Source organism: Schistocerca nitens, chromosome 1 (assembly GCF_023898315.1).
Source record: "Schistocerca nitens isolate TAMUIC-IGC-003100 chromosome 1, iqSchNite1.1, whole genome shotgun sequence".
NCBI classification, from domain to species: Eukaryota; Metazoa; Arthropoda; class Insecta; order Orthoptera; family Acrididae; genus Schistocerca; species Schistocerca nitens.
The window spans coordinates 903,080,715-903,224,893 of NC_064614.1; positions in this window are offsets into that span (position 1 = coordinate 903,080,715).

Below are 144,179 nucleotides of genomic sequence, written 5' to 3' on the forward strand. Positions count from 1 at the left end.
ACAATAATCTCAATAACTTTTAAGATGTACCACTACTATGAAAGCTACGAAAACGTCTACAGTGGCAACTCACGCTTGTGGTTGGCAAATCGTGGATTGTGAGCATGTATACCCTGTAAATACCTAGCAGTTTTGCGAGTATTCGTGTATCAACTGTTTTATCCCTTCCGAAAAGTAAATGTTTTTTTTATCAAATGGTCTTGATAAAAGACCAAGGAGAAGGTACATGGATTCGGTTAAAAATGATTTTGAAGTAATAGGCTTAACATCAGAAGAGGCACCAATGTTAGCGCTGAATAGGGGATCATGGAGGAATTTTATAAGGGGGACTATGCTCCAGACTGAACGCTGAAAGGCATAATCAGTCTTAAATGATGATGATGATGGTCTTTTATCTTCTAGTAGGTGAGAACAGATCACCTGCTAATCTAGTAATTTACAATATAACTTCAATTCTAAATCATGTTTTCCTTAATACACTAGCAACTGCCGTTTCCACTGTTAGAATATAAGGTGTGCAAAAACAGACTATTCAAAGTCAGTATTAAAATTGTTGCATATTGTATAATTTTTAATCTTACTCCCAGTTAAGAATAAAATCCCAAGATTCTATAAGAGTTACAGCGTTACTAATATTAATAAACAACAATACACCGACATTGCGAGCTAATTACGAAATTTAATTTGAATATCGCACTGAAATGGTGCAGTTATTTTGCTAAATTAGTTTTTAATAGAATGGTGTATGCAAAAAGACGTTTCAATTGCTTTTAATGTTCTCTTTTCCTCTCGAAACGTTGGCAGTCGTGTTGTTGATGTTTTTGCGTTTGCGCATTGCCCAGCTTTCTCAGGTTCCGTTACTAATATACCTAGTCGACGTGAATGTGTAGAAGATGAGAGGGATCTCTGTCTTTTCTCCGTGGCTACCATCTACGTCAATGAAAGCTCCTCTTCTTCAGTGCCTCGTCCTCGAATTTAATTGCACCTTTTCTACCTTCATTGTTCGAAATGCGATCTGTCGACATTCAGTGGCCATGGCAAAATAAATGCAATTGTTGCTCTTTGGTAGCCTTCTGAAATCGATTGATGCTTCTCATTTACTTTTCTTTTTTTTAAGATCCTAAACCTTCTAATGTTGCTTTCTTTTTCTCGAATTATGTCTTGAATCTTTTTTAAGTTGACTCTTTGTTCGTTCAGTCACCACCCACACAGTTAACCGTCAACTTGGAGTATAGGCTGACTTACATTCGACTTTGTCAGTCAAATCAGTCCATATAAAGATATTTTGAATATGAATATACGTATAGCCTACAACAAAAATCATGCTGCGATTACGAAATGTGTTCTAATGAATATTATAGAACATGAAAACCCACTTACTAATTGTTTTTCTGAGAGTTGTTTTTTTAATTTGTTTGAGTCACTAATAGAGCAGCAATACCGCACTGACTGACTAACGCCTCGTTATTTAGCTGCTTGTGTTATTAACAAAACTGAATCATTGTCTCTATCAATATGGGTCTTTTTTCTATTAAAGTGATATCGTACTTAAAGTGCATTGTATCCTACAGTTACATTCCCTTGATATCAAACAGCAGTTGGCGTAAAAGCGTAACCTGCGCTGTTCTTTTCCGTGTAGGGATCTTTAGTTCTCGTCAAGGTGCTGTTAAAACGTCCTGTGCCAGAGAAAAGAGATGAACATTTGAGTACTTTAATGAATGCTGACGTTTTAACCGTTTCTTAGAAAACGCACTTTTTACAACACATTTTGACGGAGAGCGCTCGGGCACGTCTTAAACGTGAGTCAACATTGAACTTCGGAACGGACCAGCGGTGCGCTAGCGGCGCTGACGGGAAAAGAGGGAGGTGTACAAACAGTTCCAGAAAGGAGTCGCGCTCTTGGAAATCCTATACACGCCTTTTAAACTCATGACACACGGAAATTACCTTACATCGTAACTAGATCCCTGATAGCTAGGTTATGTCTCTGTGGCTCCCAATTACTTGAAAGGACTGTTTACACGTCGACTGCAATTACAGATGCCAACAAAGACAGTGCACAGAAATATCCTTTTAAAGACAGAGAACGTGGCTCAACTAGAATTAACAGAGCATACTTAGATCTCACATAGTATTCCACTGCAAATGCCCATCCATTCCTCGGCTGTGAACCAAATTCCTGTGTCTTCGATGTTACACAGTAACACATTTCCTTGAAGAAGGATGTAATTATTTTTAGTGAGAGAAAAAGAACCTCTAGGCTACTCATTGACGTCCTGCAGTGTAGAATCTTATGGAACATTCGAACAATATTAGATCTTTAACACTAAAATAAAGATCAACGTGTGGTGTTAACTGAGGATTTCACGCAGACGACACCGCAAGGCACTATAATTATCTGACAAAAAAAGAGTAAAATTTGTCATTAAAATGTTTAATCGTTCAAACTCAACAATTACTTTATTCCTCAAATCTACTTCTAATCTACGCTCTAACAGCCAATGGGAAAAAATGAAGAACGTAACCTTTCTGTATGAACTCTGATTTCTTCCTATGTTGACTGCTGACAGCGAAATATGTTCGTATTCAGGCAGAAAGATGATGACTGAAATTTCGTGAAAAGATCTCAGAGCAACGGGAAACGCCTTTCTTTTAATGATTATCATCCTAACTCACGTATCATATACGTGACACTCTCTCCTCTGTTTCACTGTGCTGCAAAACGAGCTGTCCTACTTCGGACTTCTTCGATGTCCTATGTCAAACCTGTCTGGCAAAGTTCTCATACCGCACAGCAATACTCTAGCATGGGACGGACAAACGTAGTGTAGGCAGTCTCTTTAGTAAACCTGTTGCACCTTCAAAGTGTTTTGCCAGTCAAACGTAATCTCAGATTTGCCTTCCCCACAACATTACCTTCGAGATTTTTGTGTCTGGACGACAGCTCTTCATGACACTTTCAAAAAATGGAGCGCTAAAGCATGTCATTTGCTTCCACTAACTTATCTCAAAAAACGAAGATCGTCACTGTTCCCGGGTCTTGAAGCTACATTAAGTACTTTTCGTATGGTGTACACCTAATTGCACCAGGAATATCTCAAAGGTGTCGCTTGAGACTCACATCCGAGATCTCGTTCCCCTTTGTTGTAGAATAGTTATTTTGCTGAATTGATACTGATTTTTCAGCTCAAGAGTCCAACCGGACTTGAACTAAAATAAAATAAACACTGTTTGGAGGGATGATATATAACAGCAGATGACAATCATTCGAAGTAGTTTCTGTGCTGTGTCGAAAAGGAGCCACAGTTTTGGTATAACTGAAGATCACACTGACAAAAATAAAACTGAAAATAACTGAATCGGTTTACTGAAACTAGTCAGTCTAGATAATAGACTGACCTTCACCCTTTGATGACCAGCATTTTTGCCAGTGGCAGTTTGTCTAATGGAAAGAGCTTACTTAAAGGTATTTGTTTATGAGATGGCAGCTTTTCGCCTATATTTCGTTATTTTTGCTTGACCTTTGACCATATTTGAGCCGAAAGTGAATTTTGTCTAGGTCTCGAACAAATGTTTCAATATGTTTGCCTGTCGTCTATAATTTTTGACGTACACCTGAAACTTGATAGTTTAATAACCGTGTTTCACAGTCAAACAAAATGATTGCCTAACTTAACAGTCGTACTTTTTTATAGGGTGATGGGCACTATGCTAACCATATCCACAAGACGGACTGTACAATTGTTCGTTGGGAACATACGAACAGGAGTAAGCTTTTACAAGTAGCACCTTCTATTTTTTTTTATTCGGTAATCCACTTCTTCTCCATATTCGAGGGCGTATCACAGTGCAGGATTCACGTAAACATGACGTTAATAGAAACGTGACAGAAAAATGACTTTTACTCTTCTGTACTGACACACAGTACAGATACCCCGCGTGACGTAACTCGTGCACTTCCCGGAGATGACAGTAAACAAATGCAAACAACAACGGCGTTATTTTTATTATTGGTTTTGGTGTTTCATCGAAAATGTTGGTTTTGGAAAAAAATATTTATTTTTTAATGAACAGGAGTCAATTGTTCTTACTATAAGATCAGTTCAGTTGATAGCAGCTTAGACAACGGTAAGTGCCGAAGAATCTTCATATCATCGGAGAGATGAAACACGACGGCGTCCGCTCTTCAGAGAGCAAACATGAAAAATCTTCAAAATAGTCGGAATAACTGGCTGTGTTCTGCGAGGTTACAGGGAATTATGAAATTACGTTACTATAAGACATGTCTACGCTGTCAAGTAACCTCAATCAGAGTAGTATAAAATGCTTTGTTGATATTCATCCAATATGTAAGATCAATTTTGACAACAGGGCCTAACAATAAAATTAAAAAAAATTTTTTTTGAAAAATTAAAATCATTTATGAATATTACCAATGAAACATACGTTGCTTAAATATTGTTGGTTCTGCAAATGGGGGAAATATCGAATTGCAGTGTGTTTTTGGATTTTGTACATCAGTGCGTAATTTTTCCACGAAATATGTTTAATAGTTGTAAACCAATTTTTGGATTTCAGTATCAATCTGCAGCTAGAAAAAAAAAACGAACATAAAATTTCGAAGGTGGGAAGTTCTCTAAGTGTAAAAAAAAAAAAAAAAAAAAAAAAAAAAAAAAAAAAAAAAAAAAAGTTCGTGCTGTTCCATAATGTCCGAAGTATAAATTTAAGCCAAAATGTTTCTTGCACCTGTACAGGATTTTGGCTTGGCTTTTAGCCATGTTAGAACAGAATGAAAGTAGACATTAAGATGCCTTTTATTGGAACTGGTTCTCAAAAACAATTAAATAACGCTTCATAGACGGGTTTGGGGCTGTGGTAACACACTGGACTCGCATTCGTGAGGGACAAGGTTAAAATCCCATCAAGCCATTTCGAGTTGTATTTTCCGTAGTTTCCCTAGACCGAATAACTCAAGTCGTGGAAAGGACATGGTCGATTTCCTTCCCAGTCTGAGTTTCAGCGCCGTTTCCGATCACCGTACTGTCGACGGGACGTTACTTCGTATTATTGTTTCAAACAAACGTCTGAAAACATTTTTTACTTCCTTAAACTATAATTTTTATGATGCTCATATTTCCACGGCGAAGACTTAGGACTCGGAGAAATCATTTGTCTGTTCGAAAGAGAGATAAACTGAAACTCCCTTAAACGCGGTAAGTGTCCACGAGTGCACTGACAATTTGTTAAGAAAAAAATTGGGAATTTGTGGTAAGTTCCTATGGGACCAAACTGCTAGGGTTATCGGTCCCTAGGCTTTCACACTACTTAACCTAACTTAAACTATCTTAGGCTAGGGACAACACACACACTCATGCCCGAGGGAGGAATCGAACCACCGACTGGGGTATCCGCGCGAATTTGTTAAGAGGGCAGCTATTTCTAAAAACGGAGTAACTGACACCAAATATGGTTTTATTTATTCATCGATTATCGCACTCAGAAATCAAGACAGTTCCACTGGTCTTCTTACGAAACATGTTTTTCGTGACAACGCCTCTTTGTAAAGCAGACTGGAACAATTTACTACCGTCTCACTTCTACCTCCACATCAAATCATGGCAAGTAAAATGGTCTGACATGTAATGTAACCATGGTTCTGAGTTTGCGTTAAACTGTACACTCCCTTCTACAACTGGCTGGGTAAGCCAGTTCAAAGGTCGGAGGGAGGCAGTAGGGCACTACACCGAAAGACAATGTTCACTCGTTAAAACGCACCGTGATGTTCAAACCAACGGCTTTACCTACGTAAGGAAGTCTTCCATTCTTTCAGATTAATTTCGAACTATGTCTGTCGCACAGTTCACTACAGAACATCACAGATGATTAGAGCAGTGGCTCATACAGAGTCTACACTAGAGCTCAAGGCACGCCAGTCTACAAGGAGCGTATCAGCACCCACTCTGGAAAACACCACTTGCCTCACTAGAAAGTATTGGCTTCGCAGACATTGATCATATGAAGGCCAGCTTACATCACTTAACATTTATTTATCTTTTTGTTAAGAAAAGCCGTTGACTTAGTATCGTGGTCACTTCACACGTGGCTTGGTTATGTAGTATTAGCGTCTTTATTTTTCCAATCAGACTTGACATTAGTCTGCTGATATCCATCATATCAGCATTACGGAGGGACATCTGAGGGTCTGAGACACTAGATAAGACCACTAATATTTCTATACTGTGTTGCTGATTGAGCACACAGCATTAATCGTAATCTCTGACTTTTACCGATTGTGCAGCTAAGCGCATTTTCTAAAATGTGCGAATTCTGAAAGACTAGTAAGCCTTAAACTGAGTAACAAAAAACTGAATTGAATTACAAGTAGAACTAGGTTTTTAATATAGAAGTTTAGCAAGTGAGTATACTCTCGGACACTAAACAGCTCATTCTTAGGGTAAGTGTGAGATTAAAGCTCGTACATAATCCATTGGAAGACGGTAAATCGCCTGTGAACGAGATAGTTTAAAAAATCAGTTTGGCCACTGTATATGAATGTGTGCGACATTATCGACATTGGAATACAAAAGGGAAACAAAACAGAAGGCCTGTCGCTTCTTAAACACTCAATACAAATGTAGTGTGCTGTCTGGATTGGGTGATGACTATACATTCAGGACAGTGATAAAGAGAAGACGAATAATTTTCTTATTGTAGCTCATTTAAGCTTATTAGCATGTAAAAGTGGAGAACTCTAAATATACAGACAAAACGTTGCTTACTTCGAAACCGTGTCTCCCAACAGAGATGGTAATGGTTAAAAACCAGTCATTTCACCGAAAAGACATAAATAATCTTTGAGCACAAAAACTCAAGCATTAGATTTGATTAAAGGACTCTATCAAAATATTATGGTTATCATAAGATGTATTCGATGTTGAAAACCAGAAACCAAATGTCAAATCGCGTATTTTTCGGTATTTTGAAGCTGCAGTGTTATTGTTGTAAATATTTTCTGTTGAAAAACACCCACAACAACATTCATGGGTGACAGCGAATTTTGTTAGATTAACGCAGTTCACTTGTGAAGTATGGAAAGTATAATTCTACGGTAAAAGTTGGAGCGAAGTGATAGACGACCATATACAATTTTTATCCCTCATCATAAGTACCGGTATCCGATTTTATTAGACAAGTAATTAATTTTTATGCATTAGGACTATTCTGTTACCATTTATTTATGTTACCAATCAGCTTTCCGATAACCTAGCCTAGCCGCCCGAGATGGTTTGCTGAACTGAGAGTTGGTGTTAATGTACGTAAACTACACTAAAATTGCCATCGTTTCGTATTTTATGATTAAAAATGAATTTATTGCGAAAAAACGTCATAGAAAGTCTAATGACACAGACGTTTGGTAGATCTCTGTCCTTAATGTCGAGAAAATTTCTCCATAATTTTTTTCTCTTCAGAAGCGTTATCAGTAAATGACTAATATATTCGTGCTTCAGGATGTCATAAGACCTTGATTAATATAAAAAAATATTTACACGTACAATGTTTGCATGAAATCATATAAGTTATGTGTTGGGGTAGAGGTTTGAATGTAGGTAAACCGATAGTCCATTTATTCGCTTTCTATCGTCGGGAATTGAAGAGCGATTGTCCTAGACACTGTCATAACTGGTGTAATGTTCAGCTGTCAGGTATATCAGGATTGTTTGTTTTATTTTAATCATTATCAAATAGGTGTAAATATTTCAGATGCAACTATCATGTACAAATATATCACAAACGAAGGGAATAAAAGCGGAAAGAGTGAAGAAACTGCAAGCTATACAGATTCATTTCATGCTGTACTGTATAATAAACTGAAAAAAATGCCGCATTTGTTCCCTAAGGAAACCGATAGACAGACAGAATAAGAAAAGTGTATCCTTCTTCCTCTTCCTCCCTCCCTCCCTCTTACTCTCTCTCTCTCTCTCTCTCTCTCTCTCTCTTTCTCTCTCTCTCTCTCTCTCTCTCTCTCAGAAAAATCGTTTAGATGACAGATGCAAAACTTTTATTTCAGGTCACGACAGTTTGCAGGTAAAGAAACGCTGGGTAAGAAGGACGTTATCATTACGCTATTGTGTAAATGGGGAAGAGGAGAACTTTAGATCGACGAATCAGTTTGAAATGGCAGACACTGAGTGAAAAAGACTAAAGATATTGATATTTATTTTTCCGCCCGCGTTTACTTCCTACGACTGCAGCACATGCTGTACCATTGCGAAAATAATTTCTCTATGGAATCTGCAGAGTAAGATTTAGAGACAAACCAAGACTGCTGGCAGTGCCGCATCGCAGTTCTTTGTTTAGCAGTGCTAAGGTATTTACCATCGAAGTACGTCCTGAGGAGAAACGACTAAATACATAACGTGACCCGTTTATCTTGAGCACCCCGAACAACTTTATGGCCAGAAGAAAAAAAAAAAAAAAAGTATCTAGCAGATGTTTAGCTAGCACGGGGTAGGTTTATGTGAGCACAACGTCCATTAATGAAGAGAAGGTAGAAAAGCCACTCATCTTTGGAGAATGTAAGCTAGCTGAAGAGTAACTGCAACAATGTTTCTTATTTACAATACATGTAGTACATTACTGCTGTACTTTTAAATGATACGTAGTGTACTGTCAAGGCAGTCCTTGATTAAAAAGTGCATCATCATGACTCAGACGAGTGACTGAATGATCGATGTCCATTGTCCTGGTGTTTGCATTTGTTTATTGTGCTGTCCAGCAAGTGGACGAGTTAACTCACCCGGGGTACCTGTACTGTGTGTCAGTACAGGAGAGTCAAAGTTTCCAGAATGAGTTTTTCACTCTGCAGCGGAGTGTGCGCTGATATGAAACTTCCTGGCAGATTAAAACTGTGTGCCCGACCGAGACTCGAACTCGGGACCTTTGCCTTTCGCGGGCAAGTGCTCTACCAACTGAGCTACGGAAGCACGACTCACGCCCGGTACTCACAGCTTTACTTCTGCCAGTACCTCGTCTAGTTCTGCAAGGTTCGCAGGAGAGCTTCTGTAAAGTTTGGAAGGTAGGAGACGAGGTACTGGCAGAAGTAAAGCTGTGAGTACCGGGCGTGAGTCGTGCTTCGGTAGCTCAGTTGGTGAGCACTTGCCCGCGAAAGGCAAAGGTCCCGAGTTCGAGTCTCGGTCGGGCACACAGTTTTAATCTGCCAGGAAGTTTCAGAGTCACGTTTCTAACAACGTCATGTTTACGTGAGTCGTGCACTGTGATACGTCCTCGAATATGTCTTGAGGATAAGAAGGGGATTACTGAATAAAAAATGGAAGGTGCTGTTTGGAAAAGATTACTGCTGTTCGTATGTTCGCAACGAACAAATGTACAAGAAATGCAGTTGTGCTGGTTAATGTCTCACTGGCTGCTAAAAATATTTGCTTGCTACATTTTTTTTATTTTGCTGCTGGACAAAAAGTTATTGACGTGATAAAAAAAAAACGGTGCACGCATTATTTTAGTCTTGGTCGTCCTGAATTGGAGCGCGAACAAAGTCCTTTTTGGCGTTACTGTGCACTAAACTACATGAGAACAACATTATAGCTTGCAAATGATGCAAATGGCTTTCAGCACTATGGGACTTAACGGCTGAGGTCATCAGTCCCCTAGAACTTAGAACTACTTACACCCAACTAACCTAAGGACATCACGCACCCTCATGCCCGAGGCAGGATTCGAACCTGCGACCGTACCGGTCTCGCGGTTCCAGACTGTAGCGCCTAGAAGCGCTCGGCCACCGCGTCCGGCCATTACAGCTTGCAGACTCGGTTTCTGTTGACCTGTCTCACGGTTTTGACAAGGCTAATATTACAATTTCCACGCGGATTTCTTCTATGACCTTAACTTACTGACGTGAGAAATTTAACACACTGTTCTGTAAGAAGTGGAGGGATAATTGTAGTGAACTGTGAGTAGGGTTTCGGACGTGTATCGCGGGTTCCGAAGCGTCAGACGGTATGACAAAGCTATTGGTACCACAATATCACAAAAATTATTCAGGAATCTATGCTTATGCAGAACTGGAAATGAATTCACTTAAGGTCACAAATCATAGGTTTTGTGTCAATACAGAAGTTTACATGACGTACGAAACAAACACGGATGTGGTTCGCGATTATTCTCTTCTGGAATATTCTGAAAAGCCGTGTCGGAAACGAAGAAATCACTTTCTGGTAAGAAGGTAAAGAAGTGAAATCGATTAATACGTTTTGAATTGGACACCACTTTGGCGACTTTCATGTCCCTAACCTACCCCAGTTATCCACCCGGGGGAGGTGGACCTACAGTTTAACGTAGACCCGAACCACTTGTCGTTAATAGTGGCTCTTGACATAATTAAGAAGTGAAGACGAGATTTGAAGTCCGTGGCCCGACCGGAATTCGAAATCGCGATCTCTAAGTTTCCTGGCACGCACTGTACCGGTTAACCACCAATCCTGAAATTTGTGCTAACGATGAACGTATTTTGAAGTTGGGAAAAATGTTCAGTGACTTTATTGACTCATCGTTGACGGAAATGGGAGCACAAGAAAATAAACTGTCCCAAAGTGTCCCTCCTACAAGAAAAACATAAACGATAATCTGTGTCAAACATACTCTATAAAGATTCAAAACCGATTAAAAATATTTATGTGCCAATGGGGAACCCTGCTTTGATACATATTTAGATACGATAGTCTGGGAAATAGTGAGTTACGAAAATAAATGAACTTCACCATTACAATATAAATTCGCTTCATCAGTTTGTGAAACTCTAGACAGAAAACGTGTTTCTTGGTTGATACGAGAGAAATAATCTTCGAGATTTTGTGGTTTTCACGAATTAATAACCGAAAAACAGCTGGGAAATATGCTCCTAAATCAACATTCGAACGCCATATTTACATGAAGTGCTATGACTTTTGGAAAATCCTATTCGTTATGTCAGTTATCACTCGTCATAATTAAATATGCCATTACTCGCAACATCACTGACACGTGGTTATAATCGATACATATGCGCAATAATCGAAGTATTGTCTACTGACTGGGTAATGTGAAACGAACTTTATCGTTTAATTTTAGTATAGGCTGTCGACATTGTAAAATAAATAGGGAAATTGTTGAAAATACTCAAGGCTGTGACTGAAAGAGTACAGATAAACTGGTGTCGGGTGTCTTTCCCCCATGTTCGTAGAAGGAAGTAAAATACTGAACAGTTCTCAGATTGAATGCCTCCGGAGGCGATAGAATATCTTTCATCTAGTCTTCGTTATTCTTACGATATTGTCATGTTGGTAGCAGTCGAGCCTTTTTAAATGTTCGGAATGTTGCATTTTCATAGAACGAATGGTGTCCTTCAACCGACATCATCCAGATAAGAACGTTAAAATTGGGTAAAGCATCGGGAAGTTATAAGATTAACGTGCTGAACAGCGAGAACGTTGAAAATATCCTGAGGATAGTTACCTTATTTTAATTCACTTGAACTGTAAAATGTTCGTCGCTTTCCTTTTATTGCTGACAACAGAGTTTTTGTAACGTGATTGTCAGCATCGCAATGTAACGATACTGAAGTTGGCACCAGACTAACTGGCTATCTCACCTTGAATACTCTTAGCCGCCACAAACTTGGGGTAGTTGACATGCGTAGCAGGTACAGGTTACTCTCTCCGGAAAGGCCAAGTGTCACGACTCGAGCTTTTCTCCTCGGCGGCTGTTGAAAGCGACATTTGTCACCAGTCTCGGTTGACACGTCTCCGTGGCTCACGGCAGCAGGGCCTCCTTCCAGGCACTGAGGAGTACGGCGGCGTATTGTGCACTGCTAGCGAGGTCGGGGGTCACGTGGAGACTGCAGTCTCAGCCCCCTCGCCACGTGCAGCCTGGAGGCTCCAGTCTGCAGCGGCTTCTGCAGCGCTGCAAGGAACGTCTCCAGCCGCCTCAAGGAGCCACTTGTTATGCAGGTCGCCTCACAACCCTGGGAACGTAAATATCTGTGGCTCACTGTGCGGAGAACGCCCTGTGGCACACTCTCCCACGGTATGATTCGCTTCCATAGACAACTGGAATATCAACTTCAGACGTAATACGCTCCAAACTCACTGCTAGACTAGGGAGCATGTTAACTGATAATTGGATGAGTGAAAAAGAAAGAAGATAAAGAATTGCAATGGCAAAGCTTGCTTGCCCCCCCCCCCCCCCCAAAAAAAAAAAATTTATTATGCAGTGAATTTAAGCCGGAGATAAGAAAAAGGTTGAGTTTTTTCTATGCAGCTGTAAAAGCTGGACAGCGAAGAAGAGAGGAAGAGACAACATTGAAGCGTTTGAAACGTGTGTTTGAAGGAAAACGTAGAAAATGAAATGGGTGGTTAAAATGAAGAATAGTGAAGTTCGAGAAAGTGTAAAAGGCGAAGGAAATCTCCTTAACTTGGTCAAGGATAGGAAAGCAGACTGGGTGGCACATAAACGTCAAGGAAAAGAATTCTAGGTATAGCTGTCTAAGGTACAGCTGAAGGATGGAAGAAAATAAGAAAGAGATAAGTCAAAATGCTGGATGCATTGAAAAGAGGAAGATGCAGCACTACGTAGTAGTTGGCTTGGGACAGGATCAGATGAAGAGAGCAATGTTGCCAGGAACCTGCCAATAGGCAGAAGCCTTTATGATGGTAACGATATAATATGTTTAGTAGATAATGTGAAGGAATAATATTTCTGAGAGTGATCCATCAAAGGTGATACGAAAAGTGTGAGAAATTCATTAGTGAGACACAGTTTGGATTTAGGAAATGTTTAGGTACAAGAGAAGCAGTAGTCGCACTACATGTTCTAGTAAAAAACTGCTAAGATCAGGGTAAAAATGGAGGCCTCTGTTTTATTGACTACCAAAAAGCATTAGATAGAGTACAACATCATAAACTCATGGAAATCCTCAAAAGAATTGATATAGATGAGAAAGATATCCGCTGTATAGAGAATTTATATTGGAATCAGACAGCACAGGTTAAATTTGATAATGAGGTGACAGATTTGGTCAATATATGAAGAGTCCAACAAGCATATATATACTGTCACCGCCGGTTATTTAACTTATACTCTGAGAGTATTATTCAGGAGGCACTTGATGATATAGATAGGTGAACGGTGTGCATATCAACAACATTCGCTATGGTGATGACACGGTTTTGATAGCTGATAAATTAAGATGACCTTCAACAACTCGTCAACATAGTAGGAGATTAAAGCAGTACTCTAGATCTGAATATAAAAATCAAAAAGACTAATTTTATCATTGTCACACGAAAGTCCGACTCATTTAAAGATGAAAATCTACGATTTCAAGGGTCTGTAATAAACGAGTCAACAAGTTTAAATACGTCGGGACCTGGCTTTTTGAAGACTGTCGAACAGAGTTGGAAATAAAATGTCGCATAGAGAAGGCCCGAAACGCCTTCAAAAAATTTGAGAATATTCTTACAAGCACAGACCTAGACCTAAACCTTAGAGAGTCCGATTTGTGAAATGCTACATCTGGCCCGTGCCTCTATATGGCTCCAAGGCAGGACACTAAATGTGACAACAAAGAAGAAGTTAGAGGCCTTTGAAATGTGGATTTATCGCAGAATGCTTAAAATGCTGTGGACTGCAAGAATAAGCAACACCGAAATACTGGAACGAATGAACAAGCAGCGAGAAATGTTGACAGTGCTTAAAAGAAGAAAAACTGCGTACCTAGGACATATAGTACGGAACACCAAATATATGTTTCTGCAGTTAACGATAGAAGGGAAGATTGAAGGGAAAAGAAGACAAGGGTGAAAAAGAACAGCGTGGTTGGACAATCTAAAGCAGTGGGCACGACTACGAAGTGTAGACGAGCTATTACATACTGCGGTTCACAGAAGAAAGATGCAACATGTGGTAGCCAACATCCATTAATGGATAAGCAGCAGCAGCGGAAGAAGAAGAAGTGAAGGAATCCTGTAACTTTTCAAAGTAAAGCTTTAATGACGATTCAAGGAGTAGATAACAAACAGACTAGCGCATGCAAGGAGAGAATTCTTTAACAAAGGAAATCTACTAGTGTGAGTCATGAACTGGGAGGAAACCGGGAAAGAAGAAACTCAGGAAGTATGTGATGTAATGTTACTGAGTTATATTGAAAATCAAGTGCTCTGATGAAATAATAAATGAGGAGGTTCTCCGTAGAATCAGCGAGAGAAGGAATATATAGACTACACTTACCAGAACTAATAGGACGATGGAACATGTGATAAGACGCTAGGTGTAACTTCCACGGTAATAGAAAGAACCATAAAGGGAAAAATAATTGAGCATTTTGGGTTGTAAAGGGATGAATAAATTGTCGCTGGACCGAAAATAGTGGCGGACTGCATCATTCAGAACACAGATAAGTAAAAAATAAATAAGAAATAGAAAGAAAGTTTTAAACGGGAGAGATAGAAATCACAGTAATTATTCTGGGATTATATATATTTGGTGCTGCTTTCATCTGTAAATTTTGCAGCGTGGCGCCGTTTCCTGTTTAATATAACGAGGAATTCTCTATTTACAGTTTTTTTCCTTTTCAACACTCTTGTAACTGAAAACCGCTATTTACGACTTCAAATCAAAAATGTTGACAATGCTTCTGGTCTAACGGACACTGCCTACAGGTATTATGCAGGGTGTCCTGGGAGAAATGGTCAATAGTCAGTGGTACGACAGCAACGATCATACGAAGTAAAAAAGTTCATTAAACTTGTGCTTTAAAATGCGTACCTTAAGAGCTACGAGCACTTGTTCATCTTCTATACTGTGACTTTCAGGTATTGCAGGCTCTCTGATATCCATATTTGGGGGTGGTGGGGGGTGGGGGGGGGGGTGGGGGGGGTGGGGGGGTGGGCGTGTGGGGGTGTGGGGGGGGGTAGTTATTATGGACCAAAGCAAAAAGAAAAATTGTCTAATAAACATGGCCTCTAAAATCCATACCATAATAGCTATGCGCCTGTATTGAGTAGAAGAGATTGTGCTTCACAGTGGCGAAGATGGACAAGCGCTCATAGCTGTTAAGGTATGCACCTTACTGTCCATGTTTACGGGACATTTTTTCTTGTTTTGGTGCATACTACCACACATCAAAATATGGAAATCAAAGAGCGTTCAGTAGATGATATTTGTTTCACAGTATCGAAGATGAAGTGGTCATAGTTGTTAAGATATGGCCTCACGAGGTTAGCCGAGCGGTCTCAGGTGCTGCAGTCATGGACTGTGCGGCTGGTCCCGACGGAGGTTCGAGTCCTCCCTCGGGCATGGGTGTGTGTATTTGCCCTTCGGATAAGTTACGTAAAGTAGTGTGTAAGCTTAGGGACTAATGACCTTAGCAGTTAAGTCCCATACGATTTCACACAGATTTGAATATTTTTTTTTGTTAAGATATGCTTACTTGACCTTTTTGCTTCGAATGATGGTCCATGTCGTATCTCTAAATATTGACCATTCGTCCTGGGACATCCTCTATGACAACAGTCAACCGTACTTGCGCAATGTAACGGTTTCATAAGAAAACTTCTCCGCAGTTTCCTTATGAAACGAGTACAGCTATTGTCATTTTTTCTCAAGTAAGTGTTTTTCCTCGCTGAATGCGTAAGGCTGAGTTTGCTGAGCATGCAGTCCAATAGAATACAACTACACAATAACAGATATTGTGAAGAAGCTCTAAGTGACAACTTTGCTGTGAGACTTGGCGTATGTTATTAGACTTCACTGTTGCATAACTACAGGAAATCAGTGGCCACATTGCCACAAGAAATGAACAAACAAATTTTTACGAACTCTGTAGTTAGTGGAGATTCGCTAGTAGTAAATTGAATTAGGATGCTCACGCCACTTGTTAGTGAGATAATTTTCTTAGTAGCTTGGCTACGAATGCCTATACTGAGGAGTAGCATGTGCTCCGACGATACACATGTAAGAGTACCCATTATCTCATTTTTTCTTGTAACCTGATACATTTTCTGTTAGTAGTTAAATGTGGTAGGAATTTCAGCCGACGAACATATGTAATGAGATTAATAATTATTCACTTTTGTTAATGATTACCCACTATATTACGCTACCTCGCCCGTCGATTCTACGAAGTGCGTGAGTAAAACGGAAGCAAATTTAAGGTGTTGCGGTGCTTAACGCTTCACACGCTTCTCTACTGAAGAGGGCCTGTAGGTGTAGGTACTTTTTCCTCTCTAACGTCTGGCTTTTTTCAGGACGCTTTGTATCAGCGGAAAGTCTTCGTGCCTGCAGCTATATTATGTTTCTGGTGTTTTGGTTGAGCGGTGATCATTAATTTATCGTAATAATATACAGGTAATTACTTTCCGGAGCTTTTTATTCCTGAAACGCGCGTAATTGCTACGGTCCCGGAGGAGAGGCAATTTTATGGCCGTCCGAAGAATAAAGCGGTCTGTACTTGTTAGCAGTAATTTAGAGAGCCGCGTTTCAAGTGGCGGGACAAGACAGCTGGCACTCGCCGTTCCCGGAACCACACACGCCAGCTAGCTGGTCCGCATACCACTTTACACAGAGTGCCGGAGGATGCGTCGCACCGCTGTTCGTCGCTTCCTTTCCCGCTCCTTCCGCGAAAGAAGAAGGAGCAAGGTGGTTCACTGTCTCAGAATGCGACCTAATCTCCTTTCCCTTCCCTCTATTGTCCTTGAGCGAAATGATAACTCAGTCACTGTTAGATTTTGTCCCACCCGTCTTCAGATTTCTTGGTTCTGTACTTAACCTTGTTCAAAAGGAGGAAGGGTTTTATCGATTATTTTCCTAGTAATGGCTGTGTTCATTCGATTTGTGTTTTTAGGCAATATCCTTCTTTAATAAAACATGGTTGCCCATACCGAAACTGGATTTCAGTGCTTGTGGTATCCTCCGTATGGAAGAATTTGTACACACACACACACACACACACACACACACACACACACACACACACACAAATGGTTCAAATGGCACTGAGCACTATGGGGCTTAACAGCTGAGGTCATCAGTGCCCTACAACATAGAGCTGCTTAAACCTAACTAACCTAAGGAAGTCACATACATCTATGCCCGAGGCAGGATTCGAACCTGCGACCGTAGCGGTCGCGCGCGGTTCCAGACCGAAGCGCCTAGAACGGCTCGGCCACCCCGGGCGGCAATTTGTACACACATAATTTATGATATCCCTACCAAGAGTCATTACACAAGCCGTGACACAGTCGCGAATAGTACAGATCCAGAAAGTGTAGATTAATTTATTTTATATACAGGTCTGATGAGAAAATTGTTTAGTCCTTAGACTACCGGTTGCAGTCAGCGATGAGCCGCTTCAGATCTCTTTTAAAACATTTCCTAATATAATGAAGCCACAATGGCCTATCAAAAACTACATCATCACAAAAATATTTAAAATACGGTATAAACTAGGCCACAAAGCCGGCGGAGTCATAATATTAACAGCACTACTGTCCATAACACTAAACTGCAAATTTATAGCCGGCCGCGGTAGCCGAACGGTTCTAGGCGCTTCAGTCTGGGACCACGCGTCTGCTACTGTCGCAGGTTCGAATCCTGCCTCGGGCATGGATGTGTTTGATGTCCTTAGGTAAGTTAGGTTTAAGTAGTTCTAAGTTTAGGGGACTGATGACCTCACCTGTTAAGTCTCATAGTTCTCAGAGCCATTTGAACCATTTTGCAAATTTATATTATCATGGAATGGTAACAAAGTTAATGGAGTTATCAATGTTGTCAGCCGTATTCTCAAAGTATCCACCGTAGATTGTGATGGAATGCCATAAAACGTAAGGCATCTGTGCAGCATCAAACCTCATGGAAAACGTACAAAAATGCCAACTTATTAGCACAGGGTACACCTGTCAAATTATTTTACACATGTTTCTCCTCTGAGTTTTTCGGTAACTGTCACGTAAGTCAGTACGATAGAAGGAACTGCGTGGGTTTCTGTTGTTTCTAACCAATGTTTCTCGTGATGCCGATTTGCTTGTGAGTATTGTCAGTGTAGCTTCTGTCCATCCCGATTGCTAACTGAAAGTGAGCGAATGTTATCTACAAGCATTTCTCACCGATCCTACCTCTGTTACAAACTAGAGGATGAGCAACTACCTTTAGTAGTTATGGCGCTGAGAAAACGAATGAACCTCTTTATTTGTTTCTTTGTTGTGGTCAGGATTCGTAGTCTACAAAGAAATCTTGAGTGCCTTAAACTATCTGAGTACGGGTTGCCGACAATGTTACTGCTTGCAGCAATACGTACACTGCCTGCTGGAAATAGCGAAGCATCGAGAATGGGGAGAGGAAACGAATTGAACCTTCACGGTGTAATCTCCCCCTCCTTCCTAATTCCAGTTATTGTCCACAATAGGCAAAGCCTTTTATAAAAAATTTCAGAGGACCTAAGATTACAGTAAACGTTCTAGATTATTAGGTTTTCGTGTAGAGTTGGCTCCAGTTGTTCTTGTCTAGGGCTAGGCCATGCACCTGTTCCACTGCAGGCTTACTATTTTGAAACACTTTTCCCATGTGGGAACCGCCAACAGACTGAAAAGACCGAGCGCAGATGATGTCCAGTTATCAGCTTCACAATTTATCGTACAAATACAATTTTTAGGTGGAATCGTGTAGAAAAGATTCGTGATGAACTCGTGTCAATCAAGAGCCCTACTGGGAGTATCTGCTCCATAGTTACTGACTGAAGAAGTCAACTCGGCCGAGGACTGAATCCACATGGGACGTGAAGACTTCGCGTTCTGCACAGTCTTGAGTGCCTTAAACTAATGTGAGTACGGGTTGCCGACAATGTGGCCGCTTGCAGCAATACATACACTGCCTGACGAAAATAGTGAAGCACCGAGAATGGGGCGAGGAAACGAAATGAACCTTCACGGTATAATCTCCCCCTCCTTCCTAATTCCAGTTATTGTCCACAAACCAAAGCCTTTTATGAAAAATTTGCGAGGACCGAAGATTACAGTAAACTTTCTAGATTATTAGCTTTTCGTGTAGAGTTCGCTCCAGTTGTTCTTGTCTAGGGGTCTGATTCCTGAAGCCGAAATTTTGAAATTTTAGGTCTTCATGGTTTAATTGCTCTAAATGAATTTGAAGATTGTTGTTGCAGAATTTTTGTTGTTACGTTAATATATTTTGTCACATTTTAGTATGAAATACAGTCTTTTGAATTTTCCCATTAAGAAAGCCAAAAAGTACATTGTTCGCCCAAAATACAAAATTATGTCCGATCACATCAGAGGCGTGCTTACTACTACTTCACTCTACGTTAATAGCCATAGTCCAAAGGGTTTACAATTTTTATAGACAAATGAATTTCCATTAATTTCGATTATTATTTCATAAATGAATCCAGAAATAAACATAGTAAATAGTACTAGGTTGCGTAATTAATAATAGAAATTAGTAATTTCAAATGTTTCTAAAGGAAAAATAACTAACTCTACCTTCAGAGCTAGTACTTATCGATTGTAACATCGAAAATAAAGTAATTTCTTTTCATAAATTTCAGCTGGAAATATAATACAGGGTGATTCAAAAAGAATACCACAACTTTAGGAATTTAAAACTCTGCAACGACAAAAGGCAGAGCTAAGCATAATCTGTCGGCGAATTAAGGGAGCTATAAAGTTTCATTTAGTTGTACATTTGTTCGCTTGAGGCGCTGTTGACTAGGCGTCAGCGTCAGTTGATGCTAAGATGGCGTGTGTTTAGTGATAAGCAACTTTCCACACTAACGGAAAAGTCAACCGTCACAATGTCTGTATATGGGGCACTGAGAATCCGCGGGAAACAACTCAGTATGAACGTGACTTGCCTAAGGTGAACGTTTTCTGTGCCATTTCAGTCAATAAAGTTTTTGGTCCCTTTTTATTCGAAGGTGCTACTCAAAAATGGTTCAAATGGCTCTGAGCACTATGGGACTCAACTGCTGAGGTCATTAGTCCCCTAGAACTTAGAACTAGTTAAACCTAACTAACCTAAGGACATCACACACATCCATGCCCGAGGCAGGATTCGAACCTGCGACCGTAGCGGTGTCGCGGTTCCAGACTGCAGCGCCAGAACCGCGCGGCCACTCCGGCCGGCAAGGTGCTACTGTAACTGGACTACAGTATCTGGAGATGTTAGAGAATTGGCTGTTCCCTCAGCTCGAACAAGAAGCACAACAATTCATATTTCAGCAGGATGGAGCGCTACCACATTGGCACTTATCTTTCCGTAACTACCTGAACGTCAACACCCGAGGCGATGGATCGGCCGCCAGGCAGCCCGTGACAGAGCACTTCATCACTGGCCTCCAAGAAGCCCTGATCTTACCCCCTGCGATTTTTTCTTATGGGGGTATGTTAAGGACATGGTGTTTCGGCCACCTCTCCCAGCCACCATTGATGATTTGAAACGAGAAATAACAGCAGCTATCCAAACTGTTACGCCTGATATGCTAAAGAGAGTATGGAACGAGTTGGAGTATCGGGTTGATATTGCTCGAGTGTCTGGAAGGGGCCATATTGAACATCTCTGTACTTGTTTTTGAGTGAAAAAAACCTTTTTAAATACTCTTTGTAATGATGTATAACAGAAGGTTATATTATGTTTCTTTCATTAAATACACATTTTTAAAGTTGTGGTATTCTTTTTGAATCACCCTGTATATTGTGTATAAAATTAACTGAAAATTTTGAGAAAAGTAGCTAAGATAATATTGACCTGCCCAAAATTTGAAAAATAATGTTGGTATCGCATCTACTTTTGAGGAAAAGTAATGTTAGAGGGGGATGTCCCGTTTCAACGGGTCGAGAGAGTATCTGATCTTATTTCTTTGGCTACAAAATCGAATCAAATTTTAGAAAGAAGTTGGAAATATGAGTCCATATATCTGTATGGCATTACACCGCTTCTTCCCGAATGCGTGGACTGATTCAGTTGGGAAAGATGTCACAAACCTGTGAAGTGTCTCCTGGGTCACATGTGTTGTAACTGGTCCCTAATAACGTAGGTACGGGCACTGGGACGAGTTGATGCCCAAGCTGGTCCTGCAGAATTTCCGTTGGGGACGTTGGATCCTGCTGGCTATGGGAGAGCATCAACATCACGCAGACAGTTCAGAGAGACACGCACCATGTGTGAACGAGCATTGTCGTGTCGAAAAATGGCACCACGACACTGTCACATAAGAGCTGACACAGGACGCAGGACGTCTGTGACGTACCGTTGTGCAGAGTTGCCTCAGTCACCACTCCGCTATTAAGCAGTGATAAAAAAAGAAAGGGACAACAAAATCATTCCTAGAGACCAAAACTAATTCAGCTGGAGATAGAAGGCTATGGACAATGATCAGTTCTGACATTCGACAGAATGACTTAGAGAAACTGTAGAAAATATAAATCACTATGGTCGTGCGGAGTTGCGGACAGCGCCTCTACAGAATGTGAGAACAGTGTCTTAGGCACACTGCCATTTTCCTTGAGTCCAGGGATTTTGAAGCCCTATACTTCTGATTGTGTTTGCTCCCGTTTTCACTAGCAAAGGGGATGTGACACAACTTCTTCTTCTTCTCCTTCTTCTTCTCCTCTTCAGGTATTAGGCAAAATTCTCTGTTACTCTATCCATCTTTTTCGGTGTCTTTCTCTCTCTCTCTTCTCCCTCGGCCCTTATGATTCCTAGCCTCTCTCTCTCTTCATTATTTCTAGGTGTTCCTTCCATTTTCCTCTATAATCTAAAACTTTAGCATTTAGACTAAACATTTTAATGATTCTCTAACATCTTGATGCCGTAGTCTGTCTTCTATCGTACAGTCTCTCTCCTTAGGAATTGCACTTCTTGTGCATAAATATGACTTTCTAGCTTGTTTGTAATCATAGAGCAATTTGGAGAATGCAAGAATTTTTATATAATTTAATTCAGATAACTTTTCTGGTTTTGTTTTTAAGGTTTCTGTTGATCGATCCATGTAATCTGCCTGGAAGCACTTTCAGTTACACAATAATATAAAAGTTTATGAAACAGACACAAAGGAGAACATTTTAGCGCAAATAAAACTGTGCTAACGGAATGTCGGAATGCTGAAGAGAGAACTTATGTATTACGGTCATTGTGATATGATATTTGCTGTGTGTGTGTGTGTGTGTGTGTGAGGGGGTGGGGGGGAGGGGGAGTGTTAGAATTTGTCTAGCTATAGTAAGTCTTTAGATGAAGGAGGTATTCGTAGAACTGATGTTAACATTGACAAACTGTCGTTTCGACAAGAGCGAAGTATGAAAATTTGAAGTTATTTCATGGCACATAACTTATAAAGACTGGATACATGTGGTTAGCAAAATATGCTGGTCATTACAAGTAAACAAGCGGTTCATGCTGTTTGATTAGGATTAGCACGTTTTTAATATCCAAAACTACGGCTAAGGGTTATTGCCATACATATAGTTAATTCTTCAGAGTGATGAAGTTGTGTCTTTCTTCATGAAGACTGGCGAAAAACTGGCCATATTCTTCTCGGAGGACCTTCGTGACGTTCCTCTGCAGTGACTTAGAGAAAGTCGTAGACGGATTTGAACCACTGCTTTAATCACCCTTTTTATCATATTATCCTGTTAAGAATATTAGCTTTTAATTCCAAAATTTAAGATTTTCCAGCTAAATATTTTATTTTAGATGTGACCTATACAATAAGCAATTGTAAAAATGTTACAGGACGTTATTTGAAGTTGAACAAGAAAAATATTAGTGAGAAAATTTTCTTCGGGATTCCAGATTTGGTGTATTGTAGAAAGGATAGCGTTAACGTCTCTTGTAGCTGTCGAGACCATTGCAGAAGTAACATTACTTCATTTGAACAAAGGGGAGGAAGAAAATAGGCTATAACATTTTCAAGGATGTCATCTTAGCGTTCATCTAAAGTTATTCGGCGAAACTATACGAAATGTCAATCTCTATTCTTTTACGGAATTTATACCCCACTCTTCCAGAATGTGAGTCAAGTGTTTTCACTACTGTGCAAACCTCACCTGTTAGTAAAGTTGTCTCCGACTGAATTTCACCATACGATCAAGTAATGCTGATCCAGCTAGCGCAACGGCGCCTGGGATAGGGACGTCGACACAAATGTTAGGATCTCTGGTGAAGCTTCCTAGCTTAGATTTCGCGCGGTTGTTCTAAATCAATCCATCAAATGAGGTGGTGCAGCGATTTAGTCACTGGTCTAGCATTCGCTGGCAGCAGGATTCAAATGCCCGTCCGGCCGTCTAGGGTGTCATTTTCCCTTTTGGTGTTGTCTTCTGTTCGAAAACTGGTTTGATGCAGCTTCCACCCCTGTCGATCGTATACAAGGCTCTACATCCCTGCATAGCTACAGCAAACTACATCCATTTGAACCTGCTTACTGTTTCATCACTTGGTCGCTCTCCACAATTATTACACTCCACACATCCCTCCGTTACCAAACTGACGATGTTGACACCTCAGGATGTGTACTATCTACTGATTCCTTCTTGTGTCAAGCTGTACCATAAATTTCTTTTTTTTTTCCCCAGTTCGGCCCAGCACTTCCTCGTTATTTATTTCGTTTACCCGTCTAAACTTCCTTCTGTACATGACTAAACTCCAGGCATATACCTACACAGAAAACATCTTAACGATTAAATTTGTGATAGATGTTAGCAAATATCTCTTTTTCAGGAATGCTTTTCTTGATATTGTCATTCTTCATTTTACATCCTCTCTGTTTCGGCTGTCTTCACTTTGCTGCTCAAATATTGAAACTCGTGTACTACTTCTGATGTCTCATATCCTGATCTACTTCCCTCAGCATCACTTGATTTAATTCTGTTACATTCCATTAATCTAGCTTTACTTTTGTTTATGTTCATCTTATAATTTCATTTCAACCCACTATCGATTCCGTTCAGCTGCTCTCCCAAGTCTTTTGCTGTCTCTGACATAATTACAGAGTCATTGGCAAACCTCAATATTTTTATCTCTCCTTCTCGAATTTTTATTCCCTTTCCTAATTTATTCTTAGCTTCCCTTACTGCTTCTCAATGTACGGATCAAATAACACTCGATTTAGGCTACATTCGGTCTCACCCCTCAAATTCTCCTTCACTTTTATGTCCTTCGACTCTCAGATTTTACATTGTTTCCCTAAATCACTTAAGGCGATAGTGGGACGGCCCCTTTGAAAGAACCATGGCGAATTTCCTTCCCCGCGTTGTTAAGATCCTACATGCCAAAGGTTTCTACTTGACAATCTTCTTTTTCATATTGTCAGCTTGTTGAGCGCATTGATAGGTCGCTAGGTGCTTTCTTCACAGCTATACATGCCACTTCAGAGGACAGAATAAAGTTGTAACGATCACGCTTTCTCAGAAATGCTGCGGAGAACTGAGATATTTCCCTTTGTAGGGACTTTTTAGAGCTCGCCGGAAACTTCTTCATTAATACTACCCGAAGCCCTGAAAGCTTTTATTCATTCGTTATAAGGAGAGAAGGAAACGTCTCCAACAAAATTCTCCCGTAATGAGAAAAAGTCTGCAAATAAAAGATATATTAATGAGATGGAGGCAACTGCTATTGCAGAAGTCGTTGCGACATTAACTAATCGTCCTAATGCGGCTGGCTCCAGTTGCATTGTCTCGTTCTTCCCTCCCTTCTTTCCCGGCAGCGCAGCGCCAGGCGCGCGGACCGAGGGAAACTTTTAAGGTAGCAAAAAAGTGAAACTTGGCAGTCGCCACATTTACTTGGACTGATATTAAAGCGGCTTTGGGGCAGGGCGCACTGCGATGGCGGAGGCAGCAGAAGGGCAGGGGGGGGGGGGGGGGGGAGAGGGTCTGGCAGCCAAAGTGTTATTTTTTGCGCCGTGCCGCGTCGCGCGGCTAAATTCTTGGTGGCGTGGAGGCAGTGCCTTGGGCCAGCTGATAAGGCGCAGGTACAGCCAGGTCCCGCAACAACGGAACACCGCCTCGTCTTGCGGGACAGTCGGCTTTCTGACGCAGATCTACACTTCGCGCGGCTTTGCTCCGTGCTCGCGGAAAGAACCGCCGGCCTCCATTGAGGGCCATGCTTTCCCCGTGGCTCTTCCGTCTCTGGTTGATAATAAACTGAAAACACTGATAATGCAGAGAAGGGAAAACCAGTCTGTGTCAGTCATGTTTTAAAGAATCACTACTCGTTTATCGACTTGTACTTGATACCTCTGATTTTACAAATTCAGACTGTATCTTTTCCTATAATTGGTATGTAGCGTATGTTAATTTAAAGGTCGGAAGTACATACTTCAGTTGTACCATCACAACATTTACGTTCCATTCTTTAAAAAAAAAAAAAAAAAAAATAAAATCCTCTCCTATGGTTTTGTGGTTAATTAATCTGTCGAAAACTATGACTTAACTGCTTTTCTCCCCTCCATAACGTTAAAGTCAACAGTTGCAGATGCTGTCTAGTTATCTGGACAGAGATACACTCCTGGAAATTGAAATAAGAACACCGTGAATTCATTGTCCCAGGAAGGGGAAACTTTATTGACACATTCCTGGGGTCAGATACATCACATGATCACACTGACAGAACCACAGGCACATAGACACAGGCAACAGAGCATGCACAATGTCGGCACTAGTACAGTGTATATCCACCTTTCGCAGCAATGCAGGCTGCTATTCTCCCATGGAGACGATCGTAGAGATGCTGGATGTAGTCCTGTGGAACGGCTTGCCATGCCATTTCCACCTGGCGCCTCAGTTGGACCAGCGTTCGTGCTGGACGTGCAGACCGCGTGAGACGACGCTTCATCCAGTCCCAAACATGCTCAATGGGGGACAGATCCGGAGATCTTGCTGGCCAGGGTAGTTGACTTACACCTTCTAGAGCACGCTGGGTGGCACGGGATACATGCGGACGTGCGTTGTCCTGTTGGAAGAGCAAGTTCCCTTGCCGGTCTAGGAATGGTAGAACGATGGGTTCGATGACGGTTTGGATGTACCGTGCACTATTCAGTGTCCCCTCGACGATCACCAGTGGTGTACGGCCAGTGTAGGAGATCGCTCCCCACACCATGATGCCGGGTGTTGGCCCTGTGTGCCTCGGTCGTATGCAGTCCTGATTGTGGCGCTCACCTGCACGGCGCCAAACACGCATACGACCATCATTGGCACCAAGGCAGAAGCGACTCTCATCGCTGAAGACGACACGTCTCCATTCGTCCCTCCATTCACGCCTGTCGCGACACCACTGGAGGCGGGCTGCACGATGTTGGGGCGTGAGCGGAAGACGGCCTAACGGTGTGCGGGACCGTAGCCCAGCTTCATGGAGACGGTTGCGAATGGTCCTCGCCGATACCCCAGGAGCAACAGTGGTCCTAATTTGCTGGGAAGTGGCGGTCCGGTCCCAGGTCGACGCGCACGTGCACCTTCCGCCGACCACTGGCGACAACATCGATGTACTGTGGAGACCTCACGCCCCGCGTGTTGAGCAATTCGGCGGTACGTCCACCCGGCCTCCCGCATGCCCACTATACGCCCTCGCTCAAAGTCCGTCAACTGCACATACGGTTCACGTCCACGTTGTCGCGGCATGCTACCAGTGTTAAAGACTGCGATGGAGCTCCGTATGCCACGGCAAACTGGCTGACACTGACGGCGGCGGTGCACAAATGCTGCGCAGCTAGCGCCATTCGACGGCCAACACCGCGGTTCCTGGTGTGTCCGCTGTGCCGTGCGTGTGATCATTGCTTGTAAAGCCCTCTCGCAGTGTCCGGAGCAAGTATGGTGGGTCTGACACACCGGTGTCAATGTGTTCTTTTTTCCATTTCCAGGAGTGTATGTTTCAAAATGAGTAACAATTCTGAAAAAATTCTCCTAGCTGCATGGGAAGTGGAAATCAGCTCCTTATAGCGGACTCTTAATATAGTAAACAAAAAAATTTAACTGTCGATAAATAGTTCCATTTGGCAGTAAATTTTATGTACGCTTTTATTCACAAGTACTAGAGAACTTATGAAAAAAATGTCAGTAATATCTATACCTATTCCTGTAATCTTTTACCGAACATTTAGCTTCAGCAAAATTTGCTTGATTGTACATATAAAAATATTCGTAAAGGCTTTGTAGATAACAGTACGCTGAAATTGTAAACAAATACACAACCAAACTCGCCTCTCAATGCATATTTATTAATCGTAGGGTGTTTCGTAAGTTTACTCCCGTCTGCTGTTGCAGGCTAAAACCAGTATCGTCCTCGTTGCTTTGAATAATTTACTCAGGTTTCCGGAGCACGTTTTGTGGAATCCACTCTCTCGTCTCTTGAAATTGTTTGTTGAAGTGTTCTTCTCTGGTAACTCTGTATAACTGTAACTATTCGCCTAGTTTTTTTAATTACAACACGAAATAGATACCTTTAAATGGATATTATAATTTCTCTTTGCTCCATCTTTATACAGAACGCCAATTAAATACACATTTTAATTTTTTTGTAGAAATTTTTTGAAAAAGTTGCGTGATGTATAGAGAAGGTTCACAGTATGACTCAAATCTAAAATTTGAGTTGCCACTGTTGTTGCCGAATCGTTAGCGCATCCCTTATCAAGGAACCTGATGTGAATATGACGATGGACTCCCGTTCGTAAGGAATTGTCACTGTATCAAAGTATCCAAGTACAACATTTGTCTTAGCGGTGTCCACTATCGTTTTAGGACAGGATGCCCATTTAACGTACACCTTCCGACGAAAAGACGTTCTCAGTACTAGACATGTTACGTAATTTCTTTCGTCACAGTTTCAAAAATTATTTCCTCTTATGAATATGAAAATATGTTTGGATTATTTGCTTTGAACTTCAAATGAAGACATATTATTCCGCGATAGTCTCTTCCATTAATCAACGAGGCAACAAGCGCGTACAGTTGCTACTTTTCTCTCTTGATGCGCATATCAAATGGTTCAAATGGCTCTGAGCACTATGCGACTTAACTTCTGAGGTCATCAGTCGCCTAGAACTTAGAACTAATTAAACCTAACTAACCTAGGGACATCACACACATCCATGCCCGAGGCAGGATTCGAACCTGCGACCGTAGCGATCGCTCGGTTCCAGACTGTAGCGCCCAGAACCGCACGGCCACTCCGGCCGGCGATGCGCATATCGTTCTTAATCTCTGACTACTGGTGAGCATTACGGGTCGGACCTGATATGGGTTACCATTGCTGGGGCTGTCGTTAATGAGAAAATAGGAGATTTCAGATAAGGTCAAAAAACACCTGACAAGGTAAAACTGAAGAAGAATTACGAGAGGAAGAGTAAACTGAAGAGAGGTAAAGGACTCGTTGAAGATGAGAAAAAACTGGTTATAGAATTTGTTTCTTTATTTCATGTTTTAAATAGATCTTACGATGGTCATCACTGACCGAAATCGATAATCTGAGGACAAATCTTTTGATAGTATAGACTACAATAAAATACACATATTCTATATTTCCTGGATCTCTGTCTTCATTTGCGAATGTGTTACAGTCTACGCAACTAGAGATATTGGATCGATGCTGCACGCTACATTAAGAGCGATAGTAACTGATCAAGTAAAAAAAGCGACGAACGAAGCGTGACTGGGACAACCACAAGACATGCTAAGGAGAATCACGATGAAAGCTATACACGTAAACTTTCTCTTCATTTTCCTGCGCTGTCGTAATTTTGGAACCATAGAATACGTTTATTTTAAACTAAATGTCTCCAATTTGAGTTTCAGTGGTTCGAAAACTAAAAATTTAATACATCGCAGTTTTGAGAAGCAAAAACTCCTTGTGGGTTAAGAAGAAATGGTAGCCACTTAATGTGAGTTCAGAGCTGTAAAGGAGAAGGGTGAGGGTTTCAAATTTTTTGGGCAGTATGGACATCAGAATGTGGATGGACGTTTTTGAAACGTCAAGATGCCAGCTTTCTACATCATACTTCCACGTCGTCGGAGCTGCCTTCCTGCAACTAGTTTGTGTGTTCGTTTCACCTGAAATTATTCCAAAGCTATATCCTCAGATATTTGAACGGTGTAACATTGCAGTGACTTATCTGTTATGACAAAGGTGGTAAACTAAAATCACTGCTCAACTAATTTAACTCATTTGTCCTATCGGTGCCGGGGAGAATGCGAACACAGGTAGCTGAAACTTCGCCGTAGTGTAAAACTACACGCTACGGTCGCAGGTTCGAATCGTGCATCGTGCATGGATGTATGTGATGTCCCTAGGTTAGGGAGGTTTAAGTAGTTCTAAGTTGTAGGGGACTGATGACCTCAGATGTTAAGTCGCATAATGCTCAGAGCCATTTGAACCACTTTTTTTTAAACTGCAATGGGGTCCAGGCAAGCAGTTATTACAGAGCTGAAGGATACAACTTTCTTTTTCGTTGTACAAACTTAGGATTCAGCAGCCATTGTAATCTTCAATAAAACTTCTCCGGGTATGTTGTTGCTTAGAGCAACGTTTCGGCCACTGTAACTAGAGGCCTGCGTCAAGGTGTTGTTTTCTTATACAGCGCGAACCGGAACTCTACCCATAAAATTTTGAAGATTTTCAGGTGTATTTTTTGAGTATTTTCGTGTAAGGAATCCATGGTCTCTGGTGTATTGTGACGGAATAACAATGTACTTACTCGATTTGTTATCCTAATTAATGTTGTTTATGTGAAAATACCTTCAGAACAGTTAAATGCCTCTAATGTGCACTCGCCAAAACGCACAACGAAAACACAAAATAGGCGCTTATGTGCAGATAGAAAAGTACTGTGATGTGGTTGTGGTTGCCGTCTGTACGGCAACAGGTCACCGTAGCGTCATTGTACTGTTCTTTCATTGCATTAGTAAACCCATACACGAAGTATTAGGAAACCTATCCATACTACTATGTACCACCGTTAACGTACGACTAAAACAGCTAGAAAAACAAATACGAGTCAGAACCGTACAATAGGCATTATTATTGCCAACAACGAGTATCGTGAGAGATAGAAACAATTTTGCTGGCGCCCACCTACACGGAGGAATGATCATAATAATAAAGTAAGAGAAGAAAGAGCTCGCGCGGAAAGATTTAAGTGTTCGTTTTTCCCGCGTGCTATTCGGGAGTGGAACGGCAGAGAAATAGTTTGAAGGTGGTTCGATGAACCCTCTGCCGGGCACTTAATTGTGAATTGCACAGTATCATGTAGATGTAGACATGTAGACGTAGATGTTTCAAATAAGACACACAGCGAATACCGTCACATTTGCCCTGTTGTGCTATGCGAATGCATTGTGGCGAATTACCGGAGTACCAGGGGTCTGTTACATCAAAATCCTCAGAAAAGTTTTGTATCCGGTGTTTAGGTGCCGCATGATATTCTTTTTCAGACTTCTTCGGTAGTATTTGTGAGTAAAATAATTTTAGGTATCAGGCAGGGTAATTATGAAACCCTGAAACAATTAAACCACTGACGCTTCAACAGTCTTTGCAGCAGCTCTTTTCAAGGCGAATAACTACTGGATTATAAGGATAGTTGTCCTCGTATATTGCCTTATTTCTGTTATCAGATGACTACAGATCTCATATCTGCGATTCCAATGGACAGTTTGACTTGAAGATTTCTATGCGGGGTAGGCTTTACGGTAGACCTGTGATTCCCTGGCAGGTAACTGGTACGCACGAACGATTGGTAGCTGGCATCAAGGGGTAATGTTTCCCTGCAGCGAGATGTTTATACCGTCGACAATTCTGATTTAGTCGCTTGTTGATACTGTATAACCGGTTAGGACGTTTAATTATTTCGACAGCCTACGAACTTACTGTGGTTAGAGAGAAGCATGGAAACAACGCAAGGCAGAAAGGCCGTTTTAGTGTGATTACAAAATTGCGTAACAATCACTGGAAGCAGTTACTTCCATAAAATGTCTAGGAGTATGCTTATGAGCAATTGTAAGTGGAAAGACCACATAAAATTAATAGAAAGTAAGGTAGATACCAGACCGAGATTCATTGGAAGAATTTCATAAAATGTAGTCAATCAACAATGGAATTAGCTTGCAAAACCTCTTTCGACCAGTACTTGAATATTGCTTGTCAGTATGGGATGCGTACCAGATAAGACTGATAGAGGAAATAGAGAAGATCCAAAGAAGAGTAGCGCGTTTCTTTGCGGTTACATTCAGTAAGCACGAAAGAGTCGCGGAGTCGCTCAGCCAACTCCAATGGCAGACGCAGCAACAGAGGCGTTCTGTATCAAGTTGTGGTCTACAGTTAAACTTCCGAGAGCGTACATGGCTAGAAGAGTCAACCAACGTATATCTCGAGAAAAGACCATGAAGATAAAATTAGAGATTAGGAAGATTCGAGCCCACACGGAGGCTTACCAGCAACCATTCGCGACTGGAACAGTAAAAGGAGAAAGAAGTGATAGTGGTATGCAAAGCACCCTCCGCCACACAGACAGTAAGTTGGCTTTCAGAATATAAATGTAGATTTAGATGTAGATATAGAAATGCGTGATCGGACATAAATTTAGATGCTAGTGAAGCCTGCAGGTAGTGCTGTCGCTTTTCAACACGAGCAGCTCCTGTGCAATATCGTCAATACGCTGCAAGTGCCAGTTGTGGTCGAAAATGTGTTGTGTGTAGTTGTGAGTGCGTTATGCTGGAGCTAACTGAATTCGAACGCTGGCAAATTGTTGGCGCTCATGTGGTGAGTGCTTCCGTAAGCAAGGCAGCCGGAGTGTCTGATGATGTTCCGAGAGGCGCCTCATCGAATACCGCATATAGGGAGAGCGGAAAAACAACTTTCGCTAAGTCACAACACTGACAAAAGTGTGTGTTGAGTGACCATGACACGCCGGCATTGAAGAGGATTGTGACTAAACATTAGAGGATGGCAGTTGCAGAGCCACTGCAGAACTGTCTGTCGCGCTCGCGAGTGCTGTCAGCACCGAAGCAACACGAAGGGAGATACATAAGCGGGGAATTGCAGGGCGAGTGTAATTCCAAAAGCACTCATGAGTGATGCCAATTCTTATAACAGCAAAACGTCTGCCGAAGCTATAAAACCTGGGCTTCGGATCATCAATGGAAGAATGTCATTTGGTGTGATGAGTCTTGTTTCATACTGTTTTCAATTCCTGGCCGAGTTTACAACAAAAGAGTGAAACATGCCGAGGGTTCGTTCGGTGATGGTTCAAATGGCTCTGAGCACTATGGGACTTAACTTCTAAGGTCATCAGTCCCCTCTTAAACCTAATTAACCTAAGGACATCACAGACATCCATGCCCGAGGCAGGATTCGAACCTGCGACCGTAGCGGTCGCGCGGTTCCAGACTGGAGCGCCTAGAACCGCTCGGCCCCTCCGGCCGGCCGTTTTATGATTATGTGACATTTTTGGCCGAGCAGGTCCTTCCCACAGCACAATGTTTGTTCACCAATTGTGATGCTGTGTCCCAAGACGCCAAGGCCCCTGTTTACACAGATCGTATAGTCCAGGACTGATTTTGAGAGCGTGAGGATAAACTGTCGCATCTCCACTGGCGATAACATTCATCAGATCTCAATATTATTGACCGTTTGTGGCCTAGTTGAGAGAAATGGAAGCGCTATCGCTATTCATCTGCATCGTGGTTACTTGAACTGAAAACTGTTTTTGAGGAAGTATAGTATAAGATACCTTGAAAACAACGCAGGACCTGTATTTATCCAGTCTCAGTACGTGCATCTTTTTAGAGTTGGTTGCGGGACTCGGCTGTTCGACACAGGGTCTCAAATCAAACACCTTTCAGCCCTTTAGTTTCCAACATACTTTATTTGGCAACCAGTTTCAGCGTTTCACTGCGCCATCTTCAGGCATCTGACCGACGTGTAGGAAGATTCTACCTCCGTCGTGATCAAAACGGGCCAGCAAAATGGTATTAATAAAACCCAGTACGTTGTCCTCGATGGTGAGTGTTCATCGGAGGTGAGGGTATCATTTGGAGCGCCCCAGGGAAGTGTGGTAGGTCCGCTGTTGTTTTCTATCTACATAAATGATCTTTTGGATAGGGTGGATAGCAATGTGCGGCTGTTTGCTGATGATGCAGTGGTGTACGGGAAGATGTCGTCGTTGAGCGACTGTAGGAGGATACAAGATGACTTGGACAGAATTTATGATTGGTGTAAAGAATGGCAGCTAACTTTAAATATAGATAAATGTAAATTAATGCAGATGAATAGGAAAAAAATCCCGTAATGTTTGAATACTCCATTAGTAGTGTAGCGCTTGACACAGTCACGTCGATTAAATATTTGGGCGTAACATTGTAGAGCGATATGAAGTGGGACAAGCATGTAATGGCAGTTGTGGGGAAGGCGGATAGTCGTCTTCGGTTCATTGGTAGAATTTTGGGAAGATGTGGTTCACCTATAAAGGAAACCGCTTATAAACACTAATACGACCTATTCTTGAGTACTGCTCGATCGTTTGGGATCCATATCAGGTCGGATTGAGGGAGGACATAGAAGCAATTCAGAGGCGGGCTGCTAGATTTGTTACTAGTAGGTTTGATCATCAAGCGAGTGTTACGGAAATGCTTCAGGAACTCGGGTGGGAGTCTCTAGAGGAAAGGAGGCGTTCTTTTCGTGAATCGATACTGAGGAAATTTAGAGAACCAGCATTTGAGGCTGACTGCAGTACAATTTTACTACCGCCAACTTATATTTCGCGGAAAGACCACAAAGATAAGATAAAAGAGATTAGGGCTCGTACAGAGGCATATAGGCAGTCATTTTTCCCTCGTTCTGTTTGGGAGTGGAACAGGGAGGGAAGATGCTAGTTGTGGTATGAGGTACCCTCCGTCACGCACCGTATGGTGGATTGCGGAGTGTGTATGTAGACGTAGATGTAGATGTATTAGTACATTTTTGCTGTAGAGCTCACAGATGATGGTTGAAGCGATCGATATAGCAAAACCAAATTAATACCAGTATTGATGGCCCCTGTTTTGATAACAACCGAGGTAGAATCTCCCTTCACGTCGGTCAGGGGCCTGAAGATGGCGTAGTAAAACGCTGAAACTGGTTGCCAAATAAAATAAGGTTGGGAACTAGACGGCTGAAAGGTGGTTAATTTGACATCCTGTATTTATCCATTCCGCGACGACTGGAAGCTGGTTTGACGGTGAACGGTTTTCTGTTGCCATTAGGAATGGCAGTGTATTGTGTTTGTGATGTTTCCATATTTTGTTCACGCCGTGAATATTCTTCAGTACTCGCTTCGAGCCCTAGGAGCCTTCCGGTTTCCTAGTTGCCTGAACAACCAGACCTGATTACTCAGAAAGAGTACTCTTGTTCGTTGTTACTAAATAGTAGATAGGAGGCAGCTGTCTGATGAAAGTAAACCTGCAAACAAGTTTGAGCCGCAGAGCGACGCAACGGCTCAAGAGCACCTTTACGGCTCTGTCTCTTGTGTCGCGCACACGGTGCAGCGCGCCGTGGCGCACCGTCACAGCTGATGCGGCCCTTTATTCTTCCGCTTAGGAAACGCGCCCTCGCGCACTTTCTCCCGAGAATGCCTTTTCAGTCGGCTAATGTGTGCAAGTCACCGGCCGGAGGACAACGGGAGAGGGCAGTGCTTGCGGCGGCGCGACGGGAGACGGAAAAGTGTGCGCGGCCGTGTCTGTCTGTGCGCGCGTGTGAGTGCGAGGAGGGGTAGGGGCGCCAGAGACGGCCGAGCAGGTCTTCTGTAACGAAGCCGTACCTCTCCGCCGCCGCCGCCGCCTCTGCCGCACCTACGCCCTCAGCGGCGACAAATGGGGCTTACTCAGCCGCCTGGCGCTTTTGTCCGCCGCAGGCGTTCTGGTCAACACACTAAGTGTAATCCGCGGAGGAAGCTCCGTCCGTCGGGGGCGAGCGGCTGCGCGCGCGGGGGTGGAAGGACGCGGGGGAGGGCGAGGCGCGCGCGGCCCTCAAGTGTCCGCCGCGCGTAATGAAAGAGCGTATTACAAGAAGAATCTCGGGGAACAATAATTGGAATGGTAAACCTCAAGTAGATATGCAAAAAAAGCGCGCCAACAAAAGAGCACTTCGTAACAAAAATGGGGAGGACGATGCTGCCGTGGGGTGTGTTTTCCTGTCCTTGCTCCCCCATTTTTTTTTCCACGGAAGAGTAGCGCGGTGAGCGCTTTCTAGCACGTGTGTGTGTGTGTGTCAGGCGCTCACATACTACCCCGTTCGGGATTGGTGTGACGCCTCTTAATCAGGGGCAATCTGTCAGAATAAGTAACGTGCTCTACGAAGTGAGGGGCGCAGGAAAAAAAAGGAAAGGCGGAGGGAACTGCGAAAAGAGCGCGCGGAGTATGAGGAAGAATTAGCTGGAAAGAGCGGCGGTGATATCCGGTATTCACAAAGCAGCGTAAGTGGAGATTGATCATTAATGGAGGTGACGAACCATTAATAATAGCCTAACGCCCGGGAAAACTGTGAGATGGCCGGACTAGCGGGGTTGGGGATGTGTCGCTGGTTGCTCTGCGATCTTCTCGAGACGTGGGCGAAAGGGCCTGGCTCGCTGCTCCATTCCAGTCTGCGGCCCTGCGGGTTCTGTCCGAACTGTTCTGGATCTGTGTAGCCTTCCGCCGGCAGCTGTAGGAGGCGTTGCGGCCTTCTGTACTGCTTGTGTGGCAGCCCCAAGCTTTTCGCAGTTACATAGCTCTTTTGAAGCCCAGATATGTAAACAAAGCAGGTTATGACTCGATACGACTCTAGTAGACGTCACTGTAAGTTAGCAGATATGCGTAGATACACTGAGACTACTTCCGAACAAAAGTATCGATAGTTTTTTCCTCATTGCACGATAAACGCTAAATTCAAACGCGTCGTTCAATATGCCTTAGACAAGTAGGGTAAATCCGGTGTAGTTTGACCAATGGCTGAGACGGACCAGTGGCGTAGTTCCGAAATGCGCCGCTAGGGAGCAGCTCTTGCTACTTGTGAGTAGAGAGCCTGTATAGGGAGAGAGTGGCCAACCGGACGATACGGCGGCCATTTTTCTGCCAAGCTGCGGGCGGGACTTTTGAATGGCCAGTAGTGGACTAGTGGAGTACACACTCACCGAATCAAAAGCACAAGACAATATGGCGAAATCATTCGTTAAATGCCTTTGTTTATAAGAATAATGTCTTTTAATAATTTTCACACAGCCAATTTACAGGTCTGTTTTCAAATTTAACTATGTATATTGCAAGTTAAATTTGAAAACAGAAATTTAACTATGTATATTGCAAGTCCCCCCCATGAACCATGGACCTTGCCGTTGGTGGGGAGGCTTGCGTGCCTCAGCGATACAGATGGCCGTACCGTAGGTGCAACCACAACGGAGGGGTATCTGTTGAGAGGCCAGACAAACATGTGGTTCCTGAAGAGGGGCAGCAGCCTTTTCAGTAGTTGCAGGGGCAACAGTCTGGATGATTGACTGATCTGGCCTTGTAACATTAACCAAAACGGCCTTGCTGTGCTGGTACTGCGAACGGCTGAAAGCAAGGGGAAACTACAGCCGTAATTTTTCCCGAGGACATGCTGCTTTACTGTATGATTAAATGATGATGGCGTCCTCTTGGGTAAAATATTCCGGAGGTAAAATAGTCCCCCATTCGGATCTCCGGGCGGGGACTACTCTAGAGGACGTCGTTATCAGGAGAAAGAAAACTGGCGTTCTATGGATCGGAGCGTGGAATGTCAGATCCCTTAATCGGGCAGGTAGGTTAGAAAATTTAAAAAGGGAAATGGATAGGTTAAAGTTAGATATAGTGGGAATTAGTGAAGTTCGGTGGCAGGAGGAACAAGACTTTTGGTCAGGTGATTACAGGGTTATAAATACAAAATCAAATAGGGGTAATGCAGGAGTAGGTTTAATAATGAACAGAAAAATAGGAATACGGGTAAGCTACTACAAACAGCATAGTGAACGCATTATTGTGGCCAAATAGACACAAAGCCCATGCCTACTACAGTAGTACAAGTTTATATGCCAACTAGCTCTGCAGATGATGAAGAAATTGATGAAATGTATGACGAGATAAAAGAAATTATTCAGGTAGTGAAGGGAGATGAAAATTTAATAGTGATGGGTGACTGGAATTCGTCAGTAGGAAAAGGGAGAGAAGGAAACATAGTAGGTGAATATGGATTGGGGGGAAGAAATGAAAGAGGAAGCCGCCTTGTAGAATTTTGCACAGAGCGTAACTTAATCATAGCTAACACTTGGTTCAAGAATCATAAAAGAAGATTGTATACCTGGTAGAATGCTGGAGATACTAATAGGTATCAGATAGATTATATAATGGTAAGACAGAGATTTTGGAACCAGGTTTTAAATTGTAAAACATTTCCAGGGGCAGATGTGGATTCTGACCACAATCTATTGGTTATGAACTGCAGATTGAAACTGAAGAAACTGCAAAAAGGTGGGAATTTAAGGAGATGGGACCTGGATAAACTGAAAGAACCAGAGGTTGTACAGAGTTTCAGGGAGAGCATAAGGGAACAATTGACAGGAATGGGGGAAAGAAATACAGTAGAAGAAGAATGGGTAGCTCTGAGGGATGAAGTAGTGAAGGCAGCAGAGGATCAAGTAGGTAAAAAGACGAGGGTTAATAGAAATCCTTGGGTAACAGAAGAAATATTGAATTTAATTGATGAAAGGAGAAAATATAAAAATGCAGTAAATGAAGTAGGCAAAAGAGAATACAAACGTCTCAAAAATGAGATCGACAGAAAGTGCAAAATGGCTAAGCAGGGATGGATAGAGGACAAATGTAAGGATGTAGAGTCCTGTCTCACTAGGGGTAAGATAGATACTGCCTACAGGAAAATTAAAGAGACCTTTGGAGAGAAGAGAACCACTTGTATGAATATCAAGAGCTCAGATGGCAACCCAGGTCTAAGCAAAGAAGGGAAGGCAGAAAGGTGGAAGGAGTATATAGAGGGTTTATACAAGGGCGATGTACTTGAGGACAGTATTATGGAAATGGAAGAGGATGTAGATGAAGATGAAATGGGAGATAAGATACTGCGTGAAGAGTTTGACAGAGCACTGAAAGACCTGAGTCGAAACAAGGCCCCGGGAGTAGACAACATTCCATTAGAACTACTGATGGCCTTGGGAGAGCCAGTCATGACAAAACTCTACCATCTGGTGAGCACGATGTATGAGACAGGCGAAATACCCACAGACTTCAAGAAGAATATAATAATTCCAATCCCAAAGAAAGCAGGTGTTGACAGATTGAAAATTACCGAACTATCAGTTTAATAAGTCACAACTGCAAAATACTAACGCGAATTCTTTACAGACGAATGGAAAAACTGGTAGAAGCTGACCTCGGGGAAGATCAGTTTGGATTCCGTAGAAATGTTGGAACACGTGAGGCAATACTAACCTTAAGACTTATCTTAGAAGAAAGATTAAGAAAAGGCAAACCTACGTTTCTAGCATTTGTAGACTTAGAGAAAGCTTTTGACAACGTTAACTGGAATACTCTCTTTCAAATTCTGAAGGTGGCAGGGGTAAAATACAGGGAGCGAAAGGCTATTTACAATTTGTACAGAAACCAGATGGCAGTTATAAGAGTCGAGGGGCATGAAAGGGAAGCAGTGGTTGGGAAAGGAGTGAGACAGGGTTGTAGCCTCTCTCCGATGTTATTCAATCTGTATATTGAGCAATCAGTGAAAGAAACAAAAGAAGAATTTGGTGTAGGTATTAAAATCCATGGAGAAGTAATAAAAACTTTGAGGTTCGCCGATGACATTGTAATTCTGTCAGAGACAGCAAAGGACTTGGAAGAGCAGTTGAACGGAATGGACAGTGTCTTGAAAGGAGGATATAAGATGAACATCAACAAAAGCAAAACGAGGATAATGGAATGTAGTCAAATTAAATCGGGTGATGCTCAGGGCATTAGATTAGGAAATGAGACACTTAAAGTAGTAAAGGAGTTTTGTTATTTAGGGAGTAAAATAACTGATGATGGTCGAAGTAGAGAGGATATAAAATGTAGACTGGCAATGGCAAGGAAATCGTTTCTGAAGAAGAGAAATTTGTTAACATCGAGTATAGATTTAAGTGTCAGGAAGTCGTTTCTGAAAGTATTTGTATGGAGTGTAGCCATGTATGGAAGTGAAACATGGACGATAACCAGTTTGGACAAGAAGAGAATAGAAGCTTTCGAAATGTGGTGCTACAGAAGAATGCTGAAGATAAGGTGGGTAGATCACGTAACTAATGAGGAGGTATTGAATAGGATTGGGGAGAAGAGAAGTTTGTGGCACAACTTGACTAGAAGAAGGGATCGGTTGGTAGGACATGTTTTGTGGCATCAAGGGATCACAAATTTAGCATTGGAGGGCAGCGTGGAGGGTAAAAATCGTAGAGGGAGACCAAGAGATCAATACACTAAGCAGATTCAGAAGGATGTAGGTTGCAGTAGGTACTGGGAGATGAAGAAGCTTGCACAGGATAGAGTAGCATGGAGAGCTGCATCAAACCAGTCTCAGGACTGAATACCACAACAACATATTGCAAGTTGTTTTATATGTAGTAAAAAGCAAAAACGACTTACTTCGCATAGATAAGAGTACTTGGTTGGTTTCCACAAGGCTCCTGTTTGATTTATGTCAGCCCTGTTGACTGCGACTGCCCACTGCTTTCGTCTTTCTTCATTGCGTGGAAATGATAACATGCGAAATCCACCTCCGCCTCTATTGGAACAACCAAATGCAGCACAACCTGGCATCGTTTACGAACGTCTGCAGAACGAATTACAGATGTCAAAAACAATATTGTACAATTACTAACGTGTTTACTTCAAACATGTAGGCCTACCGACTTCATCACAAAACGCTTCATTATTTCAACTCGTATTTAAGATCGCAAACGCTAATTACGTACTAAAAACGATATACAACTAAATCGAACATGCATGCACAACGCATAACAAGTCTCTCAATAATTCAAATACCTTTTAATCGTTTCCAAAAGTCCTCTGAACTTCAATTCAACTCAAAAGCACGGCGAACATAGGAAGCGCGAGAGACGTTTGGCGCCATTTTTCTGCCAAAGCTAATCAACCAATCACGGGCAACTTCACATATGGCCACTCTCTCTCTGTATACAGGCTCTCTACTTGTGAGGGGGTTCTATGTGAAAAAACGTACTACAGAAGTGTTCCTGTTGTTTTCCCGTTAGTTCCGCAGCAAAATCAGATTCTCTGTCTGGCAAGTCGAAAAGTTTTATTGTGGAATTATATAATTCCAGTATTAAGTCTTAGATGCACAATATTGGTGCAGTATTTTCACTGCAATCTTGAAAAATGCATAGGCACCAAACTAAACTAATCGACGGCAGAGATTCCTACCCGTGGATAGAAGTAGAGGTGGTCCATCTGTCTCAGATGGCTCTCGCAGCCAATCGCGAGATACGGACGACAGTTAAATTTATTTTGAAGGTGTGTGGAATGAGCCCACTGAATATGGATGCAGTCCCAGATTATAATTATTTGTCGGGACGTACGACTGTGCTAACAAATGGAAGAGCACAATCTCACACACAGGCCAACCAACCACTTCAGACCTCATCAAAAGACCTATTGATCGCAAGCACACCAAAACAGCAGTTCGGTAATATTCATACCTGTCAGTACCCGCCTTCTTTGGAAATGTGGGCATCGTACGGTCGTCGAAATGGCAGATATTGAGATAACCGATCGCGGAGTAGAAAAACGACTACAATCTCTTAGTGGTGGAAAGGCATCAGGAGCAGATAAGATTCTACAAATATTATGGCAAAGGACTTGCTCACCTTCTAGCAGCAGTATACCGTAGATCGCTTGAACGATGAAGGATAACTAGTGAAGGGTACCTAGCGGCTGGAAAAAAAAAAGCGCAGGTCATTCCAGTTTTCAAGAAGGACCGTACCGTAGGACCGATGCACAACATTATACACCTATATCGTTGATGTCACTCTGTTGTGGAACTATGGAACATGTTTTATCCTCAAATACTTGACGTTTTTGGAAACCGAAAACCTCCTCTATAAAAGTCAAGATGGATTTCGCAAAGAGAGATCTTGCGAAACTCAGTTTTCTTTGTTCCTCCATGAGACCGTAGCGCTTCAGGCAACGGCTCTCAGGTTGACGGTGTGTTCCTTAACTTTAGGAAGGTATTTGGCACTGTCCAGCACTATCGTTTTGTGAAAAGAAAAGAACCAGCTTACTGAGTGTCGGACCAGATTTGTTACTGGATTCGAGACTTCCTTGCAGGTAGGACTCAACACATCACTCTTAACGCAACGAAATCCACAGATGTAAAAGTAATTTCCGCAGTACCTCAAAGAAATGTGATAGGATCATTATTATTTGCTATGTATACAAAGGATCTTGCAGAAAGCGTTGGGCACTCTTTACAACTATTCGCAGATGATGCGATTGTCTATAATAAAGTAGCAACACCAGAAGACAGTATCGATTTGTAGAATGATCTGCAGAGGATTAATGAAAGCTGCAATCTCTTACAGTTGAATCTGAACGTAAATTAATGTAACATACTGCGCTTGCACAGGAAAAGAAAGCCGTACTGTGTAGCTACACTACCAATAACAAACCGCTAGAAACAGTTTCAGCCGTAAAATATCTAGGAGTAACTATCCGGAGCGACCTTAAGGGGTATGATCATATAAAGCAAATAGAGGGAAAAGTAGATGCCAGACTCAGATTCATAGCAAGCATTTTTTGGAACTGTAACTCAACCACGGAAGAAATGGCTTATAAACAGCTTGTTCGGCCGATTCTTGAGCATTGTTCATCAATATGGGATCCTTAACAGGTAGGACTTGTAACTTCGTGAGTCAAAATGCAATAGCATTTATCGCACTACTTTGCATTACGGCTCGTAGCTTTGGAGCCGTTGGCTGTTACAGAAACAGCCGCTTGTATCTTACCGTGACTCATTCGCACCTGTCGCCAGCCTAGCGGTGGGGAACGGTACCTGTGTCAATTCGAGCAACAGAATATTCAAGCCCCGAAGAATCTAAATAAACTATATTAAATATTATTCAATTTAGTTAAAAGTCAATACACTGCCTTCTGTTATTAAAAAGAAGATTGTGTAAAAATTTCATCTTTCTATCTGTCATAGTTTCAGAGTTAGAGAAAATTACCTAAACCACCCCAAACGACAGTTATGGTTCAGTTACGATTAATAACAGTTTGTCATTTAGTATCATTTGGAATCATTACTGAAGTTCACAAAATGTTAAGTCAATTTGTTTGAATTTGCATAATTAATAACATTAACGATTTTTCATTTTCGTATTATAAAACTCAGAAAAGATCAGTACTTATTTGATGTGTTGTTGTGTGAGTAAATGAGAATTAGTGAGAGTGTGTATGTGGGACATACGAAAAGAAATTCAATATTATTGCATATTAAACATCGCGTAACCATGTCATGGGAAAGGGTTAAGCAAGCAAGTTGCAACGAAAAAAGTAATTTCCCCACCGTGCTGATTACGGATGTCCAACGGTACTTGCTTTTGTAAGAAGGCAGTCAGAATAGCCATTTGCAGAGTAATAGTAGATTAGTTTTCTTTTCGTTTGGTTTGTTAAACATTTTATTAATATTTGCATGATAAAGTGACGTAAATGCATCTGTGAATATTGATTGGTCTAAGACAGTTTTAGCACGAGAAAGAACTCGAAGGAGAGATTTGATTGGCTGGTCATTCTAATCAACCAATTAGAACTAAGCATTTCCCGCGCACTGTCAAGTAGTTATAGGCTCTGGAAGGAACGGTATTGGTCAGTCGCTGGCTAGCTATCGGACGTACAGGTCATGATGGACATGTCCATTTACATTATGAAGAAGTTATTAGTTTCTCGCGTCAGGGTTGTACTGCCGTGAAAACAGTTGCATTTACGGACAGACTGTGAAAATTTGAGCTTGGTGAAGTGATTTGTTAGAGAGATAAACGCGTGTGAACTATAGGCCTTTGTAAAATTCCGCGTTGCATGTTTCATATTCGTCTATGGAATATTTGTCAGGCAATTTCTTTATTAGAAAATGGCTCTGAGCACTATGGGACTTAACATCTGAGGTCATCAGTCCCCTAGAACTTAGAACTACTTAAACCTAACTAACCTAAGGACATCACACACATCCATGCCCGAGGCAGGATTCGAACCTGCGACCGTAGCAGCAGCGCGGTTCCGGACTGCAGCGCCTAGAACCGCGTGGCCACCGCGGTCGGCTTTCTTTATTAGAAATCCACCGAAAAAGAACCGAATGTGAAACCCGTATATTGTAGCAGAGCAATGACTGTAAATCGCGTAACAATTCGGGTCGGACGTAAGTACATTCCTGGCTGCCTTGTGTGGGTACTGGTTTGTATGAACTGTGAGCTGAGGTCAGTGATATTAATCGTTAATTAAAAACGGGCTGATGGCAAGTGTTTGATTTTGAACCTAAAGAAATAAAAGAAATCGTTCCAGAATTTTGCCATTTTTCTAAAGAGATGAAGCAATCGCCCTGCACCCGAAATCTGTAAGATATTACAGGATAGCTTGCTACCAGAGTTTACGGGGACTTTGCAAACGTAAGTATTGTCGGTGTTTTTCTTCAACGCTCCTTTTAACATCGTCAGGACAGTATCTGTGTATACAGAGAAACGGGCTGGTGATCAGACACCATACTGAGGTAGGTGGAACTTTTGCAGTGATCAGTACGCCGAAGATAAGTGATGAAACATTTACGCAACGCAACGCAACTTCAAACCCGCCCTGCCTCAGACTGATAGAGACAGAGGAGGCCCGACGAAGAGCGGCGCGTTTCGTCACGATATCGTTTACTCGGCGCGGGAGCGTTACGAATATGCTCGACAAACTCCAGTGGCGGATGTTGCAAGAGATGCGTTGTGCATCACGGAGAGGCTTACTACTGAAATATCGAGAGAGCACTATCTAGGAAGAGTCTGACAACGTATTACTTTCTCCTACATATCATGGGGTGACCCGTCATGGGATACATCCTAATATCATCTCGAACTTCCTTTTTCCCGGCGTTGTGTGGTAACTCGACGTGGGATTGGCTCAACAAGCCGTTGGAAGTCCCCTGCAGAAACATTGAGCCATGCTGTCCCTATAGCCGTCCATAATTACGAAAGTGTTGCCGGTGCAGGATTTTGTCCACGAATAGACCTCTAGATTTCATCCCATAAATGTTCTGTGGGATTCATGTCAGGCGATCTGAGTGGCCAACTCTTTCCCTGGAATTGTTCAGAACATTCTTCAAATCAATTGCGAACGTTGCGGCCCGGTGACATGGCGCATTGCCATTCATAAAAATTCCATGGCTGTTTGGGAACATGAAGTCCATGAATGTCCGCAAGTAGTCTCCAAGTAGCCGAATATAACCATTAACAGTCAATTATCAGTTCAGTTGAAGCACGCAAACACAGCCCGTACCATTATGGAGCCACCACCGGCTTAAACAGTGCGTTGTTGACAACTTGCATCGATGACTTCGTGTGATCTGCGCCACACTCGTACCCTACCATCAGCTACAGTCAACTGAAATCAGGACTCATCTGACCAGACCACGATTTTCCAGTCGTCCAGGGTCCAACCGATATGCTAGCGAGGCCAGGAAAGGCGCTGCAGGAAATGTCGTACTCTTAGCAAAGGTATTCACGTCGGTCGTCTGCTACCACAGCCCGCTAATGCTACATTTCGCCTCAATTACATAACGGATACGTTCTTTGCACGTCCCAGATTGGTTTCAGCGATTATTTCACGCAACGTTGCCTGCCTGTTAGCACCGAAAAGACTACGCAAACGCCGCTGCTCTTAGTTAAGTGAAGGCCGTTGGCAACTGAACCGTCCGTCTGAGAGACAATGCCTGTAGTTTGGTATTCTCGGCAAATGTTTGATACTGTGGATCTCGGAATATTGAATTCTTTAGCAATTTCCGAAATCAGCTACATTCCTGTCGTGCGGCCAAAATCACGACGGAAACCTTTTCACATGAGTCACCCGAGTATAAATGACAGTTCCGCGAATGCACTGCACTTTTATACCGTGTGTACGCGACGCTACCGCCATCTTTATACGTGCATAACTCTATCCCATGACTTTCGTCACATCAGTGTACACCTCACGTAATGACCACGACGAGAATATTCGAGAAATTAGAACCAATACAAAGGCTCACCGACGAACGTTCTTCTCATGCGCCATTCGCGAGTGGAACAGGTTGGGTGGTTAGGGGTGAATCAGTAGTGGTCCCGGAAGTACCCTCCGCCACACACCATCAGGTGACTTGCGGAGTATGATATAATGTAGATGAACTTCAAAGCTGCTCCGAAAACAGTCTGTGTAGAGAGTATCTTTACCCCTTCGCAACTCAGTGTGATCTGGCTGAAAATAACCGGAACGTCTGTTGGGTATGCCAAAAATCCTTGTACAAAATTTATAGTTGTTATTTGCTGTATCCTCCAAAAGATACGGAACATAGCCTACACAGAAGGGCACCGAACTGCCTGCGACTCAGGTGCAACATAACTACGGTCAGGCGCCAGAGGAGTACGTGGTAAAGGCCTATATTACGCATCCACCTTGCGTTACGTAAGTTGTTCCGAAGTGGACATCAATTCACTAAATGTGACTATAACCAAACAAACGTGTCTACTGAGCAGGTAGGGCCGCAAGATAATGGTCGGGCGAGATCAGACCAGTGTCTCAGCGAATGTCTCAGGACTCATCTACAGAAATGCCCAACCAGGCATTATAAAAGTGATGTTAATCGTCGTTTACTGGATTTAGGACTGTACCCGTGTTTAAAAGACAGATCAGTGCAAGTGAGCATTAAACTAAATCACCACGCAGAATCTTCATATTCCAGTAAAGTATTGTAAAACCTCTATAAATAAATCGCTATAAATTGTTGCTAAACCACGTGGCTAATGTGTGTTACCATTTGTTTTTGCCATAGCTGTTGCGTAATCCTATTTGTCAGTATAATGAGTCTGTATACTTGCCGCGTGCAAGCAAGCCACTCGCAACAGTAACTACATCGATGGTTGAGGGTTCTCTTCTTGTCACATTTATACGTTTGACACCAACTGCATTTCTTGAACACAGCATTATTCACATTTAAATCAGGAGAAGAGATCATACTGCCAGAACTGATTCATCTTTCCTTTATTGTAATAAAAAACACTGTAAAATGGCACCTAATGTCTTTATTATTGTTACCTGATAGGAACTGTTTACAACATTATTAGATCATAAGCCCCTTAGTAATGGGTGGTGTTAGCCAATGAAACGTTGATTGGTTGTTTAGCTTATTGCTAGTTCGAAACCCTTGTTCCCGTAATTTAGGGCTTAACTTGTGTATCATTTGCTCCTAAATATATCCTTGCTTAATCTTCTTGCTAAATTAACATTTGATGAAGCTGCAAGACGAATCTTATCTCTCTCTTTTAGTTCGCCATTAACAGATGTTACATCTGAATGTCTTCTCATTAAGCTCTGAGTATTAGCTACCCATTCTGTCATAAGTCACAGTTACAAACGGAATGTATTCACTATCAAACTAATTTATCTTTACCTAAAACCTGCTGGCTGATAGGCCGTGGTCGATGTATAAAACTCTCCCCTGACGTTTCGTCTCCGACTGCGGGAGACATCCTCGGAGGTAAAGCGGCGAACTGCAAAGAAAACTCGAGGAAACGCTGATTATATAGGCAGTACAGCGGCGCCACTGAACATCACGTGGTGTCGGCTATGAGACTGTCTCTGGTAATGCCAACATTCTCGATTGAAAGTAATCGATCGTCACGCTTGCGGTGCAACTCTGAGATACAGATTTTAACCAGTTTAACACCTTCGTGTTTCCTGTTAAAATTATTACGGTGTTCATCAATCTTGATAGCCTCTCTATACATGCGTGCATAATAATGCGAAGTTTTAGATATGACGCTCGTCTCGCTGAATTTTATTTCATGATCACCTTCCTGGTAAACATGTTCCGCTACGACCGATTTATCCGTGTGACCCAGGCGGCAATTTCTCTTATGTTCAACAAAACGGATGTTCCCAGTTCTCTTTGTGGTAACGATATAAACCTGTCCACAACTACAAGGAATTTTATATACCCCGCTGTAGCCAAAGGGTGTCGTACATCTTTTGCCGATCTTAAATAGTCTTTTATTTTCCTGGTGGGTCTGAAAATAGTTGCCACTCCATACTTGTTTAAAACTTTCCCAAAGCGATCTGTGACCTTACTAATGAACGGAAGAAAAACCTTGCCCTTGGGCGACTGTTGTTTGTCGTTGTTCCTGATTCTCTGCCGAGAGTGAAGTGCTCGATCTATATCCTTGCTAGAATAGCCATTCTTCACGAAAGTTGACCTTAGAAGTTCAATCTCATCTTTCAAATAAACAAGTTCCCAAATTTTGCGCGTCCTGTCTACCAAGGTTTTCATTACACCTCTTTTTTGTCTAGGGTGGTGGTTTGAATCTTTATGCAGGTAACGATCAGTATATGTGGCCTTTCTATACACCTTATGGCCCAACGTTCCGTCCCGTCGTTTAATGACAGACACAGCCAGGAAATTCAATTGCCCATTACTCTCCTTTTCCATAGTAAATTGGATTTTCGGATTAACGCTGTTTAAATGTGTCAGGAAGGCATCTAACTCCTCTGCTCCGTGTGTCCATACTACGAACGTGTCATCGACATAGCGATACCATCTGGCTGGTCTCTTACTGGCAGTCTGCAGCGGCGCCCTCTGTACCGCCTGTATGATCAGCGCTTCCTCCAGTTCTCTTTGCAGTTCGCCACTGTACCTCCGAGGATGTCTCCCGCAGTCGGAGACGAAACGTCACGGGAGAGTTTTATACTTCGACCACGGCCTATCAGCCCAAAAGTTTTAAGTGAAGACAATACCGGCCGTGGAAGCCTACATTGTATGCTCTCCCATTGCCAAGTATTTAGCTTGATAGAAGAATATTTAATCGTTTCTGCTTCGTACTGTTGTTGTTGTGGTCTTCAGTCCTGAGACTGGTTTGATGCAGCTCTCCATGCTACTCTATCCTGTGCAAGCTTCTTCATCTCCCAGTACCTACTGCAACCTACATCCTTTTGAATCTGCTTAGTGTACTGATCTCTTGGTCTCCCTCTACGATTTTTACCCTCCACGCTGCTCTCCAATACTAATTTGGTGATCCCTTGATGCCTCAGAACATGTCCTACCAACCGATCCCTTCTTCTAGTCAAGTTGTGCCACAAACTTCTCTTCTCCCCCATCCTATTCAATACCTCCTCATTAGTTATGTGATCTACCCATCTAATCTTCAGCATTCTTCTGTAGCACCACATTTCAAAAGCTTCTATTCTCTTCTTGTCCAAACTAGTTATCGTCCATGTTTCACTTCCATACATGGCCACACTCCATACAAATACTTTCAGAAATGACTTCCTGAGACTTAAATCTATATTTGATGTTAACAAATTTCTCTTCTTCAGAAACGATTTCCTTGCCATTGCCAGTCTACATTTTATATCCTCTCTACTTCGACCATCATCAGTTATTTTGCTCCCCAAATAGCAAAACTCCTTTACTACTTTAAGTGTCTCATTTCCTAATCTAATTCCCTCAGCATCACCCGACTTAATTCGACTACATTCCATTATCCTCGTTTTGCTTCTGTTGATGTTCATCTTATATCCTCCTTTCAAGACACTATCCATTCCGTTCAACTGCTCTTCCAAGTCCTTTGCTGTCTCTGACAGAATTACAATGTCATCGGCGAACCTCAAAGTTTTTACTTCTTCTCCATGAATTTTAATACCTATACCGAATTTTTCTTTTGCTTCTTTCACTGCTTGCTCAATATAAAGATTGAATAACATCGGGGATAGGCTACAACCCTGTCTTACTCCCTTCCCGACCACTGCTTCCCTTTCATGCCCCTCGACTCTTATAACTGCCATCTGGTTTCTGTACAAATTGTAAATAGTCTTTCGTTCCCTGTATTTTACCCCTGCCACCTTCAGAATTTGAAGGAGAGTATTGCACTCAACATTGTCAAAAGCTTTGCCTAAGTCTACAAATGCTAGAAACGTAGGTTTGCCTTTCCTTAATCTATCCAAGATAAGTCGTAGGGTCAGTATTGCCTCACGTGTTCCAATATTTCTACGGAATCCAAACTGATCTTCCCCGAGGTCGGCTTCTACCAGTTTTTCCATTCGTCTGTAAAGAATTCGCGTTAGTATTTTGCAGCTGTGACTTATTAATCTGATAGTTCGGTAATTTTCACGTCTGTCAACACCTGCTTTCTTTGGGATTGGAATTATTATATTCTTCTTGAAGTCTGAGGGAATTTCGCCTGTCTCATACATCTTGGTCACCAGATGGTAGAGTTTTGTCAGGACCGGCTCTCCCAAGGCTGACAGTAGTTCTAATGGAATGTTGTCTACTCCCGGGGCCTTGTTTCGACTTAGGTCTTTCAGTGCTCTGTCACTCTCTTCACGCATTATCATATCTCCCATTTTATCTTCATCTACCTCCTCTTCCATTTCCATAATATTGTCCTCAAGAACATCGCCCCTGTATAGACCCTCTATATATTCCTTCCACCTTTCTGCTTTGCCTTCTTTGCTTAGAACTGGGTTTCCATCTGAGCTCTTGATATTCATACAAGTGGTTCTCTTTTCTCCAAAGGTCTCTTTAATTTTCCTGTAGGCAGTATCTATCTTACCCCTCATGAGATAAGCCTCTACATCCTTACATTTGTCCTCTAGCCATCCGTGCTTAGCCATTTTGCACTTCCTGCCGATATCATTTTTGAGGCGTTTGTATTCCTTTTTGCGTGCTTCATTTACTGCATTTTTATATTTTCTCCTTTCATCAATTAAATTCAATATTTCTTCTGTTACCCAAGGATTTCTACTAGCCTTGTCTTTTTACCTACTTGATCCTCTGCTGCCTTCACTACTTCATCCCTCAAAGCTACCCATTCCTCTTCTACCGTATTTCTTTCCCCCATTCCTGTCAATTGTTCCCTTATGCTCTCCCTGAAACTCTGTACAACCTCTGGTTCTTTCAGTTTATCCAGGTCCCATCTCCTTAAATTCCCACCTTTTTGCACTTTCTTCAGTTTTAATCTACAGTTCATAACCAATAGATTGTGGTCAGAGTCTACATCTGCCCCTGGAAATTTTATTTATTTTATTTATTTATTTATTTATTGTTCCGTGGGACCACATTTAGGAGAAGTCTCCATGGTCATGGAACGAGTCAATACATGAAATTATAACACGATTGTAGAAAGAGAATGAAATGAAATATAAGAAACATATTCAGGCGACAAGTCGTTAGTTTAAATAAAGAAAATCAAGAATGTAACACTGGAATTTGCTTAATTTTTTAGCTCTTCCAGGAGCTCCTCGACAGAATAGAAGGAGTGAGCCATGAGGAAACTCTTCAGTTTAGACTTAAAAGTGTTTGGGCTACTGCTAAGGTTTTTGAGTTCTTGTGGTAGCTTATTGAAAATGGATGCAGCAGAATACTGCACTCCTTTCTGCACAAGAGTCAAGGAAGTGCATTCCACATGCAGATTTGATTTCTGCCTAGTATTAACTGAGTGAAAGCTGCTAACTATTGGGAATAAGCTAATATTGCTAACAACAAACGACATTAAAGAAAATACATACTGTGAGGGCAATGTCAAAATTCCCAGATTATTGAATAGGGGTCGACAAGAGGTTTTCGAACTTACACCATACATAGCTCGAACAGCCCGTTTTTGAGCCAAAAATACCCTTTTTGAATCAGAAGAATTACCCCAAAAAATAATACCATATGACATAAGCGTATGAAAATATGCGAAGTATACTACTTTTCGTGTTGAAATGTCACTTATTTCAGATACTGTTCTTGGTAAATAAAGCGGCATTTAGTTTCTGAACAAGATCCTGAACATGGGCTTTCCACAACAACTTACTATCTATCCATACGCCTAGGAACTTGAACTGTTCCGTCTCGCTTATAACATGCCCATTCTGTCTGATTAAAATGTCAATTCTTGTTGAATTGTGAGTTACAAACTGTAAAAACTGAGTCTTACTGTGATTTAGCATCAAATTATTTTCCACAAGCCACGAACTTATATCATGAACTACATTATTTGATAATGTTTCAATATTACACACAAGATCCTTCACTACCAAGGTGGTGTCACCAGCAAACAGAAATATTTTTGAATCACCTGTAATACTAGAAGGCATATCATTTATATAAATAAGAAACAGCAGTGGCCCCAGCACCGACCCTTGGGGAACGCCCCATTTAACAGTGCCCCATTGGGACTGAACATCATTACGACTCTCAATATTGCGGAGGATTACATTCTGCTTTCTGTTCTTAAAGTAGGAGGCGAACCAATTGTAAGCTACTGCCCTTACTCCATAATGTTCCAACTTCTGCAGTAATATTTTGTGGTCAACACAGTCAAAAGCCTTCGTTAAATCAAAGAAAACACCTAACGTTCGCAACCTTTTATTTAATCCGTCCAAAACCTCACAGAGAAAAGAGACTATAGCATTTTCAGTTGTTAAGCCATTTCTAAAACCAAACTGTACATTTGACAGCAAATTATGTGAATTTAAATGCTGCAGTAACCTTGTATATACAACCTTCTCGATAACTTTAGCAAACACCGATGGCATAGAAATAGGTCTATAATTGTCAACATTATCCCTGTCTCCCTTTTTATAAAGTGGCTTCACTACCGAGTACTTTAATCGGTCAGGAAACCGACCACTCCTAAAGGAAAAGTTACAGATATGGCTAAGTACTGAGCTAACATACGTGGAACAATACTTCAGTATTCTGCTAGATACCCCGTCATATCCATGAGAGTTCTTGGTCTTTAGTGATTTAATTATTAACTCAATCTCCCTCTTGTCAGTATCATGGAGGAGCATTTCAGGTAACAGTCTCGGAACACTTTTTTCTAAGAGTGCTATATGATTCCCTGTTGGGACTAGGTTTCTATTTAGTTCACCTGCTATATTCAGAAAGTGATTATTAAGTACTGTACATATATGCGACTTATCAGTAACACGGACATCCCCACTACGCACTGATTCTATATTCTCGACCTGTCTCTGCAGACCAGCCACTTCCTTTACGACTGACCATATGGTTTTAATTTTATCCTGAGACTTAGCTATTCTATCTGCATACCACATACTTTTTGCCTTCCTAATAACTTTTTTAAGCACCTTACAATACTGTTTGTAATGGGCTGCTGCATTTAGATTGTGACTGTTTCTAACGTTTTGATATAATTGCCACTTTGTTCTACAAGATATTCTTATCCCTTTAGTCAGCAACCCAGGCTGCCTGTTTGTGCTAGTACCCTGTTTTGAACGTTCTAACGGAAAGCAACTTTCAAAGAGCACGAGAAAAGTCTTGAGGAAAGCATTATATTTATCGTCTACTGTATCAGCACTATAAACATCTTGCCACTCTTGTTCCTTGATAAGGTTTACAAAAGTCTGTACAGCAACTGGATCAGCTTTCCTAAAAAGTTGGTAACTATATTTAACATGTGTTGCAGCACACAAATCTTTTAGACTTAAAATTTGTGCATCATGATCTGAAAGACCATTCACCTTTTTGCTAACAGAATGCCCTTCTAATAATGACGAATGAACAAAAATATTGTCTATGGTTGTTCTACTGTTCCCTTGCACTCTCGTTGGAAAGAATACGGTTTGCATAAGATTATATGAATTAAGGAGGTCTACCAGCATCCTTTTCCTTGCACAATCACTTATACAATTAATATTGAAGTCACCACATATAACTAACTTTTTGTATTTCCTATAAAGTGAACCAAGAACCTCCTCTAGCTTTAGCAAAAATGTTGTGAAATCGGAGTCTGGGGATCTATAAATAACAACAGTAAGAAGTTTAGCTCCACTAAATTTAACCACACCTGCACAACATTCAAACACCTTTTCAGTGCAGTACTTTGAAACATCAATTGACTCAAATGGGATACCGTTTTTCACATACATGGCTACTCCCCCACACCGCAAAGAGCTCCTAGAAAAGCTGCCAGCCAACCTGTATCCTGGTAAAGGAAGCCTCTGAATTATCTCCTTATTTAAGAAGTGTTCAGATATACCAATAATTTCAGAGTCAACATCTATAAGCAGTTCACTAACTTTATCTCTAATACCTTGTATATTTTGATGAAATATACTAATTCCCTCATTAATCGGATACCCAAGCTTTGTAGAAAGTGGTTTCTTTGTTAGAGAGACTTCCCTTAAGCAGGAATACCTATCAGCTGACTTCAATCTAAAAAAGGTACAGCTCTAACACCCACAACTACCGGAATTTTCCCATGAGTGATCCCACCACTCCCACCTATGCTGTCACCTATAAGTTTTGCCAACCTGCCCTTCCCATACCTGTTGAGGTGTAGGCCATGTCTAGTGAAACCCGTCCTGCCGATAGACTCCACCGACACCACTGAAATGTGACTCATGCCTTCTGTCATCAGCGCACCCCCAAGTCTCATGTTATTACGCCTGACGGCTGTATTAAGATGAGGCCGATCGTGACGCTGAAACAGTTCCACGAAATGCACATTCGTGTTGCCAGTCTGAGTGGCTATCTTTTCCAGGTCACCATCTATGTCATACTCCCAATCCCTATCAATACTATTACCAGCCCCACCCACAATCACTACCTGATCCTCTTTAGTAAAATCCCTACATAACCCCCCTATGTTAAAAGTCACCTGAGCTAATCCTGCATTAGGCTTCACAATGCTGGTGACCTGGTACTCACTCCCCAAAACTTCCTGCAACTGCTGGCCTACACCTCTACCATGAGAACTACCTAACAGCAGAACCTTCTTCTTTCTCTTAGACTTTGCAACTGTCCTAGCCACCGTAACTGCTGAGGTCTGCTGCATACTTCCTACATCTACAGCTACTAGAGATTCCTCTCCACTAGACTCTGACAGTTGGTCATATCTATTACAAACACCAATAGTAAAACTATCTGAAAATCTCCTTCTCCTAACAGATCTCTTGCCAACAGCCAGCTCCCATTCCCCAACCCCCTTCTCCCTCCTCATCCTATCTAGCTCCTCCTGTGTCTTACAATTTAAAACCTGGTTCCTAAATCTCTGTCTTACCATTATATAATCTATCTGAAACCTGTCAGTATCTCCAGGGTTCTTCCATGTATACAACCTTCTTTCATGATTCTTGAACCAAGTGTTAGCTATGATTAAGTTGTGCTCTGTGCAAAATTCTACCAAGCGGCTTCCTCTTTCATTTCTTAGCCCCAATCCATATTCACCACCTACTTTTCCCTCTCTCCCTTTTCCTACTACCGAATTCCAGTCAGCCATCACTATTAAATTTTCGTCTCCCTTCATTATCTGAATAATTTCTTTTATTTCATCATACATTTCTTCAATTTCTTCGTCATCTGCAGAGCTAGTTGGCATATAAACTTGTACTACTGTAGTAGGCGTGGGCTTCGTGTCTATCTTGGCGACAATAATGAGTTCACTATGCTGTTTGTTGTAGCTTACCCGCACTCCTATTTTCCCATTCATTATTAAAGCTACTCCTGCATTACCCCTATTTGATTTTGTATTTATGATCCTGTATTCGCCTGGCCAAAAGTCTTGTTCCTCCTGCCGCCGAACTTCACTAATTCCCACTATATCTAACTTTAACCTATCCATTTCCCTTTTTAAATTTTCTAACATACCTGCCCTATTAAGGGATCTGACATTCCACGCTCCGATCCGTAGAACGCCAGTTTTCTTTCTCCTGATAACGACGTCCCCTTGAGTAGTCCCCGCCCGGAGATCCGAATGGGGGACTATTTTACCTCCGGAATATTTTACCCAAGAGAACGCCATCATCATTTAACCATACAGTAAAGCTGTATGCCCTCGGGAAAAATTACGGCTGTAGTTTCCCTTTGCAGTACCAGCACTGCAAGGCCGTTTTGGTTAGTGTTACAAGACCAGATCAGTCAATCATCCAGACTGTTGCCCCTGCAACTACTGAAAAGGCTGCTGCCCCTCTTCAGGAACCACATGTTTGTCTGGCCTCTCAACAGATACCCCTCCGTTGTGGTTGCACCTACGGTACGGCTATCTGTATCGCTGAGGCACTTAAGCCTCCCCACCAATGGCAAGGTCCATGGTTCACGGGGGGGGGGCTTCGTACTGTTAGCCATGCTTAAAAAGAACATCTTTATGACCACAGCCATTGGTCGTGGAATGTAGTACTTACATGGTGGATCACCGACACATTTTACTGTTGATGGAAGACCACGTCTAACGCAACAATGTGTCTCAAAATGGATGGGTCGAGCCGAACCTGTACCTTGGCCTCCAGGACTACCTGACCTTCATTATCTGGATTTTTCTGTCTCGGGGATCTCAGAAGTCAGGTGCAAGCACTCCCGGTTTTACGGTTAAAGAACTGGAGCATGGAATTTCGTAGTTAAGGTATACGAGACGATATGGGAGCGTTTGAAAGAATTTGTAATTATCTGCAGAAGTAAGTGCATTGTTGCACGCAAATTCACGGTCGACGCGTAAAACACCTCCTTAGGAGATAAAAGTGTACAGCAAATTGTAACAAGTAGCTTGTTGATGCGGTGTTGTATTTTACTGTTAGCAAACGCTCCGGGAACACAGCAACCGGTGTAAATAGGCTGTCTAGTCACATTAATGGGACCACCTATCAGAAGCCTGAATAATCAGTTTTTTCACCGCGAACCGCTGTGGGACGTGCAAGAAAAGAGTCGTTGTGTTTCTAGAAAGTATCGACAGGCATGTGGAGCCATGCCGATTCCAGAGTCGTGGCCTGCTGCTCTGAGTTTCTCGACCGAAGATGCTTGGCGTAAACAGCCCGATCGAGGTGGTCTCACAGGTTTTCAATTGGGTGCTGATCTGGGGAGTTTGGTGGCCGGGGAGCATAGTAAACTCATCCTGCTGCTCTTCTTACCATGAACGGACACTGCTAGCTGTGCGAGACGTTGCATTGACCTGCTGGTAGATACCATCGTACTGAGGAAAAACAAACTGCATGTGGAGGTGGACACGGTCCCCAAGGACAGACGCATACTTATGTTGATGCAACGTGCCTCTCAGAACGATGACATCACTCAGGGAATGCCACGAAAACATTTCCCGGACCATAACACATGCACGGTGTTTGCTTTCTAACGTTTCAACCCGTACACACTTAATGGTCATTTGTCCGATGGAGCATAAAACGAAATTCATCTGAAAAAGCCACGTGTCGCCACTCAGTGGATGTCCAACTGCGGTAACGACATGAAAATTCCAGCCTCCGTCGCCGATGAACAGCAATAGACATGAGTGCATGAACCAGGCTACTGTTGAGGAGGCCCATTCACAGAAACGTTCGGTGAACGTTCATTGAGGAGAAGCCATTGGTAGCCCCCTCTGGGCGGTCAGCTGCTCGACGCCTGCACGTCTATTCGCCTGAATGCATCTACGCAGCAGTCCGTCACCCCTGTCATCTACGGCCCGTGGTGTGTCAGCGGCGGTTTTCGATTAAGCCATTTTGCCACGTACTGTATACGTTAACCACGGCGGCACCCGAACCTTTTAGAATCGTAGCCATTTCGGAAATGCATCCATAAAGGGAATGATCATGCCATTCTGGACTTCAGATAAATCGCTCCGTTTCCGCGTTACGACGACTGCACTGTGCACTGTTTTCGGAGTCCCCGACACGCTTTATATACCCTCCACTGGTTGTGCCACCACATTCCGTCTGCGGGTGGTTGCTGCACGGTTACGTCGAACTTGGGTGGTGGCCACGTTATTGTGACTGGACCGTGTAATATAAAGATAAAACAGCCAAAGGTCGCACACAACATGATTTATAATCCGTTTCGTCCCTCAGACGTATCAGTAGATAATGTTTGACCTTTTGGTGGCACTTTGTGTTTGAATGTGCTATCGAATGATACATTTAACCCTCCCCCCACCTCCTCCCAACCATAACGTTTTGCAAAAAGGGAACGATTGTCTGATGATGCTTCGCTATTAATTACATTACAGCCTGCGTCTCAATTGAACGCCACTGGGTGTTAACACAAACGACTGCATCTTTGGCCTCGGGATGAAGAGCGGATCGACAAAGTAGGGCACCTTAATACTAGAGAATGTAACGTCATTATAGGAGCCCCTGTATCAGTCAATAGTCATGTGTGCTGAAGGCAGTCAAAATCGATTTGACGACATTAAAAACATTTTCAGCAAACAGGCAGTGAGCTGAGGCAAGAAATATAGTGCTTCGTATCATAAAATGTGCTGCATTAAGCATATCGCAATGAGCTTTGTTTTTTAATTGGGTAACACAATATGATAATCAGTAAAAGATCAAATTACGACATTTAAAGCGAATGAATAAAAGTCTGTGATTCCTTTTTGACGCGAATTGATAACATGGTAGGGAGTTGGCAGAGTTTTTTTTCGTTCCTAAACAAGTTTTTCGGTGTCTTCATACTTATTTAGGCTTTATGCTAGTTTCTACAACCCTTTTATATCAAATCTGCGTTGTGTGTATTCTTCTTACACGGATTATGAGGAGTTAGATCGTACAAAATAACTGAAACCGTTGCTGTTCTGCTCTAAATTATAACATACAGTTCGTAATTTTGAACAGCGTGAGCGGAAAATATTATGTTTAAAATGCGTATTCATATCAGTTAATTGACATTAATCACCTTGGAGCACAATATTACTCTACTTTTCATAATTCCCTTCCGTCAGTGCCACAACCTTTCTTCGATAACTGATGATAGCTATTCTCTCTGGCGGGGAAAGTCGGTTATATATAAAAAATTCGATAAATTTATCAGAATACATCGTGCAGTAAGTACACTCCAGGAAATTGAAATAAGAACACCGTGAATTCATTGTCCCAGGAAGGGGAAACTTTATTGACACATTCCTGGGGTCAGATACATCACATGATCACACTGACAGAACCACAGGCACATAGACACAGGCAACAGAGCATGCACAATGTCGGCACTAGTACAGTGTATATCCACCTTTCGCAGCAATGCAGGCTGCTATTCTCCCATGGAGACGATCGTAGAGATGCTGGATGTAGTCCTGTGGAACGGCTTGCCATGCCATTTCCACCTGGCGCCTCAGTTGGACCAGCGTTCGTGCTGGACGTGCAGACCGCGTGAGACGACGCTTCATCCAGTCCCAAACATGCTCAATGGGGGACAGATCCGGAGATCTTGCTGGCCAGGGTAGTTGACTTACACCTTCTAGAGCACGTTGGGTGGCACGGGATACATGCGGACGTGCATTGTCCTGTTGGAACAGCAAGTTCCCTTGCCGGTCTAGGAATGGTAGAACGATGGGTTCGATGACGGTTTGGATGTACCGTGCACTATTCAGTGTCCCCTCGACGATCACCAGTGGTGTACGGCCAGTGTAGGAGATCGCTCCCCACACCATGATGCCGGGTGTTGGCCCTGTGTGCCTCGGTCGTATGCAGTCCTGATTGTGGCGCTCACCTGCACGGCGCCAAACACGCATACGACCATCATTGGCACCAAGGCAGAAGCGACTCTCATCGCTGAAGACGACACGTCTCCATTCGTCCCTCCATTCACGCCTGTCGCGACACCACTGGAGGCGGGCTGCACGATGTTGGGGCGTGAGCGGAAGACGGCCTAACGGTGTGCGGGACCGTAGCCCAGCTTCATGGAGACGGTTGCGAATGGTCCTCGCCGATACCCCAGGAGCAACAGTGTCCCTAATTTGCTGGGAAGTGGCGGTGCGGTCCCCTACGGCACTGCGTAGGATCCTACGGTCTTGGCGTGCATCCGTGCGTCGCTGCGGTCCGGTCCCAGGTCGACGGGCACGTGCACCTTCCGCCGACCACTGGCGACAACATCGATGTACTGTGGAGACCTCACGCCCCACGTGTTGAGCAATTCGGCGGTACGTCCACCTGGCCTCCCACATGCTCACTATACGCCCTCGCTCAAAGTCCGTCAACTGCACATACGGTTCACGTCCACGCTGTCGCGGCATGCTACCAGTGTTAAAGACTGCGATGGAGCTCCGTATGCCACGGCAAACTGGCTGACACTGACGGCGGCGGTGCACAAATGCTGCGCAGCTAGCGCCATTCGACGGCCAACACCGCGGTTCCTGGTGTGTCCGCTGTGCCGTGCGTGTGATCATTGCTTGTACAGCCCTCTCGCAGTGTCCGGAGCAAGTATGGTGGGTCTGACACACCGGTGTCAATGTGTTCTTTTTTCCATTTCCAGGAGTGTATATCCTGAAGAAGCAAGATACGAAAGGAAACAGCGACGAAATGTTTTAAGTCTCTGAGAGTACCAATAGGTGTGTGTAAAGCTGAAAGATAAGTGCTTATTTGAATAGGAAAAAAAAATAGAACTGAGGTTCCGGAAAAGTGAGTACTATTATCTGTTATGGATGTTACGAGGAAGGGAATAATACGAAACGAACGTATACCGACACATTCATCTTCGCTAGCCCGAACAGGGCACGTTTAAGGCCAAAGCGTGGCAAGCGGGGAGGGACGCTAAGACGCAACTGTAAGATTTCTTTACAGGACGTAGTGTAATTAGTAACAACCGTCTGCGGTTCTAAGTTGAGATGGACGGCAGGGGCACCAAGTGCAAGATTTGTAAATAGTGCGTACCAAAATTAGTAGCGAAAACTGCTACGGGTGAAAGTGTACGATGGAGAAGGTGTGAGGAGGGGGCATGGGGCATGGGTGAGGGGGGGGGGGGGGGGGCGAGGCGGGCGCCAGATAATAAGTCACTTGTGTGGAGAAAAGTTCTCGAACTGTCCCTGAGCATGAATAATAAGATCGTGGAATATTGCTAGAAGTGGAGATCTCAAGTAGCATGGTTGAATGTCACGTTGTTTGTTTGGGTATCAAATGATGGTTCAAATGGCTCTGAGCACTGTGGGACTTACCTTCTGAGGTCATTAGTCCCCTAGAACTTAGAACTACTTAAAGCTAACTAACCTAAGAACATCACACACATTTATGCCCGAAGCAGGATTCGAACCTGCGACCGTAGCGGTCTCGCGGTTCCAGACTGTATTGGGGTATAAGGTTAGGAATTTCTGCAAAGTGGGCAGGCTTAAAAGCAGGTTGGTCACCCAACAGTATGTAATACTGGTCGAAAAAGCTACTGTTTTCAGTAACTGATGGACATGACGATTATGTTGGTAACTGGTATTCACAAGGGAAATATGACCTTTACTAAAACAAAAACTGTCCCAATAAGTCATAAAAGATTGCGGTGATTAGGAGATTTGTCTCAGTGGAAGGTCTGGCGCTGTAGGACAGCGTACGGTTTGGGGCAAGAACGGTTTCTAAACCCTAGCGCTAGTGGCAGCACCTGTCGCGCCACTGCCGTGTAAACTATGGAGAACATCACTCAAACGGCTGTGAATCGAAACACCTAATTTCCTTTTTGATGTGGCAACGAATTATCTGGGCCTAGTGGGTTTTTCGGTGCGCGAATTTAATTGTGGACTGTTGTGTTCTGTGTTCTCTGTATTATACTCTGCGACAATGTGTAGTCCGAGTAATAATAATGGGAATGTTATGGTAACTCAGAGGCCCTTTCGGATTGTATCGGACTAAACAATACCATTTTGCACCGGACAAAACGGATGACTTTAAATATTTTTTTACTGTTTATTATTTAATAGGTAAGGATGGAGAAGTCAGGACACCAGTGGATGACATTAACTTGAAGTAATCCGTAGAAAAAGGCAGACTTCTCGAAATGACGATTAGGGAAGCGAGTGAGAACTATTCACTTCCGAGAAGTACATTACGTGATACGCCTTAAGCTTTACGGGAGGAAATAATAAGTTTTTTCAGCACATTCGGAGATGAACGGGAAACGGTATTATACGGTCGTGTTAAAAATTTAGATAGCCGCCCTATGCCTTCGGTTAAACCTTGGAACATCAAAGGGGAGAAACGTCACATTGCTACTAACTCATCGTAAAGTTTACTACTAGCCATTTTATTAAAGGAAGTCGTAATCTGTAGGTTACACTTTAGTTAATTACCACGAGCAGATCATTAATGGTGTGTTACATACCAAATTAAGTAAAAAAATGTCCTGGTTCATATCATACTGGAATCGTAAATTTTAAGGTGGGATTAGTTCAAATGGTTCAAATGGCTCTGAGCACTATGCGACTCAACTTCTGACGTCATCAGTCGCCTAGAACTTAGAACTAATTAAACCTAACTAACCTAAGGACATCACACACATCCATGCCCGAGGCAGGATTCGAACCTGCGACCGGAGCGGTCACGCGGTTCCAGACTGAAGCGCCTAGACCGCACGGCCACACCGGTCGGCCGTGGGATTAGTAATCTAGGGTTAAAACTAGTGTACAAATATGCAGGACATCTGAAAATAAAGCATCAAGTCAATAAGACAATCCATTAGAACTATACCTTTGGTTTTATGAGAAGACATGAAGACCCTATACGATATTATAGTGCCTTTGTTGTTCAGAAGTAAAATGCAATGTTTCGTCGTGCATGCATGCACTGCGGCGACTACAGACGTTATGAAATACATGAAATGAATTCGCAATTGTGAATACGGATAATCACCAGCTGCAAATGGAATGACGACGATGAAAATTAAATTTATGTTGGGCCGGGACTCGAAACGGGACTACCCGGTTGTCGCGAACAGTCGCCTTATCATTCGGCTATCCCAGCACGACTCACGGACAGAACGAAACTTCCATGTGTCATTAACCTGCACTCGTACGTCCATTACGTATATCCCCGTGAAACTGATAGTTGTCGATATTGGCAACTGCCAATACGTTTCATGTATTTCATAATGGCTGTAGTCACCACAGTGGCTGTTCCTTCGGCCATGCATGTATGTCCGAAGGAACATTTGTAAGTGGGCTGCTTCTGTGTTGGCAGCGCTGTGTAGCGTTTTGCATTGGATCTCTGACTGCGCTTTCTTTGTAAGAGACTCTGTGGTTGGTCCGACTCTTTGTTAGAAGTTAATCGCCAGACCGAGTGAGGTGGCGCAGTGGTTAGCACACTGGACTCGCATTCGGGAGGACGACGGTTCAGTCCCGTCTCTGGCCATCCTGATTTAGGTTTTCCGTGATTTCCCTAAATCGCTTCAGGCAAATGCCGGGATGGTTCCTTTGAAAGGGCACGGCCGATTTCCTTCTCCATCCTTCCCTCACCCGAGCTTGCGCTCCGTCTCTAATGACCTCGTTGTCGACGGGACGTTAAACACTAATGTCCTCCTCCTCCTCCTTAATCGCCAGTAGTGCTGGGCAGTTGGAAGTTAGTCGCCAGCAGTGATGGAAGTACTGTTGGGCAGTTGGAGGTGAACAGCCAGCAGTGATGGATGTTAGACGCGAGAAGTTAGCATTGATGGAAGGTAGGGGTTTGAAGTATTAGCGTAGGCCAACGATCTGTACATGTTCGACTTGGAGATTGAATATTATTCATGATTATATATTTTGTACTTAATGTCAATGACGATTTATTTTCGTGTTTGAACTGGATGTGACATTATTAAGGTAAAAAAGCACATTATTTGGTTTGCAACAAAATCTTTCCTCTGCTAACCACACGACTATTAGTAGTTAGTTCCTTTAGTAGTTAGAATCTTTTATTTAGCTGGCAGTATTGACTCTCGCTGTATTGCAGTAGTTCGCGTCATGAAGATTTTTGTGAGGTGTGTGCTTAATGAAATGTATAGGTTATTGTTAAGATTTATCTTTAGTCAGGGCCATTCCTTTGAATTAATTATTTGAAGTCAGGTTGTATTTTTTTTGAGCAGTCAGATTGCGCTGCGCTAGAATATTGTGGGTCAGTGTTGACATGATAAGAAAAAGTTAAGAGGAAGTAGGCTCAGTACGTTCAGTTTTACTCAGCTGTTTCAGAATCAAATAACGTAGAAGTTTCATCTTTTCAGTCATTCTGCAATTTAAGTACAGACACACTCATTTAAACGAAGAAGCTTCACATTGCATCGTATTTCTGAACAACACGGGCACTGCAGTATCGCATATATCGGCCGACACTGGGCAAGCGAATTTCAATTAAAGTGTTTCCCATGCACGGGAATATACATAATGGATGTACGAATATAGGCTGCAGACATATAGCTGATGATATAAGGAAGTTTGTTTCTGGCTGTGAGTTGCACTCGGTGAGCCTAATGGTAAGTCGACCTCTTGCGATAAGCGGGAAATCCGGGTTCGAATCCCGGTCTGGCACAAATTTTCATTCCACTATACAGCTGATGGTTATTCGCATGCGCAGCTGCGAATACATTTCGCGCAGACAGCTGAATCCACGAGATGGCAGCGAGCGACAGGTTTCAACAAGGAACAAATTGACAGATTGGCGAAATAAGTAAGCTGATGGACGAGTTCAAATAAATAATCATTTATGATGCATTTAAGACTACTTTACTCCAAAAGTGACTTTTTTACACACTATAGTGTGTATCTATGACATCAAGTTTTATGATTCGATTAAGTAACATACCATAGTATTGTTTACTGTGAAGAATGTTCCAATGCAATTTTTAGAAAATGTTATAATTTTGAAAAAGCTTACGGGCTCGAAAGTATTCAACCTACCCCTACATACCAAACACAGAGATCTTGACATCGATTTCCGATTGTAGCTTCGTAATAGCTCGCCGATCTGGCGTCGGGGTGTTCACTTGTAATTAGACTCAGACTGTTGATGACAATTTCGAACTAAACACCAGACTAGGTGACAGAGGTCTGAGGTTAACTGCGGCCTCATGCCATTTAACACGGTCCTGCCAGAGAGGGCAGCTGCTATACTCTTGTTTTCACGTACATGGGATTTAATAAAAATCGCAGCACAGTAATGAGTCCTGCATCACTTCGGAAATTTGCTATCGATTTTTACAATAGTTTAAAAAATCCTCTACCACTTTCAGTCGGAGCTTAAAACGGCAATTTCCTTGCTAATAGCTATTTATAGGGTTTCGCCTTTTTGGTGCATGTCGAAATGCTCCCTTCGTGTTATTTTCGTGGTAATTTATTCGGCGATGTTGTTCACTCTTGGCACGTTTTACGTAATTTTATTGCCCCAACGGAGAGAAACATTCTCAAGCGAAAGAAGTCTTATCTCCTCCGGTTATGTTTTCAGCGAAAAGGAACCGTTCCGTAAACAAGGTTATTACCCTAATATCTTCCGCGCATCTTTAAAATGCTGCTCTCTGAAAATGAAATAACACAAGAGATGCTCGCACGAAGATTTTTTGTGTTTGAGTTTCATATTTAAACGTCTCGGACTCGTTTTAATAACCCCAGGCCGTGCAATTACGTGCTTTAAAAGAACAAAATACAAGCGCAAATAAAGACGCTGAAGAACGCCAGTGTACACTAGTTCATTAAATGTGCACAGACCACTGTGCTACTTGCTTTATTAATGCCATAAAAATATAACATAATGCGAGCGCAAATATTAACTATTTCATAAGTCCTTTCTTCGGGGAGAGTTTAAGACCACTGTATTTACTGAAGTAAACAGAAAGCCAGTTATAAAGAGAAGAGACGTCTTTTCTTGCGATACGTATCTCAGCAAAAACTGGCCAACGTCGGTCATTTTACAGAGCGTAGAGTTATTACTTTCAGACTCCTTAGTGAAAAACGTTCTTGACCTTTTGCCCAGCGTTGTTTGACTTTCTCCTTCGCAAATGGAGAAGGCTTGAAATTAATTTTAAACGACTTGGAATTAACCTTATTGTTTTTTGATACCCATTTTGTGTTATTTTGTAGTATTTTTACGTTAAACCAGAAGCTAACAGCAGTCGGTGGAAAGATTCTGCTAAGCTTCGGGAGCTGTCATAAAAGAGTGACAATATCACGGAAGTTACGTGTTTCAAAAACAAATATCGAAGCTATTGGACAAAAATGGCTCTAATCGCTATGGGACTTAACATATGAGGTCATCAGTCCCCTAGACTTAGAACTAACTAACCTAAGGACATCACACACATCCATGCCCGAGGTAGGATTAGAACCTGCGACCGTAGCAGCCGTATAGTTCCGGACTGAAGCGCCTAGAACTGCTCGGCCACAACGGCCGGCGCTATTGGACAGCCGATCTATTATTTCCTTATCATATATCCCATATCATATATCCCAAAATGCAGCAGAGGCTTCATTCCATTGATGTAAGAAACAAGCCTGATCTGTGAAACCTACATTGAAATGAAATCTTTAACATAGCTAATCCTGCTGCAGTTGAGTCAGAGTTTATTTGCAGCTGTTTTACTAAGTATTCCCATGTTTTTGAGAGTTGGAAACAGTTTGCCGTACTTTCCTGTTACTGGCTACTTGAAAATGAGATTGGCAACGGCATAATACAGGGTGTCCATAAATGTTTACCCTGATAATAAAGCAATGTAACTCTTTATTGGATACAGTGTATGGAACATACATTATAATACATCTGCCTCTACTCATTAAATTCTGAAACGTAGGCAGACATTTAATACAGGTAATACACTTCAGCATTTAAATCACATCAACATATACACCATTGGTAACATGCAAAATATCAAGCCGCCATTCAGTCCCTTGTTACAAATTCTGCAACATGCCTGGTGTGGTTGTGCCAATGGGATCTCTGATGCGTTGTTGCAGTGTCAGAATATCAGGAACTGCTGTTTTGTGCATGATATCTTTACATATCTCCAAAGAAAGAAATCGAAGTTGGTGCCGTCAGGTGATTTCATGGGCCATTGACCAGAGCTCTCTCTGCCAGTCCGTCTGTTGGTGAAGGTTTCATTAAGAAAATCGCGGACTTTTGAAACACAATGAAGGGGTGCGTCATCCTGCTGAAAGATGATAGTATCTACCATATCCTGTAACTGGAGAACGGCATAATTTACCAACATGTTTAGGTACACATACGCACTTACATTGTTTTTAAGGAAGGAAAATGGGCCAGTCACTAGATCACACATTAACCCACACCACGCATTAACATTTGAACTGTCCCGAATGTGCGCTCGTACGACATGAGGATTTTCTGATCCCCAGATTCGGACATAATGGCGGTTAACTGAGTCACAAACATTAAATGTAGCCTCATCGGAAAAATACACACGCTTCAAGAAATCATTGTCCTCATCCAAAGGGTGCAGCATGTCCTTTGCAAATTTTTCACGTTTTGGGTGATCATCTGGTTGTAATGCCTGAACAATTTGCGCCTTGTTTGCATGCAGTTTTGAGATGTTTGCGGACGACTTTATACACTGTATTCTTGGGACTTTAATCTCCCACCAAACTTATCTAATCGATTTCTGTAGCGATCTCGTGAATGCGGTCTGAACTGCCTTCACCGTCTCCTCCGAAACTAAGGGTCTGCCAATGTTTGTCAGTTTTTGAATCGACCCCTATGCCAAAAGAGTTTCCATCCATGTTCTGATGCTTTCTTTCCGTAATGGGACACAAACTTTCGCTGTTCCGTAATCGGTGATTTGGTTTCTACTAGCAAATGGTTCAAATGGCTCTGAGCACTATGGGACTTAACATCTGAGGTCATCAGACCCCTAGAACGTAGAACTACTTAAACCTAACTAACCTAAGGACATCACACACATCCATGCCCGAGGCAGGATTCGAACCTGCGACCGTAGCGGTCGCGCGGTTCCAGACTGAAGCGCCTAGAACCGCTCGGCTACAACGGCCGGCGGTTTCTACTAGCCACACAACACATTCAGCTTTCTCCTGCGGGGAAGCCATTTTTACGATGTAGCTCACACAGCGCACCTTGTGGAGAAAGTGTTGAATGAGACACAGCTGTACAAAAACTTCATGGGTTCCCTTGTAGACTTGTTACAGAAAACAAACATTACAACTATAAATATTTAATCTTGTAATCAGGGTAAACGTTTATGGACGCAATGTACATACACTAACTGTTTGACGTAAAGAAAGAAAACATCATCTTCACGTCTTGTGTATTGGAATCAGTAGTGTGAATCAAGGAGGCATGAGACTTAGCCTGTAAACAGACTAATGGTCGTGGTCATTGTCATGGTCAAGCCTCATTCACGAAGAAAGGGGCTTATACGGCGCTTATTCATCTACATCTAAATCTACATGTATACTCCGCAAGCCACCCAACGGTGTGTGGCGGAGGGCAGTTTACGTGCCACTGTCATTACCTCCCTTTCCTGTTCCAGTCGCGTATGGTCCGCGGGAAGAACGACTGCCGGAAAGCCTCCGTGCGCGCTCTAATCCCTCTAATTTTACATTCGTGATCTCCTCGGGAGGTATAAGTAGGGGGAAGCAATATATTCGATACCTCATCCAGAAACGCATCCTCTCGAAACCTGGCGAGCAAGCTATACCGCGATGCAGAGCGCCTCTCTTGCAGAGTCTGCCACTTGAGTTTGCTAAACATCTCCGTAACGCTATCACGGTTACCAAATAACCCTGTGACGAAACGCGCCGCCCTTCTTAGGATCTTCTCTATCTCCTCCGTCAACCCGATCTGGTACGGATCCCACACTGATGAGCAATACTCAAGTATAGGTCGAACGAGTGTTTTGTAAGCCACGTCCTTTGTTGCTGGACTACATTTTCTAAGGACTCTCCCAATGAATCTCAACCTGGTACCCGCCTTACCAACAATTAATTTTATATGATCATTCCACTTCAAATCGTTCCGCACGCATACTCCCAGATATTTTACAGAAGTAACTGCTGCCAGTGTTTGTTCCGCTATCACATAATCATACAATAAAGGATCCTTCTTTCTATGTATTCGCAATACATTACATTTGTCTATGTTAAGGGTCAGTTGCCACTCCCTGCACCAAGTGCCTATCCGCTGCAGATCTTCCTGCATTTCGCTACAATTTTCTAATGCTGCAAATTCTCTGTGTACTACAGCATCATCCGCGAAAAGCCGCATGGAACTTCCGTTTCTTGAGTATTGTTCATCAATAAGGGATCCTTACCAGGTAGGACTGATAGAAAAGATAGAGAAGTTGCGACGAAGAGTGGCGCGTTTCGTCACGGACTCGTTCAGTCGGCGCGCTAGCATTGCAAGTGTGCTCAACAAACTCCATTCGCAGATGTTACAAGAGAGGTGTTGTGTTTCATGGAGAGGTTTACTATTGAAATTTTGAGAGAGGGAAGAGTTGGAGAACACAGCACTTCCCTCCACAAACATATCGCGAAATATCCACGGCGAGAAAATTCAAAAAAATTGAGCCAGTACAGACAATAATACCGACAATAATTTTTCCCATACACTATTCGCGAGTGAAACAGGGAAGAGGCGATCAGTTAATGGTATCGAAATTAACCCTCCGCCTCACACAATTAAGTGTTTTGCAGAGTATGATGTAGACGTAGATGTATATTATTATAGTGAATCTGACGCTCGGAAGTGACATGTTCTACCGACGGCGCCTTAGGAAAATACATGCATTAACACAATCAAGAGTTCTAAACGCAGTCAAGTTACAGTGAACATTAATATACACAAGTGGGCTCTTTGCACGCAAAGGTAACATTTTAGTAAAGAAGCAGCAAAATATACCCTCCGGCACCCTCAAGTCCATGCATCAATAAAGTGTGCCCAATCAAAGAACGCCTTGCAAAGTAACGCTTTTGGTTAGTGGGGAACATGATTGGCTCACTGTGCTCATAACTTCGTCTGCAAAAAAAGTGAAGCAACACTGTTATGAAATAGATCTGAAACCGTCAGCCGCAATCAGTATTCTAATTGGAACATAAGATGGCAACTGGGCACTCAGTGAGTTTAAAATAACTGATTTAGAGCAAATAAATGGACAATTATTTACTCTTCACAAGCAAATGTAGTTACTTCTGCACACTTCCTCTCGTAGCAGCACCATTTTTTCAGACACATGTGGGTGAAAATCGTGAGACTATTCCATTTATAACAACTACAAGTGACTTTTGCCAATATTGATAGCTCCTCATTAGATATGTGGCGAGTAATGGTCATCTAAGGAGTATTTTTCTGATCTCATGGATAAAAAGACAAAAAATACAAAAATATGAAATGTAACTGCTATAAGCAAGATGTAGTCGTAATGCGACTGCAACACACAACGATTTCAGCTTTCTCCTCATTCGTATCCGACCTTTCAGATGTAGGTTTCCCATGATTTCCCTAAATGGCTCCAGACAAATACCGCGATGGTTCCTTGGAAAGGATACGACCGAAATCCTTCCCCATCCTTAAACAAACCAAACTTGTGCCTCGTCTTTAATTATCTCGTTGTATACGGGACATTTAACTGTTATCTTCCTTCTTTTTGCTCTTTCCACGTGAAATCACAAGCATTAACAAAATCAACGGACCTCATCTCAGGGACTATTTCGTCGACTATGTGCAGCTAGTGGATGTCTAGATCATGCTCTGCTCCTACAACTGAATCAGCCTCCAGAAATCAGGGGCCACGACTTACTTTCTCACGCTCATTAATTTTATTTAATTCCTGTCGTTGTGAACGTTATTTGCTGTGTCTGATGTTACCGTCTGAATGTATGTTCGTATTCACTCTTTCCAGATTCCATTTAACAACTTGTTTCGAGCATTCGTCCCTGATAGAAGTGGTCTAATTTCCCGCGTAGTGTTGTCTGAATGCAACCTGCCCGGGGTAATCCGCAGTCCTAACGGTGTCTGACGTAACAGCCTGGACGGCAGATCCTCACTGCAAGCGCAGCCACGTTGGGGATGCGATCGGCTGGAACACAACCTCAAAGCGGCTTTTAATTACCGCAGATGCCTCCACAGTGGAACAGCTGAAGCCTACAGGTGCCCTAGGGGTACGACAGGAACGAACATTACAAGCAAAAGGTCTAGTAAACAAGGACTCCGAAATACATATCTTAAGAGCTTTGAGTACTCCATTGTCGATACTGTGAAACAACTTTCTTCTATTGAAATCACTTTGCTTTCCATAGTTTGGAAGGATGTAGTATGGCAAGAAAAAATTACCCAGTAAACATGATCTCTAAGTTGCATATCTTAAGATCCATGAGGATTTGTTCAATAGTAGAGATGCCTTTCACAGTAGTGAAGATGAACAAGTGCTCATAGCTCTTCAAGTATACACTTTAGAGCCCAAGTTTACCGGCCATTTTTTCTTGTTTTGGTCTACAGTACAAGCCTCATTGCCCGCATCTCGTGGTCGTGCGGTAGCGTTCTCGCTTCCCACGCCCGGGTTCCCGGGTTCGATTCCCGGCGGGGTCAGGGATTTTCTCTGCCTCGTGATGGCTGGGTGTTGTGTGCTGTCCTTAGGTTAGTTAGGTTTAAGTAGTTCTAAGTTCTAGGGGACTGATGACCACAGCAGTTGAGTCCCATAGTGCTCAGAGCCATTTGAACCAGAGCCAAGTCTCATTGCTCTTAATGTGTGCGTTATTGAGTCCGTGTTTACTAATCTTTTTGCTTCAAGTGTTCGTTCCTGTCCTATCCCTATTGACTATTCCTCCTGGGACACTGAGCATAGGGAAGAGTCATGCTTATGTTCTGAGAAAACTCCCATTTATTGTAACATCTATACCTGAAGCGGACATTTTACCACGATACAACTTCCTTCAGTCGGCCGCTGTGGCCGAGCTGTTCTAGGCGCTTCAGTCTGGAACCGCGCGACCGCTACGGTCGCAGGTTCGTATCCTGCCTCGGGCATGGATGAGTGTGATGTCCTTAGGTTAGTTAGGTTTAAGTAGTTCTACGTTCTAAGGGACTAATGACCACAGATGTTAAGTCCCATAGTGCTCAGAGCCAACTTCCAGCAGACTTTACAGCGTACACCCTGTGACGGCTTCAGCTTGCGAGCCATCTTTCTCTGCTCGCTGCTAGCCGACAGTAAGGAGCGCCACTCACTACCTTTCGGCGAATTTTACTCCGTGCGAGACGAGCCTTAGGCCGTCCTCACCCCTCCCCACCCACCACTGTTTCGTACCACACAGCTGGACAGACCCTCGCCTGGCATGCGGTCGGCTAACTAGCAAAATGTTTTGGCTCAAACAGGCTGCCGGTGAAAATTAATGAAAGTATCCAGCTTCTGTACTAAGTCACCAAACCAATCATCTACGTACGTCGTTCGAGTTACAACTTCGAGACTGAAGCACGTAACTAATTTTTCAGCGTTCTCTCACGCCGCAAAACCTGAAGAACCGTACGATTAATTTGCTCGATGCCCCATACTCTGGGTCACTTATTAGCACTCAGCCTGGACATTTATCGAATGCAAATTGGTTTCTATTTTGTCATACATTTCTCGTCTACAGTCAGCGCACTGCACCATATCTCCTCACTAGCGGATCAGAGGGTTTAAAAAACCGAAAACCTACCTCTGCCTGACTCTGACCATCAGTGTGCGCAGTACTCCTTACGAGAAAAGAAGCGAAGTGACTGGCAGGAACTGGATTCGAATCTCAGTCCGTCAATTCAGATTTAGATTTTTGGTGGTTTTCCGAAACAGGAGGCCAGTGCCGGCATCATTGTTTCACAGAAGACACGAAGTAATTTTTTCCCCAGCCATTCAATTTGAGCGTATGGTCCGTCCTAAATGGACTTGTCACCGACTGGAAATCACCCTCACTCGACATCTTTCTTTTCCCCTTTGCTGCCCTTACACTTTTGCTCTGAAATCTGCACTGATGAGAAGATTTGTTCTACACATGTTTCATTGAAATCTGGAAGTAACTAGAATCTATTTTTTCCAAGATATAGTGCATTAAGCATTAATCGCCATGCTTTCTTGCTGGCGTGTTTAGAAGCACCTGGTCGATTCTTTGTTCGTCTATAAACCGCTCATGAGTCTAGTGATTTTGTTTCTTGCGATCACGTCATGTATATTAGAACTAAATTTTCTTGCTATCCATTTTTTATATCTGTACACCCTCATTTCGCTTGCTTTCACGCAACGTTGCACTGTGTTTTGGAGCTCTTTCATGATATTCCTTCGACAGCCACTATTAATAAGCGAAGCTTCTAAGATAAACTCTATGAACACGTCCCAAAAGACGTATCCATCCACGAGGTAGACGTTCGTAATACGCTTTCAAAAGCATACAACAGTAATAGCCAGTTCACCATACGGTCCCTACACTGTTCCAGAAAACCAGTAAAAAGACTCCTTGAAATGTGTAGTTTTATCAAGTGTGTAAATTGATTACACTTCAGAAAAGTCGAAAGTGTCCTTCTACACGTGTAATCATTCAAACAAAATACTTGCATTCACTGTTGTAGATAATGTCTTATGCGTAATTTACTTACTCATTTCAGGAAACAGACTGGTGGGGCTGATCGTAGACAACTTCTTCCAGTCTATAAGCTGTTAGAGATACCTTTTACTAGTGCGTTTAGTTGACAAATTCGGTAAAATGTTTACCATAACGGGTCTCATAGTAAGTATTTATATAATAATTACATACGCTGCCTTCGTGCAGTTTTTTTTTAAAAGCGACTTTGAAAAAGTGATTAACTTAACGAACTTAACAGTTGTACAGTAAAAAGTGAGAGTGTATGTTAACTTCTTCTCCGTTGCATTTTAAAAATATTTTGTCGATTTGCTTGCCTTGAGTTCTAGTGCAGCACTGGTGCACTGTGAAAGTGCTCTGGTTTCAGTGAATATAGTCCTATATGATATCATAGGATGAAATGTAGCCAATAATAGCTGTTTACATGTCTTTACCATACCAAATTAATGCGATGGAAGAAACGAAAATAAATGTTAACGAATAGCTGTAATCAGACGGAGATTAGCGTATTAAGTACATCATATTATCAAGAACGGGTGCAAAAGGAGAAGAAGAAATACGGCGAACAACTGCTGTAAATGCGAAAGAACATTCATAGAATTGCATCATAATCATAATGTTATTTCTTCCACAAAATAGAAGACTAAAGGTTAAATGAACGCAGTGAATATCTACTGCGTCATGTCTGAGGTCTCCGTCATTCAGTACAATAACACTGCTGCTTCTGTTTATATTCAAGAGCGTTTTAGTGGACGACTGATTGTTCTGCACGGCCGACAGCTGAGAGCCGAATTACTGCAAGAGTGCGCGTGAATGAGACGAAGTTCTTCTTCCCAAAAGGAGAACACTATCAACAAACAGACTGTTGCAAGGGGTGAAGTTTTGAATATTACTTTTCATTTTCTCTATTTAATGTTTCAAATTTCGTCCTTATAGTTATAATAGCAAATTGTTTGTTTCCACATAAGGAATAAATACTCGTAGTGTAGAAAATGAAATTGGACAGAGATAGAAAGAGAAGGAGGGAGAGAGAGAGAGAGAGAGAGAGGGGTGGAGGGAGGGGGGCAGGTTGAAGTTAATGACGGAACAATTCCTGCAGTTGCTCGCAGAGTGTAGGAATTTGAGATGCAAATAAAATCAGGTCTTCCGTGTAAGGAATTAATGTGGCCGTCGCCAGAAGGGATTTCCCAGCCCTACAGCGTGTGTTCTGCATGTCAGAAGCCGCACATGCGTGTTCCTCTGTATAATTAGCATACGTACTGTCATAGGTGGCAAGTAACGCCATTATGGCATTACATCATGCTTCTCTTCCATCTGTCGCAGTCTCTGTCTGGCGCTACAAACAAATAATCCGGTTCTAAGGAATGGTTCTGAAACATTGTAATAGCTGAATGATAAACGATATGGATTGTGATATTGACTTTCTCACGTATTCAACCCTCCGCTCCATGCAAGATTCTCTTACTGAACGAACATTCATGTCATTCATCATAAAACCATATTTCAGATCTGTCTGAAAAGGAAAGTAGTGCCAGCTGTTGTGCGATAAGTGTTACCTCTTGAACGAATGAATGAAGGGAGGAAGGAAGGAAGGAAGATTAAGTTGTTTACGGTCCACTCGATGTTGAGGTCATTAGAGACAGACCACAAGCCCGGCTGAGAGTGGCCTTGCCGTTCCAGAGGAGACTTCCCAGCATTCGACTTAACGACTTAGAAAAATCTCGGACAAGCTAAATCAGGATGGCCAAAGGCGGATATGAATCGCCGTCCTCTCGAATACGAGTCCAGTAAAGAAGTAGTTTGCGTCAAAAGGCAGCAAAAGGACGATACTTTTTTGTGAGATTTCTAGTCAGTGTTAATTCTTAGTCCGTGAGACAACTGCTTCTTGTTGATAAAACGAAGAATTGTTTCGATAATATGAAATGAAATATTAAACAGAAAGAATAATAAGGAAAAGGTTTGATACTGATCTGGGTGAAAGTAGTATATTCTCATGGAATAAACTACTTTGCTAGGCAAGATGTTGCAACAGCATGAAGGAGAGAATAAAACCAAGATCAGAAATAACTATTAGTGGAACAAGTAACGAATAGTATAGCCGGCATTGTTGTCACATATCCTCAATCCATCTGACGTAGACCAATTGCCCTGTGTACAAACCGGCAGAAATTAAAACAATTGGTAGGAAATTCGAAATACATAGAGTTTTAACAAATTGCTTTGATGCCACTGTGCGAGTAAGGTGCTCGTCCTAAGTGTAAATCAGGATGGCCAAAGGCGGATATGAATGGCCGTCCTCTCGAATACGAGTCCAGTAAAGAAGTAGTTTGCGTCAAAAGGCAGCAAAAGGACGATACTTTTTTGTGAGATTTCTAGTCAGTGTTAATTCTTAGTCCGTGAGACAACTGCTTCTTGTTGATAAAACGAAGAATTGTTTCGATAATATGAAATGAAATATTAAACAGAAAGAATAATAAGGAAAATGTTTGATACTGATCTGGGTGAAAGTAGTATATTCTCATGGAATAAACTACTTTGCTAGGCAAGATGTTGCAACAGCATGAAGGAGAGAATAAAACCAAGATCAGAAATAACTATTAGTGGAACAAGTAACGAATAGTATAGCCGGCATTGTTGTCACATATCCTCAATCCATCTGACGTAGACCAATTGCCCTGTGTACAAACCGGCAGAAATTAAAACAATTGGTAGGAAATTCGAAATACATAGAGTTTTAACAAATTGCTTTGATGCCACTGTGCGAGTAAGGTGCTCGTCCTAAGTGTAAATTGGTTGTAAATTAAAAAATGAAGGTGGGCAATTATTCCATTTGTCGAATGTCCAACGTGGCGGAACTGGGGATACTAGCACAGGTCTTATGAAACCAGAATCCAAGATAGCTGATCCGGGGATACTAATACAACCGTATAACATCAGAATCCAAAATGGGGGGGCCAGGGGATGCTGGCACAGGCTGTATGACGTTAGAATCTGAGATGGCGATCCAAGATGGTCAACCTGGGGATAATGGCACATCCCTGTAACGTCAGAATCCAAGACGGCGAATATGGTCATACTGGTACAGCTATATGACGTCAGAATCTAAGCCTGCATGACTGACGTATCACTCATGCTAAATACAGAATTCAAAGTATGGTGGATACTAGCAGCATACATGGCTGCCAAGTCACTTGTGTAACCCTTTCCTGGCAGGACATTCTAAAATCATTCGTTACACTATGACATTACAGTTCACCTGCCACAAGGTTAAAACAATGTACTATTAAAACATTTACAGCAGGATAGGTCGGGATGGAAGCAACTGCGTCTTTATTTAAACCAAAAGTGAAGGAGAGCCTCTTCCATGGGCCCCAGACGCACCAGCTGTGAAGTTTGGTGCCCGCAGACCGAGAGCTATCGTCAGCCGAGTGACCGCGTGCTGCTGCCACTACTGGATGATCGGGGAGAGCCGAGTCATCGGCAGGCCACGTAGAGACACCAAATACCATCGCTTCACTGTCTCATGTGAACTGCAGACTATGATATCCCAGTGCACACTGTCCTATGTTAAAAGCTTTGGCAAATTCAAGAAACCGAGATAGTAGTTTCGGTTTACACCACTTATATGTTGTTATGATGGCACTGCAGCCACCCCCGCTACCCCATGCTAATAGAACAGCCCACATGATTGAAATTGAAACGACGGGGAAACCTGAAAATGGACGCAGCACTGCCCATGTTGTAAAACAGCAGGATGGGTAGAGTACATAACTAATGAAGAGGTATTGAATAGAATTAGGGAGAAGAGGAATTTGTGGCGCAACTTGACTAGAAGAGGGGATCGGTTGGTAGGACATGTTCTGAGGCATCAAGGGATCACAAATTTAGTATTGGAGGGCAGCGTGGAGGGTAAAAATCGTAGAGGGAGACCAAGAGATGAATATACTGAGCAGATTCAGAAGGATGTAGGTTGCAGTAGGTAGAAGAAGCTTGCACAGGATAGAGTAGCATGGAGAGCTGCATCAAACGAGTCTCTGGACTGATGACCACAACAACAACATTCAATAGTGTCCTGTGTTTAAAATGACTGATGGCCCACACATACCCACCTTACTTTCTGTACGGAAATTCAAAAAAATCGTAGATGCAGATCGGTTCTCTAATAAAACTTGTGCATTGTTTTAAAATCCACCACTAAATTTAATATATGAGATGAATGGCAGCTATTTAACGACCTGTGTTGTTCATAACCGCCGGCCGCAGTGGTCTCGCGGTTCTAGGCGCGCAGTCCGGAACCGTGCGACTGCTACGGTCGCAGGTTCGAATCCTGCCTCGGGCATGGATGTGTGTGATGTCCTTAGGTTAGTTAGGTTTAAGTAGTTCTAAGTTCTAGCGGACTGATAACCACAGCAGTTGAGTCCCATAGTGCTCAGAGCCATTTGAACCATTTTGTTCATAACCAACCACTCCAGTTCCTGGAAACTCATCTGAAGTTATGAAATGCATTCGAAAATTGCAAATGCTATTGAACAATAGCTGTACGGTTTACTAGTAACATATGAGAATTTGTGCTGGACCAGGACTGGAACCCTGATTTCCCACATTTTTGCAAGTGGTCGCTTAAACTGGCTAAGCCATCCGAGCACTCCTCCAAGACCGATCCAGACTTCTGTATGCGCTAGTTTCTTGGTCCCATAGTACTCGCAAATAAATCATATAATTTCCACACAGAGAGAGAGAGAGAGAGAGAGAGAGAGAGAGAGAGAGAGAGAGAGATATTGTTTTGCTCGGCAGATTGCCTTGCTGTTGCATGAATTACAGGAGGGCAGTGTCTTGTATTTTACAATGTCTGTATAGCTCGATGTAATGTTCCTTCGGACATACATTCACTGGCTTCCTGCCATAGCAAGGCAATCTGACGAACAAAACAATGTTTCTTACTGTGCAGGAGTCATACGATTTGTATGCAAGCGCTGTGGGTTGTAGACAATAGTACATATGGAAGTTTGGATAGCTCCTGGAGGCGTAATCGAATGGCTGAGGTGTTTAAGGCAACCGCTCGTGTAAAGCGAAAATCGAGTCCAGATCCAGCACAAATTTTCAGTGTTACTAATAAATCGTATAGCCGTTGTACAATCGTATTTGCAGTTTGTGAATGCATTTCATAATGTAATACGGCCGTCAATCGTCAGCAAAGTCTACTGCTTTGGACAAGCATGTAAGTCTGACGCTAAAATACAGACACTGCCCTCCTTTTTGTCATTTGAAGTTATATACACCAGAATTGTAACAAGCACATTGAGAGCAAAACGCCGTCATAACCTGTAACAAGCGTATCGTAACCATAAAATACGCGGCCACTGCACGTGATATTTCCATGCAGCACTACTTTGTTAACACAATAGTCAACTGCCGAGTCAGTTACTGTAAATTGTTCAGTATAACAGCTGTTTGAATAATTTTTCGCTAATTATGGATGCCAGAGAATTTGGCGACGGCAGTGTATCTTATTAAATCAGTACGACGCCTAGTTATGGTTGTGAGGTATAGCTGTGATGTGATCGGGTTTCCGTCGGAAGTTCGAGTCCTCCTTCAGGCAGGGGTGCGTATGTCATCTTTAGCGCAAGTTCGTTTAAGTTAGATTAAATTGTATGTAAGCATAGGGACCGATGACCTCAGCAGTTTGGTCCCATAAGACCTAACCGTAAATTTCCTGATCGGGTTTTTCTGTATGATCCCGGAGTTGTTAGTGACTAATACCTTACTCGCAGTTGTGTGATGGTGGACAGGAGACTGTATAAAGATACTAAGATCTTGAGACCTATGTGCTGGCCCATACCCTCACTGCTTACTACGAATAGGAAAAAGACTATAAGGATTTTCTGACTGTATCGTTCACATGCCCTCTCCAAGTGGTAGCTAGGCGTCATGAACCCCTTCAGGGCACAACATAGATGTTAGAAATATTTAAACTGAAGATTGTTTCAAACAACATGTCTAGGAATGAACTAAACACGTTCAGGGTATATATTAGACAGAAGTACAGGTCGGAAAGATGTTAACATGGAAAACTGTGTGAGCGAGAGAAAAGAAGCCAGTGTTGGTGAGTTCTAAATAAATGTAAGTTTTGCAGATAGTGAGGGAATAGGTGTGATGTCAAATGCAAATGACAATGACCACGACCAGGAAATCCTTGAATATAAATTAACAAGTAGGATAGAAACAATATGTCATCATTGAAGGTGTATCAGTTGTACAATAACAGTTGCAGTGGTGATACAGTTTAAAATAAAAATATTAGTAACTAGCAATAGAATGGTATGTTCATCTACAAAGGACTGTGGTGACTCGTTACTTTGTCGAATCGCTCAATTGCTGTAAAACTGATTATAATTACAATATTGTCAGCAGCTCGTCGCCTTACGGTTAGCGTTGCTGACTCTAGATCACGGGCCTCGGGTTCGGTTCCCGACCGTATCTGGAATGTTATCTGCTCGGTACTGTGTGTCTGTGTTATTCTCATCATCATTTAATCATCATCGACGCGCAGTTCGTCAAAATGGCGCCAAATCGAAAGACTTGCACCAGGCAGCCGAAATCCTCAGAGGGGAACGCCTCGCTACAAATGCCACATGTACATTTCACGATACAACAGTGAATGCTACTCAGACATCCTCTATCAAATAACGTGTGAAATCTGTACTGAACTGTGATGGATTGAGACTTACCAAGTCACATGGAAAACCGAAGGACTTCTCATAGTATAGAATACAATTGCTCTACATAGGGTTAACATTTGCAGGAAATGCACAGGATGCTATAAGTATAGATTATTTTCCAACTCGGCACAGACAAGACTTGAAACCATATTCTAGGAATATGAAATTGAATGATGACATAGCCTCAGTTGCAATTAAAGAAGATGTCAAACTCAGTGTATTGAAAGGATGATAGAAAAATGCAATTGGTCTACAAAAGAGATTGCTTACAGAATGCTCATGTCACCCATCGTACAATACTGCTCAGATGTGTGGGACCATAATGACTGGGTCTAACTGTCGCCTGGGTTCTGACACCATCCACATTTAGTGCTGGCGGCTGGCAGAAGTGAGGTAGAATACTGGCCTTACGGAGTGTAAGCAGAGCTTACAGTTTGCAGTATCGTACCCAGATCTGATAGGGATCCTTCTCTATAGAGGCGAGTGGAGGGTCTGAACCATAAGCTCTGTTGATTCACTGACCGTCTTGGCTGCAGATATCTGGAACTACATTATGACGTGAAGAACTGTAGGATTTCCGTTGATAGGTCAGAGATGCACGACACAGAGAAAGCAGCTGCTCGGGTAGCAGAGTACTTGTTCAGTGCGTATGGATTTTTCTTGGACTAGGCGATAGTTTGAGGTCCTCTGCTGAATGGTCAACACTCGATATCCAGAGAGCAAAATCAGATTACGTACGAAAGAAGCATACTTCAGATGTCAAGCTTTTAACAGTGAACTGCCACAGCATTCGTACTGAAGGCCCTGACTTCACTTCCCATCAGAAAAGCCATCACGCTCAAATTGTACTCGAATCAAGTGGTGGATAAAACCCACTGTAGAAAGCTCCAACATATTTTATGAGGCATGGAACTGGTATAGAAAATACTCGTTAGATATCATAGGAGGGTGTGTATTCATTGCAGTTTTGAGGATGCAGTTGAGCAATGTAGCATACCTCTGAGAAGCAACAGATTCTATCCCCAGAGACCTACAGTGATAGAAAACTCCCCGTAAAACCATTTGAACTAAAAGCAAACAATTCTTGCAATGGATAATGGCTTATCTAATAAAATAACCAGGAGTGGTCTAATTAAGCTGGAAAATATGGATAACGTACATGTTGACAACGGAATGCATCATACCATGAGAGGAAACAACCAGAGTAATTGCTAAGAGACATAAAAATGTTTTATCCGTTGAATCAAGAATGCAGCCAGTGAGCAAGGGATTAAAACATGTACTTAAAGCCTTGGCACAGATGAGTGATTGACTAATAGAAACAATATAAAAATGTGTCACGAATATGGTCAATGCTTGCAGAAAAAGTTAATGAGGTAAAAGAAGTTCCCAGAAAAGCATTAAAAAACACCAATACTCTCGCCTAAGCATTAAGTAGATGCAAGAAGGTGGGCGTGAAGATAAGATTAGCAAAACGTAATCCTTTCGAAAGATAAGTGATTTCACGCCCCCCTTGTCTAATGACGTACAAGAGCAGAAGATAACTGCAGAAGTGGCTTAGGATTCTAAGTGCAGCCACGGCATCTGGGTTCTGTTCTAAGTTGGAGACATCTCGCTATGCGGCTCTTTGGGATGACCTACGGAGAAATATATTCTACAAAACTTAGCTGGATTTGCCAGTGTCATAATATCGCCAGTCACCTGGAACACACTTTACGATTTCCGACTAAAGATTATTTAATAAACATACAAGCAAATTTCCTACTATTGCGGATTTTGCCATGGTTAACAATGGTGTACGGAAGGAGGCGCAAAATCTCCTCCACTTGGTAACGCATTTCTAGCTATGTCCAATGAGAAGGCGTCTATATACACAAGTGCGAGAACTCTCCCCTGCTACCAAAGTAATTACTATGAGCCAGTCAGAGATCTCCTTACTGAAATTTGAACAGACACCCCAGCTAGCCTCCTCTTGGCCTAAGGCTGGTCCCACACTCATGGCCTCGTGTTCTCTCCTGTCCTTGAGATCTCTGTCTTTGCTAAAAGGAATTCTTTTCGCTTCGCGCACAGTGAAGCATTATGATTGTCTAGCTGCACTTGCTTGTTCCTCCTCTTTCGTTCTGTCGGAAGAGGTACCTCCCCTGGGTTTACCTGCACGAGACTGTGGCTTGCAGCACAAACGTCTTGCCATGTGGTTCACCAAATGACTCTTCCCTATCGGCAGCCAAATAAAAGCCCCAAGGCTGTCGTAATTACAAGACACTTCACCGTACCAAACGGTTAATTGGAATTGCAATAATTGGAATTTCTTATTATTGCCTCCAACTTTCATGATGCGTTAGTGATTTGGTTTGATTTATTAGTCATATCTGCATACTAGATTATTAAACAGGTTACGTGACAGTTTTTGGAAAAAGCTGCCATGCAAAAAAATCGACAAAAATTTTGTGTCCACCGAGGTCAAAATTGAGGCTGACCGTCAAGTTATCTGGACCCTAATAAGTAGGCTACGTGAATGCAGGTTAATCACCAAATTTTTTTACTGGCCGTCCTATTGCGCTGTAACAGTTGTAGAATTGTTCAAAGAAAGTACGAAATGGAACGACCTTATAAGGTCGGTTGTAGGGAAAGAGAATGGTTGACTTTTGGGTGAAGTCTAAGATAGTGTACCTCATCTACTACGTGTGAGCCGTTCGGGATTACCGCTCGAGTCTTTGTGATCCCCACCAGGTCGGACTAAAGAAAGCAGTTCAGAGGCCTGCTGCTAGATTCGTTACCCGTACTTTCGATCAACACCCGAGCATTACGTTGTCGTCTAGAACGCTCCCATGCTGCATGTAACATTGCGGGCACATTTTAATTCGCAGTGACGAATTATGGGGCAGGATCTTGATGTTATTGGAGCCTCTGATATCTGACCACACTCGTTATGGTCTTGGTGCTTTGCTAGTAACAACTAAGCTTCACAAAGACCCGACACTACACGCCACTTGCGTGTGTTCACTCTTACGTCTCACAACCAAGTAAATCTGCTGTACGCTCTGTTCTGACGTCACACTGACATTCAGAGTCAGTACTCCTACACAAGTCTTTCTACCAACGTTATGCTTTCCCTAACTTTCCCTAACGGCATTAACACAGATCAAATACATTATAATACGGAATAATTTTTACTGATTAGAGCACATATCACATTTCTAGTTAACACATAGCATCTTCAAATATACCGAATAAAGCAAATATATCATATTTGCATTAAACATAATGGGCAAAAAATTTTAGGTAGCACGTCTGTACTATAGTATCAGGTTCTTGATGGGTGGTTGCAGCTTGCGTGTTTTGTATAGAGAGTACGAGGATAGGAAGTGGGGTAATGGAGCTGATTCAACGAGATAATACGAGGGTCACTCCAAAAGAAATGCACACTATTTTTGTAAAAATACAGTTTTCATTCTGCAGGTGTGAAATTTTTACAGTGTGTAGACACATCCTTCCCGCTTGTTTTCAAACTTAGTTCACCCTGTTCCCGTGAGTGGCGCCGTCACAGGATGTCTTCAAGATGGCTGCTACACTTGACGTTCGTCAGAAGCAACGTGCTGTCATAGAATTCCTGTGCTGTGAAAACGAGACAGTGGGAAACATCCACAAGAGGTTTAAAAAGGTGTTTGGAGATACTGCTGTCAATCGCAGTACACTTAGTCGGTGGGCAAGCAGGTTACGTGACGAAAGCGGGCACGGCAATATTGAGGATTGTCCTCGCAACGTCAGGCCTCGTACTACACACACTCCAGACAATGTGCAGAGAGTTAACGAATTGGTGACTGCTGACAGACGAATCACAGTGAACGAATTGTCACGCTACGTTGGGATAGGGGAAGGAAGTGTTTGCAGAATACTGAAAGTGTTGGCGTTAAAAAGGTTTGTGCCAGGTGAGTTCCCAGGATGTTGACAGTGGCTCACGAAGAAACAAGAAAAACGGTATGCGGCGAACTTTTGAAACAGTACGAGAATGGTGGAGATGAATTTCTTGGAAGAACTGTGACAGGTGATGAAACATGGCTCCATCATTTTTCACCAGAGACGAAGAGGCAATCTATGGAGTAGTATCATGCAAATTCATCCAAGAAAAAAAAATTCAAAACCACACCTTCTTCTGGAAAAGTTATGGCTACGGTGTTTTTCGATTCCGAAAGACTTTTGCTTGTGGACATCATGCCAAGTGGAACCACCATAAATTCTGATGCATATGTGACGACACTGAAGAAACTTCAAGCTCGACTGAGTCGTGTTCGACCACATCGGCAAAAGGAGGATGTTTTGCTGTTTGACGACAATGCACGGCCACATTTCAGTCAAAAAACCGAGGAAGCGATCACAAAATTCGGATGGACAACACCGAAACACCCGGTCCTGACCTGGCTCCATGTGACAATCATTTCTTTGGGAAACCGAAACTTCGTGGAACAAGGTATGAGGATGATGACTCCCTTGTGCACGCTGCCAAACAGTGGCTCCAGAATTTTACCGTGCGGGTATACAGGCGCTGGTTCCAAGATGGCGTAAGGCAGTTGAGAGGGATAGAAAATATGTGGAGAAATGAAAATATTGTTCCTAAAGGATGTATCTATACACTGATAAACATTCAAATATGTAGAATAAAAGATGGATTAAAAAAAATTGTGTGCATTTCGTTTGGGGTGACTCTCGTAGGTTTGGAATAAGCGTACTTCTGAATCAAGAAGAGGTAGTATGTTGACGTTCGCTTGGAAGGTAAGTGAAGGTGAAGGTGAAGGGAAGGGTAAGCCGCACCGCCGGCGTGTCCTCTCCTTTATGTGCAGCCGGCGGTGCCGCGTGGGTGCCGGGGACTCTCAGACCAGGTCCCACAGAAACGCCGCCGATAGCGCCCCGCCGTCTCTCACGGCAAAGTAACACGTAAAGTTTTAATTTTTTCCTGTTTTCAAATTAACAAATACGAGCACGCGACGTGGAAAGTTTCCGCGGTGCAAAAAAGTGCGCGAAGATTTTTTTCGCGCCCGCGCCGCGCGGCGTCGCCTCCGCCGCGTATTTACATGAGCGCGGCCGGCTTTTGGTGGGCTGTTTTGTCTCGCGACGCGCAGCGACAAAAGAGGGACCGCAACAAGCGACTTTTTCCACGGCGCTCCAGAGCCCGCGCCCACGCCCAGCCGCCGATATACATTAAACTTTGTGACACCGCCAGAAATTAAGACTTTTTGCGGCTCTTCCGGTGCGACGGTCTGGAGCCAACTAATCCCATTAATTTTGACCCGAATCCAAATGTAAATGCGTGGTTTTTAATAAGAGACTCGCGCATATAGTTAAACGCTTGTAAATTGTATTTTCCGTCCTCGAGAATTTCGGCAGTAAAGAAAGCACTTGCGGGCCCTCGCGAGAACGGCCCGGGATAGTTTCAGCGACTGCAAATGTAATTTTTGCCCGTGAAGGAATCAGCATCCGACACAAAAGCCGGGCGTTTCTTTCCGCGCACTCGCTGCAGCGCGTGTCAAAGAATTTCAAATGCGTGGCGCCGTGTAAGACCAAATCAAATCATTCTCTCTTCCGTGTTCTTTGACAATTTAACCTCATACCGGCGAAAATGCAGCCAGAGAGGATGCTCGTTACAGACGTGACTGCAAAAGCACTTGTTACACAGGCAGTCGGACTGTGGGTCGCGATCTGAGTGGTGAACCGACCTGAAGATTTACATGCTACTACACCATTGACAGAGAACAGCGAGGAAGCGCGTAACCATCCTAAGCAAAATTTTTTGGTTCTAAACTGTTCTACAGAAATGTTCTATTAGTCGAAAGTCATGTATCGCTATAAAAACGCGAATTCAGAAAATATCGTTCGAGTGAAACACAACTTTACTCTCACGAAGTAACGAGTGTTATCGATAGGAGACGACAAATTAATACAACATTTTTAGATTTCCGGAATACTTTTGACACCGTTTCTCACAAGCGACTTATAATTAAATTGCATGCCTTTGGAATACCGTCTCAGTTGGGTGACTGCATTCTTGAGTTTCCGTCAGAAAGGTCACAGTTCGTAATAAACGACGGGAAGTCATCGAGTAAAACTGAAGTAACATCTGACGTACCCCAAGAAACTGTTATAGGCCCTCTGTTGTTCGTGATCTACATAAGTGTTTTAGGAAACAATCTGAGCGTCCGTCTTAAATTGTTTGTTGTTTGCAGATGATGCTGTAATATACCGTCTTGTAAAGTCATCAGATTATCAAAACCAATTGCAAAATGATTTAGACAAAATGCTTGTATGGTGCAAAAAGTGCAATTGACTCTAAATAAGAGACTCGCACATATAGTTAAACGCTTGTAAATTGTATTTTCCGTCGTCGAGAATTTCGGCTGTCAAGATGAATACTAAAAGGAATCCTCTAAATTTCGGTTACTAAATCACACTAATCTAAATGCTGCAAACACAGCTAGATACATAGAGATTACAATTACGAATAACTTAAACTGTAACCGACACATACATGTAACAGACCTACTAAATAGAATGCTTGCACTACGCTTGTCCGCTGTCTTCTGGTGTTGTGCTGTGCAGTGTGGTATCCACATCAGATAGAATTGACGGAGGAAATCGAAAACCTGCAAAGAACGGCACCTCGTTTTGTATTGTCGCAAAATAAGGGGAGAAATGTAGATGATAAACGGGTATTCATTGGACAAATATTTTATACTAGAATTGACATTTAATTTCATTTTCACGCAGTTTGGGTGCATAGATCCTGAGAAATCAGTACCCAGAACAACCACCTCTGGCCGTAATAACGGCCTTGATACGCCTGGGCATTGAGTCAGACAGAGCTTGGATGGCGTGTACAGGTACAGCTGTCCATGCAGCTTCAACACGATACCACAGTTCATCATGAGTAGTGACTGGCTTATTGTGACGAGCCAGTTGCTCGGCCACCACTGACCAGACGTTTTCAGTGCGTGAGAGGTCTGGAGAATGTTCTGGCCAGGGCAGCAGTCGAACATTTTCTGTGTCCAGAAAGGCCCGTACAGGACCTGCAACATGCGGTCGTGCATTATCCAGTATGTAGAGTTTTGCAGTGATCGAATGAAGGGTAGAGCCACGGGTCGTAACACATCTGAAATGAAACGTCCACTGTTCACAGTGCCGCCAATGTGAACAAGAGGTGACCGAGACGTGTAACCAATGACACCCCATACCATCACGCCGGGTGATACGTCAGTATGGCGATGACGAATAGACGCTTCCAATGTGCGTTCACCGCGATGTCGCCAAACACGGATGCGACCATCATGATGCTGTAAACAGAACCTGGATTCATCCGAAAAAATGACGTTTTGCCATTCGTGCACCCAGGTTCGTCGTTGAGTACACCATCGCAGGCGCTCCTGTTTGTGATGCAGCGTCGAGGGTAACCGCAACCATGGTCTCCGAGCTGTTAGTCCATGCAGCTGCAAACTTGGTGAACTGTTCGTGCAGACGGTTGTTGTCTTGCAAACGTCCCCATCTGTTGACTCAGGGATCGAGACGTGGCTGCACGATCCGTTACAGCCATGCGGATAAGATGCCTGTCATCTCGACTGCTAGTGATACGAGGCCGTTGGGATCCAGCACGGCGTTCCGTATTACCCTCCTGAACCCACCGATTTCATATTCTGCTAACAGTCATTGGATTTCGACCAACGCGAGCAGCAAAGTCGCGATACGATAAACCGCAATGGCGATAGGCTACAATCCTACCTTTATCAAAGTCGGAAATGTGATGGTACGCATTTCTCCTTCTTACACGAGGCATCACAACAACGTTTCACCAGGCACCGCCGGTCAACTGCTGTTTGTGTATGAGAAATCGGTTGGAAACTTTCCTCATGTCAGCACGTTGTAGGTGTCGCCACCGGCGCCAACCTTGTGTGAATGCTCTGAAAAACTAATAATTTGCATATCACATCATCTTCTTCCTGTCGGTTAAATTTCGCGTCGGTAGCACGTCATCTTCGTGGTGAAGCAATTTTAATGGCTAGTAGTGTAGATTACAGAGATGAGGCTACGTCAGAGGTATACATTTGTGTTTGCTCATGCACAAATGGAAAATGACAGCGAAAAGTTATTATTGACATCAAACCAAACAGCGGCTTGCAGGGTGTGTACCACTGTCCGATACGATGCTCGCATTCCCACCTACTTCTGTTTCATTCCATACTTAAGACATCGTTGGAAGGTTTAACTGGAAATACGTGTGGTTAGTAAAGCTGCCTTCCGGCTGTAATGCTGGTTTTTAGTAATGCCTCTGTTTATCAAGGCAAGAGGAAAGAGAAAGCTGCGGAAAACGGTAGGTTTGTAAGTCCATCAACATTGATCATTTGTGCACTAGGAACTTCGCTTGCTATATCAGTAAACGAAGTATACTTGAAAATGACTAACAAGGGAACCTCCCCATCGCACCCCCCTCAGATTTAGTTATAAGTTGGCACAGTGGATAGGCCTTGAAAAACTGAACACAGATCAATCGAGAAAACAGGAAGAAGTTTTGTCGAACTATGAAAAAAATAAGCAAAATATACAAATTGAGTAGTCGATGTGTAACATAAGCCACATCAAGGATAATGTAATATGAGGAGCGCCGTGGTCTCGTGGTTAGCGTAAGCAACTGCGGCACGAGAAGACCTTGGTTCAAGTCTTCCCTCGAGTAAAATTTTTAACTTTTTTATTTTCTAGCAATTGACGTGTGTCAATTATCAAAGTTCAGGCACTCACACAATCAACTTCGCTCTCGAAAATTCCAGGACATGTTCAGATTTGCTTGGACATATGCAGGATTTGACGGTCTACACACGGAAAAAATTGGAAAACGTTAAAAACATATGTTTTGACAGAGCACAGGGAAATCAGTGTGACTGTGAAACTGTTGCATTCATTTGTTGCAGTTTATGTGACAAACTCTTATGTTTTCATCACTTTTTTGGGAGTTGTTATCACATCCACAAGAAAACCTAAATCGGGCAAGGTATAAGAATCTTTTTACCCATTCGCCAAGTGTACAAGTTAGGTGGGTCGACAACATATTCCTGTCATGTGACGCACATGCCGTCACCAGTGTCGTATAGAATATATCAGACGTGTTTTCCTGTGGAGGAATCGGTTGACCTATGACCTTGCGATCAAATGTTTTCGGTTCCCATTGGAGAGGAACGTACTTTCGTCTACTAATCGCACGGTTTTGCGGTGCGGTCGCAAACCACAGACACTAATTACAGTGAACACAGACGTCAATGAACGAACTGACAGATCATAACTTTGCGAAAATAAATAAAGTAAAATTTTCACTCGAGGGAAGACTTGAACCAAGGACCTCTCGTTCCGCAGCTGCTCACGCTAACCACGTGACCACGGCGCCCCTGAGCTCACAATGTCCTTAATATTGGCTATCTTGCGCATGGACTACTCAGTTTGTATATTTTGTTTATTTTTTCATAGCTCCACACAACTTCTTCCTGTTTTCTCGATTGATCTGTGTTCAGTTTTTCAAGGCCTGTCCACTGTGCCAACTTATAATTAAATCTGAGGGGGGGTGCGATGGGGAGGTTCCCTTGTAAATAAAGGATAAAGAGTTATTACGTGTAATTGACCTAACATATTTAAATCCAAACATTTGAGTGGTCCGTTGGAAGGAGGCTGTCAAAGACTGCCAACGGAATCAAGGGTAACACACATTTCTCTTTCCCTTATATTGCCACAAAGGTAATTTATTTCCCTTAGTTGTATATAAAGAGACCAGTTCTAAAGATATGAGGGCTATTTTTTTTCTCAAGCTCCAATCGTTCGTGAAATTAATACCGCAGTGGAAATCCGATGAAGCTTTGTGCAGATGTGTTGGGCAGTGTCTCCAGTGTGCCCGTTGATCGCGTCACGTCGCATTTTTGGGTTTGAGCGCACAGTGAGCACTTAAAGATGGCTAGAACAATAGCACCTCCAACCAAGTGTGTGGTGCATGCTGACGGCTTCGTCCTGGTTTCATGCAGCCCAGAGCACGTGTCATGAGTGTCGGTCTTCATGACTATGGTCAGCTTCACACTTCATGTGCAACAAACGCGCTCCTACAGCGTTTGATCACCCCCAGTAGAGTCCGCTCGTGGCTCTCCCTGATTTTCATCTCTTCGTTCACATCAACTGTTGCTTTGGCAGCATTTTGGCGCAGACAACGAGCTGCAGACCAGCGTAGGGAATGGGCGGAAAGTACAGGCGTCTACCTTCCATGACGAGGACGGTGGAAAGTTGGTACCGCGCTACAACAGTCGGGGTGGCGACTGCGTAGAGAAGTACTTGGAAGATGTAGCTAAATTTTTCAAGTAGAATATTTTTTATTTTCGCTATGTTTTCCATTCCGCGACCGATCGGAGCTTGAAAAAAAAAATAGCCTTCATATATCTGTAACAAGCCTATATGAATAAATTTTTCCTTTTATTATTTTGTTTTATTCATTACGTTTACCAATAAATGCCAAATGTTGCAATAAAATATATTTTTCCAACGTATCTGCTGGTATATTTGTTATTCTAGAGTTTGTTTTCGATTATCGAAGCTGAACAATCGAATGGTAATGCGGTGACAAATAAGAAGTTGATAATTGACTCTTGGCGCGGCTGGTGTGTTGCTTTTCATACATGTAGACACGGATAAATATTGAAACCATTAGAGCACCGTATTGTGTGAACTGCAAACTGACAGTGATTAATGTAGGATAAACTGTGAACTGTGATCTCTGTTTTACGCGTGGATGGAGTAAGATACTTATGTATGTAAAGTGGTGCGCATGATATTAGTTTCGATCATGTCGAGGATTGTGCTTTAGTGTGAATAAGCCTTGAACCGTGTCGTATCAATGGCGAATGCCACGGAGTAAGCCATTCTGTAGACTAATACACTCCGTAAATCAGTAAGCCGCCCCATGAACCATTGAACTCGCCGAGGTGGGGTGGCTTTTGTGCCTCAATTGTACAGATAGCCGTTCCGTAGGTACAACAACAATGGAGGGATATCTGTGGAGAGGCCGGCAGGGGTGGCCGTGCGTTTCTAGGCGCTACAGTCTGGAACCGCGTGACCGCTACGGTCGCAGGTTCGAATCCTGCCTCGGGCATGGATGTGTGTGATGTCCTTAGGTTAGTTAGGTTTAAGTAGTTCTAAGTTCTAGGGGACTGATGAGCGCAGATGTTAAGTCCCATAGTGCTCAGAGCCATTTGAACCATTTTGGGCCATCTGTGGAGATGCCATACAAACATGTGGTCCCTGAAGAGCTGCAGCAGCCTTTTCAGTAGTTGCAGGGGCAACAGTTTGGATGATTGACGTGGTCTTGTAATATCAGCCAACATGGCCTTGCTGTTCTGATAGTGCGAACAGCTGGAAGTGAGGGGAAACTACAGCCGTGGCTTTTCCCGAGGGCATGCAGCTCTGCAGTATAGTTAAATGACGATATCATCCTCTTGGGTAAAATGTTGAAGAAGTAATATTGTTCCGTAGAAGAAGGTGTCATTAGATGAATGAGCTTAACGCAGGTTTATCCAGCACGTGCACACCAAGAGAGCGGAGTGAACTGCCTCCAGCCAGAACACATACAGCATATATACAGCTACAGAACATTCCAGTACAAGGATTCTTGACATTTGTGGATACTTCGAGAATGTACTCGAAGCGAATATAGAAATTAAAATTGTACAGTCCAGGTGAGTTTTGAACTCACAACTCTCCATGCAACGGTTTAGTATCATAAACACCACACCACGGTGCTACTCACCTTCTTCTGTGACAATATAGTTTTCCATTCGGATCTCCGAGCGGGACTACTCAGGAGGATGTCGTCATAAGGAAAAACAATATTAGCATTCTACCGATCAGATCGTGGAATGTTAGGTCCCTTAATCGAGTAGGTAGGTCAGAAAATTTGAGAATGGAAATGGATAGGGTGAAGTTAGATACAGTGATAATTAGTGACGTTCGATGGCAGGATGAACAGGACGTTTGGTCAGTACAGGGTTACAAATAAAAAATCAAACAGACGTAATACAGGAGTGGGTCTAATAATGAATAAGAAAATAGGAATGCGGGTAAGCTAGTATGCACAGAACAGTAAACACATTACCGTAGCCAAGATAGACAGAAACTAAACACCCATCATAGTAGTGTAGGCAGCAAGCTCCGAAGATGATGAAGGAATTGAAAGATTGTGTGATCCATTTTAGACAGGCGTCGCTGAGAATTGAAACGACAAGGCCTCGGGGGAAGGCATAAAGGGTGTCAATGGAAATGGAAATGAGTGTTTGGCGTCATAGGCCGAGAGGCCCCTTGTGGGGCAGGTCCGGCCGCCTTGGTGCATGCCTTGTTACATTCAACGCCACATTGGGCGACCTGCGTGCCGGATGGGGATGAAATGATGGTGAAGACAGCACAACACCCAGTCCCTGAGCGGAGAAAATCCCCGACCTGTTTGGTAATCGAAGCCGGGCCCGTAGGACGACAATCCGTCACGTTGACCACTCAGCCATCGGGACGGACAAAGGTGTCAATTAAACCACGCCTTCTCTTATGGCGTTGATTCCCACACATTTCGCTGTCGGAAACGACTGTTCGCAACCTTTGGAACTGCTGGCATTCCCTGGACGAATCGATCTTTTTTTAAGACGATCACGAGCCTGCAACCCCTTTGAACGTGCTCGTACCACTCTAGAGTGTAATGCGACCGAAATGTTTGCTCTGTTGTAAAGGGTGGAAACACTAGGGACCATTCAAAATGGTTCGACGAAGTATGAACGTGATTCGAATGGTGTTTATACTTTTCCTACCCACCCGTTTTGCGCCCTCCTGTGGCTCAACGACAGGGAGTGGGGATGTGTTGTGGTGTGGGCAGGGTGGCTGACATTAACACACGCGTGAATAAAACGACAAGGAGTCCCTCTAAGTCCCCTAATCCATCAACACACTCTGTGCTACCCGCGCACATTTGTTGGACACAATAAAAATGTCCCTGTACAGACAGACACATCCATTCACTGAATCCTAGGCGCCGGTGCGATAGGCAACCATTTCGACACACCTGAGCTGAATGTCGCTGCGTCGCTGAACTAGCGCCTACTGTCTGCGTCGGAAATCTAAGAGGTGCCGAATGGGATCCCTGTTGTGCTGACCAAGGAATCAGCGAATGGCTGACTCTGTAGTGGGGCATTTTTTAGGTGTCCGACAAAGGTCTGTAGGTGGCACCAAGGATATTGGCAGACTCGGCGGGGGGAATAAGTAAAGCTTAGAAGGGCTCTTTGCCATTGTTTTATTCACGTGTAAGTCAATGTCGCACCTCACCCCGTCCCCTTCTCCCATTTTCCCGTGATTGCGGCACAGAAGAGCGCAAAACAGGAAGGCCGAAGGAAGATAAATACCCTTTGCTGCTACGGATCACTTTCAAATTTTGTCGAATGCTTTTGAACGGTCCCCAGTGGTTCCACCCTGTCGACTAGAGCAAAGATTGCGGTCGCACTACTAGTGTGGCGGTCACATTCGTGGGATTGTAGGCCCGCAGTGTTCTTAGGGAAGGATTAAATCGTACGGCAGGCGTCAGCAGTGTTAAAGGTTGCCATGAACGCCGTGCTGTTGCTCATGGCACTGCCAACCGTCGTTTTCGACCGCAAAATATATAAGGAATAACAACCCAAGGAAAGGGATATTTTCATTGACGCCCTTTTGTCACCTCCTGAGGCCTTTTCGTGTCGAGTTTTTAGTTGAGTTGTTTGCGGGAGGAAACCAAACAGGGAAGTCATCGGTCTCATCTGAGTAGGGAACGATGGGAAAGGAAGTCGGCCGTGCCCTTTCAAAAGAACCATCCAGTCAATTGCCTGGCCTGACGCGGGATTGAACCGTCGTCCTCCCGAATGCCAGTCCAGTGTGCTAACCACTGCGCCACCTCGCTCGGTTTTCGTGTCGATTCTGAGTGCTGGTTGGTCTGAAATATCTTTCTCGGCCACCCATAAGAAAAGCACTTGATTTCAACGCAGGGCGTCGCGGCTGTAAGTTACATCGCAAAGCGTCAAGAGAATGGGTTAGATGTAACAGGGTCTGTGACGACTTTCTCATCGTGTGATATATCCACGATGGTTTTGGGCAGAACTCTGGTGAAATTTGGTGCTATGTGGCATCATTAACCCACCTCACACCTTCCACGGACTTCTGAGCCCTCGCATTTTTTCGTATGTGTCAACACCTTCCTAGTGGAAGCGCCGTCGAGCCTGATGGTGAAGTCACAGGGCGCCAAGCATTTGCGCCCTTACAGAGGAAGGTTATAGGCCCCTTTGGGCAAATTTCGAAGTTCATGCGTCGCATTTGGAGACAATTACGGTGCTTCGAAAATTTAACCTGACCCTCCTGTTGTGTTGCGCATTGTAAATGTACTATACTGTCTGCTGTGTTCCACCTGGTTGGTTTGCAGTCCACAAAAGTTAACTTTCTTGCGGCTTCTATAATCTGTTTTCAGTAGAGTCAAATGACCTGACAAAATGGTTACCATAAGTGGTCCCTAGAGAACACTGCTCTATGGCAATCAATTCAGACACAAATTAACATTAAGATACAGTAAATATCGGGAAACACATTATTAGAGGTGAGACAGTCCTTAACGCTTGTAAACTCAAATTTATAACAACAAATGACGTTTAAAAGATGTTACCATTTCATGAGCACCTAAGACAAATAATACTCGTTACTATTTCATAAATCATTCAGTAATTCTTAGTCAACGCTGATACTTTTTTTTTGTGAAAATGAGATTTTGCAAACCACCTCAGGACTTCCAAAGTTACATGATAATTCGAAATATTCTTGATCTCTAAACGGTGTCCCATCTCCTACTCCCGTTGGCTTGACGAGTGATTTTGCATTAACTGGTAAAGAACTAAGTTATTATAACTGCTATTAATAGTATCAACTACTCTATGGAAACGCCAACATCGATAGTGTATCACTTTTAATTTCACTATGTCCCTCAGACAATAGATAGTTTCTTATTCAATATAATGTGTGTCAGTCTTGCTACATTGGACAGACGTGGGAGAAAAACACCACAGAAGATGGAGATTGAAGAAGCCTAATTCAGCCTTTGCTGAACATTGCCTGAACAATAACCAGAAATACACAACAGACATACAAGTCCTACACACAGAGGAAAAGGGGGCCAAACTCAACCAATTAGAAATTTTAGAAATTAAAAGACAGACGCGTATATCCGCACACCTATTATTAAACGAGTAAACCCAATTCAATTATTCACCTCTTTTAGACGAGATCACAACCGGAGGATAGAAGAAAAACTTTGGGCCCCAGTCTATCGTAGTTAAGAAACTCTTGGCTGAGGCATAATTTTAGTCAGGTCATTGTACTGTAATTTCTGAATGTGTAATAATGTATGCATTTTTTTAAAAAAATAGTCACTGACGTAAGCTATGGATCGACACCTTAAGAACTTGAGATGATATCTTCGCCTTGTCATCATATTTATCTGTGCATTCTCATCTTTGGGAACCAGTAATGTACTTCAAAATGGGCTTATAACCCGAAACCAAGGCTGTGCAATAACATTAATATTAAAATTGTGAAACAAGGCCAAAAAACAATGTTTGTTTAGTTAATTTCGCTGTACTGATGATGGCAGGTGGACCTACGTGCAGTGCAAAAGTTACCTTTCGCGCTTATTAAATAACACAAAGTGACATTAAATATACAAGGAGTTAATGAGTGGCTAGTTATGTACAAGTTTGAAGTTTAAATGACAAGACGAACTGTTTTGTTCTGAATATGAGTTCAAAGTCAGCGTCTATAGCCAATGTTAACCATGCAAAGCTTTCGCGCCTGAGTGAGACTGGAACACAGTACCGATCGTTATTACCGATTACGCATAAATAAACGTGAAATGTCTAATTTTTGACCAGTATCTATTAGCAGGTATCAACTTGAAATTATATACGGAAAATTTTTGTAACAGACTGTGACACCTAACCAACAACTTCTGTCCCTGTTAACTAACGAAGGACAAAGTTAAATATCGTTTCATTCACAAGTACCAAAGTGTACACAAGTTTAACCTTGAAATAACATGGCGTAAAGTGTTGTGTTGGACAAGTATTCGAACCCAGCACGTAATCGGATTGTTAACTAAGTATAGTCTAATAATAGAGATCGCATTTTGTCACCAATAGCGAGAGGCCTGAACTTGAAATGGCGAGACGCGATTTGTCTTCCTGGGATTCGAACGTCGCACCTATCACAGTTATTTCATAGCCACGAACAGACGTTATATATGTGTTTCTTTCACCAGCACTAGATGTCGCATGCTTGAACCAGAAATAATGTGACGAAAAGTTCCCCTGGGAGCCGAACTTCGCATACATGGTCGTTCTTGATTGTACACAAAGAGACGTTAACTATTGGTTTCAGCAGCCGGCCAGTGTGGCCGTGCGGTTCTAAGCGCTTCAGTTTGGAACCGCGTGACCGCTACGGTCGCAGGTTCGAATCCTGCCTCGGGCATGGATGTGTGTGATGTCCTTAGGTTAGTTAGGTTTAAGTAGTTCTAAGTTCTAGGGGACTGATGACCTCAGAAGTTAAGTCCCATAGTTCTCAGAGCCATTTTTTTATTGGCTTCACCAGTAGTTAGTAGTAACATGTATGAATCGGAAACAATGTGATGGAAAGTTTCTGTCTGACTGGGAGTCGAAACTGGCTCCTATTGCTATTGTTGACAACATAGAATGAGACGTTAAAAATCAAAATCATTTTTCATCAATAGTTAATTTGAAATGACGTGATGAATATGTTTGTGCCGGACCAGAATCCGAACACGATGATGCGTCTTTCGTGGAGATCTTGAGAAGTTCGGGATTTTGGGGAAACAACGAATTAACAGAACTCTGTCGTACTGAAGGCATCAGATCCCCCGGGAAAGAAGTTTAGAGTTCGAGTCCTAACCAGCACTAATATTTTCAACATCTCAATTCATGTAAAACTAGAAATAAGCGCCCTGTGACCTCCTTAACGATTGGTTCGTTAAATAAATAAAATACCTAGTACAAAAAAGCTTACATGACGTCAGACTTCCTACTTGGCGCGATTTTCGCCTCTGTCATGGTCCAACGTAAACGGACTCTGCCAAGTCGGCAGCGATGGGACATGAAGCGTAATTTGATTGTCCAACTATATGCAGCTGTATGTTTCTCACTTGACGTTGCCGTAGGTGAAGAGGATCTGTTCGTGTCTGTTAAAAATCATCGCTTGCAATGGAAACTGAACCTTCAGCATACCAACAGCGAGCTCCACGTTCAAATTTTGCACGTTTTTCTTTTACAATTTCGTTTGTGATCACCGAAATAACATAACGGCCGTCTGCACGCGCTGGGAACGCTGTATGCTGCAGAAGATTATACAGGCGGTGCTACCCTCCATTTGAGATTTCCTGGTGATATATATGTGGTAAATGCCGCGCACTGTAAACGCAAGGTCGAGGTATTGAGCCATTTCTTAATTTTTTAAAACCTCTTTTCATCTGATATCATTGCGTAAGAAACAGCTTTGGGACAATTGCTTATGCCATAAGGAATATTGAATTATACAGGGTGGTCAGAAACGGTCTGAAAAGCTTGCAAGGGTGTTGCAGGGTAGGTTGTGCTGAGAAATAATTGTTAAGAGAAAAATTCGATACGTTGTGCCGTTTTCGGGTTAATTAGCACTGAAGTTAACCAGTCAGACCGTTGCGGGCGTGAATTCATGCGGCCTGCCAAACGTTTCCTTCGTCTGGTCTCCTAAAGCCGCACAAGAGAGCTACACAAAAGTTGGACATGGAACGGTAATAAGGATAGAACCCGAGCCACAGACTTAGAAGTCTCGTGCACTTTCATCTGTGCTATGACAACAACTGACACTAATTGTACCTGGTGGGCGGCTTGAATTTGTGCGCAGAAAGGCCTGGTTGGTTAACTTCAGTGCTAATTAACTAGGTAACGGCGCAGCGTATTGAATTTTATTTTTAACAATTATTTCTCAGCACCTATCCTGCAACACCCTTACAAGTTTTTCAGACCATTTCTGACAACCCTTTGTAGTCTATCATTCCGGCAACATAACCTGAAAAAACTAGGGTGGTGCAAAATTCCTGGAGTATTTGTTTGGCGTTTTGTCACGGAGGTTGCTGGGAGAATATTTATAATCGTCATTTTTACTTGAGGTTCTACCATTGTTCTTGGGGTGACTTATTAAATTTTGCATATTTCAATGTTATGAGGAGCTTTGTGTAAGAGCTTGAGAGCGCAGATACAAGGGAGAGAGTCTTAACACGTGTAGGAGTTTGTTCTCTTTGGACTTTATCGAAGGTTGAAGATGGACGACGCAGCTGTGTGTGGGGTGAGAGCCACCGAAGAGGTCACTCTAAAAAAAAGTTTTCTCGTTTCAATTGGAATCGTTGTGACGTGAATTATTCACCTCATTCAAGAAGACAAACGGACATTGATGAAGGTGTTACTACGGTTACCCACTATCGTCCACTGCATTGTACCTGATAACTGGTAAATGTGATGAAATGTGATCATTTACACTTTCTGCGTCACTTGCACTCAGTAGGCAATGTTGGGGAAAAAGAAAGAAAGGGTGATTAGGGTTAAACGTTTCATCGAAGACGAGGTCATTAAAAACGAAGCAGAAGCTCGGATTGGCAAATATGAGTAAGGAAATCAGCGGTGCTTTTTGGAAGGTAAGATTCCAACATTTCCCTTACTTGAGTGACGCAAATAAACGGAAAAGGTAAAACGAGATGGCCAAGCGGGGATTTGGACCACCGTTAAGTTAACTTAATAGAAAGAAAACAATGATGGAGCCGTTGTAGTAAAAATATCTCGAAAAAAGACCAGTGTGGTTCCATAACATGTAACGTTAATTTCTGTCTTATTTTTACCCGCTTTTCGTTTGCTCGGTAAGAGAAAAGGTAAAAATCTGACAAACTATATAGGTCTTCAGCGAGATTGGAATCGACAGTGGTCGTGGAGATTCATCAGCAGTTTCCGATTTTCTTATGGGGGTGCTGTTATCAGGTGCAGACGAGCGTAACTCCACGGCGGCATCTATACGAACGGTTAAATATTTCAAAGACAGACGACGTTTGCTTACACCCATAAAAGATGACGATATAAAGGTACGACAGTAGGAGTAGCACTTGAAAGTGAAACCATGTCGAAATCAGTTGGTCGTGCAATATACATAACAGGGTTGTACAACAACTAAGATGGAAAATGGAATTATGTTTTAATAATTTGTACCTGTGAAGCCGACATGAAAAAACGTATCAAATTATTTGGTAACGATCCTTTAGAGCCAATTGTATTCTGTTTCAGACGAAACATATAAGTTTTAGAAACACTTTGGAACATCGTCTGGAAATGTGTATGTGTTCACATCCCTTCTATGTAAGCATATACTCAGAGCTACGCGTTAAGATTTGTGTGTTCAAAGAGAACATGATAGATATTTTTGTCTTGTACAATGTGAAATTGTAGTACTGGTTTAGACAGCTAATATTCCCATACTTATGTGAGCAGAAACTCTCATTTCGCTCGTTTCGCAGCAAGAACCGAATATTTCTCATTATAAAAATTTAGCTTTAATCAGTGGAAAGAGCGACTCCTCTTACCTCACAAAATCATGTGCTTCAAGGGATAAGCTATCCAGATATAAAAGAGAGAGACTCACCTCAGGGCTTAAGAAATTACAATTGGGTTTAAGAGCGTATTCAAAAAATTATTACGAAATGGCTCATTGCAGTTATTTAGTAACGATGTAGGATTCTTGTAAGTGATAATAGAATGAAGCTGGCCGGCCGCGGTGGCTGTGCGGTTAGGGCGCTTCAGTCCGGAACCGCGTGACTGCCACGGTCGCAGGTTCGAATCCTGCCTCGGGCATGGATGTGGGTGATGTCCTTAGGTTAGTTAGGTTTAAGTAGTTCTAAGTTCTAGGGGACTGATGACCTCAGATGTTAAGTCCCATAGTGCTCAGAGCCATTTGAACCATTTTTTTAGAATGAAGCTGACGAGGCAGGGGATATGTTTTGCCACATGCGTCCCGCTGCTGTGTGGTTCCATTCTGCACTTACGATTGAGGTATTCTGTAGTAGGTACACGCCGCAACCCACTAATTTTATTCACAACCATCATCTTGTATCCCGGATGGTGTTGATGAGCTTTTGGATGAAAACCAAACAAATTATCACCAGCATAGTTACGTTTTAGCAATATATGCTAACAAATTGCGTTAAATTTGAAGGTAAAGCTGTTATTTGGTTTCTGTTATTGGTAAGGATTTTATCACAGCATCTCATCGGCTGAAGGTATTGATAAAAAAGGAAGTTCTACGAAGTTTTGAACTACGGGTGCTGATTGCAATAGGCAGAATGTGTTTCTTATTCGAAAACTGAAACTTTATGTCTAATATCCGTAGGCGATACAAACGCCGTTAAGTACGGGTGATATCTATTTTACGGCTTAGACCACGTGCTAAATTCATGCAACATGAAGGTGATGCGAAAGCAGTAGTACAGAGTGCTAAAGCACTGTTTCAATTTAAATTATGATTATACAGCGACACTAACCAAAACCATACTGAAACAAACCAACGACGAGTGTCCCTTCTATCGAGCAGCTGTATTAAAGAACTTCAAGGACCTGCTATAAGGAACTTGGGATCTCTGTTTAGTGCTCTGATGCCACAGGAAGCAGCATCCATAGAGCTGCTCTGATTGTATAATTACGTGTAAATGTAACGTGGCATGGTCCTCACAGTTATTGACTATTGCTTCCACTTGACAAATGCGTGTGGTGCTACTATTGTTGACTCCTTAACAAAAGGGCTTGCGAAAGTTAACATATCACCAGCCAACATATCTCTTTAATAGATTATTATGATCCGCGAGTGAAAAACGGCGTATTGGGGAACTCATCTAGTTTTCCAAGGAAGGTCAAAATCTGTATGGATGTTGATGAGGGATGATTTATTAGTACGCAGTCGCCTCTGGCAGTCCAAATACCCGATTATAGGCTGCACTGAGAATGCTCATATCTAAGGGACATCACAGTCTCATCGAGATTAGCGACAATTTCATAATGATATGCCCTGACTACCACGTTCATCTACACAGAAGCATCGCATGCAACGAAATCATTTATTCGGTAAGATCGTATGGGACAAAACTGCTGACGTCATCTGTCCCTAAGCCTACACACTACTTACTCTAACTTAAACTAACTTACGCTACGGACAACAAACACACACCCATGTCCGAGGGAGGACTCGAACCTCCGACAAATCAGCATCGACATATAGTCACTTCGTAACAATAACAGCCGACGTTTCGAAGCGAGAGGAACAACAACTTCGTGAATACATTTATGACAATTTAAAACCATATGTAATTATGATATTCAGATCGAAAATAAAATGTAATAGCGACAAGTATTTGTTTAAATGGTTAAAGAAGAAGATAAACTGTTTACATATTATTGATATTCTAATAATATCTGGATGTTCACACAAGTGGTCATGGGTCAAAATCTTTTAGGTAAAAGTAACCAGCCTGGAGTTTCAAATAAAGTAATTTTAACGCACCAGCATAAAATCTTTGATAAGCGTTTTTATTCGTGCATAACTTCAACTCGTATTGCACAGCCATATACATCAGGGATAATGGATGGTGGGTAAGGAAGTGGGAAGGGTGCAGTCGGACTAATGTACTTTTGTAGACCTATTATCTCGCGCAGTTGTGTTTTATACTTCGTAATTAAGTTAGAAGAGTTTTCTGCTTGTATAACTGTGTGGCATAACTGTATTTGGTGAACTGGCATATGCCTAAAACCAACGGAATAAAAAAAGATAAAAAGGGAGAAGAGGAGAAGAGAGAAAAAGGGAGGGGCCAACAGTATTTGGATCTTAAATGGAAAAGAAAGCACTATATCTTTATCCAAAGAAGAGTATTGAAATTAAAAATAAAGAACTGGTTTCGGTAAATAACCCATGACATTGATACATACCATGTATTGTGAGTAAACTATGTGTGCGTTTGTCAGAGGGCATCTGACGTAAGCTTTTTTGCTGGGCCAAGTCTCCATGCCGCTCAGGGTCCGTCGCTATAGGCAACTAGATGATGGCCTACGCAACTGTGACATAACACGTATTTCCAACTTTATGTGATTAACCCATGGACTGGCCTACCACTGTTGTAAACTCAGCTATACGCAAGCTTCTCGCCTATCAGTTGGCACTTACCAAAATTGTTTCAAACGTGTGTGCGTACACATTTTATGTGAACAGCTTTGTGGAAAACTAATAAACAGACAGGCAGATTGTTACGAGAACCCCACATGATGATGTTCACAGTGCAACGGCCGACTCTGACCGGTTTGCCTTTCAGTTTTCGCACACTTGTCGAATATTTGCACGAAAGTTTTCAACGTCAGTATTAACAAGCGTTATATTTCTGCATGTCTCTTCGAGAGCTTTCTGATGCCACTTAAAAAATTATATACAATATTTCGATTGTTACAAGAGACAGAAAAATTCGTTTCGATATCTTGGAACTTTCACGAATAAAATGGATATTATAAAGGATGAGTTTTATTTTATCGATACATAATGCACAAAATTACAAATGCGAGTGTAAAATGAAGTTTCATTGGCCCTGATAACGGACCGGACAGTCTGCATCTGGATATACGACTTACAAAACCCTACTAAAATGAACACCGACGCCGACATATCAGCGACAAACGCTAAAGATGTCACAACATTAATATTAGGTTGGTACATAATTTCTTAGCGTTTTAGTTTTGCATGTTTGAATTCCGGTTGCTAACGGTTTATTTATCTATTGTCATTTTTTGTTTGTAGTTAACTGTTGCTATTTGATGTTACATATTGTCATTTTCTAGTTTGGAGGTAGCGAGTGGGGCTGTGGACGCTATAAAATGGAGTGTCAAGTGGAGAAAGAGGAACGTTCCCGACATAGTCTTAGAGCAGCAGACACAGCCAGAAACATTTGCCCCGTGTACGTGGATAATTCCGCTGGACAGAGGACGCCAAGAAAACGGTTTTCTCGTTTTAAGGAGGATCGTTTTTACGTTAGTGACTCGCCACGTTCAGGAAGACCTTCGGTGTTTCATGAAGATCGTTTGAACGTATTACTCCACAATGATGAACGTCAATGTATTCGAGAACTGACAAATGTGATGAACTGTGATTATTACACCATCATGCGATATTTGAATATAATGGGGGATGTTCAAAAATCGGGTGTATGAGTACCGCATGCTCTAAACCAAAACCACGAAAATATGTGGGTGGCCATATGTGCATCTCTGCTTGCTCGTCACCAACTGGCTCGTGAACAACACCGACCATTCCTATCGTGTATCGTTACTGGCGACGAGAAATGGAGTCTTTATGCTAACGTAAGGAAAATAAAGGCATGACTGAGTACAAAAAAAGCAGCAACTCCCCGTACAAAGAACTGCGCGCATCCACAAAAGATAATGTTATGCATGTGGAGGAACAGCGACGGTGTGGTGTACAACGAATTGCTTCCCCGAGGCTCACTATCACTGCTGACATTTATTGCCAACAGCTGAAACGTCTTCAAACGCAGTCTAAGAATGACGACTAGGAAGACATCGTGAAGTGATGCTACTCCAAGATACTGCCCGCCGGCGTTCTGCTAGACTGACAGACTGCTCGACTGGAATAGAAGGGAGGACCGATAGAGGAACTCAGAGTACCCTCCGCCACACACCGTCAGGTGGCTTGCGGAGTATGGATGTAGATGTAGAAACACTATCCGGGAGTTTGGTTAGAACGTCACTCCACACCCATCTTATTCACCTGATCTTGCACCCTCAGAATTTCACCTTTGCCAGTCTCTATCGAACGACCTTCAAGCAACTTTCTTTCCGGATAAAAATGCGCTCTGAACTATGGCTTGATGAGTTCTTCACCTCAAAACCACGTGATTTGTACAGTCGTGGAGTCGGAAGTCACCTCAAGATTGGCAGAATGTTGTTGATAGAAAAGGAGAATATGTTACTGATGACTTAAGTCTCAGTTATATGCATCTGTTATGTTTATTTAATTTATGGGAAAACAATACGAACTTATGCGCCAACTCAGTAATTAGGTGTGCCGATGCACTCAATTAACCTGGAGAACTTGTGTGTGTGTGTGTGTGTGTGTGTGTGTGTGTGTGTGTTTGTGTGTGTGTGTGTGTGCGCGTAAGCTAGGTAGATACGGGCCTAGGACGCTGGGAGGAAAATGGGTGCCGACAAAATTCGATTGGCCCTTGTATTTTCAGTAGGCTTGGGGGAAAAATCACGTAATTTGTGAACCTGGGACGGTCGCTATCAACTCTGTCACCAGAGTAGCGCTTGGTTTACTGCTCAGATCAGTTGAAGGATTTTTTTTGTCATGTCGATGGCCGTAATTGCAGTTTATTTGTGTCGTGCATCGACCAGTGTACAAGTTGACATTGCTTTCATTGCCTTATGTGGTATTCTTATGGAAACGATGAAGTAAGTGAAGAAGCTGAGCGATATACAACATGGAAGCGAACTTTTGAAAGAAAGCCGGCCGGTGTGGCCGTGCGGTTAAAGGCGCTTCAGTCTGGAACCGCGTGACCGCTACGGTCGCAGGTTCGAATCCTGCCTCGGGCATGGATGTGTGTGATGTCCTTAGGTTAGTTAGGTTTATTTAGTTCTAAGTTCTAGGCGACTAATGACCTCAGAAGTTAAGTCGCATAGTGCTCAGAGCCATTTGAACCATTTTGAAAGAAAAAGATCAAGGCGCCATGAAAGATAAAAGATATGGCGAATGCCAGTGTGTAACCCATGATATGATTGTTTTCAGTAACTGAATTAGTGATTTAATTTTTTGGTAAAATGGAATGTTAACTTTATAGTCTGACGAAAACTGTGTATGCAAAGGAAAAACAACGAAAGATAAAAAACAAACAATAGGCGTGAGGGTGAGGGAGTGGAGGGTGAGGAAGTGGAGGAGTGCCGAAGTGTCTGGCTTGGGGTACCTCCGTCTGTAAATCCGGCTCTGCGTATGTGTGGGCACACCTGTGTACGCGATCTACTATTTTTCTCTGGTAGGATTAGGTGAACAAGATGTCCTCACGGAGGTGGCTGGGTAAATCGACTCGGGGTCAGGCGAGTCCGAGCGAGTCCCCCTCCCCCGACCAGTGCGACCCAATCGGCGACGCAGCGGCGACGTCAGCGCAGCGTGCCAGGGCGCGGCGCAGGGTGGCGCGGCGCGCAAACCGTCTTGCGGATCCCGGCCGCTGTTTGTCTTGGAGTCCAATTAGGTGCGGCCCCGGCCGTGTACACTAATTAACACGGCCTGGCCGCCGGCCGGCCGCCCCCGGCGCCAAGACGAGCCCCGCCGCGCCGCAAGAAACGCGACACTACACCGCCCGCCCGTAACCGAGAGCCAGCCGCGCCGAGCGCACTCGGGCCAGCTGTGCTGGGTCTCTTGTTGAGAGCGGCTGCCACGTACTTACCGTAAGAGGCGTTCATACCCTTCAGGGCATTGAGCCTTACAAAGTTAAGACCACTCTAAAATGGGCGTTCAATAAGTAATGCAACATTTTCTTTCTCCACAAATTTCGGTTGAAAAAAAAAATGCGGAATTTGTTGTGGGACATCGTGGAATATTCCCGTCCCTACAGTTTCACGAAGATCCAATAGGTGGCGGCGCTATACATAGCTGTAATGGAGGTGCGTGCTAAGCAGAGAGCTGTCACTGTGTTTCTTTTGGAAGAACAGAGCATCGCAGGTATTTACAAACGCTTGCAGAATGTCTGCGGAGATCTGGCAGTGCAGAGAAGTCCGGTGAATCACTGGGCGACTTGCCTGTCATCATCGCAACAAGGTCACGCGAACCTGTCCGATCTCCCGCGTGCCGGCTGGTCGCACACGGCTGTGACTCCTGCAGTATTGGAACGTGCGGACAGTCTCATTCGAGGGAAGCGGTACGTGTATGACGGGGAGTCTACTGATATAGCAAGACGTTGACTACGAGGTCGACCAATAGAATGGTGCCATGCACCTATTCAGGCCCTCGCAATAATCTGGCGTGAGGCCGTCACATTGAACGGAAATTATGTACACTACTGGCCATTAAAATTGCTACACCACGAAGATGATGTGCTACAGGCGCGAAATTCAACCGACAGGAAGAAGATGCTGTGGTATGCAAATGATTACTTTTCAGAGCATTCACATGAGGTTGGCGCCGGTGGAGACACCTGCAACGTGCTGACACGAGGAAAGTTTCCAACCGATTTCTCATACACAAACAGCAGTTGACCGGCATTGCCTGGTGAAACGTTGTTGTGATGCCTCGTGTAAGGAGGAGAAATGCGTACCATCACGTTTGGCTCAAATGGCTCTGAGCACTATGCGACTTAACTTCTGCGGTCATGAGTCGCCTAGAACTTAGAACTAATTAAACCTAACTAACCTAAGGACATCACACACATCCATGCCCGAGGCAGGATTCGAACCTGCGACCGTAGCGCCCGCGCGGTTCCAGACTGTAGCGCCTTTAACCGCTTGGCCACCACGGCCGGCACCATCACGTTTCCGACTTTGATAAAGGGCGGATTGTAGCCTATCGCGACTGCGGTTTATCGTATCGCGACAGTGCTGCTCGTGTTGGTCGAGATCCAACGACTGTTAGCAGAATATGGATTCGTTGGGTTCAGGAGGGTAATACGGAACGCCGTGCTGGATCCCAACGGCCTCGTATCACTAGCAGTCGAGATGACAGGCATCTTCTCCGCATGGCTGTAACGGATCGTGCAGCCACGTCTAGATCCCTGAGACAACATATGGGGACGTTTGCACGACAACAACCATCTGCACGAACAGTTCGACGACGTTTTCAGCAGCATAGGCTGTCTGCTCGGAGACCATGGTTGCGGTTACCCTTGACGCTGCATCACAGACAGGAGCGCCTGTGATGCTGTACTCAACGACGAACCTGGGTGCATGAATGGTAAGACGTCATTTTTTCGGATGAATCCAGGTTATGTTTACAACATCATGATGGTCGCATCCGTGTTTGGCGACATCGTGCTGAACGCACATTGGAAGCGTCTATTCGTCATCGCCATCCTGGCGTATCACCCGGCGTGATCGTATGGCGAGCCATTGGTTACACGTCTCGTTCACCTCTTGTTCTCACTGACGGCACTTTGAACAGTGGGCGTTACATTTCAGATGTGTTACGACCCGTGCCTCTACCCTTCATTCTATCCCTGCGACACCATACATTTCAGCAGGATAACGCACGACCGCATGTTGCAGGTCCTGTACGGGCCTTTCTGGATACAGAAAATGTTCGACAGCTGGCCTGGCCAGCACATTCTCCACATCTCTCACCAACTGAAAAACCTCTGGTCAGTGGTGGCCGAGGAACTGTCTCGTCACAATAAGCCAGTCACTACTCGTGATGAACTGTGGTATCGTGTTGAAGCTGCATGGGCAGCTGTACCTGTAGGCGCCATCCAAGCTCTATTTGTTTAGTCCCCCTTAAACATTCCAACAACCACCACCAAGCTCTATTTGACTCAATGCCCAGGCATATCAAGGCCGTTATTACGGCCAGAGGTGGTTGTTCTGGGTACTGATTTCTCAGGATCTATGCACCCAAATTGCGTCAAAATGTAATCACATGTCAGTTCTAATATAATATATTTGTCCAATGAATACCCGTTTATCATCTACCTTTCATCTTGGTGTAGCAATTTTAATGGCCAGTAGTGTAGTAATAAGTTGACTCCGACGTCGACCGATAGAATGGTGCCATACAATCATTGAGGATCTCGCAGTAAGCTGGTGTGAGGCCGTCACATTGAACGGATATTATGTAGAAAAATAGGGTTTTGTAGGCAAAAGAGTGGGGAATAATATGGCGTGTTGTTATCCTGAATGAAACCAATTGTCTTCCAGAAAAGAATGTGTTGCCTTAATTATTGAAAGCTTCTAATATTTTGGAAAAAATCGCCGTGTTGTTCCCTCCGCTGCGAAGCACCTGCCGTCTCCTTGCGTTCTCCACAAGCCATGCAATACGGTGACTGGCCGGTACAAAGAGTTCACGTATCGTTTTGCCACTTCATATCAATTTGTTGAGGGTTTTACTTCACTTGAACTGAAACCCCTAATTTGCTTTTACCATCCACAATTTGATTTCTCTCCAGTACGCGTTTGTATGGGAGCAAACCCAAGAATCTGCTATAACATATGTCGCTTGCTAATAAAACCTTACGTGGGTTGCGGGTACATCTATTACGGTTTAGCAAAGCAAAACAGACTACAGAATTCGATAAACGCCAGTATAAAGCTATAAGAGACTGTATTGGAACATTAAAATGGACTCCAACTAACGTGTTGCTGGTGGAAGTAAACGTAATGCCATTAGAACTACGCATGAAATACAACCCGGTGAAATTCCTCTTTAAACGTTGCTATTTTACCAATGTCAAATCAGAAGACAGTTTATCTGTTATGTTAGAATATGTGGATAGTAATCGAAAGTAAAGATGTATTTTAGCTATCTTCAGCTAGGATTTGTATCCACATATGATCTTTAAACATTTTCTCTTGTTAAGTGAAAATTTATTACCAAAGATCAGAGATCTCACTACAAAATGCTATGCAGGCAGGTAATGTGTTAAGAAGTAGCTACCATTCGTAGCAGAATTTTACTTTCTATGGTTAGATTTTCCTTGAATACGACGCAACTTCCCAAAACATAACCTACTTCCGGACAAGCTACGCTAAAATCTTAGTAAAGCTGAATATCAAGGCGCGCCTTCCATTCAACCAAAGTCCACTGAATGAAAAAATTGTAGTTGCCGAATCAGCACCATGGCCGTCGTCGAAACAAATGTATACAGATGGGTTTAAACAAAAAAAAAAAAAAAAGGGTCAGAAAGTGCATTCATAGATGCAACACTCATGCAAGTGGTAAATTCACACTCCCGGAAGTTGGATCCATACTCACTAGAGACCTGATAGCGGTTTTAGAGGGCCGCAAAAGAAACGCAAGAAGAAACAATCATCGTTTTATCAGACTCACGCTCAGCATTGATGCTGTTAAAAAGCTACGTCAGCGATACCAAAAATTACCCAGTACATCGGATTATAGAAGCAGCGCAGAAGCTTTCCCACGTAAATAAAACGACCATCATCTTATGTGTGAAAGCGCACAGCTGAATAAAAGGAATTGAAAAAGTAAATACTCTGATCAACGAAGCTATATACACAGGTTCAGTGAAATATGATACAGTGCCACCCGACGATATTCTTCATACCATAAGGACTATAATCAGACGTCGATGGATTGAAAATCTGCAACAGTCTCACGGAATTGAAGTGAGACATTGTGCGTTAGTGGTGTCTAATCTCCCATCAAGTCCTTGGTACCAAAACTGCAGAAACAACAAATGGGTTCAAATGGCTCTGAGGACTATGGGACTTAACTTCTGAGGCCATCAGTCCCCTAGAACTTAGAACTACTTAAACCTAACTAACCCAAGGACATCACATACATCCATGCCCGAGGCAGGATTCGAACCTGCGACCGTAGCGGTAGCGCGGTTCCAGACTGTAGCGCCTAGAACTGCTCGGCCACCTCGGTCGGCGCAGAAACAACAAAAACTTTATTTTAACAATGGCACGACTTCTTCTTATTCTCGGGAGATTCCGGCAACAACTCCACCACTTCAACCTTTTTCATCTTCTTCACGTGAATGCGGCAGTGAGGAAGATGTTAATCAGTTTTCTTCGTCTACCACAGAAGGTTTCAAGAAACTGTGGAACAATTACAGCATCTGATGATCTCTAGAAATGCCATTACAGCAAACGTTAAAACCCTTTTAGCAACAAAAGACACATGAGTGTATAAGCTCCTATACAAATTTATAACAGAACGTCAAATAAAAATATAGGAAGAGAGATTTTTTTTACATTGTTATATGTTACACAAGTTAATTTTTTTCGAACGTTTACTTAAGTTCAGCTTAAATGAATGAAGCAGATAATTCCTTTTATGGTCTGAGGCTGGTTGTATGGGTCAGGTCCGTAAGTCATTAATAAACTTAAGAAAAAAGGTTTAAACCTCCACCAACAGAAGGATTCATGTCAGTAATTGCAGTATACGGGTAGCCATAAATATCTTTTGTGCAGAAGCAAATGTTGTTTAGCTACCTGAGAGACATTAAGCAATATGAATGCCATTCTGGTAACTTTGTTCGTTACCAAGATATGAAGGGAAGTACATTTTTATTAAACAGAGTACTATATTTTTAATTCGATAATCCTCTTTCTTTCCTCAAGACCTATTCAAAACGGTATCACAGTGTTCTTTTCACATTAACATACTCCTATGAAGACCGTAACACAAAAATGTTTTTGACTCTGCTGTACTATCACACTGCAGCTACATGGAATAATGTAGCTCGTTCACTTGACTGAGCTGCCAGTAAACAAATGGAAACACGAGGAAAATGCGCATCGTTCATACAGTCCCATTTATCGTAACCACCCAGAACATGCAGCATTTCTACACTACGTGGTCAAAAGTATACGCACACATGGCTAAAGATGACGTACAAGTTCGTGGCGCCCTCCATCGGTAATGCTGGAATTCAAAATGCTGTTGGCCCATCCTTAGCCTAGATGGCAGATTTCACTATCGCAGCATACGTTCAATCAGGTGCTGGAAGGTTTCTTGGGGAATAGTTGCCCATGCTTCACGGGATGCTGAACTGAGGAGAGGTATCGATGTCGGTCGGTGAGGCCTGGCACGAAGTCGGTGTTCCAAAACATCCCAAAGGTGTTCTATAGATTCAGGTCAGGACTCTGTGCAGGCCACTCCATTACAGGGATGTTATTGTCGTGTAACCACACAAGCCGTGCATTATGAACAGGTGCTCGGTCGTGTTGAAAGATGCATTCGCCATCCCCGAATTGCTCTTCAACAGTGGGAAGCAAGAAGGTGCTTAAAACATCAAAGGAGGCCTGTGCTGTGATTATGCCACGCAAAATAACAAGGAGTGCAAGCCGCCTTCATGAAAAACTCGACCACACCATAAAACCACCGCCCCCGAATTTTAGTGCTGGCACTACACACGCTGGCAGATGACGTACACCGGGCATTCGCCATAGCCACAACACCCTGCCTTCGGATCGCCACATTGTGTACCGTGATTCGTCACTCCACACAACGATTTTCCACTGTTCAATTATCCAATATTTATGCTCCTTACACCGAGCGAAGCGTCGTTTGGCATTTACCGGCGTGATGTGTGGCTTATGAGCAGCCGCCATGAAATCCAAGTTTTCTCACCTCCCGCGTAACTGTCATAGTACTTGCAATGGATCGTGATGCAGTTTGGAATTCCTTTGTAATGGTCTGGATAGATATCTGCCTATTACAGATTAAGACCCTCTTCAACTGGTGGCAGTCTCTGTCAGTCAACAGACGAGGTCGGCCTGTACGCTTGTGTGTTGTACGTGTTCCTTCACGGTTCCACTTCACTGTCATATCGGAAACAGTGGACCTAGGGATGTTTAGGAGTGTTTAAATCTCGCGTACAGACGTATGAGACAAGTGAACACAGTTCGAAGTCCAAGAGTTCCGCGGAGCGCCCCATTCTGCTCTCTCACGATGTCTAATGGCTACTGAGATCGGTGATAGGGAGTACCTGGCAGTAGGTGGCAGCACAGTACATCTAATATGAAAAACGTTTGTTTCCGGGGTGTCAGTATACTTTTGATCACATAGTGTACCTTATCTTCGTAGGTGCATATTACACTCACACACACCTTCAACTGAAGACGGCAACAGCAGCTGCACAAGATGAGCATTATTTAACTAGAACAGACACACACATGTAATCAGAACGTGAAACATTGACAATGGTTATACATACGCGATTAGTCTCACAGCAAACTTCGTAATATTTGGCCTATACTTTCCGCAGCCCTCAAATGTCAAATTGCGCCGTATAGCTTATGGGAACATTAAACGTACAAATTGTGACGCTGGAAAGCGTGTTGCTTAGGAACTCAACAGAAGTAAATAGTCACTGTCAACAAGATGGCAAAATTCATGACCTTACTAATACGTTCACGGTTTTCTACAGCAAACATACCCCATCCGTACAGTCAGAATAAGAAGCTCGCTTCGAGGCTGGCAACATTGTTACTTTAAACCACAAAAAATAAGGACACTGTTTACAGACGCTACGAAGGATACAGAAATCTGCGAAACGTTCTAAAGCAGTATGTTAGTAAAGCGAAAATTATGCATAGCGTACAGTGATACGAACCTACGACTGTACGGGGGAAGTTCCGTAATTTGAATGTTGGAAACTTAAAATTAGAAAATTTTTCAACCCCCGACTAATGAAATCAGTTTTTTTCTTACGGTGCCAGTAAGCCTGCATGCTGCAATTAATTGTTGATCACCATTCTTGTCATAACATAGATCCACCATATGCACTTTGTCTTACAATGTGTTATAGTGAACTTAACAAGAAAAGCAACAATGATAATCTCTTTTGAAGCGATAGGCTTAAAAGGTAACCACAATCATAATTAATAATTTTTACAGAGAACATAACATCAGATAAGTTCTTCTCTCTTGAATGAGATGAATTCCACGCAATAGAAAAACAAAATCACAATGTGATTACTGCCCAGTCATTATTTTATGCGATGTATCGAATAGCTACTGTAATACAGGGGGTTGATACGGAAACAGCAAAAACACAACACATTCCGATGCCCACTAAGATGCAGGAAACCCATTGCCATACAAAACAGCTTCCTTTCGTCTCGGAATGGATAAATATAGGTAGGTTCTGCATGGTTTTGAAGATAATCTTATACCATTCGTCTTGCAAAAGAGTGACAGTTTCAGGTAACTAAGATAGAGGTGGATAGCGATCACGTGTCCTTCTCTCAAAAGTAGATAGCAAAGGCTCAATAATATTGAGTTCTGCTGACTGTACTGGTCAAGGGAGATGCGACACTTTCTCCTCTCGCTTTTTTAAATACGCGAAGAAAGCAGGTGTTGACAGGAGTGAAAATTACCGAACTATCAGTTTAACAAGTCACGGCTGCAAAATACTGACACGAATTCTTTAAAGACAAATGGAAAAACTGGTAGAAGCCGACCTTGGGGAGGATCAGTTTGGATTCCGTAGAAATTTTGGAGCACGTGAGGAAATACTGACCCTACGACTTATCTTAGAAGATAGATTAAGGAAAGGCAAACTTACTTTTCTAGCATTTGTAGACTTAGAGAAAGCTTTTGACAATGTTGACTGTAATATTCTCTTTCGAATTCTGAAGGTGGAAGGGGTCAAATACACGGAGCGAAAGGCTTTTTACAATTTGTACAGAAACCACGTGACAGTTATAAGAGTGGCATGAAAGAGAAGCAATAGTTGGGAAGGTAGTAAGAAAGGGTTGTAGCCTATCCCCGATGTTCTTCAATCTATATATTGAGCAATTAGTAAAGGAAATAAAAGAACAATTTGGAGTAGGAATTAAAATCCGTGGAAAAGAAATAAAAACTTTTAGGTTTGCTGATGACATTGTAATTCTGTCAGAGACAGCAAAGGACCTGGAAGAGCAGTTGAACGGAATGGACAGTGTCTTGAAGGAGGATATAAGATGATCATCAACAAAAGCAAAACGAGGATAACTGAATGTAGTCAAATGAAATCAGGTGATGCTACGGGAATTAAATTAGGAAATGAGATACTTAAAGTAGTAGATGAGTTTTGCTTTTTAGGGATCAAAATAACTGAATGTTCAAATGTTCAAATGTGCGTCAATTCCTAAGGGACCAAACTGATGAGGTCATCGGTCCCTAGACTTACAACTTACGCCAAGAACAACACACACACCCATGAACGAGGGAGGACTCGAACCTCCGGCGGCAGGAGCCGCGAAATTCGTGACATTGTGTCTCTAACCACGCGGCCACTCCGCGCGGCGACTCAGTCCAGCGCCCCATCATTTTCTGCTTTTATTTTAGTTACATCTCGTCAGTTCTGCCGTACTGTGAATGCTGTTTCTGTGCGGAAGGCCTCCTGCTTTAGTTAAGTACCAAAAGTGATGATATGTACACTGACATCATCGGGATAAATCAATGACCGTCTTTAGTTTTAAGATGAGCGGAAAATGTGAACCGAAAACTAAATTAAAAGACGTCCCAACAAATTTTATTAGTTTAAACGAACAGTTTATCATTGTGCTCTTTCATCTGGGTGTCAATATACCGAAAAATGGTGATAAAACTGGGTGTAATTTTGGATGGGCACCCCAGTTAGATGGAAGGCTCTCCCACCATATGCAGGTAGACTTCCGCTTGTCTGTATGCCCACCAAAAATTTCGTAACAAATTGCTGCAGGATGTGAAATGGGAACTTGTGCATTGATTTTGTGTGCCGAACTTCTACTACTGCGATGTAATCCATCATGATGCCATTAGTAAAAATTACGGGTGGTTAGAAGCAGCTAAGGGTGCTTACGCGTACACTATGTAATCAAAAGAATACGGACACCCCCAAAAATATATGTTTTTCATATTAGGTGCATTGTGCTGCCACCTACTGCCAGGTACTTCATATCACCAACCTCAGTCGTCATTAGACATCGCGAGAGAACAGAATGGGGCGCTCCTCGGAACTCAAAGTTGTCAGGTGATAGGATGTCCCTTGTGTCATATGTCTGTACGCGAGATTTCCACACTCCTAAACATCCATAGGTCCACTGTTTCCGATGTGACAGTGAAGTGGAAACGGGAAGGGACACGTACAGCACACAAGCGTACAGGCCGACCTCTTCTGTTGACTGACAGAGACTGCCACCAGGTGAAGAGGGTCTTAATCTGTAATAGGCAGATATCTATCCAGACCATTACAAAGGAATTCCAAACTGCATCACGATCCATTGCAAGTATTATGACAGTTACGCGGGAGGTGAGAAAACTTGGATTTCATGGCGGCTACTCATAAGCCACACATCACGCCGGTAAATGCCAAACGACGCTTCGCTCGGTGTAAGGAGCGTAAATATTGGATGATTGAACAGTGGAAAAACGTTGTGTGGAGTGACGAATCACGGTACACAATGTGGCGATCCGAAGGCAGGGTGTTGTGGCTATGGCGAATGCCCGGTGTACGTCATCTGCCAGCGTGTGTAGTGCCAGCAGTAAAATTCGGAGGCGGCGGCGTTATGGTGTGGTCGTGTTTTTCATGGAGGCGGCTTGCACCCCTTGTTGTTTTGTGCGGCACTATCACAGCAGAGGCCTGCATTGATGTTTTAAGCACCTTCTTCCTTCCCACTATTAAAGAGCAATTCGAGGATGGGAATTGCATGTTTCAACACGATCGAGAACCTGTTCATAATGCATGGGCTGTGTGGTTACACTACAATAACATCCCTGTAATGGACTGGCCTGCACCGAGTCCTGAACTGAATATATAGAACATCTTTGGGATGTTTTGGAACGCCGACTTCGTGTCAGGCCTCACAGACCGACGTCGGTACTTCTCCTTCCTCAAGAAACCTTCCAGCACCTGTTTGAAAGTATACCTGCGAGAATGGAAGCCGTCATGAGGGCTAAGGGTGGGCCAACACCATATTGAATTCCGGCATTACCGATGGAGGGCGCCACGAACGTATACGTCATTTTCAGCCAGGTGTCCGGATACTTTTGATCACATAGTGATGTGCGTTATTTCTGAAACATCCACCTGTTTGACCGAGTGAGTGCTCCATGCGCCCACTTAGGACGCTTCCGATCAGACAACTAACACATGCCTTGCCTACTCCTCAGTGTGCAACCCCTTCAGGAGCCCCACCATATATCAGGTAGCTATCACCTCATCTTAATCGTAGCACAAGCTCCAGGAGCACATGCGAGAGAGACTATGTGAATTACGGAGAATACAAGTAAGGTATCAGCAGAAGCGAAGCTGTGAGGACGTGTACTGAGGCTTGACCTGAGCCTAATCTTGTTTCACTTACCTAGGAATGAATATTTACATAAAAATAAACAAATAAATAAGTGGAACAGGTTCTTTAAATGACATCTATGGTATATTGTGCTTTCAGTAACACTTGGTTACAAATAATGTGATACGTGTAATTGTACAGTACAGTGTGTTGTGAGTATACGTCTTGTACGGATTTTCCTGTTTGCGAGAAGTGCGCGGAAAGAGAAATTGTCTGTGGTTCCAAGATTGATCTAGGATTTCTCTGATTTTGCAGTAATAGTATTTTTGCGAGTTATGTGAGGGAAAAATAGTATGTTACCTAAATGTTGTTGTATTGTACGCTCTCAGGATTTTGACAGAAAACTTCTCCGCAATGCATAATGTTGCTCATGATGCCCTTGAATTAGCACCTTTATCTGTTGCTAACTATGCGACACTCTCTACTCTTCTTTGGATGACTGCTGTATATTTATCCTAGCTTGTAAAGGTCCCCAATACTCAAGAGTCGGAAATTGAGCATTTATGAGTATTCTCCTTCTTGGAGCAGTTGCACTTCATTAACATACTTTAAAAAAACCCATCTTGCACGTGTCTTGCTTTCAAGTTTTACGTGTTTGTTCTAGTTTAAACTGGTCTGCATGACTACTCCTAGATATTTAATGTTGGTGATCATCAGTCAGGTTACCACATAATAATAGAGTACAACGCCCTCAAAATATGACACATTAAGATAAAAATCTAAGTAAATTTGTTCGCGTATTTTCTCGTCTTACTTAGGAAACAAGAAACTGTCCGTAATTCCTAACAGCACATGTTTGTATTTGTCGTCAGCTGATGTTGTCAGTGGCAAAGATAAATCTATTTGCGATATATTCACCCCGCAAAATGTATGATCTTTGACTGGAAAGATCCAACAAAAGAGGGAAATTATTATTCTCTCTCTCTCTCTCTCTTTCGCTCTCTCATCCTTCTTATATTTTCTTTTGTGGCAAATAATTACACAAAGTAAAACATGAGAAATTTTCTGGTCACTTTTTATTATGCTGCGAAGACAATAATCTATTTACGCTTTTCGGTTGCGTGCTATGCATAGACTGCGTTAGCCACACAGATCACTGAGTGTTATTTACTTCAGGTCTCACGAGAAAGGACATTCCCTTAACTTCGTTGTTTTCGTTAGGGTACGGCTTACGTGAATAAGAAATTGCCTTGGACTCCTTTTGCATATTTTTACTGTGTGAACGCCATTCGTATTTTGTGACGCGTAACTAACGAAGTAAACAAAGGGACTGATCTGTCTCCATTAACATAAAAATCGCAGAAAGAGAAAGGGGCGCAGAAATTTTCGGCCAGTGCTGGAAAACGAAGCTATTGTGTGGCCCGCAAATTGTGCAGTAAGGCGAGAACGTGTTTTACGAGATTAGCGACCTTTCTTTGCGACTCCGCCTGCGGCACCCTTTTGTTTTTTCTTGAGCACCTGGACCAGCGGGTCGTTAACCTCACGGCGTCTACCCAGCTGCCGAACATCTGGACTAAGGCCCGTCTCGTGAGAAAGCTTTCCTTACGCACCAGGCCGATTCTTGTTTATAGACACAAGCGTAACTGGCTGTTAGCTGCAAAAGTTAGTGTTTTACGTGCACACCACACACGCACATACACACACACACACACACACGCACACACGACCACTGAAAGTATTTCAAACCTAGTGTAATATTATTTATGGTGGAGAGTGAAGTAATAATACTGAATATGTAATATAAGAAAAACTGGAAAAAAAACTTGGATGGAATGTACAGTCTGATTAGTACAGAATTTGGATTATAAATAAATGGAACAGAGATGAAAGATAGCAGAAAGGAAAACAATGAAATGCTGAAGATCAAGTTTGGGGAAGATATAATAATACAATATTAGAAGCGTGTGAATTCTGTAACAGAAAGAAGCTAACGGAAAATGATGAAAACAAGGGAGACATCAGAAGAAGATTGGAGTAGGCGAAGAAAGATTCCTTCAACAAAAGAGCTTTTCCAGTGTGAAATATTTTCTCACTGACACTGACGTTAAGTTGAGAATGTCGTTCCTGACACTATATGCCTGGAGAACATTATTAAATGAAAGAGAAAAGTGAGCCATGCAGAAATCGGAGACGAAGCAAGAGATAGAATTTAAACTTGGAATGTAGAGAATGATAATGAAAAGTTAATGAGAAACTTAGAGATTCTCTACTGAGTATTTAGAGGAATCTAGAGGAAAACGTAAGTAGGAGAAGGGACAGTTGAAGTATCCAAGAGTAGTTCATTTAAGTGTGGAAGAAGCAGGAGACTGGAATAATTGTACGGAAAAACGTAGCTTAAATATTTAACAAAAATACTTGGAAATGAAAAGACGAGAAAGAGAGCGAAAACGGGAGAAAAGGGAGACTTTACATAGTCACGCCGAATAAATATGTGGGAGCAACGTTGGAAAGCGATATGAAATCGAACGGACACGTAATATCAATAGTAGGGAAGAGAGAAGCGAATGGTCGACTTCGGTTTACTGGAAGAATTCAAGTAATGTGTACCCCATCTAGAAAGGAGACCGCGAATAGAACATTAGTGTAAACCATTGTGAGTAGTGCATTTCAGAAAGGAAGGAAGGAAGATTAGGGTTTAATGTCCCATCGCCAACGAGGTCATTAGAGACGAACTACAAAGTCGGATTTTTTCAAGGACGGGAAAGAAAATCGACCATGCCCTTGGAAAGTAACCACCCGGCATTTGTCTGGAACGATTTAGGCAAATGACAGAAAACCTTAATCACGATGATACGTCGTGCATTCGTGAATTTGGAGCAATTCAGAGGCGTGCTGCTAGATTTGCCTCCAGTAGGTTCAATCAGCATGCGAATATTACGGAGATGCTTCGTGGACTTAGATGGGAATGTCTGCAGGAAAGACGACGTTCTTTTCGCGAAACAATATTGAGAAACTTCCTGGCAGGTTAAAACTGTGTGCCGGACCGAGACTCGAACTCGGGACCTTTGCCTTTCGCGGGCAAGTGCTCTACCATCTGAGCTACCCAAGCACGACTCACACCCCGTCCTCACAGCTTTACTTCTGCCAGTACCTCGTCTCATACTTTCCAAACTTCACAGAAGCTCTCCTGCGAAACCTGCAGAACTAGCACTCCTGGAAGAAAGGATATTGTGGAGACATGGCTTAGCCCACAGTCTTGGGGATGTTTCCAGAATGAGATTTTCACTCTGCAACGGAGTATGCGCTGATATGAAACTTCCTACCAGATTAAAACTCTGTGCCGGACCGAGACTCGAACTCGGGACCTTTGCCAGCGAAAACCGAGTCTCGGTCCGGCACACAGTTTTAATCTGCCAGGAAGTTTCATATCAGCGCACACTCCGTTGCAGAGTGAAAATCTCATTCTGAAATATTGAGAAAATTTGGAGAAGCGGCATTTGAGGGCGACTGCAGACTGATTCTACTGCGCCAACGTAAATTTCGCGTAACGACCAAGAAGGCCGGATAAGAGAAATTAGGGCTCGTACGGAGGGGTACAGACAATCGTTTTTATCCTCGCTCCATTTGTGAGTGGAACAGGCAGGGAATGAGTAATAGTAGTACAAGGCAGCGTCCGCCATGCACCGAATGGTAGCTTACGGAGTACGTGTGTAGATGCAGATGGAAAGAACGACCATTGTTTCAAATCCACTTGCATGTCTTTGGGAGAGAGCATGCTTCGTCGCTGACTACGTAAAATAAAATCAATGCACTTTTACGAAACAAAAGAACACGGTATAAAAATCCAAACGGATAATGCTTGATGTACTAAGAAAAAAAGTGAAATGACATACACAAATACCACTTGTTGGTTGTAAACTGTAGATATCTTTCAGATTCTAACGGTCGGCCTGCTGTATATGGTTGCAGTTTACACTACTTTCTGAAATCATATTCGCGGGGTGGAAAAACAGTTTTCACGGTTTTAGGGGTGGCCCTGCTATATAATAAGCGAAACAGACATATGGAAGTGGCATTACAAAAACCCAAGTACTATTATACTCTTAATATTCCGAAAGAACTAGTATTCCGTTAAATGATTTAATGATTGATTTCAGTTAGTCTGTGTCATTTATTTTACCATCCTGTTCGTCCCTAATTTTCCTGAACATTCACTTTGTAGTGACACTGTTCCATTACTATTAACATGAGACTCCTGTGTTTGTGTTGTCTCGTCATGGTAAGAAAAGAATTTTAAAATAAACACTAATTTTCATTATCGTCTTTACTATCATACTGGTACTTATTTGTTAAAGAAACCTAAACCTGACACACCCTCATTTCAAGAGAGAAAACTTCTTAGGTCCATGGTTCAACGAAACAGACAAAATTTTTAGTGTCGCAGGCGGTGGAGTTACATTCAACGAATGTTGTACCACTCTTAAGATTACCAAGTATTTCTTATCAGGTTTCGTCGAAAGATGTTGGACACGTGGGTAATAGACTAGTCATCCCAGTATCTACGACAACATGTTCTACAGCATTCGATATCCATTTTCGTTCCAGTATTGCTGCAAAGTAACTAGTAAACGTCACACGAAATACACTATGTGTGGACTTACGTATCTCCCACTCTTATCAGTCACTCACACACACACACACACACACACACACACACACACACACACTGGCATGTACGCAAGCACGCAAAGAGCACGAAGATATCTGTAAGTGAAAATCGGTAAATTGGAAAAGCGCAGTCAGCACGGCATTATTTTTGAATTCACAAGCAGCGCGTTTTCCGTCGATTTCTCTGCGGAGTAGTGAACTCTGACGTTTACGGTAAGGGTGTAAATTAAGGTGCCGACTCCGAGTCAGGAGGCGCGCCCGCCCGCCCTCTTTTTCTTCTTTTCTTTTCTACTCTATTCTGTCGACTGGGAAAGCAGAGCGAGGGCATCTGAATTCCGGATGAAGGCGAGCGTCGTTCCGATGAAAGGCAGCGACGAGGGTTCTGCGCGCTGTTTTGCAATTAAGAACGGAGCTGAAAGAAATGGCGCGTGCTCGCGGGGGAGGAGTGGGGGTTGAGAGGGGGTGGAGGACGGGGAACGGGAGGCGGCGCGGCTGTAAGAAGAGAAGATCCGACTAATAACAGTCATGCGTCTGCTGGCGGAGCAGAGAGGTTGGGTGGGGGCCCTCGTTCTGCAGCGTCGGCGATTCTTCTGGGTCGCGGCCCTCGTAAGAAATATGACGCCCGGGGGGAAGCGGGCGATACGTTTCATCTCGGTCCCGCCGCCGCCGCTCGCATCCCACTCACTTTTCCGATCTGACGACTCTCCTGTACTGTAGGTGTCTGGTCCGACGCCTGGCCATATAGCCTGCTCAGTGGAACGTGAAATCTTAGTAGACAGTTATCACTTCAGCCACAACACACACGACGCGTTTGGGGTACAAATCCCTTTCGTCAGATACAAAGGTCTACAGGGTGAGCAGTAAATGAGTGGACGAGCGGCTCTAGGCGCTTCAGTTTGGAACCTCGCGACCGCTACGGTCGCAGGTTTGAGTCCTGCCTCGGGCATGGACGTGTGTGATGTCCTTAGGTTGGTTAGGTTTAAGTAGTTCTAAGTTCTAGGGGACTGATGACCTCAGATGTTAGCTCCCATAGTGCTCAGATCCATTTGAACCACTTCTTGCAGGAAAGGAACAAAAAAGTACATGTCCGGAAATGGACGGTGAGTGTTCGGCATTATGCAGCTAATGCTTGTACATTACATTACTTATTACATGGTATTAATTTGAAAGATGTTACAAAAATATGTTTAACGTGGCTGCTTGTGGGGTGCAATGCAAACTTTACGCGTCGCATCTTCATTCGCATCTACATCTACATTTTACATATACATTTATACTCCGGAAGCCACCCAACGGTGCGTGGCGGAGGGCACTTTACGTGCCACTGTCATTACCTCCCTTTTCTGTTCCAGTCACGTATAGTTCGCGGGAAGAACGACTGTCTGAAAGCCTCCGTGCGCGCACATTCGTGACCTCCACGGGAGGTATAAGTAGGGAGAAGCAATATATTCGATACCTCATCCAGAAAAGCACCCTTTCGAAACCTGCACAGCAAGCTACACAGCGGTGCAGAGCGCCTCTCTTGCAGAGTCTGCCACTTGAGTTTGCTAAACATCTCCGTAACGCTATCACGGTTACCAAATAACCCTGCGACGAAACGCGCCGCTCTTCTTTGGATCTTCTCTATCTCCTCCGTCAACCCGATCTGGTACGGATCCCACACTGATGAGCAATACTCAAGTATAGGTCGAACGAGTGTTTTGTAAGCCACCTCCTTTGTTGATGGACTACATTTTCTAAGGACTCGCCCAATGAATCTCAACCTGGTACCCGCCTTACCAACAATTAATTTTATGTGATCATTCCACTTCAAATCGTTCCGCACGCATACTCCCAGATATTTTACAGAAGTAACTGCTACCGGCGTTTGCTCCGCTAACATACAATCATACAATAAAGGATCCTTCTTTCTATGTATTCGCAATACATTACATTTATCTATGTTAAGGGTCAGTTGCCACTCCCTGCACCAAGTGCCTATCCGCTGCAAATCTTCCTGCATTTCGCTACAATTTTCTAATGCTGCCACTTCTCTGTATACTACAGCATCATCCGCGAAAAGCCGCATGGAACTTCCGACACTATCTACTAGGTCATTTATATCTATTGTGAAAAGCAATGGTCCCATAACACTCCCTGTGGCACGCCAGAGGTTACCTTAACGTCTGTAGACGTCTCTCCATTGATAACAACATCTGTGTTCTGTTTGCTAAAAACTCTTCAATCCAGCCACACAGCTGGTCTGATATTCCGTAGGCTCTTACTTTGTTTATCAGGCGACAGTGCGGAACTGTATCGAACGCCTTCCGGAAGTCAAGGAAAATAGCATCTAACAGGGAGCCTGTATCTAATATTTTCTGGGTCTCATGAACAAATAAAGCGAGTTGGGTCTCACACGATCGCTGTTTCCGGAATCCATGTTGATTCCTACAGAGTAGATTCTGGGTTTCCAAAAACGACATGATACGCGAGCAAATTCTACAACAAATCGACGTCAGAATATAGGTCTATAGTTTTGCGCATCTGCTCGACGACCCTTCTTGAAGACTGGGACTACCGGTGCTCTTTTCCAATCATTTGGAACCTTCCGTTCCTCTAGAGACTTGCGGTACACGGCTGTTAGAAGGGGGGCAAGTTCTTTCGCGTACTCTGTGTAGAATCGAATTGGTGTCCCGTCAGGTCCAGTGGACTTTCCTCTGTTGAGTGATTCCAGTTGCTTTTCTATTCCTTGGACACTTATTTCGATGTCAGCCATTTTTCCGTTTGTGCGAGGATTTAGAGAAGGAACTGCAGTGCGGTCTTCCTCTGTGAAACAGCTTTGGAAAAAGGTGTTTAGTATTTCAGCTTTACGCGTGTCATCCTCTGTTTCAGTGCCATCATCATCCCGGAGTGTCTGGATATGCTGTTTCGAGCCACTTACTGATTTAACGTAAGACCAGAACTTCCTAGGATTTTCTGTCAAGTCGGTACATAGAATTTTACTTTCGAATTCACTGAACGCTTCACGCATAGCCCTCCTTACGCTAACGTAGACATCGTTTAGCTTCTGTTTGTCTGAGAGGTTTTGGCTGCGTTTAAACTTGGAGTGAAGCTCTCTTTGCTTTCGCAGTAGTTTTCTAACTTTGTTGCTGAACCACGGTGGGTTTTTCCCGTCCCTCACAGTTTTACTCGAAACGTACCTATCTAAAACGCATTTTACGATTGCCTTCAACTTTTTCCATAAACACTCAACATTGTCAGTGTCGGAACAGAAATTTCTACTTTTGATCTGTTAGGTAGTCTGAAATCTGCCTTCTATTACTCTTGCCAAACAGATAAACCTTCCTCCCTTTTTTTATACACTCCTGGAAATGGAAAAAAGAACACATTGACACTGGTGTGTCAGACCCACCATACTTGCTCCGGACACTGCGAGAGGGCTGTACAAGCAATGATCACACGCACGGCACAGCGGACACACCAGGACCCGCGGTGTTGGCCGTCGAATGGCGCTAGCTGCGCAGCATTTGTGCACCGCCGCCGTCAGTGTCAGCCAGTTTGCCGTGGCATACGGAGCTCCATCGCAGTCTTTAACACTGGTAGCATGCCGCGACAGCGTGGACGTGAACCGTATGTGCAGTTGACGGACTTTGAGCGAGGGCGTATAGTGGGCATGCGGGAGGCCGGGTGGACGTACCGCCGAATTGCTCAACACGTGGGGCGTGAGGTCTCCACAGTACATCGATGTTGTCGCCAGTGGTCGGCGGAAGGTGCACGTGCCCGTCGACCTGGGACCGGACCGCAGCGACGCACGGATGCACGCCAAGACCGTAGGATCCTACGCAGTGCCGTAGGGGACCGCACCGCCAGTTCCCAGCAAATTAGGGACACTGTTGCTCCTGGGGTATCGGCGAGGACCATTCGCAACCGTCTCCATGAAGCTGGGCTACGGTCCCGCACACCGTTAGGCCGTCTTCCGCTCACGCCCCAACATTGTGCAGCCCGCCTCCAGTGGTGTCGCGACAGGCGTGAATGGAGGGACGAATGGACACGTGTCGTCTTCAGGGATGAGATTCGCTTCTGCCTTGGTGCCAATGATGGTCGTATGCGTGTTTGGCGCCGTGCAGGTGAGCGCCACAATCAGGACTGCATACGACCGAGGCACACAGGGCCAACACCCGGCATCATGGTGTGGGGAGCGATCTCCTACACTGGCCGTACACCACTGGTGATCGTCGAGGGGACAGTGAATAGTGCACGGTACATCCAAACCGTCATCGAACCCATCGTTCTACCATTCCTAGACCGGCAAGGGAACTTGCTGTTCCAACAGGACAATGCACGTCCGCATGTATCCCGTGCCACCCAACGTGCTCTAGAAGGTGTAAGTCAACTACCCTGGCCAGCAAGATCTCCGGATCTGTCCCCCATTGAGCATGTTTGGGACTGGATGAAGCGTCGTCTCACGCGGTCTGCACGTCCAGCACGAACGCTGGTCCAACTGAGGCGCCAGGTGGAAATGGCATGGCAAGCCGTTCCACAGGACTACATCCAGCATCTCTACGATCGTCTCCATGGGAGAATAGCAGCCTGCATTGCTGCGAAAGGTGGATATACACTGTACTAGTGCCGACATTGTGCATGCTCTGTTGCCTGTGTCTATGTGCCTGTGGTTCTGTCAGTGTGATCATGTGATGTATCTGACCCCAGGAATGTGTCAATAAAGTTTCCCCTTCCTGGGACAATGAATTCACGGTGTTCTTATTTCAATTTCCAGGAGTGTATTCCTATTAACTTCCATATTCAGGGATGCTGCAACGGCCTTATGATCACTGATTCCCTGTTCTGCACTTACAGAGTTGAAAAGTTCGTGTCTGTTTGTTATCAGTAGGTCCAATGTGTTATCTCCACGAGTCGGTTCTCTGTTTAACTGCTCGAGGTAATTTTCGGATAGTGCACTCAGTATAATGTCACTCGATGCTCTGTCCCTACCACCCGTCCTAAACATCTGAGTGTCCCAGTCTATATCTGGTAAATTGAAATTTCCACCTAAGACTATAACATGCTGAGAAAATTTATGTGAAATGTATTCCAAATTTTCTCTCAGTTGTTCTGCCACTAATGCTGCTGAGTCGGGAGGTCGGTAAAAGGAGCCAAATATTAACCTAGCTCGGTTGTTGAATGTAACCTCCACCCATAATAATTCACAGGAACTATCCACTTCTACTTCACTACAGGATAAACTACTATTAACAGCGACAAACACGCCACCACCGGTTGCATGCAATCTATCCTTTCTAAACACCGTCTGTGCCTTTGTAAAAATTTCGGCAGAATTTATCTCTGGCTTCAGCTAGCTTTCTGTACCTATAACGATTTCAGTTTCGGTGCTTTCTATCAGCGCTTGAAGTTCCGGTACTTTACCAATGCAGCTTCGACAGTTTACAATTACAATACCGATTGCTGCTTGGTCCTCGCTGGTCCTGACTTTGCCCCGCACCCTTTGAGGCTGTTGCCCTTTCTGTACTTGCCCGAGGCCATCTAACCTAAAAAACCGCCCAGTCCACGCCACACAACCCCTGCTACCCGTGTAGCCGCTTGCTGCGTGTTGTGGACTCCTGACCTATCCAGCGGAACCCGAAACCCCACCACCCTATGGCGCAAGTCGAGGAATCTGCAGCCCACACGGTCGCAGAACCGTCTCAGCCTCTGATTCAGACCCTCCACTCGGCTCTGTACCAAAGGTCCACAGTCAGTCCTGTCGACGATGCTGCAGATGGTGAGCTCTGCTTTCATCCCGCTGGCGAGACTGGCAGTCTTCACCAAATCAGATAGCCGCCGGAAGCCAGAGAGGATTTCCTCCGATCCATAGCGACAGATATCATTGGTGCCGACATGAGCGACCACCTGCAGATGGGTGCACCCTGTACCCTTCATTGCATCCGGAGGGACCCTTTCCACATCTGGAATGACTCCCCCTGGTATGCACGCGGAGTTCACATTGGTTTTCTTCCCGTTTCTTGCTGCCATATCCCTAAGCGGCCCCATTACGCGCCTGACGTTGGAGCTCCCAACTACCAGTAAGCCCACCCTCTGCGACCGCCCGGATCTTGCAGACTGGGGGGCAACCTCTGGAACAGGACAAGCAGCCATGTCCGGCCGAAGATCAGTATCAGCCTGAGACAGAGCCTGAAACCGGTTCGTCAGACAAACTGGAGAGGCCTTCCGTTCAGCCCTCCGGAATGTCTTTCGCCCCCTGCCACACCTTGAGACGACCTCCCACTCTACCACAGGTGAGGGATCAGCCTCAATGTGGCAGTATCCCGGGCAGCCACAGTCGTACTCCGATCGGGGGATGCGTGGGACGAGCTGGCCGTCCCCGACAAACCCCCATCCGGACCCCCACAGTGATGCCCATTGGCAACAGCCTCAAGCTGTGTGACCGAAGCCAACACTGCCTGAAGCTGGGAGCGAAGGGATGCCAACTCAGCCTGCATCCGAACACAGCAGTTGCAGCCTCTATCCATGCTAAAAACTGTTGTACAAAGAACGTCTGAACTAATCTACAGAGAGCACAAACAATTCGACACAAAATTTAAACGGTTATTAAAATACAAGATTGCCTAATAGATGCAGTAATGCTGCTACTTGTGCACTGCTGACACACTGCTCGGCGGCGGAAGGAGACTACGAGATTTTACCCTATTCAGGTACTAAAACGCGATGCTACACTCTCAAATACTATAATACGCCCGAAATTTATGAATTAAACAATGCAAGTACCAAAAAACACGCAAAGAAATTAAGAATTAAACTATGTAACAAATAAGTGAGCTAAGAGTATACGACTTGCTGCTGCAGCTGCTTATCCAACGGCGGCAGGGAGCACACTGCGTCACCCCAAAAGAAATGCGCACTATTTTTTTTTAAAATCCATCTTTTATTCTACATGTTTGAAAGTTTAGCAGTGTGTAGGTACATCCTTTAGCAACAATATTTTCATTTCTCCACATATTTTCCATCCCTCTCAACTGCCTTACGTTATCTTGGAACCAGCGCCTGTATACCCGCACTGTAAAATTCTGGACCAACCTGTTGGAGCCACTGTTTGGCAGCGAGCACAAGGGAGTCATAATGTTCAAACCTTGTTCCACGAAGAGAGTCATTCAGTTTCCCAAAGAGATGATAGTCACATGGAGCCAGGTCAGGACTGTAAGGCGGGTGTTTCAGTGTGGTCCATCCGAGTTTTGTGATCGCTTCCACGGTCTTTTGACTGACATGTGGCCGTGCATTGTCGTGCAACACCAAAACATCCTGCTTTTGCCGATGTTGTCGAACACAACTCAGTAGAGCTTGAAGTTTCTTCAGTGTCGTCACATATGCATCAAAATTTATGGTGGTTCCACTTGGCATGATGTCCACGAGCAAGAGTCCTTCGGAATCGAAAAACACTGTAGCCATAACTTTTCCAGCAGAAGGCGTGGTTTTAAATTTTTTTTCTTGGGTGAATTTACATGATGCCACTGCATGGAGTGCCTCTTCGTCTGTGGTGAAAAATGATGGAGCCATGTTTCATCACCTGTCGCAATTCTTCCAAGAAATTCATCTCCACAATTCTCGTACTGTTCCAAAAGTTCGCTGCATACCGTTTATCTTGTGTCTTTGTGAGCCACTGTCAACATCCTGGGAACCGACATGGCTTTTTAACGCTAACACTTCCAGTATTCTGCAAACACTTGCTTCCCCTATCCCAACGTAGTGTGATAATTCGTTCACTGCGATGCGTCTGTCAGCAGTCACCAATTCGTTAACTCTCTGCACATTGTCTGGAGTGTGTGCACTACGAGGCCTGCCGCTGCGAGGACAATCCTCAATATTGCCGTGCCCGCTTTCGTCACGTAACCTGCTTGCCCACAGACTAACTGTACTGCGATCGACAACAGCACTTCCATACACCTTTTTCAACCTCTTGTGGGTGTTTCGCGCTGTCTCGTTTTCACAGCCCAGGAATTCTATGACATCACGTTACTTCTGACGAACGTAAAGTGTAGCAGCCATCTTAAAGACATGCTGTGACGGCGCCACTCACGGGAACAGGTTGAACTAAGTTTGAAAACAAGCGGGAAGGATGTATCTACACACTGTAAAGCTTTCACACATGCTGAATGAAAACTGTATTTTTACAAAAATAGTGTGCATTTCTTTTGGAGTGACCCTCGTACATCCATACTCTACGAACCGCTGTGAAGTGTATAGCAGAGGGTACTTCGCCATAATAGCAGTTATTACGGGTTCTTCCTGTTCCATTCATGTACGGAGCGCACGGATATTAGTCTAACATCGTCCTCACGATCCCTACGATAGCGTCTCGAGAAGCACATTCTCTAGGCATCGGGAATCTTCGCTGAAGACAACGGTACTCCAGTCAATGAGATTCCAGGCCGAAGACGTGTCTTGGAAACGCCCCGCACAGTGATGGGCTGACTGGCGCCCGTTATACAGCCAAACAGCCAGGAGTGATAGCGTGGAGTGTCTTTTCTTTCCTTAGCAGAAGCCATTTGGTTGCCATCCGCGGCCCCCTTACTGCATAGCGATACGGTACTCTACGCCTCGTCTTGTTGACTTTCATGGCATTCCATCCTGGGCTTACATTTCAGCAAGATAATGCTCTAACGCACACAGTGTGGGTTTCTACTGCTTGTTTCCGTGCTTTCCAAACACTACCTTTTCCAGAAAGGTCGCCGTATCTCTCCCCAACTGAGATCGTTTGAAGCATTATGGACAGGGCTCTCGATGATCAAACGCCCCAGATGAACAGAATTGGGCACGATATCTCTCAGGAGGACTTACGACAACTCCATCAGACAATGCTAAGCTGAATAATTACTTGCATGAAGGCCAGAACTGGAGCAATGGGTATTGATTTGCTCAGTTTTTGAAGGTCGATATCATTTGTTTGTCTGTTCATGTACAATACGTCTACCGGCTTGCGTCCCATTCGGAGAATTCATTCAGGGTGCGTTTTTTAATTTTTTTTGTATTAGAGTGTATGTAAGAATTGACCGATTCCACTGGTAATTCGTTGATACTGTAGTCATGCAATACTATACTTTTTTCTTTTGTGAAGGACACGAGTCTACATTTCTTAACATTTAAAGCAAACTGCTATTCTACGCAATTCTTTGAAACATTATCAAAAACCCACTAAATATTGCACAGATATTTTCAGACTGTACTCCATTATTGATAACTGCATCATCTGAGAAATATATGGCTTTACTACTAAAATTGTCTACAGGGTAGTTATTATATAAAATAAACAACAAGGGTTTCAACACCCTTGCCTGGTGCACACTTGAAGTACCTCAAGTATCGGTCGATGAATCTCTGTCCAAGACAACATGCTGCATCGTAACTGCCAATAAATCCTAAATCCAGTCACGAATTTCGCTTGATATCCCGTAGGACAGTACTTTTGTATGATAAGAGTAGATGTGAGACTGAGTGAAATACTTTTCGGAAATCAAAAAATACTGAATGTACCTGACTGCCTTGCTTAATGGTTTTCAGGATGTCACATGAGAAAAATTGCCTGTTGGATTTCCCATGATTGATGTTTTCGGAATTCATGGTAATTGGCATGGGGGAGGACATTCTGTTGTAGATTCCTTCTTACGTTTGAGCTCTGTACATGTTCTAAGAGTCTACTAAATATGGATGCCAAGGATACTGGACGGCAGTTCTGCAACCTTCTTGTAGATGAGTGTGATCTGTGTGATCTGTTCCTTCTCTTAAATACTGGGCGCGGTATTTTGTTCCAGGGGGCTGCAAAGTATTACACTAAAGTGACATAAGTCTTCCCGGCGGGGTCAGAGATTTTCTCTGCCTCGTGATGACTGGATGTTGTGTGATGTCCTTAGGTTAGTTAGGTTTAAGTAGTTCTAAGTTCTAGGGGACTGATGACCATAGATGTTAAGTCCCATAGTGCTCAGAGCCATTTGAACCATTTTTCACATAAGTCATGGGATAGCGATATGCACATATACAGGTGGCGGTAGTATCGCCTACACAAAGTATAAAAGGGCAGTGCATTGGTGGAGCTGTCATTTGTAGTCAGGTGATTCATGTGTAAAGCTTACCACGTAAATATGGCCTCACGACGGGAATCAACAGACTTTGAACGCGGAGTGGTAGCTGGAGATAAACGCAAGGGATATTCCATTTCGGAAATCGTCAGACAATTCAGTATTACAGGATCCACGGTGTCAAGAGCGTGCCGAGGATACTAAATTTCAGACACTGCCTCTCACTACGGACATTGCAGTGGCTGACGATCTCCACTTACGACAGCAGCAGCGTTCGCTTAGAGTTATGTGCTAACAGAAAAGCAACACTGCGTAAAATAACCACAGAAATCAATATGGGACGTAGGACGAACGTATCCGTTTGGACAGTGCGCCGAAATTTGGCGTTAATGGGCTATGGCAGCAGACGACCGACACGAGTGCGTTTGTTAACAGCACGACATCGCCAAGAGAGCCTCTCCTGTGTTCGTAACATTATCGGTTGGATCCTAGACCACTGGAAAACTGTAGGCTGGTGAGATCCGGTTTCAGTTGGTGAGAGCGGAAGGTAGAGTTCGAGTGTGACGCAGACCCCACGAAGCCGTGGACCCTAGCTTTCAACAAGGCAATGCACAAGCTGGTGGTGGCAACATATTGGTGTTCGCTTTCTTTGTATGAAATGGACGGGGTCCTCTGCTCCAACTGAACCGATCAGTGACTGCAGATGGCTGTGGTCGGCTACTTGGAGTCCATTTGCAGTCGTTCGTGGTATTTTCATGGGTGACAAAGCGCCTTGTCACCGGCCACAGCTGTTTGTGACTGGTTTGAAGAACTTAATCGACAATTCGAGCGACTGCTTTGGGCCCACAGATCACCCGAAGTGAATCCCAGCGACCGTTTATGAGACGTAATGGAGAGGTCGGTTAGAGCACAAAATCCTGCACCAGTGACACTTCCGCTATTATGGACGGCTATAGAGCCAGTATGGCTCAGTATTTATACAGGGGACTTCCAACGACTTGTTGAGTTCAAGCCACGTCGAATTGGTGCACTATTCCAGTCAAAAGGAGGTCCGACACAAAATTAGCAGGTACCCGTAACTTTTGTCGCCTGAGTGTAAAGTTAAAAGAGGGGTGAACTGATCCGAAAATTCCGTGTAGAATTCGATAGTGATTGGGCTCTGGAGCTTTTTTCGATATTAGCGATTTCAAGTGTTTCTCATCCACAGTGACGTTAATATCTATATTACCCATCTCTGCTTTCGTGTGAGAATTTAATTGAGGCAATACTCCCGAATTTTCGTTTGTGTATCAACATTTGAAAACGAGATTCATCGTCGACTGCCTCACTGTTTCGGTAGATCCAGGCTGTAGTCTAATAGCGTCACAGGCTACACGGACACGCTTTTCAAGGGTCAGCAAGTCAGCAGTTGGTTCAGCATACACAACACTTCCCAGACGGCCCCACAACTAAAAATTAAGTGAGTCACGTCTGGTGATCGATGTGACCAGGCACAAGGGCCTCCTCTCCCTACTCATCTCCTGGAGGAGACATTGTTGATGTACTGACGAACAATGGTATGAAAGTGGGTTGGTGCTCTATGATGCCACAGCCAAATTTCCTTTCGTATTACTGAAGGCACATTGTCTAGCAAATGAGTCAAAGTTTCTGCAGGAATTCCACATGTGTGTGTCTTTCAAGCCGTTGTAGTAAAACAAGTGTTCCAAATAGGTGCTCGGCAATAAACTCCATCCAGACATTGACGCTAAGCCGTTGATGACATAATGATTCGACCATCCTCACAATATTTTATGTACACCACAGATGACGATTGTGGAAGTTTAATGTTGTAATTGTGGTCTTGCCAGCCGGTGTGGTCGACCGGTTCTAGGCGCTTCAGTTTGGAACCGCACGACCGCTACGGTCGCAGGTTCGAATCCTGCCTCGGGCATGGATGTGTGTGATGTCTTTAGGTTAGTTAGGTTTAAGTAGTTCTAAGTACTAGGGGAATGATGACCCCAGATGTTAAGTCCCATAATGCTCAGAACCATTTGAACCATAATTGTGGTCTTATTCTGAAGGCTACTTTGATGTAGCTCTCCACGCTATTCTACGTTTGCAACACTCTTCATCTTCCACTACCAGACGTATGTTGATATTAATTTCTTCTTCCTTTTCCTAACAAGAATCACCATCTGAAGTTTGCTTCCTTACTTAGAATCAATCCTGTATAAATTTGGTGAATTCTGCCTTTCTCCTCCATTTTCCCTCAATGATTCAACGTCATCTGGTTACTGATGCGGTTACCCAGGTATATAAACTTTCTATACATGCACGACATCAGTGAGGTTTGATGGGCTTCCGTAATCTCAGAATGCTGTCGCTGCCTCGTAAATTAGAGGTCTCAGGCTCTAGTCCCGCCATGGGCATGAATGTAGAATTAAATGCGTCATCTGTGTATGTTCTTCAATCACTGTTTGCTGAAATAAGAACAGGAATAACGAGTGGAGTGCACTCAAACTGTGGATTCTGATCCATTATTCAATGATGAATAACCGTGAGTGTAACGTTGGTACCCACATATTGTATTGTATTTCATGTATGCTGCCATTCAGTTAGTTAAACTGGGTTTTCTTTTCGAAGTATCCATTGTGTAGGAATCGCCTAGAAACATGATGTAAATGTAAATGCCGTGTGGCTAGGGCCTAGATCGTTCGCCTGGTGCAAGTCTTTCGAGTTGACGCCACTTCGGCGACTTGCATGTCGACGGGGATGACATGATGGTGATAAGGACAAGACAACACCCAGTCCCTGAGCGGAGAAAATCTCCGACTCATCAGGGAATCGAACCCAGGGCGTTAGGTATGTCTTTCCGTCGCGCTCACCACTCAGCTACCAGGGGCGGATAGAAACATGATGAGCAGGCTGAACGACTGAATATCTAAACAATATTTTTAAAATAAAAAAATAGCATGAGCCAATGTTGCATTCGCTGCTAAGCGCAATTGACTGAAGCAAATGAATTCATACTTACAAGGGAACATCCCCATCGCACCCACCTCAGATTTAGTTATAAGTTGGCACAGTGGATAGGCCTTGAAAAACTGAACACAGATCAATCGAGAAAACAGGAAGAAGTTGTGTGGAACTATGAAAAAATAAACAAAATATACAAACTGAGTAGCCCATGCGCAAGATAGGCAGTATCAAGGAGAATGGGACGTCAGGAGCGCCGTGGTCCCGTGGTTTGAGTGAGCAGCTGCGGAACGAGAGATCTTTGGTTCAAATCTTCCCTCGACGGAAAATTTTACTTTCTTTATTTTCGCAAAGTTATGATCTGTCGGTTCGTTCATTGACGTCTCTGTTCACTGTAATAAGTTTAGTGTCTGTGTTTTGCGACCGCACCGCAAAACCGTGCGATTCGTTGACGAAAGGACGTGCCTCTCCAATAGGAACCGAAAACATTTGATCGCAAGGTCATAGGTCAACCGATTCCTCCACACGAAAACACGTCTGATATATTCTATACGACACTGGTGACGGCATGTGCGTCACATGACAGGAATATGTTGTCGACCCACCTAACTAGTACACTTGGCGAATGGGTTAAAAGATTCTTCTACCTTGCCCGATTTAGGTTTTCTTGTGGATGTGATAATCACTCCCAAAAAAGTTATGAAAACATAAGAGTTTGTCACATAAACTGAAAATAAAATGTTAAACTTTTCACTCGAGAGAAGACTTGAACCAAGGACCTCTCGTTCCGCAGCTGGTCACGCTAACCACGGGACCACGGCGCTCCTGAGCTCAGACTGTCCTTGATATTGCCTATGTTGCACACGGACTACTCAGTTCGTATATTTTGCCTATTTTTTCATAGTTCCACACAACTTCTTCCTGTTTTCTCGATCGATCTGTGTTAAGTTTTTCAACGCCTATCCACTGTGCCAACTTATAACTAAATCTAAGGGGGGTGCGATGGGGAGGTTCCCTTGTTAGTACATTAAAGAATTTATATTTTTCGTTGGTTCTGTAGCTAAGAATCTATTTCTGAAATTAATCATGTGAGTTCTGTCAATAAAAATTTATGAAGGGAACAGGCGTCTCCTCTGCCCGTTATCTGTTGCCAGTCAGGTACCATTACTGGATAGTCTCGCAACAGACAACTTTTTTCCTCCTTAAATAACATTTTATTTTTAAATACAGTTCAAGTACGAATATGAGGGACACGATCGCATTTTTCTACACCTTCTTTTTACTTTTGTTTGTTCTAGAGTCAAAATCAATAGTAGGGAGTCTTTCTGTCCCATTTCTCATTTCTTACATCTTCAGTAGCTTTATCAAAAAGAAGAAAGTGGCCTGTAATTTTAATTATAAGAACAGACGGAAAGAGTGGATATTGTGTGAATGTATTATTGCTGGCCGCGCGGGTTTAGGCGAGCGGTCTAAGGCGCTGCACTACGCGGCTGGTCCCAGCGGAAGTTCGAGTCCTCACGCGGACATGGGTGTGTGTGTTTGTCCTTAGGATAATTTACGTTACGTAGTGTTTAAGCTTAGGGACTGATGACTTTAACAGTTAAGTCCCATAAGATTTCACACAGATTTGAACATTTTTTATTATTGCTGATGAAATGAAAAATGTGCTTGTGGCCCGTTTGTCCGGGAGTCCCCATTCAGGGAGTTAGGCCACCTGGTGCAAGTCTTTTCATGTGACGCCCCTTCCACGACTTGCGTGTCGAGTAAAGTTCCCGAGCGGGGAAAATCTCCGAACCAGCCGGAAATCGAACCCAGGCCCTCGCAAAGACTTTTTTCTCACTCTATCTCTTTCTTTGTTACTTTTGTCATTAGACCTTTGCGGATGTCTTATAACACCTCTTCAAGTTGATCGTTGAAAACTCCATTCAGTTTTTTTTACTACAGAAGGTGGCCAACCCCCTGACACGACGATATCGCGTGCCGGCAAGCGTTTAGCCGCGCTCACCGTTCAACTACGGAGGCGGACACTGTTGCTGACAGAGCACTAGCGTTAGGTACAGCCGACAATGGAGTATCACCCTGTGTGATTTGATGTGACAGGTAGCTTTGTATGTGAGAGGTACAGTTTTTAAGAAGAGGAACAACGAAAGAGAGAAGATACAGGAAGAAGCTTCGCGATTTGTCAGGCATTTGTTCGGTCCACGTGGAAGCGTCACAGGGATGCTGCAGGAAAGACTTTGTCACTCAGTTAACGGCTTACTTCTCAGATCAGAGAGTGTACATTTAGAAGCAAATCTAAAAAAAGTTTCTCTCTTTCCCTCTCTCTCTCTCTCTATCTCTCTCTCTTTGTATGTCTCTCTCTCCACTTTTTTTTAATTATTTTTTTTTTATTCAGAGATGGGTGTCAACAGTTTTCTGTCAAATTTGATGCGACCCGTCACGAATATCTTTCCTCTGGTAACCTCTTCATTTCAGACCATCACTTATTCACACAACGTTCTAAACTGTTTGCTGGATATATTCCAATCTCTGTCTTTCCCTGCAGTTTCTGTCCTCTTCACTCCCCGTGGTACCATGAAAGTTATTCCTTGATGTTTTAGCACCCTTGTCAATATTTCCCACACGCTGCTCTTGTCATTCATGTTATCAGCTGGCCGGCCGCGGTGGTCTCGCGGTTCTAGGAGGAAAGTAGTCAGGAACCGTGCGACTGCTACGGTCGCAGGTTCGAATCCTGCCTCGGGCATGGATGTGTGTGATGTCCTTAGGTTAGTTAGGTTTAAGTAGTTCTAAGTTCTAGGGGACTAATGACCACAGCAGTTGAGTCCCATAGTGCTCAGAGCCATTTGAACCATTTGTTATCAGCTAACCTAATTTTCAACACCCTTCTATATTCTTTTCTTTTCCGGTTTTGCCACAGCTCAGGAATCACCTCCTTGCAATTGTGTGCACCAAACATACATTCTAAGAAATTTTATTCTCACATTACCGCCTACTTTCGATAGTTGTAGACTTCTTCTGACCAGGAGCGTCCCTTTTGCCTGTGCTAGTCCGCTTCTGATCTTCTTCTTGCTTCGCCCGTCAGGTGTTATTTTGCTTCGAAGGTAGAATAATTCCCGCGTGGTCCCCAGTTCCTTTGTGGTCACAAATTGAGATGCGAAGTTTCACCAGTCTCATTTATGCTGCTTATTAGTTTCGTCTTTCTCTTACAGGTTATATATACACCACCCTTCGGTGCCTCATTGGTTGTGGTGCTCTCTGGAAAGGAAGACAGGACATGCAGAAGCTGTTTTGGTAAAATTTGTTATTACCATACAGTTTGAATTTTTTCACGAGGGCCGGGCGGAGTGGCCGAGCGGTTCTAGGCGCTACAGTTTGGAACCGAGCGACCGCTACGGTCGCAGGTTCGAATCCTGCCTTGTGCATGGATGTGTATGATGTCCTTAGGTTAGTTAGGTTTAAGTAGTTCTAAGTTCTAGGGGACTGATGACCTCAGAAGTTAAGTCCCATGGTGCTCAGATCCATTTGAACCATTTTTTCACGAGGATGGAGCTTTAGGTAATTTTATTTTTAACTCTGTAAGGACTGTCGCGTCGTCGATTGCGTATAAAATGCACCTCTGCAGTTGTCCCTGCGCTTCAGAACAGCCAGAGAACAGTTCTTGACGGAAGATTCGGACTATCGATCCGGGAAGACGCAGGAGGGGCACGGGGATGGGGGAGGGTCTGGGGAGAGCGGAACAAGCGCCTCGTTCTGCAGAGATGAGTAGCTGCAACTGGCGACGACCGCTTTTTTTTTTTTTTTTCCTCCTCTTACCATCTCGGGAGAAAGGAGGGAGCGCTGGTAGGGAGTCGGAGGGGAGTCTGAAGGCGAAGTTTTGTAGCTTCCAGGGCTGAAAGGGAGGGTGACGCAGAGACGGGACCGGGCCCAGCAGCGCGATGGGGCGAGGGGGAGGAGGGCGCGATATTTCTGGGCATCAGAGGGAGGAGGCTCGAGCGTGGGGGTAGGCACGTCGGGCAGGGGCGACTGCGGCCGTGGTGCAGACGACGCCTTCGCGGTCGATAAAGACGGCCGAGGAGGCGAGGCGGCGGACAGAGGCAGGGAGAAGACGCGGACAAGAAGAAGGAGCAACGGAGGATTAGCTGCCTGCGGCGGTGGCAGGCGGGCGCAAGAAGGGAAGTTCCCGGGCGGTTGGCGCCCGGCCCGCCGATCAATACGAGACTGCGTCCCGTCCCGTCCGTCCCCATTCTAAGGAGTCCCGCGTGGCCAGACCCCAGACCCGGCCGGCCGCCGTCTTAGCTCGATGCAAATAGCGCCCTGCCCTTCGGCCGCCGCCGCCGCCGCCGCCACCGCCGCCGCCCACGCCCGCCTGCGCGCAGCTTCCGGTGCGGCGCTGCCAGAGTCGGCGCCGCGGCCGCTGCCGCTGCCGCTACGTATTCCTTCTTGGCGCCTCGTCATCAGATAGAGACCTCTCTTCCCTCAATCATATATTACACTACTGGCTATTAAAATTGCAACACCACGAAGAAATGCAATTGATAAATGGGTATTACATTGGACAAATATATTATACTAGATGTCACATGTGATTACATTTTCACGCAATTTGGATGCATAGATCCTGAGAAATCAATACCCAGAAAAACGACCTCTGGCCGTAATAACGGCCTTGATACGCCTGGGAATTGAATCAAACACAGCTTGGATGGCGTGAACAGGTACAGCTGCCCATGCAGCTTCAACTCGATACCACAGTTCATCAGTAGTAGTGACTGGCGTATTGTGACGAGCCAGTTGCTCGGCCACCATTGGCCAGACATTTCCAATTGGTGAGATATCGGGAGAATGTGCTGGTCAGGGCAGCAGTCGAACATTTTCTGTATCCAGAAAGGCCCGTACAGGACCTGCAACATGGGGTCGTGCATTATCCTGCTGAAATGTAGGGTTTCGCAGGGATCGAATGAAGGGTAGAGCCACGGGTCGTAACACATCTGAAATGTAACGTCCACTGTTCAAAGTGCCGCCAATGCGAAGAAGAGGTTACCGAGACGTTTAAACAATGGCACCTCATACCATCACGACGGGTGATACGCCAGTATGGCGATGACGAATACATGCTTCCAATGTGCGTTCACCGCGATGTCGCCAAACACGGATGCGACCATCATGATGTTGTAAACATAACCTGGATTCATCCGACGAAATGACGTTTTGCCATTCGTGCACCCAGGTTCGTCGTTGAGTACACCATCGCAGGCGCTCCTGTCTGTGTTGCAGCGTCAAGGGTAACCGCAGCCACGGTCTCCGAACTGATAGTCCATGCTGCTGCAAACGTCGGGGAACTGTTCGTGCAGATGGTTGTTGTCTTGCAATCGTCCCCATCTGTTGACTCAGGGATCGAGACGTGGCTGCACCATCCGTTACAGCCATCCGGATAAGATGCCTGTCATTTCGACTGCTAGTGATACGAGGCCGTTGGGATCCGGCACGGCGTTCCGTGTTACCCCCCTGAACCCACCTATTCCATATTCTGCTAACAGACATTGGATCTCGACCAACGCGACCGGTAATGTCGCGATACGATAAACCACAATCGCGATAGGCTACAATCCGACCTTTATCAAAATCAGAAACGTGATGGTACGCATTTCTCCTCCTTACACGAGGAATCACAACAACGTTTCACCGGTCAACGCCGGTCAACTGCTGTTTGTATATGAGAAATCGGTTGGAAACCTTCCTCATGTCAGCACGTTGTAGGTGTCGCCACTGGCTCCAACCTTGTGTTAATGCTCTGAAAAGCTAATCATTTACATATCACAGCATCTTCTTCCTGTCGGTTAAATTTCGCGTCTGTTGCACGTCATCTTCGTGGTGTAGCAATTTTAATGGACAGTAGTATATGTAAGACTTGTACACAACGTATATTCTTTGCAAAGAAAGGACTAACATTCGCATGAGATGAAAAACTTTGCGATTAGGTGGCGCAACGTCCTCAGAATAACCCAGTCTACACCATCTGATGAAAACTATACGGGCACCAACATGGAGTATGTTCACCCCTTCACCTTTATAACTGCTTCAACTCTGTTGGGGACACTTTCAATGAGGCGTCTGAATGTCTGTGGAGGAATGGCAGCCGTTTCTTTTCCAGGCCAGAAACCAGACAGTTATTTATGTTGAACGCTGCAGTCTGGAGCTATGTCGACGTTGTAACTCATCCCAAAGATGTCCCATTCGGTTCAGATCGGATGCTTCTTCCAGACGGGATGTATTATGATGCTGATACAAACAGAAATCGTCTCCGAACTGCATTGCTGTACAATGCGTTGGACTTCTTCCACATTTCGTAACCGCAATAGTAGGACCACAGTCTTACCACGAAAAACAACCCGGTACCAAAACAATGTGTAACGGGTCATTTACGGGCTATGGCCATCGGCCATAGTTGACATACGCAGGAGAGTACGATGGAAAATTGGAAATTTGTTGTAAGTTGCTATGGGACCAAACTTACCGTAAGGACAACACACACACCCATGCCCAATGGAGGACTCGAACCTCCGGCGGGGGTGGGGGTGGAGGGGAGCCGTCGCACGAGCCGTGCGAGGCACCCTAGACCGCACGGGTACCCCGCGCGGCGACAGTGTGATGCTTATGGGCAAAATGTGTGAAGTGCTCACACATTCCTGTGCTATATGGACCAAATACAATGTTGTGTCCAGTGGTAATAAAATGGCGCCGACAATTTGACCAAGCCCATACAAACGTGGGTGATGCTGAATGGGAAGGAAGGCCGTCGAAGTCGACCACAGATGACAGTATCCAGGTAATCGAGGGACTGATCCGCAGCAGTCGCGAGGAAAGAGATTTTCCAAAAATGAGAGTGTTCATACAGCGGTTCTAGAAAGGGTCCGTGACCAAGGGGCGGATTTCTATCGTTGAGGAATTGGTCGATTGGAAGAACGTTCTGATCGTTGTTTAGAGACACTTGGTGACTATTCCGAGACCCACAATGTATAGAGTGTGCCGTGAATACCAAATTCCAGGCATTATCTCTCACCATCGACAACGCAGTGGACGAAAGCTTTCACTTAACTACCGAGAACAGCGGCGGTTGCGAAGAATTGGCAGTGCTAACAGACAAGCAGCACTGTGTGAAATAATTGGAGAAGTCATGGTGAGACTATAGTGTCACGTATCTTTGTCGCTCTGAAGTATAGTGCAGCAAGTTATTAGGCCTGCCATGATAACGTGTAACTTAATGGTTCAAATGGCTCTGAGCACTATGGGACTTAACATCTTTGGTCATGAGTCCCCTAGAACTTAGAACTACTTAAACCTAACTAACCTAAGGACAGCACACAACACCCAGCCATCACGAGGCAGAGAAAATCCCTGACCCCGCCGGGAATCGAACCCGGGAACCCGGGCGTGGGAAGCGAGAACGCTACCGCACGACCACGAGATGCGGGCGTGTAACTTACTTTTTGAAGTCATTCACTTAAGTTTCTATTAGGAACCAAATGATCAAGTGTCCGTCATGCTGGAATGGGAGCACACAAATGAAGAATGACTTTTTTCACTAGATTTTCCACGTAAAATAAGAACATTTATATCGCTGTTTTCAGTTAGTTTAGTTTGTGTGGCAAAAGTGGGTCCACTGGATATTTATAATGAATGTGTTTCGCTGTAGAAGAGAGCCACGTTTTGACTTTATGGCGTTTTTTAATACTATACCGTTAATTGGTTGACTCAATCACCGGGATAGATCACCCAAACCGCAAGTTTACAGAACGCTAGGCCTCTGTCACATATGGTCTCTGAAAATTAGATTCTACTTTAAACGCATTAAAAAAAATTGCATTATTCCTGGATCCCCTTACATTATTCACGTGCGTAAGCTATTTATAAGTGAAGAGATAAATGGATAGTAATGACAGCGAAGTGTATTGACTGCTACAGATGGCGCACTTCGACAAACTCAGAAGTGAATTTCCTAAACTGTGATTCCATCCCGTCGGAGCGACGCCCTTTAGGATAGAAGCGGCTCAGTTGCTCTTAAAATGCCGGCCGTAGGGAGTCAGGTCTGAGATGTGAAGAGTCAAAATGAATCGCACTGATATCTGCCATCAGCTCAGAAAGAGATGCAGTGTATCTGATTCTCGGTGTGCGCTGGACCGTGGGCTGTAAGAGCGCGTCTGTGTTCGGCTCCCCTCGGAACAGCCTGCCGTCCGAGACGGGATGCTCCTAGGGAGAGAGGCGTCTGCTGCCAGCCTAGGGACACGCGATGCCCTGGCTGTGCGCGGGGCGGGGGTGCGGACGGCGGTTGGGGGCGTTGGCGGACAACCTTACGTACCACTTCGCTGGCAGCACAGCTTCCACTTCGTCTGCCGTGACGGCGACTGCATCTGCAGCAAAATACACCCACTGCGATAGAATATCTTCTCGTGTAACTAAGCTGAAGTGAAGACTATCGGCTAAAGTACGTAAGGTTGTATTGACAGGATAGGAAGAGATACGCTATGTGACCGAAACTGACCAGTAGTTGCCACTATAAAAGGAAGCGGGAAGTACCGTGCTGTCAGTAGAAAGGCTGTAACAGCGAAATGGGTCTGTCAGGTGAGCTGAGCGACCTCGTACGTGAAATAGTCATTGACTTTCCCCCGAGTAACAAATCTTTCGGAGGCCTTTCAGTCCTTCTAAAGCTACCCAAGTCTACTGCTGGTGACGTGATCGTCAGGTGGAAACTCGAAGGAAGACCACAGCTAAACGAAGATCAGGCAGACCTTGTGTATTGACGATCAAGGACCGTCGACTATTACGGAGGGGGGTTGTAACAATTTGCGTGAAATCAGTGGAAGGAACCATTCATCAGTTACAAAGAGGTAAGATTTGGAAAGAGCGCGGTGCAATGGAGGAGCAGCTCCTGGTAAGCCATACATGTCTGAAGTCAATGCTAAGCGATGCTTGAGGGTGGTGTGAAGCGAGACTGTACACTGTGGCAACCGGTGGAAGGCATTGGGTTTGGCGAATGTCTGGAGAAGTTACGTACCATCAGGGGTAATGCCAACAGTGAATTACAGACGTTGTGGCGTCACGGTGTAGGAGTGTTTTTCGTAGTTATATTGAGGTCCCCTTACAGGGCTTAAGAAAACGCTAAATGTGGAAGGACATGAACACACTTTACAGCACTGTGTACTGTGTACAGTAGAGGAACAGTGCGGAGACTATGATTGTATCAGCATGACAACAGACTCTGTCTTAAAGCAGCGATGGACTGGCTAGCCCAGAGAAGCTCCCTGAAACCAACAGACACCTTTGGGGTGAGTTAGGACGTCAGCTTCGCTCCAGATCCCAGCGTCCAGCATCTTTACCTTCTCCGGTTTCGAGCCTAGAGAAACGATGGGCTGCCATCCCTCCGCAGACATTCAGACATCGAAAGTGTTCCCAGCAGAGTTGAAGCCGTCATAAAGGCCAAGAGTGAACACACTCCACTTTAATGCCCACTAATAGGTTTCCGGATACTTTTGATTGTATAATGTATTACTTGTGTATTATGGATCAGCAAGATATTCGCATCTTAAAAAATAGTGGCGTTAATTGCCAAGAGTAGATTATGGTGGCGACCGGCACATTTAAGCCCAGCCCTACGCTCAGCCTCTGTGCTCAGTTCGGCAACCTGCCGCCTCGAGATCTCCGCATCATGATGCGCCAAGCGCAATGTTTTGGCAGTCGCCTGCTCAGTGGCATCCAACACCGACGTCACTTCATGACTGAACGAACCTTTTTAAATCGGCAGCTAGGAGGAATACGTTTGGGATTCGATTGAAACACGACCAAGTAGTTCTTTGTACAGCCCAAGTTACTGTTCGTTAAAGAGAATTAATTTTTACACTAATTATAAAAGTTGTTATTATTCAGGTACAGTAAGATTTTAACCCAAAATGCCTTTTTAAGCCAACGTTATACACTATGTGATCAAAAGTAACCGGACACCGGCTGAAAATAATTTACAAGTTCGTGGCGCCCTCCATCGATAATGCTGGAATTCAATTTGGTGTAGGCCCACCCTTCGCCTTGATGACAGCTTCCACTCTCGCAGGCATATGTAAAATTAGGGGCTGGAAGGTTTCTTGGGGAATGGCAGCTCATTTTTCACGGTGTGCTGCACTGAGGAGAGGTATTGATGTCGGTCGGCGAGACCTGCCAAGAAGTCGGCATTCCAAACCATTCCAAAGGTGTTCTATAGGGCTCAGGTAAGGACTCTGTGCAGGCTAGTCCATTACAGGAATGTTATTGTCGTATAACCACTCCGCCACAGGCCGTACATTATAAATAAGTGCTCGATCGTGTTGAAAGATGCAGTTGCCATTCCCGAATTGCTCTTCAACGGCGGGAAGCAAAAAGGTCTTAAAACATCAATGTAGGCCTGTGCTGTGAAAGTGCCACACAAAACAACAAGGGGTGCAAGCCGCCTCCATGAAAAACACGATCACACCATAAAACCACCGCCTCAGAATTTTACTGTTGGCACTACACACGCTGGCAGATGACGTTCACTGGCCATTCGTCATACCCACACCCTACCATCTGATCGCCACTTTATATACCGTGATTCGTCACTCCACACAACGTTTTTCCACTGTTCAATCGTCCAATGTTTACGCTCCTTACACCAAAGGAGGCGTCCTTTGGCATTTACCAGCGTGATGTGTAGCTTATGAGCACGCGCTCGACCATGAAATCATAGTTTTCGCACCTCCCGCCTAACTGTCATAGTACTTGCTGTGGATCCTGATGCAGTTTGGAATTCCTGTTTGATGGTCAGGATAGATGTCTGCCTATTACACATTACGACGCTCTTCAACAGTCGGCGATCTCTGTCAGTTAATAGACGAGGTCGGCCTGTACGCTTTAGTGGTGTACTTATCCCTTCACGTTTCCACTTCACTATCACATCGGAAACAGTTGACCTAGAGATGTTTAGGAGTGTGGAAAAAATGGTGCAAATGGCTCTGAGCACTATGCGACTTAACTTCTGAGGTCATCAGACCTAACTAACCTAAGGACATCACACACATCCATGCCCGAGGCAGGATTCGAACCTGCGACCGGAGCGGTCGCT